The sequence below is a fragment of the Rhyacophila brunnea genome, unplaced genomic scaffold (genome assembly GCF_057557595.1).
Source record: "Rhyacophila brunnea isolate RB1 unplaced genomic scaffold, BYU_Rbru_1.0 scaffold_18, whole genome shotgun sequence".
NCBI lineage: Eukaryota > Metazoa > Arthropoda > Insecta > Trichoptera > Rhyacophilidae > Rhyacophila > Rhyacophila brunnea.
In genome coordinates this window covers 8,627,249-8,734,163 of record NW_028232837.1, presented here as the reverse complement: position 1 = coordinate 8,734,163, position 106,915 = coordinate 8,627,249, and the positions used below count along the sequence as shown (strand labels likewise).

The 106,915-nt window shown below is 34.9% G+C and overlaps 2 protein-coding genes across 2 annotated transcripts; both read right to left on the bottom strand.

Annotated features, from left to right (window-relative positions):
- Window positions 1–3,951: 3,951 nt before the first annotated feature.
- His2Av (Histone H2A variant) lies at window positions 3,952–7,049 on the bottom strand. Its single transcript, XM_085945141.1, has 5 exons — window positions 6,991–7,049; window positions 6,768–6,845; window positions 6,476–6,589; window positions 5,882–6,085; window positions 3,952–4,581 (listed from the first exon to the last, which is right to left on the bottom strand). The coding sequence occupies exons 1-4, from the start codon at window positions 6,991–6,993 to the stop codon at window positions 5,891–5,893; spliced, it is 390 nt and encodes a 129-aa protein (XP_085801267.1). The 5' UTR covers window positions 6,994–7,049; the 3' UTR covers window positions 3,952–4,581; window positions 5,882–5,890.
- A 17,089-nt stretch (window positions 7,050–24,138) lies between these two features.
- Window positions 24,139–82,192, bottom strand: SPARC (secreted protein, acidic, cysteine-rich). The gene is made up of 9 exons (XM_085945140.1): window positions 82,115–82,192; window positions 41,006–41,086; window positions 39,517–39,645; window positions 37,963–38,056; window positions 31,916–32,031; window positions 28,140–28,286; window positions 26,579–26,781; window positions 25,534–25,681; window positions 24,139–24,431 (listed from the first exon to the last, which is right to left on the bottom strand). The coding sequence occupies exons 2-9, from the start codon at window positions 41,072–41,074 to the stop codon at window positions 24,384–24,386; spliced, it is 954 nt and encodes a 317-aa protein (XP_085801266.1). The 5' UTR covers window positions 41,075–41,086; window positions 82,115–82,192; the 3' UTR covers window positions 24,139–24,383.
- Window positions 82,193–106,915: the final 24,723 nt, after the last annotated feature.

Here is a 106,915-nt window from a genome sequence, read left to right as displayed (position 1 = left end):
AAATTCTGACTTTGAGCCTGGTTTTGAAGAAAAAATCTCAACATAAAGCTTGCTCGAGCTCTGAACAAGTACCTAATAATTGTAATTTTCGCAGTCCAGATAGATTAGAAAATTCTTGGCAGTAAGGCCATCCTCCCACGGCGCAACTTATGTCCGTCGGAACTGAAACTAAAATTCCAGCCGTATCTAGCTAATGTATTTCAATGGCGGCTCGCTGACGGCGAGACTGGAATCTCTCAGCTTCAAAACGGTCGCGAAGAGATGCGACATGCTAGTCGCGCGGTCTCTGAAGTTTCCAGTCACCGTAAAACAGTGGTACCAACATCATTAGATTTCGGTGAAAAATCATATTTTCTTACCAAAATTGGTTAAATATTAATTGGAAAATCAAAATAACCTTATGTAAACGCTGCAGCGCCCGTGTTGTCAGTTTTTGTACAACACGGTTGATAGTTGAGTTTGACAGTTTGAGGTTATGTGATTATTATTTCAACTGGGTTTCAGTAGCGCCGTGTGCGAAGGATCACATTGGTCAGTTTATGAGCTCTTTCACAAACCAGTTCCATCAGATTTCAGTTGCGCCGTGGGAGGATGGCCTAATACATACTTCGCATCAACATAGTATTTTTGTCATAGGTGTTACCATGTTATAAACAATATATTATTTGTAATAATTATTGGTCATCATTTACTGATTCTGATCAACGAATGAGCTAAAAGGCATAAAGCTCGCCGGCTTTTCAAAAGATTATAAAAAATAAAAGCCTAACACAAGCCATGTAAGTAAGCCGTCAAACAAGTAAGTCGGCTCGCACATTGGAACTCGTCTCGCCTAAAAACGTATCGAATACGTCGATGTGACGTCATCGTTATTTAACGAAACAACATAACACGTGTTGCCAAATGGAGCTTCGCAGATCGACCGAATGCAACTGTTTCGTCTGAAAAAACATTTGGCTGTTGCATTCGACATTTTGCATCCTTCTCGGGCTCCGAGTCGGAGGGTCGAAGTCACAAAGAAACACGTACGAATTGGTCATTCCTATACCGGCTCGCCGATCGCCGCATTGAAATATCAATACGTTTCGAAGGCTACGCGCGACTGTCGCTAGATAGATGTGTGAGGTTGTGTCATGCGACACTGGCCGCTTCTCGGAAAATTTGATTTATGGCGGTAAGGCACACGAGGCGAGTTGTGATGTGCGAGCCGGCTAAGTGTAACCATATTTGCGAGTTTTTTTACTGTTTCGTCGGAAGTTGCGAATTGAATAGCGAGCAAATATGTACGATGCGCACTGTCCAAACTACATTCTATTTGATGACAATCTCAAGTTTCATACAAATGTTTTTACACAAGCCTTTTTTTAGCAGAAACTAGGCTAATTATGCACCCTATTTACGATATTGTAAATTTGGGGTAGGTAGTCAGTATTGTTTATCTTTGGTAATGGAATTATATTTTTCAAATGTTCAAATCATCCAAGATATTCTCATTCTTTGTATATATTTAAGAAATCCTTTGACTTCATTAATCGTCAATCTTAATCTATATGAAGTTCAGACCCGGCTTAAAACCATTGGACCTCAAACCTCATGAGTGATTTCAGGCAGCGCAAGAAAAAAACAAAAAATAATGAAATGACAATACGAAAGTTAATTTTTAAATTTAATCAATAATTACAATACATTCAATGTGTTTCTAATAAAGAATACACCTCAAACATTGAGCTCATTGACATCATGGAAGATGCAATACAAAACAATATTGTCAGACAATTAGTATCTTACAATAATTTATTGTTACCTACTGTGGACGCTTGGATCAAAAAAAATGATTTTGCTTATTTGCACCCCCTCAAATCCCTCGCTAACTATTTTAATATGTTAGTGTTCCATTATTTACACCCCATGCGACCTATGACCAGCCATAATGAAATAAGGGACATCAAAAATGTATCTATGTCTTTTCGTTTTTTCAGAAAAAAAGCGTTGGTGGACAAGGATCATTAAATTGAATACCAATCTACACCAATTCCCTTTTCTTTTGATATGAAATTCCTAACCATAATGCGAGCTTCTTGCTGAATTAAAAAAGTTTACCCACCTCTTAATCTGGCACTACAGAATGATTCGGATCGATGGCTGACTACGCAACCGTCCTCCAGGAATGTCCATATTATGAAGTTCTCTCTCTCGACAGTACATGACAGGCCTATCCACGGCTCGTCTTACATAGGCGAAGTCGATGCGAACGTGGTTTGAAGCGATATAAAGCAAAAAGATGCGAAGCGGTAACGTTGTCCAACGTGGCTTTTCACCAGTCGTCATCGCATATTATTCATCATGGGCGGGCCAAGGGTTTTTTTATTTCAAAACTCATTTTAAATACAAAATTTTAAAGAAACATTTATCTCAAAGAAGTGGAACTAATATTATATATTTAGAAAGATAAATTCATGGAGAATTTCATCATTTATATAAAGATATTCAATGAGTATCTGCCGAGCGCTGCGTTTGCACAAAAATATCAAACCAACTAATCGCGTCGCTTACGCCACGGGCCGCTTCGCATCGCTCGCCGGGCGTAATCTGCACGTAGGCCACCCATGTGCCACTCCATTGTTTGATATTTCCGTGCCGCGCCGCGTCACATCAACTTCGCCCATGTTACATAATTTTATTACATTACTAAATAATTACGTATATTATATAAATAAATTCAAAATATGGTTATATTTTCCCATAAAAATCAGTTTTCACTCTACAGTATGTACTGCAAACTTTATGACATGTATAGACTGACCCATGTGGAAAAAAATTGTTTAAATTTACTTTCCAGATATTGTTTTAAAAAATGTTGCTTTCACACATAAATTCTGTGTAAAGGAAGGCGTCAAGTTAATATCGCCACTTTTCAGAACCAAAAAAAGATGACCTTTTGCACCATTTCTATGAAAAGTCCAATTTCTGTGGAACTTCATTCATTGATTTGACTCATCCTTTTTCTTAATTGTGCATATGCATATGGTTCATTTGGCATACTTAACTCAATTTCACCCTCATCCTCTCGCTCACAGAATTATTGTGGCTCCATTTCCAGTTTATGTTGACAGCTGTTTCGGGCTATGAACCCATTTTCAGAGTGAAACAGCAGAGTTTAGGCTTTCAAGATGTGACTGTACAGACAGACATCCTCAAAATTCAATGGTAAAAGGAGCAGACGCCGCATTTCACGGCTTAAGAACTTCCGCAATCGATATGAGCTTGACCGAGCAAAAATTTGTTTGATGGTGGCAGACCCCATTACGGGAAGGTGACAGCATGGTGAAAAACACAAGTCTTCATGATATACTTTTAATAATTTCCATAAAAGATGTTTATTTATTCATAGAAATTTGCAGCCTGTCATGCGAATACCTCCCAGCATCCAATGGATCAGTCAGTGGTTTCCAAGCTTTATGTTACCCCTCCCTTTTAAAAAAATCTAATCTTGGCGCCTCCCCCCTTTATTTCATTAAATAATACAGACACCTTTATAGTCAAAAATGTAAATAACTTAATTAAAAAAAATAAACAAGGTGTGCTCTTTTTCTACTAAACGGGCTCGATATTTTGATTTCATTGCAGCTAATGCAGAAAATCCCGTTTCACATAAATGTGATGTTACGAATGTTAGCAGTACTTTACTTACAACATACCTACATTGCTTTTCTTGACAAAGTATTATTATATTAGTCTTCACTTCGATTAAACTAGGGTTTTTGTTTCAATGAATTATCGCGTATTTCTATGAATTTTTATTTTTCAATTTAATTTAATTTTTCAATGTTATTTAAATGTGGTAATTAAAAGTTCAGCAGTCAGTGTGTTCTATATTCTACAACCAAAAGTTCAGAGTTGTGGAGAAACAAGTTTCGATATGGAGGTAAATCAAAAATAAAACATCAACCGTCACATTTCAAATTCTTTTTATTTTGTGAAATACACTTTCTTAAATATTATCAACAAATCTAATGAAATATTTAATTCACTTTGATGCGTTCGTATTTCTTGAGTCAACACATACTAAGGCAAATTTCACATAATGCAATGTTTATTAACAATTTTTATAACATGAGAAATTGCATGGCAGTTAGACCAACAAAAAAAAAATGAAGATTATCAAAAAGTAGATTTGTTACAAACACACTTAAACATACTAACATACTCATATAAAATGAAAAAAAAAAATGGCAACCTGTTCGATTCTTACTATAATTGTAATCAAAACATTTGTAATGATATAAAAATGTTATCTTGGAAATATAGGATCGCTCTTGGAAAACAAGTTGTCTGAAAAATAAAATTGATGTTTAGTTGTACAATAGTAAAACCCGATGTTTCAACTAAATAGTCTTTATGTCTAATGTTCAGGTATGACCGTCATAATTTATAGCACACCACTTTACTCAATAACATGGTCTTATCGTAGGTTAATCTTCTGTTCGCGGAAAGATTCTTTGAAGAGTTGTTTAGTCGAGCCGTTAACAGGCAGACGTAAGATGAACTTAGTTATTAAAATTTATAGCCCTCGAGCGCCATCTGAAATGAGAAGAGAAAGATCGATTAGAATAATGCAGTCTCCTGAACGTTTCTTGGCAATCGCAATGAAGGGTGGCGAAATGGACAGGATTTAATCTGCCAGATTGAGTTGTCTAAATATTACCCAAGGGTTTGGAGTACAGTAGTGTGTAAAATCTAATAAGTACATCACTGGACCCTCAATAAATTTGTCAGATGCATTATTCAAACCTGCGAGCGAAGACTTCAGAAGCTGTCGCTTTACCAGTCATCCATCACGGGGCAAGAGAGATCGTAATGAATTAAGTTTTAGCTTCGAACACTTGAAGAATTACCATATAAGCATTAATTGAGCTTCTAAAAAAATTTATATTTTGTGAGCAACCAATACGACAGCATGGTACTAGTCGGTTATCCTGGATACAGCGGCAAACACATTTTGAAAATAGGTTAGGTTAGGTTATCTTAACAAATAATCCAGTATATAGGCTATTTTCAAAATGTGTTTCCCGCTGTATCCAGGATAACAAAGGTACATATTTATATTATTATTAGAATATAAGACAGAATAGGGTAAAAATCTTGAATTTTCAAGTAAATTCAATGAAGTAGGTAGTTTAAACAGTATTATGGAAAATTGTAAGCTCCTTCAAATACCAGTCAATGACATAAGACCAGTCTACATTCAAGCTTTTATGACACCTGCCTGAAACCGGTATGGCTATTTTTCATGAAGTGATAGCGCACATAGTTCCATCAACGATGGACTTAATATTATGTCAGTGTTGCAAACCGAATGATTCTGTGAAAAATGTATAATAGTATATCACACTATAATTATTATTTAACGGCAAAGCCAAAAAAAATTGTAATTTTGAAGGATACAAAACTAGAGATGTTCGGTGTACCACATTCTTCGCATCTTACATAGAAATATGACAACACTGCTTAACTATTTGACGTACTTGTACGTTTATGTCGTGCATGTAAAACGTAAAGCTTCCGCAAAACTACTTGGCGTTAAAACCAGAATTAAAAAACTAAAAGTAAACATTGCTATAACAATGTATACATAAGTAGGTATATTAAAAATACCAATGTGCGTAACAAAAGTTTGTTCTGGTAAAATAAACAGAATCTAAATTGAAAGATGTATGTTTAGAAAACAATTGAAAATATTTCCCTCCATTCCCTATGTTTTAAAGGCACTTGCATATGGTTTGATAACAGGAATTATTTCGTTTGATACATTATTGGCGAATGTAAATGTAAACAATGCAAGCTGTCAAAACAATAAACAAGAAAAGAGGTAGGTACTCACAATTCAGTCTTAGACTGGCTGACCAGGTCCACCCTTCTTGCCGATGAGGGATTTGTGGATGTGAGGAATGACACCGCCTCCTGCGATTGTGGCCTTGATAAGACTGTCTAACTCCTCGTCACCTCGGATGGCCAGCTGCAAATGTCTCGGGGTGATACGCTTCACTTTCAAATCCTTCGACGCGTTTCCCGCCAACTCGAGAACCTAGCGCGACAAGACAAAACAACACTTTTTCAAAAACGGAACACAAGAAAGAAAGAAAAACAAATGGGGTGTCAATTAATAAACAAAAGAGGCACGATATGATCACAGAACAGGTTTAGAATGTTTTTATTTTTGAATTCGAAAGAGAAACAATACAATATTACATCGCGAGCGCGGTTCCCGCCAAAACGAAAAAGGTGAAAATATTGCGATATTTACGTGTGAATCTCGAAATTTTAATGAAAAAACAGTCTACGAGCCCGTCGGAGGCCGAGCGAGCGAAATAGGACACCGATTAGCATTTACGTAAATCGATCGCGCTGCCTAAGCGTTACGCCGACAGCGAAAGAATCGAATGACGCCATCTTGCACTTTATTGTGTACGCTTACCTCGGCGGTGAGATATTCCAGGATAGCCGCTGAATAAACTGCGGCCGTGGCTCCTACGCGTCCGTGGCTCGTTGTCCTGTTTTTCAGATGCCTGTGTATCCTTCCCACGGGAAACTGCAAATAAGACCGCCATTACTTTCATGCCGACACGTCTGTCAATACCGAACTGGCGGCGGCATACCGACGAAGTCGCCGACGAATTTAATTTTTGAAAATATCTCAAAGCACACTTAAACCAACATTGAAATACATGAAAATTAGTGAAATAATTTATGAAATCGAATAGAATTACCTGAAGTCCTGCCCTAGCCGATCGCGAGACGGCTTTCGCCTTCGCCTTTCCAGAATCTTTGCCTGCTTTTCCACCAGCCTAAAACAATGAAAATATCGGTCAATTTTAGAGTGGCGAGGATAAAACTTGGCCAGGCGATAGCGCAGAGCATGCCGAATCCGATGATATCGAATTCATTGCGAAACTCTAAATATTTACCACAAAAACTTAACAAGAAACGTACCATGTCGGAGCTTATAGTACAACCACACTTCAACACTAATGAAAGGCGCCAAACGAACTAACACAACGGATATCAAAGATGGCAGCTCTCAATTTGGAGTGGCCAATCCGAAGCGGGCAACGTCCGTTGAAAAACCGATAGCAGAAATTCAACCAATGGCAGAAGAGATAAATATTCTACGCCCGTACGATGCTGCCCTCTGCTGGAATATTTTTTCCGATTACGCGTGGCGTCACTGCGTCACTTCTCATAGCGAAAAATGTGGGAATTTGATTTGTAATTTCAATAATAAAATTAAGAAATTATTATTCTTTTTTTGGTCAATAACTATAAATTTAATTTCAGACCATTTTCAGAATCATTATTAAAACCAATTTTTTTTATATCTTTCACCCGTGTTCCAGCCGTAGGTAGTCAAATGATAATAAAAGGAGTAGGTGGTATCTTTTGAAAACGGTATGTTGCATAATACAGACAGGTAAACAATGTCTTTCAAAGTGTTTTACCTGAGGTACTTACCTGACTTTCGACTAACCGTTGGCAGCATTCTCTCATCAGATATTTTCGATTTTTATTTTATTTTTCCATGGCGTAAAAACCGTTTGTATATATTATTTATTATTAAAAAGAAGATGATGAAACGTTACCTACGACATTATTTCGCTCTTCGTCTATATAACAGCATCTATATGGCTGTGACAGCATTTCGCGTGTTTCAGTTGATTGTTATCATAGAATATGTAGGTATAATCCGATGATAATTTGTCTTCTTTTATGAGCACTCATTCTCCTACTGTTCAAAGAGCCCATTGCGTGAGGGTAAGCGGAACTACGCCTTAGTTTGTTTAAAGCGTGAGGATCTACAACTTCTCCTTCTCTCACTCTGCAGGGTGTTGCAATACAAATTAAGTGATACGACGCGGTAACGCGAGTTTCCTCGTGGGCAGGGCTCGAAATGGACCGGAACGCACCGGAGCGCCGTTCCGGTTCGTAAAATCCCCAAAATTATCGCTCCGTCTCGTGGACATATTAATTTGACAGTGAGCTGGATTTGCCATTTAATGTAAAAGTTTAAAAGTATGTCCACACTGGTCCTCATTAAATTTCACAATAAATATCAAAATTTGTTTGACCAAAAATTATTTTAATCGAAATTTAATGAGATTGCCAGCAGCTCGTTGCCAATGTGGACACGGCATAACATACTTATTTTTATAAAATACACAAGCAATTAAATAACAATGTTAACATTTTCATAAAAAATTGAGCGCTCCGGTTCGTAAAATATTCCATTTCGAGCGCTGCTCGTGGGTAATTTGAAAACGTGCTTAGTGTAAACTGGTTAGAGAAATAAAGATAGGAAAATGAAATCATGTTGTATTCCTAGCTGAATGTAGGTACACGTTCTTATCACGCTGAGAGTGAAGAGGCGTCGTTGGACCAGACTCGCCCACATCCTGCCTGTTCTTCAAGCCTACCGGATTCCGACATCCTGGAAAGCAACTAAATACACTCTAGGTACAAAGCAGCGCTCGAAATGCTAAATTTTACGAACCAAAACGCTTGTCCATTTTCTGAAAATATTAACATATTATAATAATTCTATGTGCATTTTATAAAAATAAGCGTGTTAGATTTTTTTATTATATATGGTATATCTAGCTTAAATGGTAAAATTATTTTTTCCACGAGAGCAATGAGCTATAATTTTGCCGATTTCACAAACCGGAACGGCGCTCCGGTGCGCTCATGTCCATTTCGAGCCCTGCTACAAAGTGTATACGGCGGACCCACGAGATCATAGACTGATAATCGACCTCAAACAGGCGGGTGACAGGGATTCTTGGTCACCATAATATGCTTTAACTATGGGGCAGACATGGTTAAATACAGGATTTTCCAGCATCTTTTTTCAGACGTCCTCTTTTCCCGGACTAGTTCTCTTTTTTGAGGTCAATGTACGTGTCCGATCGACCAAAATCCATCACGCCACCGACACGTTGGACATGCCTGTCATAGAGGTGTAAAATCCATTGCTATTGCTATTTAATGATTTTTTTAAACATTACAGTAGGGATTGCAATACCGGTATTTCAAAACCGGTTTTCAATTATTATTCAATACCGAAATACCGGTTTCAAAAATCACAAATACCGGTATTTTCGGTATTAAGAAATCATTACAGTTTAGGTTTTTTGAAAATGAATTTAATGTCATTTTATTCATTACTTAGGTACCATTGTGTATGCTTCCAAAACGCAAATATATTGACAAAAAACAACAAAAGTTAAATAGTATTAAAACAAAATCCTTCAAAATATACAATACGCTTATAGAATTGTCGCGATGAATAATTAACACATTCGAAAAATAAAACATTCGTGGTAATTTATTTCCAATTATTCTATAACTCTATTAATTCAGGGTTAATAGTAAATACAACAAACGTTGAATTTGAGAGAGAATTTTCTTTGCCCGGATTTGTATGATCTATACATATTTATAAAGGCCAACATAATAAATATAGGTAGGTATCTACCTACTTAAGATTGGTATAACATAGTGGTTTAAATAGATTTTAATAGTTATATTTATTGATAGGTAGTTCTTCTTTTTATAATATGTTTTGACTAATACCGGTATTCAATATGAAATACCGAAATACCGGTATTGAAATGTTCATTAGGTATTGCAATCCCTACATTACAGTCTGCACCAATTACATTTAATATGACTTTATACTCCCGGGAATTATTACAGCCAGCCCCCCTACGAAAGATTTTAAGTGACTGGAATATTTTCTTCTTCTTCTTCATCAGGATCCTGGCTGATGATCGTGACCAGGATGATTTATCTATCGAACAGCCTTCTCAAAACATTTTCTCCACTCTTTCCGGTATTCCATGACACATATAGCCTGTATCAGTGAAAGCCCGTGGTACTTATGAATTGGTGCAATTATCTGGGGCATCCAATGTTTCCTTTAATATTTTGAGGCAGCATAACAACGAACCACTGAACGCAGCGACTGACCCTCCGATCGCCTGCTGACCCTTCGGCCATAGTAAATGTAAAAGCGAGTCGGTGCGGTATAGAGTCAGATAAGACAACCACGATACAGCGTCGACGACACAAGCGGACACTAACGACACTAATAATTATAACCGTTATGCCATGTACATTCGATAAAAGCTTGTGGATGTGAGAGGTCGAAATAACTCGTATGTAAGCACCCGTAGTTATAGCTGCAGGTGTACATCCCTAGACTTTAAGTGCGGAGTGTCTTGGTATGGGGTATGCATCTGAAAAAATGCGGGGTTACAGAGTAATGTGGAAGAGGAAGTTACACCTGCTAAAAACTGCTACCTGAATAATTTTTCGAAATGGACCCCCCATACTATTTTTCTGTGAGCGCGCCTGGGTTTCATTGACTAGAAACTGTTATGAGTAGGCTAGGCTACGATCCTGTCGCACTGTACCTATACAGTGCACCAGTATTTATGCAATAGTGCACATGCACAGTAATTGGTGATACGTCATGGTTATGGATTAAGGTAAACATTTGAAGGCTTCTTCTTCTTCGATGGCGCTACGGCTCAAGTCGAGCCCTGGCCTCCTCCACCTCCGTCCTCCAGCCGGAATGGTCCTCCGCACGTCTTTTCCAGTTCATGATTTTTAGCAGCTGGTTGGCATCTTTTGTATTGTTGTCACCTCATCGTGTGCGTGACTTTCCCACTGGCCTTTTCCCCTCTGGTTTTCCTTAGATGATCTTCTTCGCTATCCGTGACTCAGGCATGCGTTGGACATGGCCTGCCCAGTTCAGTCTCTGGAGTTTTATGAAGGTGGAGAGTTTTGAATCTTGGTATAAGCGGTATAGTTCCGTGTTGTACCTAATTCTCCACTCCCCACCATCATTCATGGGTCCGTATATCCGCCTCAGGACTTTTCTGTGGACGTTTCTGGATTTGAATATGGGCAGCAATGAGAAGTACGATTTATTTGCAGCGGTTATACGGGCTTTTATTTCTTCCAGCTCCTCGTTCTCTATTGTAATATTGGAACCCAGGTATCTGAACCGGTTGACAACCTCAAATTGACATTTGAAGGCTAGCTTTTCTGAAATATTTTCATTGTACATTGATTGAATGTCTGAGTTAGGTTTTATAGACACTTTCATATTATATTTAACTTGTAGAATGTGGCTTCCTCTCACCTCTCTCCTATGAAAAGTGGGGGTTTTCCAAGACGGTACCATAAGGAACCTCCTCTGTTGGATTGGTCGACATATCATGCTTCCGGTTATCTTGTTTAGACTACCCTTTAATATGTAGGTACATAGTAGAAATTTTGAATGTCTTAATTTAAAAATGTTTCCCAAAGTAACAACATGCTAGTACCCCTTTAGTTGACGCTAGATAGGTACTTAAAATGTCTTAATACAGTGTGTCTCAAACGCAGTGACGTCCCTAGATAAAATGCCGCCCCTAGGCAGCGCCAAAATGCCGCCCTATTTTTTTATACAGTATTTTTTATTATCCTTCCATGACTCCAATATCTAAGAAACGTGTCCATGTCATTTTTGCAATACATTAATTTGCTCTGTCTTGAGGAATTAACGGCGACTTCGACTTGTCGCTTTTCTTCTTCACAAAACTTGGCAACATTTGTAATGATATTTATAACCTAAGATCGCAAAGGTTTTAGCATTATTAGATCTTACATCGGCACGGCACGAACTCTTCGATACAGACTAAAATCGTGGACCAGAAGAGATAGGTGGAACACTCTGTAAGAGGGGGTAAGTATATCTTTAGTTTCGACGGCCAACGCAATTTCTGTGCACACTGGCTAATAAGTCAGACTGTAATAATTATTATTCGCAAATCTGTGCGTGTCGTTTATGGTCACCAAGGACGTCGAAAAACAATGGAAGTAAACTAGACATCGCGAACCCAACAAAAAAAATACAGTGCTGCTAATTAATAGGTAGGTACATTTTATTTCCAACCAGTGAGCTGAAAATTTTAATGGAAAGATATTTTCGTTATTACATGTTTAGGTACCTATTTCTTATATATACGAAATGATTCTCCTCGATTTGCCGCCCTTCAAGTAAATGCCGCCCCCAAGCGACGCTCAATCTGCCTGTCCCCACGGGACGTTGCTGCTCAAATGTATTTGGTGATGTGATCGGTCAATATAAAATTATCGCTAGGTAGGTATAGTACCTACAAAAATGCAAAATTATAGTATTTTAGGTGTATTTATATAAGTAGGCATGTACCTACCTACTATATAAATTTTCCTACTATTGTATTTAATTTCAATTTCAATTTTAATTTATTTTACATATTGTGGACATTACAAATTATAAGTTTAAGACGTTCACAACATGACATTTAGAAACAAATAAATATTATTAAAAAAGTATTATGTAATATTGTAATTATGCAATATTAAGTTATTCTATAGTATAAATGTGTAAATACAAAAAATATGAAGTATATAGGTACAAGGAAGTACACCGGATGAGTTAAGCAGACCCTATTTTAAGAATTTATAAAATAACGTCCACCTATACTCATTCTCACGTAGATGGAATATATCAACATATATATAGTACATCATCATCATCAGACGAGGTCGATTCACTGCTGGATTAAGGCCTCCTCATAGCTCCCTACACTCTTCTAGGTCCCTAGTCCTTTGCTGCCACGCACATACTCCGAAATTTACGAGTTTCTCTATCCAGCGGGTTTTGGGGCGTCCTTGTGGACGTTGGGTACCAATGTATGACGGTATTTATCTAGTTGTTGTCCACCCGTCAGACGACATGTCCGGCCTCTAGGGGCGGCAGGTTATATGAAAATATGGTGAGGCAGACTGGTTATTTTTTTTAACCATGTCCGATCCGAATAAGTTCATATGGGCCTCCGCAGAGTAATAAATTATTATATTATATGGGTACGTTATAATAACGGTCAAAAGGCCAAAGTAAATCCTCCGTGATGCCCTGCATTTTTTTTATCGCGTTACTATTTCTCGTAAGCTGTCGGCTATTGTTGGCCTGCTTCCATAGCCCCTACATCCTGAAACGGGCCTCCAGGCTAGAATCTTTGGCAGGCCCCCCTACCTCTCGCTAAAAGGCAATGTTACTCTATACAAACATTTTCCAAATGATGTTCGAGGTAAAATTATGGGTATTAAGTGTAATTTTAGCGATTTTTGGAATTATCTAATTGAATTATGGAGTTGGCGAGTATCGACGCACAATAATCAAAAAATGTGTCGTATTAGGTACCACATATTTTAGAATGTTAGTATTCCTGAAGTGAATTCCAGTCCATTTTTTTTACTATTAGAGTAAATTTTTAATGTGCGTTTATCTCACTTAAATGATCGACCCGCCACACCGGGCCCCTCCTAAGCCCGGGCCCCCAGACCAGAGCCCTGACAGCCCCTCCTTTGTGGGGGCCATGCCTGCTTCATTCAGTTGCATGATTACTTACCCTCATTTATTTAATACCTCTATGTCCGACCCATTACCATTGTATCTGTTTAGCGACCTCTAGCACATTGCATACTATTGTGTGCTTCCTTTTCGTACAGTACCTACATGAATTATTTTGTTTGTTAAGATTTAAGATACAAAACGCTAGTAAGTAAATTACGTTATTTTCAAGCAATTCTATTGTGAGAAATTTTAATCTGTTTGCGATGTCGAAAATTGCTTGATTCAACACCGGTATTGTGTATTTTAGACACCCACGGTGGCCGCGCAGCTTAAGCGTTGGACTATAACGCCGTGGGTTCCAGGTTCGAATCCTGGGTCTGGCAAGTGCACATATTGTTTTTCAATTTGTGTCTGTCAGTGTATGGACCTAATACGTTGAGCAAGTGGCTGACATCCATTTCTCGTAAAAAACAAAATATGTTTATACAAACCTCTACTCTGTAGAGGCCCATATGATCCTATTAGGAATATTAGGATCGTACATGCTCGAAAGAAGAAGAAAAAGAATTGTGTATTTTATATGCTGGTATTGTATGACTATGATTATTACCAACGTTGATTATTATCAGGGGTATGCGCATCACAGTTTCGGAAACACTGTTTTAATAAAGTAACTAACTCTTTCCACGCTGTTTTTCTCTGAAGTGTTATAGCAATATGTCCAATAATTGATAAGGGGAGGGTAACAACTTACATATTATTAACCCTCACAGATATAATAATATAATGATTGCGATCGATCCTTTCCTAGGCTTGTCGACCTACATCGCTCACTTGCCTGTATAAACACATTTTCCCCGGGATAATGTGTGCCTGGCGACTGCCGTATAAAATATATTATCCATCATTTACGCATGCTCGACAATATAATAATTTCCTGGGATCATCTACCCAACTCACTAAAAATGTACGTATTCCATTAAGCCTCGTACAAACCGAGATAATATATTATAATATCTTCCAGCAGACAAATTATAAAATTGTTTATAAACTTGGCGCGCATACAATAAATGGGGAAGTGTCGATTCTGGACCGTCCAGAAACAAAAGAAGTTCAAATTATGTATGTGAATAGAATATTACTTTTTTCTTCTTGATATTGATTTAGTTATCGGATAGCCGTCTCGATAGGCAATATCCCCATGGGTGCGTTTCCCTAACGCAACATGACGCAATGGATTTGTTAGAAAATTTAAAAGGCGGCTGCGAAGAGTTTAAACCTTCCGATCCTAATAAGATCATATGGGCCTCCACAGATTGGAGGTTTGTATTAACAGATTTTGTTTTTGCGAGAAATGTATGTCAGCGACTTGCTCAACCTATTAAGTCCATACTCTGACTCAATACACAAATTGAAAAACAATATGTGTAGGCAGGTACTTGCCAGACCCAGGATTCGAACCTGGAACCCACGGCGCATATTAGTATTACTTGTTCTTCTTCTTGGTGATTTGGTTATCAAATAGCCTTCTCAATATCTCTGCCTAGTGTCTACCATGGCCCCCACAAGGGGGGCTGATAGGGCTCTAGCCAGGGGGCCCGCGTTTAGGGGGGGTGGCGTGGCAGGTCAACCAGTTAAGTAAGATAAACACACCACAAATTTACTCTAAAAAAAATGGCCGCGCGGCTTAAGCGCCCGCCTATAGCGTCGTGGGTCCCAGGTTCGAATCATGAGTCTAGCAAGTACACAATATTGTTTTTCAATTTGTGTATGAGTCGGAATATGGAGCTAATAGGTTGAGCAAGTCGCTTCCATCCATTGCTCAGGCGCAGGCGATTTTTTTTTGACCATGTCCGATCGTAAGAAGATCATATGGACCTCCACAGAGTGGAGGTTTTGTATTAACAGATTTTGTTTTTTACGAGAAATGGATGTCAGCCACTTGCTCAACCTATAAGGTCCATACCCTGACTCAAACACAAATTGAAAAACAAGATGTGTACTTACCAGACCCAGGATTCGAATCTGGGACCCACGACATTAGTAAGTATTATTAACAGGTAAAATATGTTAAGTAGTATACATTATCATATTTCCCCTTTTTATCTTATTTAGACGGGGTGGCAATTGTGGGCTGGCACACAGGCGGCAGCCACCCTTGTCCCTGAATGCGATGTTATTCTGATCAGATCAAATATAACCTCTCTTTTGTTCTAGCGGCTTAAATGTTTATAAAAAAAATCCACCCACATTCAATGTTGGGAGCTTCTGTGTTTTAGCTTTTCTCTCGGAATATTTTTCCGACCAAATAATATGTTTATTCCCAACCTCAGCTTTTTCTTCCACATATTTATTTCCATCTAGAATCAACATCTTTATTTTCACGTCACTTCCCATTGTGTCTGCCCCACCGCCATCTTTAGATTAATAAAGCCTGAGCATAACTTTTTGCACAAGCAACGAGTGGTCCACTTTTCAGCTGTCAAAAGCAGATCCCTGATTGCTTGACATATTGATTCGTCCTTTCTCGTTTCAAATTGAATTATAAAAAATTCTCAAATCAAATATATTAATAAATTATAAATAATATACATTCCTGTTATTCATCAGCTGTCAAAGTCAGACCAGTCCTTCACACAAAAATCGGTGGTAATATCGATTTCCAAAAAATATCTATGCATTACATTTGTAGAAGGTGTGTTAATGCTAGTGTATTATTTATCACGTAACTTATCTATTCAAATCAAACGATTCCCTGTGTGAACACGACAGACGCGTCAGTATGAGCACTCTATAGAACAATGACAGGCAATGACAGTTCATACATAGACAACAACGGGAGGAGCGGAAAAAGTAGGACCAGCAGCCCGATTTCCTAACTATCGTCTCGTGTGGCACCAGACGACATGACGTAATTGTGACGTCAGCCAATACATGCTGCCCGCTCGAGCGTGTATTGGCTGACGTCACAATTACGTCATGTCGTCTGGTGCCACACGAGACGATAGTTTGGAAATCGCGGTGCAGTCGTTGTGAATGTGTCGGCTTTCTACTTGAGTCGGCAATGGTCTGCCCGGTTAGCTTTTCTTCCATATCCAGGCGAGAGCTTTTGATGTTACCTGTCACACCTACCCATAATTATTTTCCGAGAATAATCTGTATCAACAACTTTCTATTTTTAATCTTTGACAATGACGTATTTCCCCCCACAATCTTGTTTATTTATTTTATAACATATTTTCTGATTACCTAACTATATTACGAGTAGGTATATTAGGCAGGGTTTCTTGTGTCACGTCCAGTGACGTCCCGTGGGAGTAGGCAGATTGAGCGTCGCTTGAGGGCGGCAGTTACTTAAAGGGCGGCAAATCGTAGAGAATCATTAGATATATATAGGTATATAGAAATAAGTACTTTAACTCAGGGTTCGAAATGGAACGGAACGCACCGGAGCGCCGTTCCGGCTCGTGAAATTTGTAAAATTATCGCTCCGTCTCGTGGAAAAAATATGTTGACCATCTGAGCTAGATAGGCCATAGAATAGAAAATCTGACACACTTATTTTTATAAAATACACATACGATTTGATGACTATGTAAATATCTTCATAAAATTTGTCGAGCGCTCCGGTTCGTAAACTTTTCCATTTCGAGCGCTGCTTTAACTTCATAATATGGGCCTCCACATGGTGATGGTTGTTTTCACGAGAAATGGATGTCAGCCACTCAGTGACGTCTCGTGGGGGTAGGCAGATTGAGCGTCGCTTGGGGGCGGCAGTTACTCGAAGGGCGGCAAATCGAGGAGAATCATTAAATATATATAGGAATATGTACCTAATCTTAGTATAACGGAGATATCTTTCCATTGAAAAAATCAGCTCACTGGATGGAAACAAGTGTATTAATAAACATAAAAGGTTTAACAGGACTGTATTTTTTGTCGGATTCGCGATGTCTAGTTGACTTCCGTTGTCCTTGGACGTCACGTCATTGATGACACGTGCAGATTTGGGAATTATGTTTGAGTTATAGGTAGGTACATAAGTAGGCACTCAAGTATTTACCTAATTATTTTATCCAGATATTCTTCCCAGTCATTCGCGAATTTTGAATGTTGTCAGGTGTATTTTTAAATGTGTCTGAAACCATGGACTCGCAATATTGTCTATTTATGTAGGGTGGCATTTAAATTAGATTTAGTGGTAGATACCTATATATTTTGTTAATAATGTATCCATACAACACATTTATTATATATTATTGGAGTCATGAAAGGATGATAAAAAATACTGTTAGTATAAAAATGGGCGATATATTGGCGCTGCCTAGGGGCGTAATTTTGTCTAGGGACGTCACTGCATGTAACTTTTCCATAGTATTTGTAATGTTTCAAAAGCAATTAGACGAAACAATGTTCGCGGTTACATAATTAATAATTACAATCCATATTTATATAATTCGTCAACATGATAAAATATGGTATCGCTATGAACCGGATGAAATGTGGATGAATTCGAAATCGGCGTTCTTATGTGGCGACAAGTGAGAAGTGGACTCGAACACGTTCCATTGGTCACTCATGGTCAACGACTGATAGTGATAACAGCAAAGCATGCGCCTTATTTTTTAGTGTAAAAGTTTAACCCAGGGAACTCAGAAATAATGAGAACTGAAATACCTAACGGGTAAGGAGTAGCAAGTAACCGATCTCGAGCAAAGAATACTCCGGTATAAACTTAAAGACGTGTCAAGAATACGTCATACAAGACAACTGCTCTCGGCTTATGCCTCTACGCTTATTTAATATTGATGTATTCATTGCACGTATATAATGCTTGGTTCATTTTTGTAGGACACTCACACATTCAAAACCCTGCATCAAAATGTAGCGTATTGAATATAACCTATCGGAATTCTATTTATTATCTGTTCTAATATTTACAAAATATCATATTACTTCTCAACCACCAGTCCCGCTAATTACAAATCCAAAAACAACAACAGAAACGACGACAGAAAATATGTAAATATCAGTACAAGTTGATGTTCCTGAATTATCTCAAGCTTGTTCTTGAGGAGCAACGCCGAACTTAAAATGATTGGTTGTATTGATTGCTAGTCATTAGACCAAATTATCTAGGTACTAGAAAATAATGTTTTCTTTTTAAAATACGACGCCCGACGGCACTGGATCCTGTAACCACTGGATTCGCGCCAATCGGTCATCCTACCATTCGTGGTGGTGTTGGCCTCTGTGTCTCTGATAATTACCTTAGGAATCGAGGGCATCCGTTGTTTGTTCTACCAAGGTGCAGAACTAACCTGCCATTAGTGATGCCAATTGGGAGAGCAATAACCATGCTTAATGAAATCGCTTCGAATATTGATATATTCCACATACGTGAGGTGAATTTAGGTGGACATTGTTTTATGAGTTTTTAAGATAGGGTCTATCAATCGTTCACTCTGTGTGCTTCCATCTACTTTTACTTTTATTTTTGTTAAGTATTTTTATTTTATTACTTATTGTATTATTAACTCAAATTTCTCTGTATTTATATTTAAAAAATTGTTAACATTTATTTTATGTCATGTCGTGAACGCTTTGAATTTATAATTTGTTATGTTCATTAGGTAAATGTAAAATAAATAAATTTGATTTACTTCTAGTAGTTATTACATGAAACGCTTATCAACTTGCGTTAATGTTCGGTATCGGTTTTTGTGTTTTAAACCAAGGTTTCAATTACATGTCCTAATTACTAACCGACGCCCAAATCACTCCAAATTTTAGGTATTACGTACTTGCGCTTGCTAATATTTTTGGTATCTTGCATCTTCGTATGATTTAATAATTATATTACTGTTTCGAGGCCCCCTTTAAAATCTCGTGACGAATTGATGGTGTCGTCCGCATCAAATAAAATCGCCACTGTATGTCCAAGATAAAATAATTACTTCATATTATTATATCTACATAGTGTCTCTGCACATGGTGGATTATTTCCCGCGCGTTTGCGACGCGTAGCCGTACCACAACTTTGTTAATATACTAGTAAGCAAATTATTTTAATTTATTATATTATTATTAATCATAATATCAACTCGCACCAATGAAGAAACTGGACGTTTGTATTTTAAATGTCAGCGATAAATGATTCTTTCATGGTTTTTTTTTTGCACTGGTGGACATTCCAAGTTCATTTTTTACATCAAGCGCCTCCGAGAAATTCGATTCCCAGTATTCTGTTTGTTATAAAAAGTATGTACCTAATTCTTTGGTTTATTCCTTTGATAAGATTTTATAGAATAGGTACTAAGGTAGAATGAAGATTCAAAAGCTTGTTGAAAAAAAGTATTTCTACGGGTTTTTGAAAAATTTGCAACATTTCGCGATCTATATTTACACTGCTGTGATGATTCAGTCTATTTACCTCCTTCCAGGGCTCGAAATGGACTGGAGCGCACCGAAGCGCCGTTCCGGTTCGTGAACTCGGTAAAATTATCGCTGTCTCGTGAAAAAAATAATTTGACCGTTTGAGCTAGATAGGCTACACAACAAAAAATCTAACACACTTATTTTTATAAAGTACACAAAAAAATTGATACTCATGTAAATATCTTCAGAAAATTGTCGAGCGCTCCGGTTTGTAAACTTTTCCATTTCGAGTGCTGCCTCCTTCCTACAACTAGGGCCGTCATATCGAAAGATAAAGTTCGATACCTGTAGGTAGAGTGTAGAGTTTGTGGTTTATCGACTACTTTCATTTCTCGAGATTCGCGAATTCCTAAATTCAAGTAGGTATACGTTAAAGTTCCCACCACCACCCGTCATATATGCACGGCCGCTTTCTATGACGCTTTAAACGTGTCTGAAAGAAATGATTTTAAGTGCTCATTCCGTCCCGAGACGGTGCCGCACGGGACTGATGCTGCAACCATGCACCGTAGTGCTTAAAGAATAAAGTTAAGAAAGATTTTTTATTTTTGACTGGCTCTGCTGTCCGCTGACGTTAAGCGCTTTGTGTACCCGCATACTGAGTGTCACGAATTGAAATGGATGAGTCTACAGAAGAGTCGGGACTATCCCGCTCCCCATACGACGCTGCAAATTTTAGAGTTGGCCTCGGTTGCTATCAGATCTCCATGACCAATTGGGCCCGTATGAGGACGGACCCTGGCAAACAGCTCCGCTCGTTCGAGTTCCATAAGCGGGCAATCCCAGAGGATGTGTTCAACATCTTGGTGGTCATGCCCGCAGGTACAACCCGGCCCATCTACTATCAAGCCAAACTCGTGGAGTCTGGCGGCGAAGTTGGCATGGCCGGTGAGGAACTGGCTAATCCAGTGCGAAGGTTGGAGTCTTCTAGTTTGGTGCCTGCAGAATACGTCTGGAAAAAAACGGTAAGTGCGCCGCCCCTTGGGAGAGGCGGTCCACCTCGCCTGCCATGCCGCAAATGCGGTCTTGTACACAATATCACTTACAGTCTTCCTGTAAGGAACATCCTCGGATCTCTGCGGTGGTGTCAGATGGACACCGGCGAGTGTTGTGCTGATCCCCCTCAAGAGGAGGGTGATCGATCCTCTGACTTGGACGTGCAGATCGAGGGGTAGCATCCCCGCGAGTACGGCAAGCGCGTCAGTAAAAGTTGTGCGGTAGGCTTTGGTAAGCGAGATCAGCGCAAGTCGCTGCCCGCTTAGTAGTGCGCGTCTCACGAGAGTTAAGGAGTTTACTCGGAAATGCCAAATGCTGGAGGCGTAACCGGCAATTCCCATGAAAATTGCGCTGCATGCAACCTTAAGGGCTCTAGGCTTAAGTCCCCAATTGCTGCCCACCATTCGGGCCATTCTCTAATAGGCCGAATTGGCCTTAGAGACGGCCGTCTTGGCGTGGTGAACGAAAGACAGCTTGTCATCAAGAATTACTCCCAGATACGTAACCCTTTCGGAGAAACGCACTGAGGTCTGGCCAAAACGAACCGTGGGCGACCGTCGAGTTATGTTGACCCGAGAACTACCCCTGAGGAGGACAGCTTCCGTCTTGCTCGGGGCAAAGGTTAGCTTGTTCAGCAACCCCCAATTGAGGATTCTGCCCAAGGCGTCCGTGGCTGCACGCTCAAGTCGCCCAGGTCAAAGACATAGCTTATAATTAGTATCTTTAGAATTATCTTCAAATGTGTTAATCTTGCCCATTTTTTGAATAATAAAATGCCTAATTCTTGTCAAATTTGGGATCACAGAGATTATCAATATAATTTTTTATCGTAAATATTTCACTATTATAATGTCGACATAAATTATACTGATGGTTTTATAAATACTTTTAAAAAATTAATCAATATAAAAAAATTTAACACCACTGCACATTTATGTACTGAAATATGACTATATTCTAAAACATTAGAGCGAGAGGTTTAAAATAATACTATTTTATGTAATAAAAATACTTTATGCAGTCATCAAATGTTTAAAATAAATATAAAGGATAATAAAGTTTCAAAATTATATAAATAGATTATCTACAACGTTTAAGGAATGTCCAGGATCATGCTTTGAAAATGGAATAAAAGCTCCATTTTGACCTACGCTGAGCATGTCCCCCCTTAAGGGGGGACATGCTCGTCGAAGGTCAAAATTGGGTTTTTATTGTATTTTCAAACCATGATACTGGACACTCCTTAAACGTTGTAGATAATCTATTTATATAATTTTGAAGCCTTATTATCCTTTATAGTTATTTTAAACATTTGATGACTGCATAAAGTATTTTTGTTACATAAAATAGTATTCTTTTAAACCTCTCGCTCTAATGTTTTAGAATATAGTCATATTTCGGTACATAACTGTGCAGTGGTGTTAAGATTTTTTACATTTATTAATTTTTAAAAGCATTTATAAAACTATTAGTATAATTTATTATGAGATAATTATTGTAAAATATTCACGATAAAAAATTATATTGATAATCTCTGTGATCCCAAATTTGACAAGAATTAGGCATTTTATTATTCAAAAAATCGGCAAGATTAACACATTTCAAGATAATTCTAAAGATACTTATTATAAGCTATGTCTTTGACCATTCAAGTGTGATAAACATTTTATGAATAATGATTGCTTTATAATAATTATTGACCTAAGAATAAGGTAGTGTTTTTTTGAAATACGCCATTTCTTTTGTCATTCCCTAGTGGTTAAGCTACAACATACGACCGTAGCCATAAATTGACAAACTATAATTTAAGTAGGGAGTAAAATTATGTTAACGCGCGTGTTTGAACATGTACCTAACCGATTTTTTTTTTATTTTTTTTTAAACGGTACATGTTCAAACACGCGCGTCAATATCATTTTACTCCCTACTTTAATTATAGTTTGTCAATTTATGGCTACGGCCGTATGTTGTAGCTTAACCACTGGGGAATGACAAAAGAAATGGCGTATTTCAAAAAAACACTACCTTATTCTTAGGTCAATAATTATTATAAAGCAATCATTATTCATAAGATGTTTATCACACTTGAATGGTCAAGGACATAGCTTATAATAAATATCTTTAGAATTATCTTCAAATGTGTTAATCTTGCCAATTTTTTGAATAATAAAATGCCTAATTCTTGTCAAATTTGGGATCACAGAGATTATCAATATAATTTTTTATCGTGAATGGTTTACAAAAATTATCTCGCAATAAATTATGCTAATGGTTTTATAAATGCGTTTAAAAATTAATAAATGTAAAAAATCTTAACACCACTGCACAGTTATGTACCGAAATATGACTATATTCTAAAACATTAGAGCGAGAGGTTTAAAAGAATACTATTTTATGTACCAAAAATACTTTATGCAGTCATCAAATGTTTAAAATAACTATAAAGGATAATAAGGCTTCAAAATTATATAAATAGATTATCTACAACGTTTAAGGAGTGTCCAGGATCATGGTTTGAAAATACAATAAAAACTCAATTTTGACCTTCGACGAGCATGTCCCCCCTTAACACAAAAACAATAAATTTGAGGAACATGTGCTCGCAGTTTTTAAATGAATGTATTCATCAAATCAATATTTACCAGCGACGCGACAAAAATTATTTAATTCAGCCGTAGAAATTCTATCTTACTCTAACGCATATTGCGGAGGTATAAGCATACGGAATGCTTTTTCACCCACACTTATGGTTCGTTTTTGTTCAGGCCTTCATCACCAAAAGAAATTTATTTGAGTACCTACATTCTTTCGACCATGTCCAATCCTAATAGGATCATACGGGCCCCCACAGAGTGGAGGTTTGTATCAACAGATTTTATTTTTACGAGAAATGGATGTCAGCCACTTGCTCAACCTATTAGGTCCATACTCTGACTCATACACAAATTGAAAAACAATATGTGTACTTGCCAGACCCAGGATTCGAACCTGGGACCCTCGACACTATAGACCGGCGCTTAATCCACGCGGCTATCGTGGGTGTAATAATCGGTATTTACATAATGATTAATTTTGTAATTCTTCCTTTAGGGATGGCGGGTAAAAGTTGGGAATAATGGTAAAATATTAAATAAATAAAAACACTTAATGGTAAAAATGTTAAACTTTATTTATCCACTATATTAATAATATATATATACTAGGTAGTGAAATTTAATATAATTCATGATATGTAAACTATTCATTTGGTATAAAAAAAATATATATATGTATATAAAAATAAATGGCAGTGTAAAGCAAACAATACTATTTTAAAACCTTATAAAATAAATTTATACAAAAGTATTAAAATATAATATATATTACCAAAACAAGTTGTAAACAATGTAAACATTAATTTTGACAGTTTATTTCTGTTGTAGCACCAATTGCAGCTATAAAAAAGTAATGTAATAATAATTCACTAAAGTATTTTTTTTTTTATTTAATTAAGTATTTACACCCTTTAAGCATTAGCCTCATTAAAGTCGTCGCACTTATCCTCCAAGTAGTCCTAAAAATATTAAAAAAAATATAATTCAATATATTATTATATAATTTAATATAATAATTATTATTCTACACTGTATAAGCCCGATTAATCTAAGACAGTCCTGACTGGGATATGGTTATAAATCAAAACCACCGGCAATGTTGCCACTCTCCTCCGCGCACATAGGCCACACTTGACCTTAATCGAGCGTATCACAAACATTTAGATGATAAGCATCAGCAGTTTTTTTTTACGCTTGGGAATGTCTCAGGAGAAGATACCCAAGACTGTGGTTGCCATGCACTCAAGTAATAAAAGATTCTAATTAATAAATATTATATAGTACAAAAAAAACAAAGCTAAAACAATGCGGACGTACAAAACTATGTGAAGAGATCTACACGTCCGCAATAAGACAATGAAAATATTTTCAACGCAAAAAATTGGCATACCGGGGCAGAAACGTCATGCAGCTACCCGAAACAAATGGAAAAAGTAACTTCTGCACATGCGCCAACGCAACATTTGGGAACTCCAATATTTCTGTTTATAATTTAGTAATTCAGAGGTGTTGATTTGACTTATCCTATTTCTCATTTGTGCATAATTATGTGTATTATGGTTCATATGCCATCTTCTTTAATTCATTTTTCGATTTTTAAGACTTATCGCCATCTTCCTTTCGTCCACAGATGTGTTTTTGAATGACAGTCAAGACAAGTAAGATTATGCAAATTAATCGACAGTGGCTAGTAATTTCAGTTTAAAGTCAGACGAGATAACTCGCGAAATTTCGAAATTTGGATGTGCGGCCTGTCGATCACAGCCTCAAAAGACGAGAAAACTCGCTGAAGGCATAGAACCGGTTAATGACGATCAGGCCATAGAACACAAGAAATACAGCTTTAATGCAGATTATGATAGAAGCACAATTATTGAAAAAACACTTCCTTTATTTTTGTGTTGGCTGGTTGTAAAATACTAAAGTAAAATACTAGGAAGATACTCATTTTTGAAGATAGCGAACCAAAGTGATTCGTTTCAATTTCTAGCTAAGTAGTATACCTACACAAATTTAGATCGCAGATTAACCGTAAACAAAATGAATATCATATCTCATTACCTCTTCCAGATTCAGACACTTTCCCCACTCCGTTAAGGTGATGCGATGGTCGTCATCAACGTCGCAGCTATTCAAGAATGGTCCAATGCAGTGTTCAAGAGACATCAGCGGCGCTCTGATGGGGAACAGCTCGTGACGGGAGACGAACCTGGGTGAAAACATTATCAAGAATAGGTAAGAAAATTAATGGCAATGCAGTTTAGACTATTTTAAACATAATTTGGGTAAAAAGCACTTGGCGTCAAAGAAAAGGTGGAATAAGCCGAAATGTAAGTGTAGAATTCAGTACCGTGAAGCCATTTTATTGATGGTGTAAGGCTTCTTAAGCGGTGGATAGACGCTCATGCTTTATGACAAGCTTACCAGCGCAAACCGGTTTGTATCGGGAAAGCCGTGTGTATGGACGGGAAAACTGTGTGCGAAAACCGAAAAGCGCTGTAAAAGTGTTCCGTATTTTTATACTACGCAGGCAAGTCGCTGCCGTCTAGCCGGCGCATTAGAGGTGATCAGAAATATAATACAGTGTTTAAATTCTTGATGGTTTGTACATCACTGCGATAATGCGATTTACTCTACCGTACATCCAAAAGTTTTCCTTCAATATATAATTCGACTGTGTTTAGGAAAAAGGGCGTAACCCACACAGATCAAATTTTACAGAAGCAAAAAACGTTTTTTGAATGATTTTGGTTCAATATCAATAAAAAAAAATAGGCACATAGACATTGGGTGCATGATGATTGATGATTTGGTGTAATATCTTTTTGATCTACTAATAATTAATAAAGTTATTACAAAAAATCATTAAAATTGAGGGTAAATGCTTTTTTCCTTAAATTAAAACTTAATTAAAGCTCAATTAAAACCTGAATTTAGATAAAAAATCGGCATTTGTAGCTTACTTTCTTTTTACAGAACGTGTATTTAGTTGTATACATTGTTAATATCTAATAAAAGCACTTTTAGAAAAATCGAGGGTTACGCCCATTTTCCCAAACACAGTCGTATATATATGCAATAGTAAATAAAATTGCTGATTATGTACCTGTCGTTGTCATTGGCATCCAGATCGCACCATTTCCAGATGGCAGCGTTTGTCCACCTGCGGGTCAGGTTACTCTCGGCCTCCTTCTCCATCTTGAGGTAGAAGTCAGACAGTTCGTGACGGTCAGCCAAGTCCCTCATGATGTTGAAGAGCCAGTCACGCATGCGCCGCGGGAAGTCTTCCATCTCTTCGGCCACACACACCTGTTTGTTTTGATCAAAGCAAACATGTTGAAGATGCAGAAGGTGCTTTTATATAGTAAGAAATAAGCTGAAAAGGGGTAATTAGATTAATGATTAAATTTGCTGCAAGTAATTTCGGATTACCGATTGATTTGCAGGAAATTTAAGAAATTGCAGTCTGAGATTTATTACTGTTTTCACCGTTATATTAATAGACATTTTAAAGGGGAATACTTGTTAACCATTCGCCTGATCCGATCATTGCACTGGATCAAATGCACATTGAAAAACAATATATATTTTTTGGTACTGTTCGGTTATCAGAAATGCAGCGGAAAACACATTTTGAAAATACTCGATATACTGGATTATTTGTTAGTTTAGGTTAGGTTAGTGAGATACCCGGGGTTCCAGCGGCTAGCTCAGGTGTCCATCGAACCCCGGATTCACAAAAAAAGATATTTTAAATTGAGGAGAAATTAAATGAAACCACGTTTGTCTCGTGCGTAACTTAGTATTATCTTATATTTTACATTTTCTTTACACGTTTACATATTTTGTTTTAACAATAAGTTTCGCAGGTCCGTACATGTTGGAAAAGGAACGCTCACTAACTCTTTTTTCTTTTTCCAAATTTCGCGTACCCACGCCGTCCAGCAAAAAGGACTCTCGTGATTAGCCAAATTTTATCGCGTGATGTTTTTGATTTGACGAATCACGAGGACCACCCCGGCGCAGGCGCGTGGAAATTTGAACGTTGCCGGCAAGCGCGGCAAAATTTATTATATATGAATAAGTACTTATATTTAATCTTAAAATTATCTCTTTCATCCATCATCATTTATACTTTAAAATCTATCTTAATTACACCTCCGCCCAGTAAGTGATTTTCACGCACCGGACGAAGGCCTTTACTCATGAATAAAAAAAATAAAAAAATAAAATTACGTAGTTGAGCAAGGAATCAGATTAGATGTTTTATGAAGCCGTTTCTAGAGGTCAGGGTTACGTTTCGACTTATGACTACTAAATGATTATTTTACACCGGGAGAAGCCCTCCTGTAACAGGGGTGTATCATTAGGTTGGGTTAGGTTTGGTTGGTTAGGTTTGGTTAGGTTAGGTTAGGTTAGGTTTGGTTAGGCTAACCTAACAAATAATCCAGTTTATCGGCTATTTTCAAAATGTGTTTTCCGCTGTATGCCTGATAACCGAACAGTACCTATTTTTTCTGTTCAATTGCAGAATCGATCCGTGACCCACGGCTTTAGAGATGGTCGCTCTACCATCCAGCCCAATCCATGGATGCCCTACCATTTAATATTTTAGCAATACCCTTTAATATTTTAAGGAAAAGAAAAATTGTAGAAAAATAACATACCGGCATCTCGCGGCAGCGTCCATAGTAATCAACCTGGACGTGACTGTACTTAGATCCTTTGCATCCTTCTGCTCCTGTCATGCAGAGGCAACGCTGCTGATGGACTTCGCAGTCAGAACCCCAGGTCTCGTTATGGCTGGTGCACACCTGTAATAAATATATGTGTTACACACAAATATTTCAGTTTTACATTCAGACCTTCACTTGGGTCGATCGGCTACCGTGACATGGTTTCCATGAAGGACAATTATTATCTTTTATGGTTTTAATTGACAATTCATGGCGGAAATGCATTGTATTAATTAAATTAAAACACAATAATATATAGTACTAATATCAGAGGGACATTGTCAACTAGACTACTAGGCATTAGTTGACAATGTCTCTCTGGTGTGGACGAAACTGGTCCAAAATATTAAATAAGTGGAATAATTAGTACTGTCATTTCTCTCCATTTTCGAAAGTGAAAACACGCTGTCACTTTTATTCTTTTTTGGTTTTTCGTCTCAGAGACATCCCCAAATGGGGACCATTGGGAATGTAACAGTACCCACTATATTGTATTGTGTTTTATATTAATTAAAAAAATATAGAATCAATGGCGTAATGTGCAAAATAAAATAGTGCCGGGTCACAGTTTTTAAACCTCCTTACTCCTTCCTAAATCACGAAATCCTTTTCTAAATCACGAAAATTTTCTCATAATAACTTAGGAATTGAGCAGACTAATCGCTTCCTTCACATTTTTACGGTTCAGTTTACTGGTTCTCGATTATTTTCAAGTTAAAATTACATAATTTTCTATATTTACGTTATTCAAGACAAGTCCACAATTCAATATTATCGGGAAACAACGTTTTTATGTTTCTAGCTTCAATTATTTGTTTTAACGTGAGGTTTCCCGTTGTATTCTATGTCAAAATTAGAACCAAATGGCAATTTGTTTCAGCCGATAAACTCTTAAATGTAATAAATAATATAGGCAAAATAAAATTGGACTTAGCGCTACTTGTATTTCACTTTTTAATTTATCCCGCATAAGGCACATATTTTCGTGGCACTGTCATAACTTTACCAGATGCTACAGCATGGGAGACGCCCTTTTCAATATTTAACGTTCCCTTATTGGTTGACTTAAACACGCGCGAAATCAACAAAGCTTTAAATAATATGAAACACGGACTTGGCGCTTTTTGTAATAAATCGAAACTTAAATATTTTTTTTCGTAGGGTTATGTCGCGTTTTGGAATTTATATATCAATACATATTGTGTAAAATTATACAAAGAATACATGCGTATTTTTTTCTCGATTTTGACCAAATGTGGACTTATCGCTTTTTGGAATTAGACGCCTCATATACACAATACTGATGAAAACTGTTTAGAAAAATAAAGAAGCCTCACTACAACACTCAGTGACGTCCCTAGATAAAATGCCGCCCCTAGGCAGCACCAAAAAGCCGCCTCATTTTTTATACAGTATTTTTATCATCCTTTCATAAGTCCAATATCTAAGAAATGTGTTGTATGGATACATTACTAATAAAATATCAGTCTAATTATTCGCAAATCTGCACGTGTCGTTTCTGGTCACCAAGTACCTCGAACGGCAACAGAAGTAAACTAGATATTGTGAACCTGATAAAACCAGTGAGCTGTTTTTTTTAATGGAAAGATATTTTCATTATTACTAAGTTTAGGTAGCTATTTCTATATATTCCAAATAATTCTCCTTGATTCGCCGCCCTTCAAGTAACTGCCGCTCCCAAGCGACGCTCAATCTGCCTACCCCTGCACTGATAACACTGCAGGGAAGGTCTCTTCTCATATAAGCTTGATATATGTAAGAAACAATAGAAATCTTAAAGAATCTAGTGCATATCATTCTTCTCGTTATTTACACCACGGTATACGCACAAAAAGGTGTGGTTCCTTTATTTAGTATTCATGTTAATATTTTGATAAAACCGACGGTGGCCGCGCGGCTTAAGCGTTGGACTATAACGCCGTGGGTCCCAGGTTCGAATCCTGTGTCTGACAAGTACACATATTGTTTTTCAATTTGTGTATGAGTCGGAGTATGGACCTAATAGGTTGAACAAGTGACTGACACCCATTTCTCGTAAAAACAAAATCTGTCAATACAAACCTCCACTCTGTGAAGGCCCATATGATCCTATTAAGATCGGACATGGTCGAAAGAAAGAAAGAAAAGAATTACAATATATTTGCCAAAAACCATTATGGGCACAATTTTTACAAAATGGTGTAGGAACTGCACACAATAGATATTATGAGAGTGTATAGGTGTTTAGTGTACTCAATAAATAGATGGATAATGAAATATTTTTATTTTTTAAATCTTCACTGACATTGCTTTCTTCATTATTTTAGAGCCGGCTTATATTACAAACCGCAAGCAACCACAAAAACTGTGGCCTGCGGTCAGGTCCACACCAATGGCGAAGGGTGGAGGTAGACTGTGGAGATCTGACATAAACAGTGCATATGAAACATTTCAGTTATTCTTATTTCTTTTCATGGAATTACGAATACATATTGCAGATGTTATTGATTTGTTTTATTTAAATTCAGCAAACCATAATAGATATTAGATAAAAATTATTCTTCTATCTATAAAATATCTAATGTTCAAACACGCGCGTTACTATGATCTTACTCCCTACTTCATTTATCGTTTGTAAATTTATGGCTACGGCCGTATGTTGTAGCTTAACCACTGGGAAATGCCAATAGAAATGGCATATTTCAAAAAAATACTACCTTATTCTTAGGTCAATAATTATTATAAAGCAAACATTATTCGTAGAATGTTTATCACATTTGAATGGTCAAAGACATAGCTTATTATCAGTATCTTTAAATGTATAAATCTTGCTCATTTTTTGAATAATAAAATGCCTAATTCTTGTCAAATTTGGGATCACAGAGATTATCAATATAATTTTTTATTGTAAATATTTCACTATAATAATGTCGACATAAATTTTACTAATGGTTTTATAAATGCTTTAAAAATTAATAAATATAAAAAATCTTAACACCCCTTCACATGGACGTACTGAAATATGACTATATTCTAAAATATTAGAGCGAGAGGCTTAAAAGAATACTATTTTATGTAATAAAAATACTTTATGCAGTCATCAAATGTTTAAAATAAATATAAAGGATAATAAGGCTTCAAAATTATGTAAATAGATTATCTACAACGTTTAAGGAATGTCCAGGATCATGCTTTGAAAATACCATAAAAGATCCATTTTGACGTACGCTGAGCATGTGGGCCGTTAAGATATTTTATTATGGTTTGGATTAGGCAGGCTTTAATCAAATTTTAAAGACCATCTACAATTTATATTATAAGTTCAATAAAAAAAAAAAAGTATGAGTGAAAAAGAGTGTATTATTTTTGTCGGATCTCCACAGCCTATCTACTACTATGGTTTGGTCTAGGCAGGCCTTAATTGAATTTTAAGAACTAACCAATCCATCATCAATTTGTATTATTAGTTCAATGAAAACAATAATAAGTATGACTGACAAAGTGTAGTGTGCTCTATTTATCTTGAATCTCCATAGCCTAAACTTCAACCTTCGCCATCGGTCTACACAATACGCTGCAAGCCAGCCACACTCGATCGTAGGAGACCATGAGTAACTGTAACTATGTGGTTATTTGGGGTCCATATGCACCGGATATTATTTGAGTTTTTTCAGCTTTGAAGATAATATAAATGTAACTGTACACACCTTGCGGCGTTCGTCAACTTCATTGGGACACTCCTTGATGCAGTTGCAGACGGCTTCACCTTGATTGTCTAACTCGCAGACGCGACCAGCGCTGCAATGCATCTTCACGCAAGCATCTGCAAAGAAATATACCAATCATGCCTTGAATATTATGTACTTATTTATTCGACTAAGAACGGGCCATACGCACTTATGAATTTTATACAATAATGATATCATCACACGTCATATTTTGATTGGAAGGCGTTGGTGGTTCGGGTATGGATAACTACAAACTGCACAAGCAGATATTTTGCAAAATCCTTTTTGGAAAAACCTTAATAAAAACAAAATTATTAACTGTATCCAAAATACAAGTTTTGTAACCTTTTCTATGCCTCACAATATTACTATGGCAGTATATGACAGGCAAATTTTTAACGACACACGTTGAATGTAGAGCGAAGCTCTTACAACAATCCCTGTAATACCGATAATTTGTAGCTTAGTATTTCATAATTATTCAAACAGATGTCACTGTGTTTATTTTATTAGAATATGCAAATCAATCGACAGTGGCTAGTAATTTGAGTTTAAAGTCGGACGAGATAACTGGCGAAATTTGTTTGCACGGCCTATCGATCACGGCCTTATAGAGCGATGAGATCCCCGGGGTTCCAGCGGCTAGCTCAGGAGTCCATCGAACCCCGGATTCACAAAAAAAAGAAAATTCAAACGGTTGGAGTGTAAATAAAACACAGTCCTTCGTGCTCGTAACGTGATATTGTTTATATTTTACATTTTCTTAATTTTTAGTTTTACAAATTATATTTGGGATTTTTACAGTTGTAGTCGTCAGGTCCGTACCTATCGGAAAGGGGACGCTTACTAACATCCTTTTTTCTTTTTTTTTAAATTCCTCGTACCGACGCCATCCAGCAAAAAAAAGGACTCTCGTGATTGGCCAAATTTTATCGCGTGATCTTTGATTCGGCGAATCACGAGCCTGACCCTGGCGCCGGCGCGCGAGGATTTCACGCACAATGCGCGGCAAAATTTATTATATTTAAATCCTTATATTTAGTCTTAAAATTATCTCTTTCATCCATCATCATTTTTACTTTTTAAATTAAAAGAAATACTTACGTGGTTGAGCAAGGAATCAGATTAGATGTTTTATGAAGCCGTTTCTAGAGGTCAGGGTTACGTTTCGACTTAAGCTACTAAATGATTATTTTACACCGGGAGAAGCCCGCCTGTAACAGGGGTGTATCATTCGCCCCATCTGGATTAAAGTCGAAAGGTACGCCCTGATCTCATCGGCCACCCATCCAATTCCTTGTTCATCCGTTAAGTACATGGCATGATAAACAGTTTATAAAAGAATTCAACTACAATCTAACTATTCTAACATAAAACTCTATACTTTAGCTCTATTTTTATTATTTTCTATATTTATTTTGGATTATTATTTTCAGCTCAAAGCAATGCTTTCGCGATACTTTTGAATAGGTCAGAGTTTGATTTAATTTCAGTGTAGTACATTTATTTTGTGTTACTTTGTTTTAATTAGGTTTTCTTGTTATTTTATTCGTTTTTATTAGTCAGCGGAGGGGTCGCGAAGCTGCAGTCTTTGACTCTCGCGCTTTCCAATCTTTCTTTTGTATTCCTAGGGGCTATATTCGTAGACGTTTGGCCCTCGTTCGGAATTATTATTTCATGTTACGTTTTTCTTCTTCTGGTGCAATAGGAGCGTACCTCGTTTGGCGTCGTCTGCCTTTGCAACCAGGGCGTGGTAGTGGCGTTACTATTGAGCCAGGCTCGTTCCGAGCAGCGGATATCTTCCTGTGGAAAGTTTTCCACTGATCTGCTGGTCTCTGGAGTATCACCTCATAGATGGACAGGTACTGTGTCTCCATCTGTTCCTATTACTGCGGGCAAGGCATCGTATAGCGGTACAACGGCCAGGCTCGTTGACGGCGGCACGGCTCTCCCACAGGTAATAGGATGGATGTTTACAATAAGTATCCTTTTCCCTTTCTTTTTTTTTTTTTATAGATGGTTACACTTCGGAAGTACCTCTTGTTGTTTCACGATATCTTTCAGGCGTCACGTCCCTAGTCTCTCCATGAACCTGCGCGAGAAAGGAGAGTGCGCACTCTCCACACCATCAAGCTTTGGTATCATGAATTTTCGGCTACGCTGCCTTTGGATGCGCTTACTTCAAGAGGTGGCTCCCTTTGTGCTTCCAAATTGTCTTCATCTGTATTTATTCTTTTTCTTTCTTTAGTAATTTATTCGTTCATTAGACTTCCTGTACTTTAAATTTATTCGAATTTACTTTATTAATTACTCCTACCCCATACATTAAATAGCTACTAATTTTATATAAAATCTTCCCATTGTACTTATGGTACTTACTATCACATTTAATATTTTACCCTAATACCCATAATTATTTTGCAACATTGTATTGATTGTATAAATCACATTGATATTAAAAATTGAAATATTCCACCCTCTCATTATATTTATTTCTGAATCAGTACACTTAAAACTGTGTAATTAACTTTATTTTTAGTGAAACCCATTTTATTAAAAAAAATTGTTGTTTCGTTTTACGCGCCCGACATCCTATTCCAAAGGCGCGCCGCGCCGATTTACGGTGCCTCTCACGTTTTATTATTATTATTTTTTTTTTTATTATTGAAACCCCGTTGAGAAATTTACGGCTTATTGACTCATTTTTTTTTTTTTTTTTTATCACAAGCATACAATCTCTACTTTCATCCTTTTATACCTAATTTTAACTTATTATTAAAATTTAACATAACAACTAACACTTTGTCGAGTGACGCCTTATTATTCCCGTTCCGTTTTCGCTGTGTTAAATTTACGATTGGTAATTTGTAAAGAAATAATAGGGACGGTAGTGTACTATTTTCCTCGTTTCTCTTTGGATTCAAATTATTAACACGGCGTAACTTTGAAACAGGTATCGCGCTACTGTAGAATATCGTCTTTCCCGTTTATAAAATTGTTTGCGATTTTCAATGTTAATGTTTTCGAATTCATTCATATTTACTTTATTTGAACGGAAAGAATTGGCGTCACTTTGCGGAGCGTTATTTTTAAAACTAGAATGTACATTTTTCTTACTAACGAACTTAAGATTATAGGGCTCAGAAAATGGGTCCTTAATTAACTTTTTATCCGTAATTAGAAGAATTTCCGGATATTTACGATTATTATCTTCACTTTTAACTACACTGTTTACACTGAAACTTCCAACAGCAACTCGGCGTTCACCCTTGACTAGAGGGTTGGCGACTGGTCCTGCTTCATCTCCTCGTGGTCGAGCCTGCGCCCGTACAGCTTCTTCGATTCATCTCAGCTTGCGCGCCTTCTCAGCCCTCTTGTGAGGCTCCCTAGCCTCGCGTTTCCTTTTTCTCTCCTCACCGAACATCCCGTGGTCGACTAGGGTACACATGTTAGTGATACCCTAGGAAAATCGGCATTTTGCTCGCCGTTTTTCGTCGTGAGTGGGCCGTGGCCTCTACGAGCCCTCCTCGCTGGATACCGTCGATGATGTGTCTGGTCTCCATAGGTGGGATTTGTGCAGCCATTCGTCGTACTGGAGACGCGCTGGTGCTACGGTCTCCAGCACGACGCTAGGCGCGGTCAGCTCCGTATGTGGACTGTCTTCGAACACCAGAGGGCCCTCCCGGTTTGATGTTGGAGACAGCACTTCTTCTTCGATAAGGGTTACGTCGGAGTCCGCTTTTTAGTTAACCATTTCTTGGTTGTTCCGGCTCCTGGATCGTAAACTTTTATTTAGCGTTCGCGGGCGTAAATTTTATTTCGCGGGTTCGGAAGAATTAATGCGATTCTTCACGCCCCATGTTGCCAGGCGCCATTGAGATCCCCGGGGTTCCAGCGGCTAGCTCGGGTGTCCATCGAACCCCGGATTCACAAAAAAAAATAGTATATAAACGATTGGAGTGTAAATAAAACACAGTCCTTCGTGCTCGTAACGTGATATTGTTTATATTTTACATTTTCTTAATTTTTAGTTTTACAAATTATATTTGGGATTTTTACAGTTGTAGTCGTCAGGTCCGTACCTATCGGAAAGGGGACGCTTACTAACATCCTTTTTTCTTTTTTTTTAAATTCCTCGTACCGACGCCATCCAGCAAAAAAAAGGACTCTCGTGATTGGCCAAATTTTATCGCGTGATCTTTGATTCGGCGAATCACGAGCCTGACCCTGGCGCCGGCGCGCGAGGATTTCACGCACAATGCGCGGCAAAATTTATTATATTTAAATCCTTATATTTAGTCTTAAAATTATCTCTTTCATCCATCATCATTTTTACTTTTTAAATTAAAAGAAATACTTACGTGGTTGAGCAAGGAATCAGATTAGATGTTTTATGAAGCCGTTTCTAGAGGTCAGGGTTACGTTTCGACTTAAGCTACTAAATGATTATTTTACACCGGGAGAAGCCCGCCTGTAACAGGGGTGTATCAGCGAGATAACTCGCTGAGGCCATAGAACCTGTTAACTGTATCCAAAATAAGGACACAAAATACAAGTTTTGTAATTAACGGCGAACCAATTGAATATGCAACTTGGATAGTAAGGAGTGCCTTTCTGAAAATGAGACGCTTTCTTAGATATCAACATTTCAATCCTAGACCGGAGACTACAACACTAATCCAGGAAATAGCACTGGTTGAGGCCTTCGAGCATGTCCGACTTCAAGTAGGCTGTATTAAAACAGGCAGTGAACCACACGCTTACCATAGTCATTATTCAATTTGAACAAAGGTATTACATTTGGCTGACGAGGCTTGTCTTTGACCATCGCAAAGGAATAATCAATTTCCCATTTGTCATAAAAATTATGAGTTTTGGGCACTCATTACACTCATAGTCTGTGTAAAAACTGCTGCGTGACAGTAAGGGAAAACTATACTTCAGTAGTGTGGAGATTCACACCTTCTCTTTCTCACACTTCTGCGGTTAGTCATGAGTAATGCAATACGAATTAAGTAATATCACGTCACATGTCAAATTTGAAAATTACTTTCACGTTCGTAAAAGAAATAAAAATAGGAATGGTTAATCCTTTCTCTTCAAAATCCTAATGAAATCACAATAATATTACAACTAAATCTACACACTTTTTACATTTTCATGGCGACTAAATGGGGTGGAGGTAGGCTGTTAAGATTCAACATAAATGGTGCACACTAAATTTTGTCACCCACATATATTTGTTTTCATTGAACTAAGAATACAATTTGCCGATGGTGCTGGTTAGTTTTTAAAATTCAATTAAACCCTGCCTAAACCAAACAATAATAGTTTATGTATGCTATGGGCGAACCGACAAAAATAGTGCACACTTTTTCAGTCAAACTTATTTGTTTTTGTTGAATTAGAATACATATTACAGATGATAATAAGTTTTTTTTTTTAATTCATTTCATCCTGCCTATGCCAAATGCCAAACCGTAATAGATAAAAAATATTGTATTATATCTACTACTATCTATTGTACTAAATACTGTACTTTCTATAAAATATCTAAAATTATGTATGGTTTAATTTTAATGGCGTAATTTTAGATATTTTATAGATAAATGATTATTTTATTACTATTGTCTACTATGGCGTGGATTAGGCATTGTTTAATTGAATTTTAAAAACTAACAAACACTATATATATTATACATTGTAGTTTTAGTTTAATGAAAATAAATATGTTTGACTGACAAAGTTTAGTGTGCACTCTTTATGTCGGATCTTAACAGCCTACTCACATCCTTCGCTACTGGTGTGGTCGACTAAAACCCATCCTGCTATCGACGCGTTAGACATGTCCGGTATAGATTATTTTCAAAATCCCTTAGACTGCTGCCCAGTTGACAAATGCTAAACAATTGACCTTGGGTTTATGTTTAAAACAGTTAATTCAAACTTTTACTATGTCTAGCTCGTGAATATGATCCAGTTTCGTGACCCCACTCGATCCACAAACAATGTTTTAAATGACTTACCAACAAACAGCTCGGAGTCTCTTGCGAAATCATTGCTGGTAATTCCGTCAGCAGCTTGGCGGGCCATCTCTTTCAGACGTAAACGCTCAGCTTCCTGCAAAAAAACATAATAATTCGTCAATAACAACAATAAAAAACAGCCCTAACTGAACCCTAAAAAAAAAATTAAGGCTGTCGAAAAAGAATCGATTTTTTGATATAAGTATCAATACTTTTCTTTCGTTACCGATACCGGTATTGATACTTTGAGCTTGCGGTAACAGGTAACCGCACCGCAAGATACCTCGTTTTATTCAAAATTGCAATGCTAGTGAGTGTTTGATGATGTTCTTCATTGCCCCCACATCCTAAGCGGTAGAGGTGAGTTGAAAATACTGTCACCAGTGTGTGTACTCAAGTATCGGATGAAACTACCCATACTCAGTACGTGTGGCCCAATAAACTTGTGATGATATCATCGCGAGTCGCTGGCTAGTTGGTAGACTTTCAATACTATTGACATTAAATGCGCGAGAGCGAGGTAGCACTTGAATACAATTATATTTTAATTTATTAGTCTATGCATGCGAATGACATCATCATATGTATGAACAAAAAGGTCATAAATTTTCTGTAGCAGCATATTATTCCCTCGGAAATGTGGTGAGGTGACTGAGGTGACACAGTTTACAATAAAAAAATTGTTATTAATTTTATGTTAATAATAAAAACAACTCATAAATTTAAAATGTGTTTAAAATTTTATAATAAATGGGACATTTCAAAAAGCCCAGCTTGAAGCCGATTTTTCAAATACTAATATGGAGTTAAGTTTTAGTTCCAGTTTAGTATGAGACTTATGTCGCATACGCACGCCAACTGCTCTATATAGTATTCCAAATACTAGTAAGTATTTTGGAACAAGTTTTGATACTAAGTATTTTTTTATACTGGTAGTAAGTATACTTAGTCTTCAAAATCGACCAGTTTTCCCACCTCTACTAAGCGGGCCCCCAGACTAGGATCGTTGGTGGGCCCCCTACCTATCACCAAGGTTAAAAGCAGTATGACGCCCTATAGTAGCGTTTTTCAAATGATGTTCGAGGTACAATTAAGGGTATTCTGTGTATTTTAGCGGCTTTTGTGTTTATGAATACATCCGCTTCAATTATATAGTTGAGTATCGACACCATAATCAAAAATTGCATTGCACAACCATTACTCTCGAAGTAAAATAGTGCTGCAGGAGACTTTTTTTAATATTAGTGTAAATTTGTGATGTGTGTTTATCTTACTTATCTGGTCTACCCGTTATGCCGGGCCCCCAGGATAGAGCCCTGTCAGCCCTCCCTTTGTGGGAGCCATAATGTTCTTACAACATATCACTATATGTATATAAACATGTTTTAATACATTGAAAGATTGACATATTGCCGTTACGATGATTAAAGATTTTTTTCATTCGAATTATTATTCTTAAGTCTCTTAACTTTGTAAAGTCAATAAAAGGAAGTAGAAAACAAGATATAAATTTTGCGCAAACTCAATTATACTGGAAAAAGTAAACATTCTTACATGATAGTTATCTTCTCCTTGCCTTTCGAAGTCTTCCAATCCAATGGGTGTTGGTTCCGTTGAGAATTCTGTCGTCATCTCTGGGCTTTCTGTGGGTTTATTATGTTTTTTCCCCTTCTTTATCCTTCTCTGTAAATATATAAACAAACTTAGTGTTACCTATGTATATAAATAAAATAACACAAAATTTAGGTGTTCCAAAAATGGCGTCTCTAAGCCGGCTCTCACATCTAAGCTCGCTTCGTCTGCCGCACAGCCATAAATCAAACCTTCCAAGAACGTCAATCCGGTGTTGCATATGAAGCGACAGTCGCACGTAACCCTCGAAACATATAGAAATTTGGATGCGGCGATCGGCAAGCCGGTATAGGAATGACCAATTCGTAGATGTTCCTATGCGTTCTGGCGTCTTCGACTCGCAGCCCGAGATGCATGCAACTTGTCGATTGCAACAATAGATTTTTTTTTTTCAAACTAAAAAGTCGCATTCGACTAATCTGCGAAGCTCCATTCAGCAACGTGTGTTTTGTGAATAATGATGATGTCACAATGACGTATTCGACACGTTGCAGACGAGGCGAGTTTAGATATGAGAGCCAGCTAAAATATGTGTTCTCGTCAACACCATACGAAAGGGCAGGATCTCAATGAACCACAAAAACATGACTACATCTACATGCTGTCCAGTTTAGACTCTGGGTTGTAGGCCAGTTGCGCTCGACTGCAGACAGCCACAGCTTGCCGTGCTTTTGTGGTTACATGCGGTCTATATGGGCTGGCCCAAAGTCGGAAAAATACGGACCCAAATGAAGATAAATCTTCTAATTTTATTGTTACCAATACAGTATATGTACCATGTAAATGTTGTCAAGAAAATTCATAAGAGTTGATTAAATTATTGCGCAGTATGCAGTGTTACGGACTATTAGCGGGGGTCGGCAGCGTAGATTATGAATCTAGGACAATTTGGCGCCGGGACAACTGGACGCCACGGAATTCTAAAATAAAAAGACGTTAGGTACTTATAGGTGCTTTAAAAAAATATATTTAATATTATTATTTATATTTAAATGATTATATTATGATTTAATAGTTGGTGAGAATGTAAATATGCAGACGCGTAAATAATGATTTAATCGTGCAAATGTTTAAGTTCCAACGAAAAAAGAGTTTTTTATTTTATATAAAGCCTTAGGCATGGTAATTCTCAATCCGCAATAAAGAATACATTATGTTAAGAGTAAAATGAATTAAAACTACTAAGTAGTAGATAAAAACTGATTAAAATACCTCGTCTACGTTCTGTATAGTGTCTATGACAGTGCGGCGTCCAATTGTCCGGAGTCCAGTTGTCCCATTCCCTAGATTATACCTGAAAGTGCGGGGGGAGTCTGTAGTACTTACCACAGATCATCCAGACATCCATAGCCAAGATATAATAATGGTAAGTACAAATTATTATTATAAGATTTAAAAAATATTGTCTCACCTTTTCAGCCGAAACATCTAAAATTACGGCTGCTAACAGCAGGACCGTAAATAATGCCTTGCCCCTCATTTTTGTAGTTTTCTGGAACAAAATAAAATAAAAAATGTTATAGTTGGTTGGAACATAAAAATGGTATGGGGTGTCTATTTCGAAAAAATATCCATAATAATTTATTATAAAATTTATCAGATGGCACTAACGGATTTACCCCGCATTGTACTTATAGCTTCTCGTCGTTTCAACCGTGAAACACTGCAAATTTTTAGGTTAGTATATTCCCCATACCCAGACACTGAATTTGAAATGAATACCTAACCAGCAGTTCTAGGTAACGGGTGTTGACCTAGGATTGGTCATTGCATACGGGTGGCCCATGGCCCCCACATCCTGAAGCGGGCCCCCAGGCTAGAATTCTTTGGCGGGCCCCCCTACCTATCGCTAAGGATGAAGGCAGTGTAACGCTCCACAGTAGCGTTTTCCAAATGGTGCAGCGCTCGGAATGGAGCGGAACGCCCCGGAGCGCCGTTCCGGTTCGTGAATTCCTCGACAATTCCGTTCCGTCTCGTGGAATCCTCGAATCTACCGTTCCTTCTCGTGGAATCCTGATAGCGAGATGTCTCGTAAAATTTTCGAGCCTCATCAGACTATTTAATATGGCGTTCCGGTTCAGAATGTGTTGAAATTGAGGAATATGAATTAGTATGATATATTTAAAAAAAAATCTTTCTATTAAACAATGATTTTACTTGTTGACTACCCCTGTTAATACTTCGTACATGTCGATACAAATTGGTGCCACAGTAAGCCAAATTTCTTCTTAGAAATGCATCTCACGTATATTTTTTCCTAACAATGCATTTCTAGACAACCCATGTGTCTGAAAATAAAAAATACAGTTTTTATTGAAGAAAGAACCCTTACATTTATTGCTCTCTTCCGTTTTCTTTAAGACAATATGAGATAATAGTACCTACTTATAGGTATTATTCTATTCTATAGTGATATTTAACAAGTTGTTTTTTGCTTTAAGACAAAATCACAGAATACATCATTTATTTAGGGTACCTACTACTAATAACGATAATAACGTAAAATTATTACGTACCTAATAATAATTGTAATACACACTGGTAGGTACGATTTTTCACAATAATGTTATGTAGAAATATCTAAATAACATTATTGTGAAAAATAGTTCATTTGTTAATTAAAGTTTTATGAATAATTAAATTACCTCAGTGTAGGTATCTACCAAGGCTTGGATTTTCGACCCTTTGGTATCAAACGCGGAGCTTAGCTGACTTGGATAAGACTGGTAAGAGTGTAATTCGCGGGTTCCCAAACAGTTTTTATTTTGAGTACATTTGTAATCAATATGGGAGTGGAAGTCACAATGTTTTATGGAGTGAAATGAAAGGGAGAAACAAAATCATAACTGTCCGATTGACGATTGAGCAAAATATAGGATATAGTATAGCTAACTTTACATAGGTAGGTTTGACGCATTAATAGTTTTGACAATACATCACAAGACAATCGAGGCCGTTCATCAGTCGACCTGTTGATGTTGGTGTTCAGCAACTATGCCCTTTTTATGGATTTTAGGGTCTCTCATATTGTCCGAATTATTGCGTCAATAAAACAAAGGCATCAGACGCGCGCTGAACGCCCGTCATCCAGGCAAACAATAGTGATTTATTGCAGACAGCTTGCATTTATTTTACTTGCATTGTTTGTAAAGTTTTTGTACTTAACTTACAAAATTTTGAAAAAATAAAGCACTTATTTGGTCATTTTTAAAGGATGACATATGTCCCAAAGTTAGTACGTATCTTCTTTCTCTCTGAACTGGTCGCATTATTTCCATGTAATTTAATATTTCCTATAATAAATCTCAATACAAAATATTTTTAACGTATATAATTATATATAACATAAGCGACAATAAAATATCATCCAAATGTTTTTGATGATAAAATTAATATTAATATTGATACGTTTGAAAATCAAAAGCGTATACCTATTTCTCGTTGATATATATTCGTGTTTTTTTCTTAATTTTTTTTATTATTATTTTATATATCAACTTACCTACAAATCCGTTTATTAAGAAATATCTGTTATCTTAGTGTAAATTATTATAGATTGTACGGTACTTAGTGTAGTGAAATATTAGTGTCGTGTCATATAATTACTAAGTATCTATAATATACCGACCACAAGAGAAATTAAGTGCTTCAATAGTGGAACTAAAATATTTTTTTTATATAATATTTTTATTTTATAGCGGTTTAGTTTTGTGTTACCTACCCAGTAAAAATCTCAAAATTACTATGCCTGTGGTGAGTTTCGTATTTTATTTTGTAAATAGTTCATAAAAATGGTTCTCTTTATCGCTCCAAATAAAAAGTAGACATATTTACATACATATTATAAATGAAAACTTATCGAATTACCTTCAGGTTCTTAATATTTCACTAGGTAGTTTTGGTGTTGATAATGCTATTGAAACCACCATTCGTATTTTGTATTCTTGATTATATATTAATTGATCCTGGTCCAATTATTAAGTATCGTTATAGCCATATATGAAAAGATTTGTTCTTAATTAGGAATCCCAATGAGCCAAGGAAAACCAATGCCAATCGAATCGAGTAGAGATAATAACTAGATCTGTGCATATCAGTCAAAATGAAAATATGCACTAGTAAAACAATTTATAACACGAATTATAGAGGATAGAAGAATAATGGAGAGTAAAAATTAACACAAACCAATTAATGGTGAGGCGGAAATACATAATATTATGTCATATGGAGACGTTAAATTTTCCTCATATTACTAGTAGGTATATTAAAACAAAATAATAGAAGTGCTACATCTTTATAATACAATCCAATGAAACCGAGTTTCCAAAATATTCAATCATCAATATTATGTAATTATTTTTGATTTTTTTTACTGCAAAACGAGTGTAAAATAACGCACTATTAAAATGTATTAGTAAATATTTCAGTTATGAAAATTGTACATGAATTTCTCCAAAAATGTAACGTAAATGTCTAGTGTATAGTGTAACAAAAATATAATTCTGTATTATTAATAATATAACTATTTATGCCTGTAGTTAAAAAAATGTATGTATACTTTTGTAAACCATTGTAAAGCAGAATAGCCTTTCATTCAGAGAAGAGCTCAATTGCTTCCAAATAAAGAAAAAAAATGTATTAGTTGTTCAAGCATTATCAAAAAAAAAATTGGAGGGATGGAATGATGTTCTGACGCATTCACATATAGCATACCTTGGACTTCCAACTGTCCAATTTCATTTGAAATAGTTAGGTAGGTACAATAACTATTGACACTATTGGAAAAAAGAGGCTGCGTGCCATATAGATTAAACATTTATTTATGTATATTTTTTTTAGAATTATTAATAACAACGTCCTTGCTTTTTCGTACAAGTTGGTTCTTAGTAATTTTGAACAATCACAAACACCCAGGCTTTGAGAAAAACAAATTAATATTGTGTCCTCACCGGGTCAAACCCAGAACTCTCGGGTGGAAGGCCAGCGCCTTACGCACTACATCACGAGAGCCTTATAAATATTTATAATTTTATTGCTGATTGAAAATTTAGAGATATTTTACATCATAGGTATTATGATAAAATTATATGTGTGGGTATCTATATTATATATTATTATATATTGATATTTATATTTAAATTATATTGTGTGGGTTGGTAATTAAATGACGATATGAATAATATGATTGACGGTCTTAAAATATTATCAAAAAAATTGGGATGGCCATGAACTCTGGCTAGGGGCGATATTTTCTTTAGTGATGCCATAGAGCAGTCACGTCTTGAATGGTAGGTAGGTAATGCACTGTTTAGGTGTTCCATACGTTAAGGAGCGGCAAACAGACAATGAATAAAAAGAGGATAATATAATTTTTCGAAGAACTATTTCGTGGGAAAAAAAATCGCCTGCGATATATTTATATTATTTATTATTTGATTTGTCCTACAAAGGCCTATAATATAGTATTAGGCTGTTCGGACTTCAGATGTGCCCCAAATTTGCAATTGTTTACCCTTACAAGCAGGGCTGAATTTACCAAAGGGCTACAGGTCCGGGACCCTAATTTAGTAGGTCTCTGGAACCAGAAAAATAATTTGAAATCACAAAAGACCCTTGCAGCAAAGGAATACGCAAATGTACGAGCTTCTAGAATTTTGAAGATAAGAGCCCAATTATAAGAACATTGATGACAATTAAGTGATTTTGCAAAAATTGAGTAGGTATTTAAAAAAAAAAACTACATTTAATATGTTATTGAGGGGGGGGGGGTAATGTGTATTAGCGCAGGGCCCCTTCAAGCGTAAATGAAACCCTGATTACTAGGCATATCGCCCTTATGATATCCGAAAAATATCTAACCCAATTTGATATTTTTTGATTATTCAGCGCTCCGGCTCGTAAGATTTTCTATTTCGAGCACTGAAATGGTGTAAGCGGTAGAATTAATGTATATACTTTTAGTGTTTTTTTTTTTTTTTATATTTTAATACATCCATTTGAATTATGGAGTTGTCGAGTATCGATACATAAATAAAATTGGTATTGTACAAATACATCATTTTAAATAATAACATTAGTGAAGGAAAATAGCGCCGCAGGCGACTTTTTTTTACTATAAGAGAGAATTTGTGATGTGTATTTATATCACTTATCTGGTCGACTCGCCACACCGGTACTTTCAGGCTAGAGCCCTGTCAGCCCCCCTTTTGTGGGGGCCATGGGGTGGCCTAACGGTCATAATTATTACGATCGTTAGTGTCCCTCTGCGTCCGTTCGCGATGAATTGTATTTTAGACAATATGTCGCATCAGAATAGTATACCTAATAATATTAACATTGAATGCTTCAGATACAGTGCGACTTTTATATCGAATCTTTTACATCAGAACGGTCGTTTGGAGCCCTGTCAGCCCCCCCCCTAACGGGGGCCATGCCCAAGAGACACTAAACAACTACAAATACGCCCTAAATCCCTCTTGATAGACAAACTCATCGAGTTCGGTGATTATACGTAGCAGCGAAGAGCTAGGGATCGAGAAGAGTGGAAGGAGCTATGGGTAGGCCTTCAACCAGCAGTGAATCGACCTGGCTGATGATGATAAATACCTACTACACTTAAACCAATGACAACATTAATTCTGGAATCCATGCTAAGAGCAAACAAATTGATTCATGTCAAGCATTTAATAAAATGGCCGCTGATTATCGACATTGTGATGAAATTTGATATCAATTTCCAGAAGTTTCTTTGCGATGACCGGACTAGCATGTAGCAATATTATAAAACTGCGACATTTTTATAGATAACGCAAAAGAGATCACATCCGTTCAATCATCGTAAGCGAGTATTCGCTTGGCAATAACCATAATTATTATTGTTCGTTTTATAATATTATACTATTGTCCTTCATTACGTTATCGCGATGGTTTCCAACTTTGTCGTTTTACAGCGCCCTTAGTAGTTAGGTGTCATCTCCCTCCATTTGCGAAAGTGAAAAGAAGCTGTCATTTTTATTTTTGTATGGTTTTTCGTCTGGATTCGGGACTTGGAGGTGGACAAATAACACACCGGAATTTTGGTCAGAAACGACGAGTTTTATTTGCGTTAATATCTACTAGGTTACTACATTTTATTTTATTTTTTTACGGAGGACGAAATGTATATGTTTACGATTTGGCTGTTTGCAGCGTTCTGTCGCGCCAAAAAAAAAACGGCCGCTTACGAAGCGATACCAATGCGGCGTTGCCAATATGAAATTTTGTCGCCAACCATGTACAACGTCGCCGGTTTATTATTATTTATTTTCGTAATCAACCCTTACTATTTGTCGGCTTGGTACCGATTAGTGCTTCTCCAGATTCACAGGGACAGCCCCAAATGGGGACCATTTGGGAGTGTAACATAGGTATATGAAGATTTTAAAAATAATATCATTAAATTAATGTCGAACTTTTGCCGCCCCCTGAATCCTGCCGCCCGGGTGTTTAGCAACCCTAACACCCTCGGTAGGCGCGTCCCTGTCCAGCCCATTGGCCATTACCATTTCATTGCTTAGCGACTTCCATTACATCGCGTGCTCTTGACTATAAGGCCCGTTTCAGACGGGACGCCGGTGTCGCGCTTGTTTATAATAACGAGGCCTTTGTATTATGTTTATGAACGCCCCAGAGCTAATGAGTCAACGCGTGTCCGGTACACTTTTCCGTCGGCCGCTACATTCTCAAGCCGCCGATACACTTGTTTTTATTACCGCAGCCAGTTTTATGTTCTAATTTATAACGCGAAATTATGCGTTGACTCATTAGCTCTGGGGCGTTCATAAACATAATAATACAAACGTACATTTTTTTATTCGAATACAAAGGCCTCCTATATTATATCGAGCGCGACACCGGTGTCCCGTCTGAAACGTGCCTAATATGACATGGTTTTAGCTACAGAACAGATTAATAAATATAATTCCGATAAGCTATAACGCAATACACTACATTTTGAGGCAGGGCTTTGAATGTGTGAGTGTCCTCCGAAAATTAACCACACATTATAGACGTGCAATAGTGTGTGTAACAATTTCAAATACACCAATATTGAATGAGCGTCAGTGCATAAAACGAGAGCAGTTGTCAGAACGAAATACGTATAGATATATACGTATTTCATAATATCTATCTCATCGTAAGATTCAGTTTATGTATTAGAATAAAACACATTTTTTATAAAATCAATTCAAAAGTTTTTTTTTAAATTTTGCCGCCCCCTAAATCCTACCGCCCGAGTGTTTTGCACCCCAACACCCGACTTGGTGCAGCGAAAAAAATTAAACCTCATCCGTTCAAGGCACACCTTATTGTTCCCATACACATTGTCTGGTATAATATTGAGTAGGGTAACGGAGATAAAAGATTTGGGAGTATTGTATGATACAAAGTTCACTTTCAATCAGCATATTCTTAACATCAGTACTAGATCTAGCAAAATGCTTGGTTTTGTTATGAGGGTTTCAAAATCATTCGAAAACGTCCGAGTGCTACGTACATTATACGTATCATTTGTGTTGAGTATTCTTGAATATGCCAGCATTATTTGGAGTCCTAATAGGTTCATGCACACAATTAAGCTGGATCGAGTCCACAATAGATTTCTTAGATTTCTCTACTTAAGAACATACGGGTTCTTTCCTTATGATAATGACAATAAAATGAATTTCCCGACTCGTTTTCTTCTGGGTATGCTATCAATGCAATCCCTGTCTACCCGAAGAGTGATTGTTCTTTTAAAGCATTTCTTTTTACTTCTTCGTGGGTTCATTTACAATCCGCATATACTGGCAAATATTAATTTTCATGTTCCCACCAATATCACTCGCAGCTCCACGGTCTTCAAGATACCTCGTCGCAGGACAGATGTTATGTTTCATGATGCTGTGTATCGTGCAATTAGCTTATTTGATGGCACCATAAAGGTTGATTTGTTTTTTATTAATTATATTATGTTTGTAGACGTTTTAAATAGGATAAATTTATAATTGTATATATTATCATATTTCTTTAATATTTACACATGCTGTCTTTTCCACTTTCTTGTCATATTAGTTGTTATTTGTAATTAAGATATTTTTATATATTTGTATGTATTATGTATTATGGCGCATTGGCCAAAAGCTGTAATGCCGTAATACTCTTTTTTTTTTTTTTTATAAATAAAAAAAAAAAAAAAAATAATCCGTGAATACCCACTGAGAGATAAATTTTATAAAATTGTTGTGATATTATTTTGTAGTAATGATTTGATCAAAACAACGCAATGTAGTCTGCATCATGTTCAGTAAAATGACCTAAGAACTTGACAGCAGATGTTGACAGTGGCGTGCATAAAAAAATAATATAAAATGGAAATTAAATTATTATGTTTTTCTCTTATTTATCATTCACGTAATTCTACAACCCTTGTCGTTACACAACATGAACTGGGTCTGTGGTGCAACTTTAAATAGTGTGGTACAGTCCAGGGATTTTAGTCTCAGTAGTCCAGGGTTTCTTTTACTCTAGTACTCAATCACCAAAGTCTTGGCGTCCTGATTATATCTCGACCTCAAAAGGCCATTTTCTTCGACAATATTTTTTTCAGAACTCTCCTCTCAAAAATAGCCTTGCTTCTCTCGACCTGACCAATTATCACACTGGTCCACACGTCTCTTTCAAAATAATAACATAACAGGCCTATGAATATCATGGCTGTTTTAAATTACTTGTCATCGGATTTAAATTGTAATTAGGATGATAAAATAATGTAGGTCGCTATAGGCAGCCCATGTCAAGGGGGGATAAGAGGAATAGTTTTTTCCAGGTCTCACAAATTTGACAGGTTCTATAATTATTTTGTTAATAGTTACTTATTAATGTATTTAAAAACAAAATAATGTGCAGGTACGTAACGAATCAGAATTCAAGACGTTCTCAACATAAGCTATAAATTGAAAAAGAGCTGGATGTAATCGAACGAGTTAAAACATAAAACATAAACAAATAAAACAATAAAATAATATTTAGAAAAAAAAAACACAGCACATCACTGAAATGTGTTTGGCTCTGTAAAACGCATTGATTAGTCTCGCACCCCTCGCTAACGGTGCCTGAAAAAATCCACAACGTGTTCGCAATGCATGATAAGATTAAGTTTTAGATCTGACAAAAATAATCCACACTAAACAGTTTTTTTTTTTTTTTAATATTAGAGCAAATTTGTGATGTGTATTTATTTCACTTATCTGGTCGACTTAGCACGCCGTGCCTCTCCTGAGCCCGGGCCCCCAGGCTAGAGCCCTGTCCCTCCTGTCGCCCCCCCCTTGTGAGGGCCATGGCCCTGGGTATAGTACTAAATAATATTATTGCAGTATCACGAATTTAAAATTTCACTATATATTTATCATTTTTAACACACCACTGATGGGTAGTGGATCACATACCTAATTAAGTAAAGAATGTGCGTGGTGAACAAATTTAAAGCGCATTTCATCTTGCGATGCACATCTCAATGCATTCTAATACCAACGTAACGAAGATTTATTCCCCATTCGAGAGATGCGTTATCAAATAATTTAGAACATTTACGAGTTCAAATTGCATTGTTAAATGGCTAATAAAAATTATCATTGCAATTAAATACAGTTCTCAATGTGATAGCAGTAAACTATTTTCTTCATTCCTGACGTTGGATACTTTGATTTAAACCACAAAACTGGATTACCAAACAGGGCTCGAAATGGATCGGATCGCACCGGAGCACCGTTCCGGTTCATAAAATCCCTAAAACTATCACTCCGTCTCGTGGAGAAATTAATTTGACCATCAGAGGTAGATAGGCCATATTCCAAAAAATCTAACACACTTATTTTTATATAATACATATAAAATTAGAGAACTATGTTAATATTTTCGGAAAATTATTTAGCGCTCTGGTTCGTAAAATGTTCCATTTCGACCGCTGCAAACAGTATGTAAATGCTGACAGTTAATCTCGTCGTAATTAAGTGGTTCAATTGGTAAAGCACATTGGCGGGAATCCAATCGATGCGGGTCTAAGTCCCGCCCGTACGCAGGCTATGTCTTACTTAGGGGCGGCAAATTAAGGAATGAAAATTATCATAATGTCACCTCAATACTACAACTAGATAACTCTGATTTGGTCATTGTTGGGAAAATAAAATTTAAACTTTATTTGATTAACATAAATCTAGGCTATAATTATTACATATTTAAAATAAAAATGGAAATTGGGAACAATTAAATAATGTTCAATTGTATGGAAAAATATAGTAAACACTTATTATTTTATTTATTTAATGCATTTATTGATTTAAAGTTATCTAATATTTTCAAACACAAAATTAATACAGTTCCCATTAACTTCTGACTTACCTAGTTGTATCATTTTGTAGAGAAGGAAATGTAGAATCATAATATTCAATAGCTATCTCAAAAACAGTGAACATCAAATTATCTAGTAGTAGGTATTGAGGTGATGAAACAACTTTTAAAAGCAATCGCGGTTTTCCATTAAACGTACGATGCAGGCTCTTCGTTAGAAATTACCGACTCTTTAGTTTACATAAATCACGAGGGCTCCAAACTTGTCAGTGCATCAGACCTTCACGTACATAAAATCATAGCTTTTTTAGAGTAGATATCGTAAAAATGCTCTAATCCTCAGTAGATGACAACAGAATATTATTTTAATTTTGTTACCTAGTAAAATAGGTAGGTGTACACCTGACAATTTTGTATACAATTTTAAACTAAAACTGAAAGGGGCGGCATTCTAAGTCTGCCTAAGGGTGGCACTTTGCCTAGGTACGCCACTGGATACATATCAGTGGCGAGGGCTGGAGCTAGGCTGTTAAGATGTAACATAAATAGTGCACACTAAACTTTGTCAGTCATATTCATTTGTTTCATTGAACTAAGAATAGGTACAGTTTGCAAATTATGCTGCTTAGTTTTTAAAATTCAATTAAACCCTGCCTAAACCAAACCATAATAGTTTGGGTATGCTATGGGTGATCCGACAAAATAGTGCACCTTTTTCAGTCATACTCATTTGTTTTAGTTGAATGAAGAATTACATCGATAAAAAATATTCTTCTATCTATAAAATATCTAAAATTATGGCATTAAACCATACATAATTGTATATATTTATATAGAAAAACGAATATTTTTTACTATTATCTGCTATGGGTTGGATTAGGCAGGGTTTCGATAAATTTAAAAAAAAACTAACAAACACTATCTACACATTGTACCTATAGTCTTAGTTCAATGAAAACAAATACATTTGACTGACGTTTAGTATGCACTATTTATATCGGTTCTTAACAGCCTACCTCCACTCTTCGCCACTGGTACTTATACATATCTGAGGTGTTTTCAAATAAATTATGATTGTATACCTACTAGGTTTATATGAATCAGGTACACATCCGTATTGACAAGCCTTCCGAGCTTTCGGCTTCTTCTTGTATTATCTACCAATGGCGAAAACTGCCTGCTGGATAGCGGAAAACGATTATAACGTCCATACACTCGCCGAGATCTTATCCGATGGGGAACAAGCGCGACAGTGTCTCGCTCCTGTGGCGGTTTTTTCTTCCCAAGCCAAAGGGCGCGTGAACACAATCAATATCAACCACTATGTGACTATAACTAAACTTGCTATTCTATTGCGAGCTATCAAATCTCCAAACCACCTCACCATATTATTATGTTAGGTTGTCGGTATCCACCACTAATTTTGACGATGTCCATTGTCCATCATGCGTTATACGCGAATGCTGCGCTCGAAATGGAAAAGTTTACGAACCGGAGCGCTCGACAAATTTTCTGAAGATATTTACATAGTCATCAAATCGCATGTGTATTTTATAAAAATAAGTGTGTTAGATTTTCTATTCTATGGCCTATCTAGCTCAGACGGTCAACATATTTTTTCCACGAGACGGAGCGATAATTTTACAAATTTCACGAGCCGGAACGGCGCTCCGGTGCGTTCCGTTCCATTTCGAGCCCTGCGCGAATGAGAAGAGTAGCACTTGTGTTTCTTGTCACGAGGAAAACCTCGGAAAAGAATAATGTAAAGCTGACACAATAAACGAAAATAATAACAATACACTGAACTCTCTTTTCATACGATTTCGAAATAACACGGTGCAAAGCCATCAACTCTGAATGCATGTTGGAGACCAATTTGGCCAGAATGTGTTAAAACATAGTGAATAATTTTAGTTACCTTTGGTTTTTTTTAATATCGTAGTGTATACTTTTTTTACACGTTTTTTTAACACGGTATCGCGTGGAACGTATCTATCGTGTAGTTCAGTGTACACAATACCGCGCGCGTTCTTCAAAATCATTTTATAGAATCAATTTATTAATGATTGCTTGTAGTTATTGAAGAATGTTATAATATACACTTTTATCTTCAAAATAATGCTTACCATACAATATCCAGTGCATTCCTAACATGCATCTTGACATTAAATTACTAAGCTGAAGCGTTTACATAATTCTACGATGTAAATGCATATTTCTTTCATCCGCCAATGTACACAACCAAAGAACGTTTTGAAACACTCGCATACAAAAGTTTCTAACAATCATCTACATGTATGTATATTATGGGAGTCGTTTGAAAGCACTTAGTTTTGGAGAGGATGAGAGAAATGTGGATATCTTTGAAAGGAAAGTTTTAAGAAAAATCTGTGTGAAGGGACTGTTCAAGAATGGGGTACTTGGAGGTCAAGGTATAATGAGGAGCTATACCAGAGCTCGAAATGGACCGGAGCGCCGTTCCAGTTCATAAAATCCCCAAAATTATCGCTCCGTCTCGTGGAAAAAAATATTTGACCGTCTGAGCTAGATGGGCCACATAAAAAATCTAACACACTTTTTTGTAAAATACACGTAAAATTAGATAACTAGGTACTATCCGACAAGAAGATCTAGGCAATAACCGGAAGTCGCTGGAGTCGAAGTGCGATTAACTAAATAGGAGGGGCTTGTTAGTTCACAGTTTTAACACGTGGACAACTCGTCGATAACCAGAAGTCGTTGCTGTCGAATTGCGGTTAAAATTAGGAGGGGCTTATTAGTTCACAGTTTTAACACGATCTTGTACGACAGTAAGTATGATAATATTTTGGTAAAATTACCGAGCGCTCCAGTTCGTAAAATTTTCCATCACGAAAGATCACGTGGCATATGAAAATGCAGAGACTTCGCTGGATCGGCCACGTGCATATACTGCCGATAAGAACTGTACTCTGCTACAAGACAGTAAATAATGCTCGGTCAAAGCGACTGGAGAGTGTCGGCACTGGATCGTCTAAGGTGGAGGAAGTTTTTGAAGGAGGCCAAAACCCGTCAAGGGTGCTATAAATGATGACAATTTCGTGCAATGCATGTATGTACACGTGTGTGTTTATAGGTAGCTGATTTTCATGTATGGAAATAGAAATTTACTCATAATTCTGTTGATAATAATTTCTAAATAAACATGTGGTTAATTGATTGAAAGGTTATTCTGGGCACACCATAACGGTTGACATCAGTGTTGCCATATTTTTCTATGCTGATTATAGTACAAAGGCGTAAAAATTATAGTATTTCTGTAAAAAATATAGTACAGGAACTTTTTTCGGCTCGAATCCTTTAAAATTATAGTGTTTCGGCATATTTGGCGTAAAATTATAGTATTTAACATTTTTTGCAGAATCAAAATTATAGTATTGTACTATAATTATAGTACGGTTGGCAACACTGGTTGACATCTAAAATTTTAATAACCTCCTCATTCTATTAGGTTACCCAGTGTTTTGAATAATCAGTAGCTACTAATTAAATTTGTTTTACTATTTTTAAAACTACTGCCGTGGATTATTAATGCATACATATAAATGAGTTGATTATTTCAAATATATAAATATAAGTATTTCATTCATTTATATAACTATACAAATATGTAGATTATAAGATCAGAGATCAAACAGCAGTGGATAAATAATTTGTTGATTCTCTTATGTTTATAGTTGCCCAGCAAAATATTAAATATTATAATTTTATTATATCAGTAGGGCTCTAAATGAACCGGAGCGCACAGGAGCGCCGTTCCAGTTCATAAAATCCCCAAAATTATCGCTCCGTCTCGTGAAAAATATAATTTCACCGTCAGAGCTAAATAGGCCACATAGCAAAAAATTTAACACATTTATTTCTATAAAATACATATAAAACTAAAACTATTTTAATATTTTCGTAAAATTTTCTCCACTTCAAGCGCAGCAGTAGATACTTTAGAGTTAGTGTGTCGTGTGTACTATTTTGCAGAAAGCACGTCAACTTTGTTTTTCTCGACCATGTCCGATCCTAATATTTTTAATTTTTTTATGAGTCATCGTATGGACCTAATAGGTTGAGCAAGTGGTTGACATCCATTTCTCGTAAAAACAACTGTTGAGGCCCATACTATGATCCTCTCAGGATCGAATACGGTGAAGTAAGTAGTGATATACCTTAGTATTATTAGACATTTTGCAGGGTATTTGTGCATATTGCTGGTGAAAAGGCATAATAATATTTTCCGCGAATTCAGATTGCTAATAACAGTATTCCAGCTTGAAACGATGTCGCATTTTAGACGCACTAATAATTTTATGGCTGCTAACGTCGCTAAACTATTCCAGGAAAACGCATTTCATAAATTCAGTAAGAGGTTGCCGACATATTACTGGTTTGATTGTTCCAGTGAGGAAGTTATTACGAGTACAACAGCATCTCAATACATAATATATTTTAGGCAATGACATTAATATGGAAGAATCATCTGGAAAAGAAAATGACACTCACTTTATTGTCGAGTCTGCCGAATGGCATAATCTGTTCTAACGCCATTACAATAAAGGTGATATTGCTCTAAATCCCTGATGCTTTTTGTTGGGTCTGCCGAATGGTTCGGTTCGAACGGGTTCGCTCAAATGAACATTGACACTAGAAACACTGCTCTAACGCCATTACAATAAAAGTCATATTGCTATAAATTCCCGATGCGTGATATCGCATAATGGAAATTGCGTGACGTCTACCTATACATGCGAATGCGCGAATTTACTTGCTAGCTACTGTATTGAGTGCGTCATCCATTAATAATGTCATTGATTTTAGGTAACACAGAATTAATGGGCACTGAAATACCTAACGGGTGTGGAGTAACAGGCAACCAATCTCGATTGTGGAAGAATATGGGATAAACTTATACAGGTGTCAATAATCAGTGACGTCCCGTGGGGGTAGACATATTGAGCGTCGCTTGGGGGCGGCAGTTACTCGAAGGGCGGCAAATCGAGGAGAAATAACTGGGTAGGTAGGTACCTACCTAAATTTAGTAATAAGGAAAATAGCTTTGCATTAAAAATATCTTTCCATTAAGAATTCAGCTTACATTAACAGAAAAGGTTTAACAGGACTGTATTTTTTTGTTGGGATCGCGATGTCTAGTTTACTTCCGTTGTCTTTCGGCGTCCTTGGTGACCAGAAACGACGCGAGCAGATGTTGAATAATCACAGTCTATAGTTTGTTAGTAAAGTATACATACAACACATTTCTTAGATATTTGAGTCATGGAAGGATGATAAAAATGCTGTAAGTATAAAGAATGCGGCGGTATTTTGGCGCTGCCTAGGGGCAGCCTTCTGTCTAGGGACGCCACTGTCAATAATACGTCATTCTAAACATGTCCTTCGTTCTGACCACTTACTGCACTCGGTTTATGCACTGACGTTCATTCAACATTGGTGTAGTTGAAGGCGGCAACCATAGAGGTACACACTATTGCACGCCTATAATGTGTGGTTCATTTTCATAGGACACTCATACCTACATTCAAAATGCTGCTTCACAATGTAGTTTATTGAAATTATATTTATTATTTTGTTCTGTGAACCCAATTTACCAATTTTAATCGAGAGATTGCTCAGTATGCCAGTGTGTGCGTTTCTGGAGGACAGTTACCTTCAGTTTTTCAAACACTGACAGTGACACTGAGTCAATACGAACTTTGAAGAACTGTAAAAAAATGTCGTTTTGTGTTGTACAAATATAAAAACTATTTTAGGAAGGTAAAAAAACCTATCGGATTATAATTAGGCAGCTTAGCGACAAATTTTAAATAAAAGCGATTAATGCCTTCCCCATCCCATTACCCTTTGTCTAATCCTCAATCACGGGGTGGTTAAATCTGTATGCACTCTTGTATTATACATCTTCAACGTCATACTTAGGTATACAAAATTTAAATTATTGACATTTAAATTCTGCATGAATTTATTTTATTTACACCCCATACCCAGACACTCCGAATTTTGAGTCTAGAGGTGACCAACTAGCCCACCTCACCTACGAGTTACATGTCGCATTCACAAGTGGTTATATAATGCGCGTGGCCTAACAGTAATAATTATAGGTATCGTTAGTGTCCGTTTATGTCGTCGGCGCCGTGTCTTGTCTCGTGTCAGAACATTAAAGCAAATATTGGATTCCTCAAATGACACAGACCTTGTAGAATGCCAAGAGAAAAAGGGGTCAACCCGTCGGGGGTTATTTGACAATCAAATCATCCGCGTCACGATCCTCACTCATGAGATCACGAAAAGTAAGAAGAAGTTATATTTTATTCACCTAAATAATTTATAGTTTTTCGATCCTGGGAGAGTCTGGACCCTTGTGTACCTATCAATCTTCTTATTGAATCTAATAAACTCGGAATATTACTGCCTGGAATACTTCATGAACAACGGGTTTTTTTAAATCACAGTGCTCTACGGTCATCTCTTTCCGGTAAGACAGCTCACGGTAAACTGTGCTACGAATAAATTTAATACTTACATACAAAATTAACATGTAACCCGAAATAGATAAAACATTACGTTGCCTCCCCCTGAAAAAATATTACTTTCAATTTGAATGTGTATTTGACCTTGTGAACCAATAAAATCAAAACGTAATTTAAGAATGTTTATTTTAATAGGACACAAAAATCAATTCGTACAGCCCTGGACAATAAATGTGCTTAGCGATTCACTTATTATAAGTCAGTGTTATGCAAGTTGTCTGACACGATTTAAATGTAAAAATATTGTACCACACAGATCACTTGATACGGGCTAATTATTGTTAACCCATTTATTAACAGTGTTGCAACAATATCGATTGATTGATTGGTTGATTGGTGAATAACTATTATGAAAGAGAATCATTATACACTATTGGATCGCGGTATGCAGTTTAAATTTTAGATTAGTATAAATATATTTTCGATATATTCCTCCCCCCCTCTCCGCGTCACAAAATGTTTTACACCCCTGTCTAAATTAAGTAACATTTTTTGAACCCCCGCCTCCATTCGTTGAAAGTAATCGATTTCAGTAGAATGGTAGCATAGAATATTTTATTATACTCAGGGCTCGAAATGGACTGGAGAGCACCGGAGTGCTGCTCCGGTTCATGAAATCCCCAAAAGTATCACTCTGTTTCGTGGGAAAAATAATTTGACCATCTGAGCTAGATAGGCCATATAACAAGAAATCTAACGCATTTGTTTTTTTATATAAAATATAGATAAAATTATATAAGTAACCACGTCAATATTTTCGGTAAATTATTGAGCGCTGCGGCTCGTAAAATTTAAATTAATAAATCATGACATTATATAAGACCCCTTATAATGTGACATCATATATGGACAACCCCCTAGAACTAATGACAACGATGATGAGGTTTTACAATAGACCTATCAAAACGAAATATAGAAAAAATATTTAGGTTTAGTCCTGTATCTCAATAAGAAATTAAAGCGATAGGTACCTTAAACTTAAATCCTAGAATACTAAACCCAAATCCTATGGGATGTATTAGAATGTATGTGATATTAGGATGACATAAACACTTTCTAAGAAAACCTTACTTTTGTTGGTAGAAATAGGTGTATACGACATGTCAAGTTTCTTATTAAACGTGATTAAAAAATGTAAATTGTCATAATAATCTCCGAACCGGGGCGCCATTTTTAATTTTTCCACGAGACGGAGCGGTAGTCTCAAGGTTTTCACGAATCGGAGTTGCGCTCCGGTGCCATCCAGTCCATTTCGAGCGCTGCTGTATGCATATAAATAATATTCTACACTCAGAGTCGTGACTTTGGGGTGGTCTGATCTGATTTATTTCTGTATTATCAACATTTTGATAATAATACATATTCATTTAATACTAAAGTACTTATAGATATATCTCTTTTATAACGATACGGCTTCTTGTTAAGATTATCAGCTTTTGTGGCTTTGTATGACTTAACGAGTCGGTAAGAGATATTTATAGAGACATCCATAGTATCTGACGAAGACATGGCTTCATTTTAAATGCGTATTTCCTGTTGAAATTTAGCATGAAGTCATCATCAGCAACTCTTGATTGGCCGCTAGATGAACTCCCTCCCAGGCAATATGGTGTTCATTCAAACAACTTTTAAAAATTGTATATTATGTAGGTACCTATTGTTACATATTTTTTTTGTTCACTCGCCAAACTTTTGATCATTATTGCATATATTTTCATAGATATATATTTGATCACTTCATGTTTCAATTTACTTCAACTTTTTAATTCTGGTTTTAACACGTGCACATGCTTTAGGTACGGTAGAAAGAGTACGCATCGTGTCAACTGTCTACACATGTACGTCAAATATATTTCAATTTTTCACGGGAAGCAGTGTTGTCATATCTTTATAATGCTTATTTAAATACAAACATGTAAAAAATACAGTATTTTGAAGAAACTCTAGTACACAGAACATTTCTCGTTTTGAATCCTTCAAAAATATAGTAAGTACTTTTGGACCTATTTGGTGTAACATTTTAGTATAATATACTATTATACATTTTTCACGGAATCATTCGGTGAAATCTGTACGAATGCAATCGGTCGTATCACAATTCACCGTGAGCTGGTATATCGGAAATATATGACCGTAAAGTATTAAATCAAAATCTAAATAAAATACTTACAAAATACATAAATACACACTGGAATACGAGGGAAAGACAGATGAAAATAAGGTAGGTAAATTAAAAATACTTACAATAATTTCGGATAATTTATACAAAATCTGGTACGTGTTCAAAACAAGTCGTATCTGTCAAATATTTGTTATTAATGACAGCGTTATTATGAGATATTTATATACCAGTCAATATCAAATTGAGACTAATAAAATTGAAACAATAAAATTCTCCACGAACAATGCGTCATTTCTTTTTATCTCAATGGCATTCCGATAAGATAGCCCACGGTGAACTGTGCTACGGCAAAATATGTACAATATATTAAATTTTCTTTGTGGAGTAAATCATGACGCTTTTTAAATGTTTTCTAGCAAAGATTTGGTGGTAAATCATAATAAATCATAATTCAAAATGTTCATTCTTAGCATCAATAGCGCCCGGATATGTTATCGGCACATACAAACAAACAAACATCATTAAAGTACTCGTAAGTAAGCATCCAAACTCTATTTAAATTTTACGATAGGCAGTAAATGAAGTGCGCGCTACGTCATGGTGAAGCATGAGAGAAGTCAGCACTTACCAATTTCTTCAATTAATTAACCACACACTAAATAATAGTATAGTCTATTCAAAGAAACAGGAAATAACCTACTGAATTTTCGTAAATTAAGTGGGATTCTGGCAATTTAATATTGTTTTTTGTTGATTGGTAGCATTCGCGACTGTTTAATCTGCAAACCGGCTAACTCCATTTGAGCAAATTGTTCAGGAAATAGAAAAAAACTTAATAATTTAACTATCGAGTGGAATTTAACAATTCCAAAAATACACTTGATAACTTATTAATTTTCAAAAAAGCCGCACTGTGAATTATTACTCTATTTTAGCTTTCCTCTTATAATATTATATAAAGAAAATTTATATAAGGAGCGGAGTTGTTCCATCTACGATATTGTAAATTTGACACCTGCAGGTGAAGAACGATAACGTAGCATAGAAAACATGCTTTATAACAGAGTGCCATCAAAATTTTATTTTTTGTTAAAAGTGGAGTTAGCTGGTTTGCAGATTAAAAAACGTTTATAACAGAATGCCATCAAAATTTTATTTTTTGTTAAAAGTGGAGTTAGCTGGTTTGCAGATTAAAAAACGTTGGCTAAACAGACGAGACGTCGTACACTCCGATGGATGGAGGAACGAGTTTTATTTGCAGCGTAAACAGTCGGTACAAGAGTATGTTACAATACTTATGATACTGTTCCGAGTTCCGAATCTCGGTAGGATGAGATCTTGTGCGGAGCGATACATAGACTGAGATACAAACAGACCGGGAACTTATGTTCGAGCGACATGTCCGATGAATTATGATATGCTATTTATTGACGTAGGTATTCACAATCAAAATAATATCTTGAAAAGAATATTTAGGAAATAATTATTATAATTGAGTTAGCTACTATATGGAGTTTGCGTCATCGGATATTGCTGACTATGTGGAAAAAAGGATATCGCGGAAATAATAACTACAGTAAGCTATTTACTGAGTTTTTCATAATTGGACACTACGAGAAATGGATATTTAATATCGCAGATCAATATGCTGACACGGATTGAGTTGTTTATCCCCATAAATATAACCTAATTTTAGATGATGATAATAATACGTTAGGTACCTATTTCTTTTGGACACAGCACCTACCTATTTAATCTTTAGTATTTAAATGTTATTATCCAATAAACCTATTAAAAAAACGGAGGGTTTACTCCCTTTTCCTTTCTACAGTCGATTATTTTCTAGTAACGTTTATTTATAATCCGTATTTGGATGGTGGATTACCAATAATTATTATAAAGCCAGCCGCAACGGCGTCTCAGATGCGGCGGCCCTTTGTCGTATTTAATTTCAAACGAAGGTTCAAAAGGTTTGGAAACGTCCAAACTGCGATTGCACAGCATGCCGGTATAAGGATTTGCCATGAACTAATAATAGATCAACAATATTTCGATTGAATGGAAATCAACAGAGGAACAAATCGTGAGTACACCACCAAACTATTTATGGTCGTTGGAACGTATTGAAGAGTCACTGAACTTATATCGCAATACACGTTACGTTCAAACTCAGTAAACTCTCAATACTGTGTTCAAAATTCAAAAATAATATACATAGCTCATACAGACCTACAAACTTATCTAATGGATGGGGGAGCCACTGTCGAAAACTACCCAATCAAGTCTCGTAACTAGACAAAATCTGACATTCGAATGAAATTTTCAAAATGGCGTCCTATGGTAGTTTGTAGTTCCATTTTTGGCCATTCTACAGATACTTTTATAGGACTGTACATAATTTTTAATAACACACCACTAAGCTGTAATATGTGTTCTATCTAATTGTGACTAAGTTAATTAATAGTTTTTGTAAAATTCTCAGAAACGCCTTCTAAATTTCGTCCTATTGGCAATCGGCTTTTGTATTTTTATTTTAAATCAAAGTATTGAATTAAGTACATACATTAATTTTATTACTAACCGTTGTTGAGATCACTCCAAATTGTTGTTATAACGTACATGCACTTGCTAAAAAAAATTTTTTTACTATTTTTTATTCAACGAATAATTCATAAGATTTAAGAATGTAACATTCTTGTATTTAACATACATAATTTGAAAACACATCTGAAAAATAAATAACCACTAAAAACGACATCTTAGTAGGATTCAAACCTGCGCTCCCTAGGCTTCGCGCCGATGTGAGGTTAGAACCTCTAAGAAGTCTAAGACGAAAGACCAGTAATTGATGAACTAATATTATTTTCAAAATGATTTCGGGCATTTGGCCACCGCGGCTGTTCTTGACGTCCAATGTTGGATCACTTTTTCGAGCACTTTTGACCGTATACCACCGCGCTCAGTATAAAAGAAAATACATTTTCCCAAAATCGGAATTGGACTGACTAATCACTTAGGTAAGTATCTTAAAATTTTAATGAAGTGGATATGAGTCATATTGAAGCTCTCGATTTCTTACTTGGTCAAAAATAAGGACATAATTTTTTTATTGTACTTACTTATAGTTACGCGAATTATTGATAAGAACTGTAAAAACTGCCGGAACGCGTGCGTCTCGGTATGGAAAAAAATTCCGGGTCGCTCCGGCCCACTACAGCATTACTTAGAACTATATCCAGAAGGCAACGCACTTCTTATTATATATGTTCGTGTTCCCTGGTTTTAATATATATTTAATTTAGATCGGACGCATTTGGCTTAACTCAATAATGAGGGGTTAATTTTTTTAGTTTTGTTACATTCAACACATACAGTCACTGATTTAAAACTTCGAATTAATGATTCTTTAATTGAATTAACACGAAATTCTTCCTTGAACAGAATCAACAAAACATGAATAAGTATGTACGTATTTAGTTTAAATCAAATGCTTTGGTTACATTGACAATGTTAACCACTTTTAAATATGACGAAACGTTTTTAAATTAATTAGAATATGCCTAAGTGTATAAAAATAAAAAATAATCGTTCGAATGCAAGGATTTATTTGTGAAATTAAAATTTTATAGTTTTTTAGGTATGGGACCATTGATATATTAAATACAGTATAACCCCTATTTTACGTTTTTTAAGGGACTGGAAAAAAAACCTAATTGGAGGGAAAATGTAAAAGGGGGGTATTGAAAAAAAAAACATTAAAATTTTATGTTTCTAAAAAAATAACGTTTTATTAAAAAACAACATTCAATTTAAATTTTTATTGAAAAAATCATGTACATATGTATATTAGTTTGTTGAATTTTTGTTTTTTTGTTATGTAATTCTCTTTCAAGACTATATAAACACTTAAAAGTGTCATCTTGGATATCAGCAAAGTTTGTAAAGTAGGTTTATAAGCCCTCGGTGAACCTCATTGCTTCTTCTTTTGTTGGAATATCAACCTCGTCTTCATCAGACAGTTCTTCAGAAGCGCGCGTAACTTGCATATTTTGAATATTTCCGACGTAAATCGCGGGAAAGAAAAACGTAAATGCGGGTATTAAATGTACTGAAATACATCGGGACCGAAAAAATTACACGCAATTGCCGGGAAAACGTGAATACCGGGCACGTAAAAACGAGGTTATACTGTAAATCAATGTAGGGACCTCAAAATCAATCAACACCACTAATCACGCCACTGCATAGGTATGTATACATACCTGTAACGAAGAGTGGAGGTAGGCTGTTAAGATCCGACATAAATAGTGCATACTAAACTTTGTCAGCTAAACGTATTAATTGTTTTCATTGAACTAAGTCTACAATGTGTAGATAGTGTGTGTTAGATTTTAAAATTCAATTAAACCCTGCATATATATAATATCTAAAATTATGCAATTGAAACCATACATCATTTTAGATAATGTATAGATAGAAGAATATTTTTTATCGATTATGGTTTGGGTAGGCAGGGTTTAACTAATTTTAAAAAAATTAACCAACATCATTGTGTAATATGTATTCTTAATTCAAACAAAAGAAATAAGTATGCCTAGAAAAGTGTCCACTATTTTTGTCGGATCGCCCACAGCATCCCTAAACTATTATGGTTTGGTTTAGGTAGGGTTTATTTGAATTTTAAAAACTAACCAATACCATCACTGTCAATTATATTCTTATTTCAATGAAAACAAATAAGTATGATTGACAATGTTTAGTTTTGTTTGATAATTTGTGTCGAATCTTAACAGCCTACCTCCACCCCTCGCCACTGATACCTACGTACTGCTACAGTTATATGCAATATCAGTATTGCAATATTATTGCAAAATGGCCTGAATTCAGTCCGAAAGCAAGATAAAAACTAATAATAACACAATTAGATTGGCTTTGTTTCATCTATTTCCTACAGCGAACGGAAGATAAGTGTACTTCAAAGTTCAGATGATATCTCTCTGTGTCATTTCCGCAGGAAGTAACTACATACGCTTTTATAGTATGTGGAAATGAAACATAATTATATTTACTTATTTGAATGTAATAAAATAATCGAATCCTGAAAATGCATGAAAAAATATGAGACTCCCTTTTAAGGACGTTCAGTGCTATGAAACTAAACCGAACAGGAACCAAATGGAGCCTGAATCTAGACTTTCCAAGATAAGTACATCGGTGAACAAAATAATGAACATTTTATACCTATAAACTGTTCAAAAGTTGTATCAAAGTGTTTCCGAATATTTACGGACATTTTTGAACATTTAAAGGTGATGAGGGTGGAAAATATTGTTCTTATATAAGTTTAGTACTTCAAGAGTCTCGGCTTTTGAGCTTTTAGAATCGATGTCTCCGCCGAATCTTAGGGGTACATTGGTACGACCGTGTTACAAACACCCGAGTTCGTGAGCAGACACAACAGCCTTCGGTGATTGAGGTTATAACTAAGAGACGCTTTACGTGGTTGAGACACGTATTCCGGATGCCGCCAAAGAGTGCGACACTTCGTACCCTTGTGGCACAGCCTCAAGGGTTCCGTAGCCGTGGCCGGCCCTCCCTCACCCTGCAGCAGTGCTACAGGAGCGACATACGTGCTGCAGGTCTGACATGGCGGGAGGCGCAAGAGTTGGCGATGGACCGAGGGAAGTGGCGAGAACTTGTGCTTGCCCTATGCCCCAATGTTGGGACGTGACAGGGTGGAAGAAGAAGAAGAAGAATAAGTTTAGTATTCTCGGTTTGGACTAGGCTTTACTTACGGCTTACGCGATCATGTCCGGATTTACCCTTATAAAGGCATTGGGCTAATGCATATTATTATTATCGGGGCCGAAAAAATATTAAAACTGAGATGATTATAAAATGCTTGCTCGTTCTTCCTCGTTCTTCTCAAAGACCAATAATTAATTATTAATTAAACATTTCATAATATTTCCATTAGAGGAAGTGAACATAATAATTATGAGGAGCAACATTCAAAAAGTGATTTGTCACACATTTTGAAAAATGCCGTTTATTGTCAATTCTGATAGTCCATATTTAAATCTATGAAAGGAAACCAGAATCAGTGTTCAAAGAACCTTTTATCGTATAAAAAAATATAATGCCTTGATTTTCATTCAAATAGTGTTTTGCCCACAAGTTTCATGCAAATCGTGTTTTGTCCAAATTTCAAATCAAAAAATTGAACCACTTCCGCGAATTTTGGATTATACAAAATACCAGGTTTAAAATTCTTTCCTTAAACAGTTTTATAATTAAAAAAAAACCATTTTGAGTACAATATGTTTTTCTTGATTATCTCAGCTCAACATCTGTGTGACAAATGACGTTTTGAATGTTTGCTCCTCATATATTATGTGTTTTTAATTCGTGGCAATCTGGAAAAAACTTATCTTTTCAGCAACCTTTTTTCAGGCCACGGGGCCCTAGGTTAAAGAATATAGCCTCTGTAACCCTATGCTAAATCTAAGCCAGAGTATCAGTTTAATTATATCAGTGTGTTTTAATTGATGCATGCATAATAAAATAACTTATATCGTAGATACCTAGTATGAAATACGTTACATACAATATTGTACCGAAACTGGAACCCAATCCCTTAAACCTAAAACCCTACTAATCAACTAGATACATACCGATGGTCTAACATTGTCACTTCGTATCTGACATTCAATATTTTTGATATGGGGCAGTTAAAATGTTATACATAAGCTATTAAATGATAATAAATATAAACAAAAATATAGTTAAATTAAAAATAAACTAAATTATTTTTGCACTAAGCGTATTTTTGTTTTTATTTAATAATATCATTTAATAGTTTTTGTATAACATTTTAACTACCCCCTGTCAAAAAAATTGAATGTCAGATATGAGGTGTCAATGTTTGAACACCGATACTCAGTTTTCTATTGAAGTTATACACTTTTTAGTGTTAGTTGCCATGGGTGACTATACTGGATTGTCATTAACTGGACAGTGACCTACACTTTCTCATCTCAGGCATCAGAGGACGAACTGAAGCCGAGCCCCAGTGACGCCTTTTTTATGGCAACGTTAAATTAATAACATTAATTATTATAATGTTATTATTACAACCTAAATTGTTAATATCAAATTTAGTGTAATGGGTTACTTCGTATATTATATTGGGCAGACGCCTAGTAAAATTTTAAAAAGCTATTCTTGATTAATAATTGTTCAGTGTTTTAGTGCAGACGGCTGAAAAATGGCAGCCCGCGCTGAGCGTCCATTTTGAAAACGTACAAATTAAATTCGCGGGCATTCTGAATTTGTCACAATATTCCATTGGATCAATTTCAAAACGATAAATCAATGATTGTGCTCATTTTGGTGCTGTGACGACAGATACGGAATATTCAAATGTGGGACACATAACAACATTGGTTTTATTATTTTAATAATAACAAATGCTTCAATCGGGCTGATGATTACAATAATCGACGCAAAAAGGCGGACCAGGTCATCGGAAACAACGATTATAACTTACATAATAATACCTATAACCCTTATAAAAAATCAATCTTTTTTTATTTAATTTTTTTTTAATATTTTGAATAACCTATCCCACGTGTGATAATGAAATTAATGAATTGAAACCAATACTAAACCTAATGCAATTGCTATAAATGTTCAAAGTGTTCTATTAACCTATAAGTAAGTAATAAAAGTACAACGTGAGACAGTAACTAAGTAACCACATCTTTTTTTTAATTTTTTGCCTGTAATCGTAATTAATATGTGTATGAAAATAACTAGCACCGCACTTTACTGAAAGCTAAAATAAAAATGATTCCGAAGATTCTAAAATGTTATACTAGCGGCTAGAGACACATCAACCAATCATGTACAATAAACATTGACGTCCCGTGGGTGTAGGCAGGCTACACGATGCTTAGGGGCGGCACATTAGAAAGGGCGGTAAATGTAGGAACGAATACGAATATTACAACCTTTGAGAGCAGTGGCAGTTTACAAAAAGCATAAAAATTCTCGCAACATAACCTATTTTTGTTTCGTAATACCTAATGGCGGTTTATCCCACAGATAAAATTTTCATGAGGGGTCTCAAAAGCTGTCATTTCCTCTGGCCTCCATTGATCTAAACACCCCAATGTTTGAGAGTAGGTTTCGTGAGAGACATTGTCTTATCATCAGTGGATGATGTGTCTGCATTTTTTGTTGTAGAAAATAAATGCGTAATAAAATAGGTAACCTAACAATATTCTTACAATTTGAGACTAAAAATGAAAGAGGGCGGCATTTTAAGTCTGCCTTAAGGTACGTCAAATAAAGTCAAATAACATATAAGTAAAAATCAAAGGAACAAAACAAGATGTCCGCCAGTTTCTTATTTTTATTTATAGACAATATTTTAATTAGTGCTGCCAATATAGAAAATTAGTTTTCTATAAAATCTAGTACGTAATCAATTCTTACTAAAAACGTTTGAGTGGTGGTACTACTGTATGCCGCTCAGATTCAAATTTTTCGAACCCTGTCATAATGAGATACACATGTGTCTCACATAATAATATTAATGTAGAGGAAACATAATAAGTGTATATTCGTATTTATTATACAGACTTGTTAAATTAAATGCATGCTCCATATTATAATTTTAAAGCAGAAACGTATCGCAATCAAGGCAATTTGCGGTTGAAGTTCGCTCTAAAACGTATCGTATGACATCATTATATTTTCTTAGTAAATACACACTGTTTTTGTGCAACTTTTGACATTAGGTTTAAGTATTTTGACAACAGAATTGGCGGTAAAACATCAGATTTTTTAAACATGTTCCAATTATAAATTTGATATATTTAAGGATAGGGGATAAACAAATGAGTACCTACCTAAATGTCAATCAAAACATTCATACAAATGCACAGAGCAAAAGCGTAGGTAACAAAAAACATATAAAACTATTTATAATACTAATAGATATTATAATACGCTAGTTACAGGGGTGGGCAAACTTTTTGGATGGAGGGCCAAATTCAAAATGAGAGGCGGGCCGCAAGTAAAATACCATTTATAGATATACACTATTTATTATCACGAAAAATAAACATTACAAAAAAATTAATGAGAAGAATGAAACTGTTGTATATTTTTTAACATTTTTTTTAATTCAGGTGTTAATTTTGTAGTTGATATTCTCAAAACTGCTTGTAAATGGGCATCGGAGATATTTGATCGTAAAGAATTTGTATTGAGGTTAATGATCGAAAATGTTTGTTCACATAATAATAACACATAATAACGAACATTTTTCTTGCATAATCTTTAAGTTGGTCGAATTTGTCTGAATTAAGGGCATTGTAAAATTGGGAGATTACTTCACGACGATGCAATTCTCTTAAATCAGTGTCACACTGCAGATCAATAATCTCAAGTTGTAGCTCTGTCGGTACAATATAAATATCTATTGAAATCGATTTTCAACGTAGAAAATAGTGGTTACATAGTGTGAGACGAGACCCAAGGAAGACGTAATGAGATAATACATTTACGAAACAATAAATTCTTCAAATTTTAATCTATTGTCAATATTTTTTAAAAAATAATAAAAAAGTTATTCGTAATCAGAAGTACAATTAATGATGGCGGGCCGCAAAAAAATACACGGCGGGCCACATGCGGCCCGCGGGCCGCAGTTTGCCCCTCCCTGCCGGCTAGTAGGTACTAACCAACATTGATAAGTGATACTGGAATAAATATTGAATTTTTTTATAAAGATGGAAACTAATGAATGAAACTAAAGTAGAAAAGGACCTCGGGTTTACTGATTAAGTTTGCAGTTCGCATTGCAAATTCATTTGAAGAGAACTTTACATATTGTATATTATATTTATATTCGACCATGTCCGATCCTAATAAGATCATATAGGTCTCCACAGAGTAGAGGTTTGTATTAACAGATTTTGTTTTTACGAGAAATGGATGTCAGCCACTTGCTCAACCTATTAGGTCCATACTCTGACTCATACACAAATTGAAAAACAATATGTGTACTTTCCAGACCCAGGAATCGAACCTGGGACCCACGACGTGATAGGCCGACGCTTAAGCCGCGCGGCCATCGTGGGTGTGCTGCTATACTGTATACTGCTACATTTCACTACAATATCAGTTTCACCCAATTAATTAATTATTTCATTAATTACATGATTGTATAAGCCGAATTTCTAAAATAACTCTTGAATACTTAATTTTATAGAATTGGATAGTGTATGTGTAAATTTGACTTCAAGATGTAATGCATCTCACATATTGTCATATTGATGAATCAAAGCAGAGATTTGAATATAAAATTTAGTCATAAATACACGTGGTAAGATACTTCCTCGCCAATTTTATATAGACAGCCAAAAATAATATATTGTTCATTATTCTTAAGGTAAAAAAAAAGTAGAACACCGATTAATATATGCGTAGGTGATTTAAATATAGCAACAGACTTCAAACCAGAACGCGAGCCACTAATTTGGTTTTGGGGTTGCCAATAGAGGAAAAAAATAATGAACATGTTACCTAACTTTAAACCATACGTAGAATCGTTCGATTCAAAAATCGAAATGCCATCAAAATTCCCAATACGAAATGCATAATATAGAATCACATCCACTGACGGTAGGAGGGTCATGCCTTGTAAATGAGTGGCTCATTATAAAGGGCTGCGACTGAAGGACCGAATATAAATATCACAACTATTGTGAACAGTGGCGGTTTTACACGAAGCAAACGATGTGGTCGCTTCATTAGAAATCATTAACATCTTAGTTTAAACTTAAACAATAATCGAAGAATAAAAAATCCTGACAATATAACTACAGTATAACCTCGTTTTTACGTGCCCGGAATTCACGTTTTCCCGGCAATTGCGTGTATTTTTTTCAGTCCCGATGTATTTCAGTACATTTAATACCCGCATTTACGTTTTTCTTTCCCGCGATTTACGTCGGAAATATTCAAAATATGCGAGTTACGCGCACTTGACAATGATTGGGTCGTGACATTCGAACGATTTTTCAATAAAATTTTAATTGAATGTTGTTTTTTAATAAAACGTTATTTTTTTAGAAACATAAAATTTAAATGTTCTTTATTTCAATACCCCCCTTTTACATTTTCCCTCCAATTAGGTTTTTTTTCTTCAGTCCCTTAAAAAACGTAAAATAGGGGTTATACTGTATTACTGTATTTTAATACCCATTAAACAGGGGAAAAAGTCACGAGGGTGCCTCCAAACATGTCATCGCACACCTCCACGTACCTAAAACCACCACTGTTTGAGAGAGATCTTGTATAAATTAATTTCATATTTAGCGTCGTGGGTCCCAGGTTCGAATCCTGGGTCTGGCAAGTACACATATTGTTTTTCAATTAGTGTATGAGTCAGAGTATGTACCTAATAGGTTGAGCAAGTGGCTGACATCCATTTATCGTAAAAATAAAATCTGCTAAAATAAAAACCTCCACTCTGTGGAGCCCCATATTATTATGATCCTATTGGGATCAGACAAGGTCAGAATGTCAGCATAAATATATTTGGTGTATTTATCGATTTAAGATACATAGCCGAAAAAAATATAATAAAATAGGTAAGTAGGTAGCAGTGGCGAAGGGTGACTTTTGGAAAGAGGTAGGCTGTGGAGTAACCACGCTAGTCAGATATATTTACGGGAAATAAGAAGATAACCCAATATTACTACTGATGAACAGGTACACTAAATCGATGAAATTTCAAAAGCTCAATTTATTTGATATAATTAAATTATAAATAAGCAATTAATTTGAATTATGTGTTTTCCTAAACATTTATAAACGTAACATACCTACGCTCAAAATATATTACCTATCATCTTTGAAAATATCGGTTGTTGTGTATAATTTATGTTCCATAACAATTTATAATTTAACCCGTAAAACTAGACATTTTAAAATACTTCTATATTTAAAACACAGACTTTGGTATAAATAACTGATAAATAAAAATCGCGAGATAAATTATTTTATATTTTTAACAATCAATATTTATATGTGATTGAATCCCATAGAAATTATTTTTTAAATTATCTTATTAATAATTATTTTGAATAAAATGTGCCCTAGCGATGAAAGCGCAAACTAAACCACTTATGATTTCGGAATAAAAAGCCAGACAATGATTGGCGCCATGTAACTGAAGTCATACAAAACAGATCTGGAAAAGGGTTCAAATTAATTCATAATACAGTTGAATCCAGGCAGCACTAGTATGGGTGTATGGTTATAAACCGTATTAAATAAATTAAAACTTCTAAATTCTGACGATAGATGACTCTTAATTGGATGGATTTTTCTGTATATTTATTTATTTTTTTAATTAAACTGGTTACTTGAAGATCTATTTTTTTAGAAGGTAGGCTTTAAATAATCGCCTACTATGGAGCCTTCGCCACTGGTAGGTAGGTGCCTAACGAATTTGCAGACAATTTGAAACTAAAAATGAAAAGGGGTGGTATTCTAAGTCTGCTTATGGGCGCCACTCTGCCTAGGGACGTCGCTGGTAATAATATAAAACTCCTCCTACTAAATTAATTAAAATAAATGATTGCTACGATTTTTCAAATTTAGAATTTACGTTTATGTGTAGGTATGTGCAGTATGTATTCTCCCTGTCTCTCCCTCTCTTACATAATTCTTACGTACAACATATGTAATTCATGTGAACGCTTTGAATTTGTAATTTGTTATGTTCATAAGTAAAATAAATGAATTTGAATAGGTACATTTGAAGAGAAGAGTTGAAGAGTAAAAAGTAAACTCCAGAACTGTTCCAAGATCACAGTTCATGCAAGTCAGTCTTCGCCTAATACCAATATACATTACATAGTAGGTTAAACACATCTGTTGCATTAATATAATTTAAACGGAAAAAATGTCGACAATCAATTTGACCTATACAGTTGTTGACATTTATTTTGTGGCATTATATTATCGCTGTCGTCTAGCGCTAACTCATCGCGACTTATAATACAATTCCTTTACAAAAGTGACATTATTATTATTGTGTCATAATCAGGACTAAATTGGCAAATTGAAAAATAAATTAATTGCACAGGGAAACGCTTTTTTTCATATTGCAACGAATTAATTATGAACATCGATTATGTTCACTTTTTCTAGGTTGCTCATAAATGACCACATAAATTTCAAGATATAACCCATAGATTAGGCTCAGCTTAGGAACTTACAGCCTACAAACTTATCTATAGAACGGTCAAAAATGGAACTACGAACTAACACATGGACGCCATTTTGAAAACGTCATTCGAATGTCAGATTCTGTCCAGTTGCGAGTCTTGATTGGATAGTTTTCGACAGTGGATCCACTATCCCATTCTTCAGATAAGAGTGTAGGTATGTAGGTACCTCGTCGCTATAGGATTTGTTTCCCGAATATCCATTTTTGTCGAAATCGACATTTTAATGCAGTTCAATTTCTTTTATCGAACTCTACCGAAATCATTAATAAAAACAATATATTTTTATCTAGGAACAGAGATATTTTTTTAAAAAACCCGAATACGCCATGTTAAGTTACAATTACTCCGTGGTGTTCTCCCGAATGTCCAACTATTCGTACCTGAATATCCAAGTTAATTTCGGTCGAAATATATCTCTGGCTGAGTGTTTATTTCCCGAATATGACTTTAGCCAATCAAACCGTGCTCACGCCGTGCATCTCGCTCCCACATTCACGCTGTCTAGCTCTAAAACAATCACGCCCACTTTCATATTTTTCGGCCGTCTGGAGACTTCTTTCAAATTTCGTCTTATTGATATTGTTTTTAACGTTACTATTGTTTTAACAGCTTAACGTCCGCGGACTCGTATTTGAGTCCTTGAAAAACATAGGGTTACTGTCCGTGGACGCGTATATGCGTCCTACGTCATACATTACATTCTATTGAAAAAATACTGGGTTATAATTGAGTTTGCTTTCAAATGTCGATGAGAGATGGTGGTGTACACATCAACGTATTATTTAACAAAAAATAAAATATTATTTTTACTAAATAGTTTTGTAAAAATAATGCTAGATGGTACACTGACGTGTGTGAGAATAACACGTGCCTTTTCATTATAATATTTTTGTATTTTTAAATTTTGCTGGTGTAGTTCACTGCTTAGCGAGGTTACACAATAATATGCGTAATAAATACAAGCATACGATGCATATGCATAGCGTGCACCTAGGGGCCCCATACGCAACATCGTAGTATTGGTTAGCAACACTTTGCGTAGTGATTTATGACTAGGCCGAACCATATGGCAATTTTTTATGGTGCTCCGAGTCATTCCGAAAACAATTATTGACGTGTTTATGGGGAAGTTGATAATAGTATCGTATGACCTATTCAAACGTGGCAGAGGTTCTCAACATATGTTTACGAAACAAATTAAAAAATATTTCTTTGAAATATATTATTTTATGTTACATAGCAGATATAAATTTATGGGTCATAACTGTTAGGTTACGTAAGTTTTATTGCGGTAAAGATAGAATCTATCCATTTAAACTATAATATAATTTGTACTTACCACTCATTTGGCATCCAGTTTTTTGGGTCACATAACAAACACATATTATTGTTTATAAAATTTTCTAAATATGTTTCATTTCCTCCGCCCATTTTGAGGTGAATAAAAATAAAATTTATATATGAAGATTACAATCATAAAAGATTAGCAAGAGAAGAGCAATTTTCGCGACGTTTTGACCGATAGTTCAGAAGAGACTGAATACAATTTACTTATATAGATTGTATAAAAACTTATAAGACACTACCCAGATTTCTTTAATACCTACTAATAAGAGTAATATGAACCTAAGATTTCTCAGAATGACTGAAAAAAATAAGGAAACAAACTTACATGGGGATGGGGGTGAATCTGCAACAGGGATGATTGATTTGAGAAGCAGGGATTTTTAAACTTTGCGTATTTATAATATGATATAACATTATCGTATTTGTTCGATTCATCAAAACAAATATGGTTTCAAGTAAAATAATCTATTTACAGCTAAATTCTTGAGAATAGTGTACTTTTTCATGGTTTAATGGGTTTCACCTTTCGGCATCTTCAGATTCAATATAGGTCTATCGATGACGTAAACACAAGTTGCAATTGTGTATTTACCAATCAACCCATAAATGATAGGTAGAATTTGTTATTATCCATAATTTATTTTTTTATGATTTTCTAAAATATTTGTATTCTACAATTGTATTGAAAGAGTTCATCCAATTCAATTCTCACACATATGAACATAAAAACAAAGAAAACAATGTGAAAAAGTAGATTTTACATATTTAAAAAAAAGACCTTTCAGTAGATTTAAGTTTTTTTCATTACACCACATAAAAATGCAACCCACAGATATAGAACCACTGCTCAAATGGCATTAATTTATGCGGCGAAGTATCTGGAAGCCATCAAATCAAATTTGGTTAAGATATCTCAATTGGTTTACAAGTTATAGTGAATTTAGTGAAATGGCAGTTTTTTGCGAATTTTTTGCAAAATCGCCCGGCCGCCAGGTGTAGTTCAATAAAAAAACATGCGGACATTCATCAAATTTGAAGAGATCATTCATAGCTGATACATCACCAGTTCGCCCTGAACTTACAGTAGAGTTGTGGAACTGAGTATTTTAACCTAAATAACTGCATTTTGTTTTGATAAATGACACAAAATCCCAACGGTTATATGAATTCTACAGTATGACCCGGCAACTACTATGACGTAAAAAATAATTATTATTTCAAATTATTATTAATCAAACATTGTTTGTCTTTATTTTACTTTTAATCTAGGTATTTCTATGAAAATAAAGGCGATGCTATTATTTATTTTTGAATGCGCTGATAGTTAATTTAATTTAATATGTAGGTATGTTAGTAACTATTTATTTGGTGGATATTATATACTTAGGATATTGGTACCTACCTAATATTAGCAGCCAATGGTAATTAATTTATACATGCTATTATTTTGGGTTGTTATTCCTTACAATAGTAAATATATAATATTTATTTGGTGGTTTGTAATAAGTTTAATTGTCAATTATAGAAATATATAGATATAATAATATACAGATATATATAAATAGATTTTTTTTTTTTTTGAAAAAGTATTAATAAAAAATTGTTACCAAGTACGAGTAAGTACCTACCATCATAAAATATTGGAGAAATGACCGTGACGGCGGTTAGTAATTGAAGTAGTACCGTATAATATATTTTCTCAGAAGTGATTTTAAAAAAATATGTAAGTATGTTCAATTATTAGAATGGTACATTCTTAAATCTTGTGAATTATTCATTCAATAAAAAAATAGTTAATTACTTTAAAACTATTTTATTACTTAATCCGAAAAAAACCGAAAAAGCGATTGCCGCATGTTATTATTACATACGAACTTGGCTAATTACGATCATTAAGTATTTAAATAGTAGAGGTAATTATTAACAATTATCATGTAAATAAATATAACATTTTAGGCGCGTACTTTTTGACCATTCAGTAATCTGTGGGCCGTGCAGCAATACGCTACGGTCTTAAATCCCGAACGTCCATGTTTTGTCCCGAATATCCATTTTTCTGAGAGAGCGCTAAAAATTTCCCGAATATCCACAGTGAGTACTTGTAAATAAAACGTATTTTCTGTGCATATAATGATTAATACCAGTATATTATTCTTGGAATCTATTCTTAGATAATGTTGCAATCTTACAGTATAGAAAGAATGATTGATACATCTACTGATATTAAAATATACGAAAATGAAATTTGTTTTTCGTCTCCTGTAAAATTGACATTTGGTCTATTCGGGAAACAAATCCTATAGCGACGACCTGTCAATCATTCGAGACTTCTTTAAAAAAAATCTTTAATCTATGGTCATTGTTTTTATGATAAAACAAAATATAACCGTCATATTTTGCTATTAATTGCAATTTTCACTGATTTTATTATTTTTTTATTCTGCAAACCGTTACATTATTTTAGACATTCAAAAACGCATAATATTTATTACTCTCGGCAAATACTGGAATAAAAAAACAAACGGGATCCCGGGAATTCAATCCCAAACCTGACCTACCTAATTATGCCATTACTTTTCTGACATCCTGAATGGTGAATAGGTGCATCCCATTTTAATTATTATCAAATATGATATTGCACATTGCCAAGAACACAGCTGGTGTGACTAATTATTATTATAAGTTATCCTCGAAGTAATAAATGTCCAAAGCCAGTTCCTGTTTGAGTCATTGATTGGATGAAACATGCCACAGGTTCGCCATCACTGTTATAAGCTGTTGATATATTATTGCAAATTGCAACAATACATTTCACATTTGAATATTTAAAAAAAGCATTATCAATACCACCCCAAATCTATATTAAAATAGTGAAATTAATAACACATAATATTATGTCATATCTGTCGTATAAGTTTCCATTCGTACAAACGCTGACGTATAACTTTCCGTTGTACAATAATTATTACTGCAGTGATGCAATTTACAGAACATTGCTGTTTATAATAATTATTGTTATTCTAAGATTTTCATTGACTTTTGTGATAATTATTAGTTATTTCTGAACTGTTTTATAAGTTGTTTTCTTTAATTTCACATCGTGCTCCCAATTATTAGATATATATTATTGATTATTATAATAATATAACGCTTTTTCACATTGAGCCTTGATTCCTTGACCCGTAAACAACAAGTCGGGCGATAACCGATTTTTGGCAACGAAAAAAAGCATTTCAAAATGATAATCGTTATAAAATTAATGGAGGAAGCCATTATGAAAACATTCAAGACATCGTTTTGATAAATATTTAAGTCCCTGAATATTGTATGAACTTTTGAACTTGGGCCGCGATATCAAAATCTTATAAATTCTGTTATTGGGAATTATTTAGCAATAATTGTAAAAGACATAAGTAATTAATAATTATCACAAACAGACTAAAAATAACAAGTCAACCGCATAAGTAGGTCGTAATGACTCTTCGAGTGAATTTGTAAACTGCAATTATTTATTATAACACACTTTGCTGATAGTTTTTATTTGAAAATGTTACGAAAATTATGCTTGTCTAAACACTCTAAACCAGTGGTGGCCAAACCGTGGCACATTGGATAATTACAAGTGGCGCTTTGCATCTCTGCGCCAACTTATTCTTTTGAAGTAGGCGCCATAAATGAATCCATCTTCATATTTTCAACACCTGAGTGCTCTCAGTTCATAACTTTCTTCTTTGAGCACTACGGTGCATGGTTGCAGCATCAGTTCCGTGCGGCTCCGTCGGGACGGAATGAACACTTAAAATCACTTCTTTCAGACACGTTTAAAGCGTCATAGAAAGCGGCCGTGCATATCCACGGCTGTGCATATATGACGGGTGGTAGTGGGCACTTTGACGTAGCCTTCTTACTCATCAGTTCGTCCCATTTTTTTGACAGTTTACAATAATAATTGTAGGATGTGAACATTGTGTATGTATATGAGAGAAAGAGACTAGCGAAATCCAAACGCTCAAAAGCTCTCAGTGCTCCATCCCACGCAGAGCTATCTCTCCTCTCATCACATCCAACAACTGTGGTCCAGAGTTATCTTCACCAAACTAGACTCTCCGGCAGCTGTAGCACCATCAGCGGGATCCACGACAGCGATCACCCTCTCGTCTAAGAGATCATTTCTGACTATTGTAGATTGGTGCTCCAATAAACATGTGTTTTTTTAACTGCCATAAATTAATTAATTTAATTGCGTGATTGAGTTATTCCTTTTCCTCCCCTAAGCGAAACAGATCCTATCCCTATTTTCCAACCACAGCCGTGAACGTAAGAAGGTAGAAAAGGTGCCTGAGTTGTATGGCGCATCTGAACTCGTCTGTGAAAAAAATTGATGCATGGTATGCAAAAGATTGGCCACCCCTGTAAACGTTAATGATCTCCATATTTTATATGGTGTTGAGTCATGAATCCTGAATGCAAGGCAGCGGAAGGAAATTGATGCCTTATAAAATATGTGGTGTTCGTGTCAAATGTCGAATGCTTCGTATTTCTTGGGCAAAGGAACGGCTCTCGACAATATGTTTGAGACGCATTCTGCAGTTTTTTTTTGGACATAGGTTCGGCACGAACCGGAGATTGGTGGTTTTGAGTAGCCTCCAAGGAAAGCGAAACAAAAGCGTCAGCACGCTGGAGTAACTAAGAAAAGGGGCTGACTGGGGACAACCTTCACTCCCTTGGAGAAGCAGAGGATCGAGAGGGGTGACAATTCTTAGTCGCTGAAACGATGACAGAATTTCAACGTGGTCACGATCCTAAACCATGAGGGAATGACTAAGAAGAAGAGAAATAATCGGTATGAATCAACGACATTAAAAGTTTTTTAAACTTACCAATTTAAAAAAAAACCCGAAATTCATTATTACCTACATCGTATTTCATGAATATTTTTAATCATTATAATCTTGTTTGATATGTCTAAAATAATTTCATTTGTCTTTAATTGAGTACTGCAAGACTAGTAAATGCGCTCCCCAAAGACGTAGACATTTACGGAGATGTGCTATGTATTTTGTATTCGAAATTTTATTATTCTGTATAAAATTGTACTTAAGTAGGTATGTTTTTATTTTTATTTCTTATTATTATTATATAATATTCTCTTATTCTCTCTTGTGAGGGTAATATTTGTTATAATGTAAATCTTATGTTGTGTACGTCTTAAATTTAGATTTGTTATGTCCACAATGTTTTATTTTCTTAAATAAATAAATTACTGTTATGTGCTTTTTAAAAAGCGCCACAAACTCCTCAAAAAAACGCCATCACAAGCGTTAGCCACGAAAACTGGCGCCACTTTTTCTGCAAACATCTATATTCGAAATGCATAAAGCCGGTGTGTGTGGCGGGCATTTGTAGCGCTTCTAAAAACGCTATAAGGGCTTTAAAATATTCGTTCTACTCCCTTCTCCAAATGTTACAAATCGACGCCGCTGCATCCTATATTATTATAATCTTTTGATAAGCATAATAATATGTTAATAATACCTATAATATAATATAATATTAAACACATCGAAAATAATATTTCCTTAAGCGGCTATTTTAAAATAAAAGGTTGAGAGTTTATCACCATTTAGCGAAGTATTATCTATCAAATTACAAAATATGGAATAAAAAGTAAAATTAATATTAATTTGAACGTGCGCTTATTATACGTGGTACAGCTCCATAATATTTATTTTGAAAAAAGAATACAATTAATTTTATATTCGAATCTTATATTGACGCAATTATTGCGATCGATCAATCATATGCTAATTATGTTTAATTAGAAAAGTTTAAACCTTTAACTTCTTCATGTAAATCAAATAAAGGATATTGCAATTGTGCATTGTATTCTATTTATTTAACTTACCATCAAATTTAATCAATCAATATTTCAATACTTTGGATTGACAAAAAGAATAAGGTTATGAAACACTGTAAAACCTATCTCAAAATGACCAAAGACTTCAAATAGGTATAATACATAATAATTTTATATTCGACCGATAAACGAAAACATTTAAAAGAATGTAATATTTTATGTTTTATATTTTATATTATTATTTAATTTTACATTATAAACTATAACGAAGTCAGGGCTCTAAATGGAACGAAGCGCATCGGAGCGCCGTTCCGGTTAACAAAATCCTCAAGAATATCGCGTTGTCTCGGAGACATTTTAAATTGACCGTCTGAGCTAGATAATATGCTATATAATAAAAATTCGAACGCACTTATTTATATAAAATACACATACAATTAAGTAGATAACTATGTTAATATTTTCGTAAAATTATTGAGCGTTCCAGTTCGTGAAATTTTTCATTTCGAGCACTCATTATTGTACTTATATAATTATTAAAAAAATATTTTAAGTTTTTGTAAATAATTAGTTAATATGAAATAGCAATATGCCAAAATGTCGCTCGACGAATACACAGTCATATTATAATAGTATCCAACGTGCATCAAATTACCAGAGGATGCCGTAAAACCAGCTAAATCGACGAACTTAATGTACGCGGCAACGCAAAATTATAGATCGATAAGTGAGGAGACTTTCTTCTGCCCCGTAATTTAGATTTAAACATAAATTGTTTTAATCAAAAATAATCAATATCTTCTCTTAAATATTATATATTGTTTTAATAATACAGTTGAGTAGGTATTAAATATTTTGAATTGACAAAATCTCATCATTCTGTCAAGTTTAGCCTACGTGGTAACTGAATATTAAATGGAGACCGAGAAGAGAAAATACCTTCATCCAGCAGTGGACTGAGATAATACTGAAAATATAACATTACATTGTCAGTAGATGGCATTATAATTTCCAGCAAGAATTCATTTTTCATTCTGTTTTGGATATAATAATTACAAGATAAAAAGAACTTTTTATATACTTACAACGTTTTCAAATTTTCTGTTGAATCATTGTAAACTTGACTTGACTAGCTTAAACGATCAAAAAAAAATGTGCTTGATAGAAATAATACTGAAATGTCATTTTGACATGTCATATTGATTTCCATAGTAACGCACGTATATATCAATAATTTAGTTCCTAGGACCCCAGACCCCCTAGCAACCAATAATGGTGTCGAAATAACTTTTCATACAAAACAGAATTAACTGAAAATGAATTCAATTCTACTTAAAGATTGCTAAAAGTATTAAAAAATGCATTGGCATCGTGTTCTGATATATTCTAAAAGTTTCAAATGTTTAGCTAGTCGGGAAGTTAGTTAAAATCGATTGCAAGATTTGTACCGGACAAAGAACCACCGGACAAATAAGAATACGAGCTAAGAAAAACGTTGTAATAAGTATCCCTTTGCTATGTATAAATTATTAAGCAAGATATTACCAATATATTGAGCAAGTGGCTACCTACCCATTTCTCGTAAAAACAAAAATATTTTATTACAAATCTCCACTATATGAAAGAAAAAAAAGAAATCTCTAAATTACATATCATGATATTTAATAGACCCTTACAGTTATTTTATAAATTTCAGAATTTTGTATATTATAATACATAATATGAAACAATAATAATTATTAATAGTTGCAATGCCAAAAAGGAGTAAGTAATGCATAAAAATGCATTTTAAAACCGCGATAAAGAATGATAAAAACTGACGTTCGTAACTTCCCGACAAAGATATTATATGGCTATAAAAAATAACAGATTGTACATTGTATTTATTTAAAAAGAAAACGAATATAAATAATATAAAATTAAATAAATAAAAGCTCACCTCGAGTGCTCCAAAAGCGCTCCCTAATTTCACTTAAACCCAAACACGTCCAGTCCGTTACAATTTTCTTGGGGGACTGAGAAATCGTAAGCAAATTTCAGTAGGACTCGTATGAAATCTCATCCAGATGCATTGTGGAGATTGTATGATGTAGCAGCATGTGTTGGCTGCTGATGGCCAGTGGGGTGCTTCTGCGCCTTAGATAATATAAAATATAAATTTAACAACATACTAGTGTTTAATAAGACTATCTTTATATCGGTGCCCATAAAATAGATATTCTATATATCGAACTAATTCTAAATTATATTTAGTATTCAAAGGTTACATTAAATTTAAATATATTATATATTAGTGACACCTACAAATAGTCACCGGATGATTAATGAGAATACTGTTGAATCCTGGGCTAGTTACACATGCATGAAATACGCTAGAATGTCTAGATCTAGTATACTCAGAATGTTTTGCACGAATTTCACGTATGACTAAGATAATCGTAAGTCGTAAGGAGCCGTCCATATATGATGTGACACTCTTGGGGGAAGGCGTTTGATATAATGTGATGATTTTGATGTAGGGTGGAGGGGGGGTCAGAGAAAATATGACATTACAAAGTAAACAAATAATATTAAAGGATCTGAAAACACAATATATCGGGATCCGTATCGAGATCATTGCTGACACCGCGTGAGGCGCGTTGACTGTTCACAGGACTGGTACGCTCGCAACGCAACAGGCGCGTTGAGCCGCCTGTTTAGTTTGAACCAATCTAAAATAGAAGCGCAGTGTGGCTTTTGAGTCGTTGTTAGCCTCAGCATAGTAATAGGGCGACCCGTCACTTTTAGACATGCCGAATGATAAGGATGAATATTAAAAAAACTTATTAAGAGGGTGTCAAAAATGTGACGTAATATAAACAGGGGGTAAAAGCTTATGTGACGATAGGGGGGGGGGTTATGCCTGGAAAGTGTAGGATATAGGACTAATCCCAGGGAAAGTGCCTCCCTTAAGCAGCATTCAAATGCCACCCCCAACACTACACAACAATTCATTATCTATTGTGTTCTCTTATAAATGAACGAATAATGCAGTTAAACTTCTTTCGTATACACATATCAGTGCCGCAGGGTAAACAAACTTTGGTACAAGTCGGTTATGGGGAAGCCAGCTGCAACCACATTCTTAAAATAGCCGATATACTGGATTATTTGTCAGGTTGGGTTGGTTTAGTTTAGGTTAGGTTTTCATTCATGAATTCATGAATTTTTCCACAATCGGCTATGACAATTAGCGCCGTTCCTTCCTGACTTCCCCATAACCGACTTGTACCCAAACTTTTTTTCCATGAGACCTACTATCAATAATAATTCTCAGATCTACTCGTAACTAAAGCTCGGGAAAAAATAAAAGAAATTAAGTATGTAAATACTTAGAGAAATTACATTTTAAAAATTCTCATGGCACCCAAATCATTCCGATCGGTTTTTTTTAATTCGTAGCTACCAATAAACAAAAATACGTTTTAAAAATGACAATTTCTATTAATAATTAATATGCATGCCACAGCTCCATACCATGACCAAGAAGCATATTTTAAAATATGACACCAAAATATTTGGTCTAAGGGTAATTTTATTTTCGTACTTGCTAGGTATATCAAATTATTGTATTATACCAGAACTCAATAGGACAACGGAGTACATTTAAAAATGCAATGGTTTTCAGTTATATCAGTAAAGTGCGATGTCTGATCTGGCATCTCTTGTGTAATCTAACCCAATAACATTAATGTTATAAAACTAGTAATAATGAATTGTCATATCAAAGTAATATTGAATGTTATCTTGTTATTTTTTAAAGTGTGTATAAAATGTATTCTCCGCCGTATATATGGACCGATCAGGGATGGCACCAATTGGAGGAGAAGATATAATTCTGAGCTCTACGGGCTGTACGAATATTGCAGCGCAGTTCAATCAATTAAGATTGGGAGACTGCGATGACTAGGCCATGTGCACCGTATGAATGATAATGAACCAGCAAAGAGAGTGATGTCCAGCAATCCAATAGGACGTAGAAGAAGAGGGACGCCAAAGATTCGCTGGTTGGATGGAGCTGCCAGCGACTGCCGTATTCTGGGGGTACCAAATTGGAAAGCGGCTACACTGGATAGGGACAGGTGGAGGGAGCTGTTGGAGGAGGCCAGGACCCACACCGGGTTGTCGCGCCCCTGATGATGATGATAAAATATATGGATATCAGAATATGTAATGCGTTTTGAAATTGGAATGGCTACATAATAAATAAACATAATGGAAAATACCTTTATACGTTTAATTAATATAAAATAATAATATGATATTATAGAGATACGCCACTGCCTAAATTTAATCAGTCATCGCAGGATATAAAGCAGGGTCTTCACAACAGCACGGATATTATTTTTTCAACAAACTGAGATAATTATTATCGGGCCTCAATTTATGTAGTTCGGCTAAATTCAAAGTAATGTTGATTAATTTGTAACGCCCCAATATCCTCAGCCAAATAGAACGTTTGTTCAAGTAGAAGGATGACAATGGGAAAGTGTGGTAGATCACTGCCAGTCAGGGCCGGTCCAAGCAAGTGCGAGGCCCGTAGGAATAACCATTCTTTTTTTAATTCTTCATTCATTTGATTATACCTATATCATAACAATATACCGGAGATTTATTATTTTATTATTTATTGATTACCTAAGGTACATAATATAATTAAGACGGTTTTCCTGCCCTTTTCCATCTAGTTATTCAAAACGTAAGGTCATAGATTCATTACCATTATAACAATCCATGAGGCCCAATAACAGTAGCGTAGAGAAACAGTTATGCAGTAGTAGTAGTGAAACAATCAACACTAAGGTTTTGAGAAAATCACATACATATTATGTAAATATAATATTCTGACTTCACCGGGATCAAACCTGGCACCCCCGAATAAAATTTCAGCGCCTTACGCACTAGACTATAAGATAATAGATACTTCTTCTTATTGTGCCATCCCCTAGCGGAGGTCGGCCACCATCAAGACGATCTTATCTTTGTCGTCTGCTACCCGGAACAGTTCGGTGGAGCTGCACTCGTACCAATCACGGAGGTTCTTCAGCCACAAAATGCGGCGCCGTCCTCTGCTACGCTTCCCATTGATCTTTCCTTGAATGACAAGTTGGGAAATGCTGTATTTTTGTCCTCTCATAATGTGGCCGAGGTATTATAGTTTCCTGGTTTTGATACTACGTAGAACTTCTCGGTCCTTCCCCATTCGATTGAGAACTTCAACATTTGTCACCCGGTCAGTCCAAGGAATTTTGAGGATGAATGTGAACAAGCCCCATGCATAAATAGGGCAGAAATAATAAACGCAATACGAAATTCTAAAAATGGTAAAGCTGTCGGCCCTGATAATATTTACAGCGAAATAATAAAATTATTAGAAGAAGATCAATTAGAAATTCTCGTTGATTTGTTTAATAAAATTTACGAAACGGGCATAATTCCCGATAATTGGTTGAAATCGACATTCATCACTCTACCAAAAAAGGCGAATGCAAAGGAGTACGGCGAGTTTAGAACAATAAGTTTGATGAGCCACATGTTAAAAGTTTTATTAAAAATCATCCATAATAGGATTTTTCGAAAATGCGACATGGATGACACACAATTTGGCTTCAGAAGTGGTTTGAGCACTCGTGAAGCACTTTTCAGCTTGAATGTTCTAGTGCAAAGATGCCTAGATGTTAATGTTGATGTTTATATGTGTTTCATCGATTACGAGAAAGCATTCGATACTGTTAGGCATCCTAAACTTCTCGAACTCTTACAGGAGAAAGGCATCGATGTAAGAGACATTCAACTGATAGCTAACTTATATTGGAATCAAACAGCGAATGTTAAAATTGAAAACGAAATCAGTGGAGAGGTAAAATTTCGTCGCGGTGTAAGACAGGGGTGTATATTGTCACCTTTGCTATTTAACATGTACTCGGAAGCTATTTTCAAGGAAGCCTTACAAGGTGAATCGGTGGGTATTATGGTTAATGGCAAACATATTAACAATATATGATATGCCGATGATACTGTGCTGATTGCTAATAGTTTAAAGAGTTTACATCAACTGGTAATTCTTATCGTTTAAAAATGAACCTCAAGAAAACAAAACTATTACTAGTATCAAAAACAGCGACACCAGACACCAACACAAATTTTGTCATTAACAGCGAACCAATCGAACGTGTGACCCATTATAAATATTTAGGCATATGGGTCAATGAGAAATGGGACCAGTCTCAGGAAATAAAAACTAGAATTGAGATCGCAAGGAGCGCCTTTCTCAAAATGAGACGCCTCCTTAGCAATCGAGATCTTAACCTAGGTCTGAGACTGCGTATGTGCGTGACGTTGTTATGTGCTCTCAATTCTTTTCTATGGTATGGAAGTATGGACGCTAAACCAAGAGATGTCACGGAGACTTGAAGCTTTCGCGACGCATCCTCAAATAGATACAAACCACTTTTATTCTTCTCCCAATATTATTGTTTTATACTAAATCTTCCATTATGTTAGTAAGCTAATTTTTAATGTGTTTTTCAATGTATTTACTTATATTAGAAACATTGCGTTCATGGTTATTTCCCAAATTTCTGTGATTCTGGTGCATTTAAATAAAATTAAAAACCAAGTTTAATCGAACATTTCATTTTATTTATTGCGACAGGAAACACAGAATTAATGGGAACTGAAATACCTAACAGGTGTCGAGTAACACGCAAGCGATCTCGATTGTGGAAGAATAGGGGATAAACTTAAACACGTGTCAAAAATATGTAATTTTAAGTTTGTCTTTCGCTCTAACAACTGCTCTCGGTTTATGCACTGACGCTCATTCAATGTTGGTGTATTTGAAAGTTGCAACAAACACTATTGCACGTCTATACTGTGTGTTTCATTTTCGTAGGATACTCACACATTCAAAACCTTGTTTAAAATGTAGTGTAGGGTTATAGCCTATCTGAATTCTATGTACTAATCTGTTCTGTGGTGAGGCCCGATTGGGCCCAATTAGTCCAATCGCCCTAAGACCAGGCCTGCTACCAGTTTTGATAGATCACAGCCTAATTTAAGTAAGGTGCATTGGGGTAATTCCGACAGGAATTTCTATGAGATGACTAGAGGTTATATATTTCGGTTAATTATTCAAAGTGTTTTATATTTACTGCCATTATTGTTTTACCTCTGTGTACTTAAAGAAAAGATGTATGATAAATATATATTAGATTCCGGAATATATAGTTGGGTTCTTTAAATTGAGAATTTGAAATATTGAGTCATTTTTTTTTGGCATTGGGGAAATTACGAACTATCTTGGGGTAATTCCGAAATTATTCAAAAGTTGATTTTATTGCACTTTGACCGAAGGTTTACCTTTCTTTTTCGACCGTAATTACTACTAACACAAAATATCATCAATTTTGTTAAAAGTATCCATAATCCCTAACTTTTGATACTATTAGTTCGGAATTACCCCAAAAAAGGTAGTGGTTCTCAACATTTCAGTTAAGTACTTAGGATTATAGGGATTGTGGAACGGGATGGAGCAGAGCAGGTTTATTCCCGGTTGTCACTACCAGTTTTGTTCTCACCGGTGACAAATAATGAGAAAAAATATCCCAATATGACACAAGTACCTACCACCTTAAATCAATAAAATAAAGGCGAGGAAAATCAAAGAAAGTGATAATTTTAAAAATCAATTTTTATTTGAGTCTACATTCTTATTTGACTACCTTGATGGAACAATATTTTTTACAAAGATATCTTTTGTTTACTTACTGCTTTTTGCATAGCAAAATAAACTTTCTTCATACCCATACAATTAAATTAGACAACATTAAAAATGTTAAATCAAAGTCGGAACATGTCTTTTTAATCATTTTCATCTACTTTTATGGCATAAACTTATAATTTATTCCTGCTAGCAAACCTAAAACTAAAATGCGCGCTACACTGTTAAAAAATATAACAGAATTGCTTAAGACATGGTCTGAAAGCCTCACATATACATAATAATGATCTATTGGTTTGGTACGCAATCAGTCAAAATAAATTCTATCTTTATCATTACATAAGTAATATTCTTTTTCATCAGCACTTTTTTTTTGTATATCTATCTTCTTCACTATTTAATGACTCTGTAACGTTGTCACTATCTTTTCTTTTGGTCGTAATAAAGGTTAGCTGCTGCTGTGGTCTCATAGTTTTTAAGAAGTTAATAGAGAAGTATGTTTCCTCATGTTTTATTATTTGTAATTTTCCTTCATGGCAGGCTCCTTTTCTTGAGTTTTGTATACTATATCTTTATTTTTGAGTTTTAGTAGCAGTTGTTCATCTTTGTCTTTTGAGTCTTCTCTAGTTGTCATATTTTTTCCTTTTATAAAAACATCAACGTTGGTCTTTGTCATCTCTTTCAATCTGTCTTTTCTCTTCGTTTTTTTTTTGTCTGTTTTATCCGCTTGATTTTTTTTACCTTTACTTTTTTTGCCAACACCTTTACTCTTAGTACAGAGAGAATTTGAATCGTTGTTGATGAGTATCTTTTCGTCAGTTAAACTTTCACCATATTTCACATCTTTTGTTTTTTTGTGACCTTGGTTCTTCCTTGTATATTTTTAAAAATCATCTTCAGAGTATTCATCCATCAATTTTTCAAAATCAAGATAATCTATAATATCAGAATCGCTATATTCGCTCATGATGTCGGATACACTAGTTATGCTGTTAAGTGAAGGCTGGCGTTACCGCACTTACCCAAGATTATAATAGGACGTGCGATAGCTTCTTATTAGGACGACGCTAAATTTACTAACTTTAATATTAATTTAATTAAGTATATTATGTACATCTAAATTAGATATAATTTTAGTTTCTTTACAAATTAAGAATCACTGCCAATTACTATGAAAAATATTATAGGCTATTGCGGAATGAATATATATTGGGGTATTTCCGAAAAAAAATTAAAAACACAGCTAGGACGTTGTGTTCCTCTCACAAATTCGTAAAAAATGATAATCTATCGTAAAAACAATCACTTATTCAAATAACTTACCAGAATTCCGAGATATGTAAGTTGGGGTAATTACGAATCAGCAAAAATGGCGCGAAAAACACTTCTCCGAAAAAACTTGATGGTATGCACGCATTGTTGACACTAGCGACTAGCGACGACTGACGAGGCGAGCACAATGAACATGGCGTCTAGACTAAATGTTGCCAATAGGAAAATATCGCTTCGATTGGTAGAATTTTTGAACTTTCGGAATATACCCATATTCGGAATTACCCCAATGCACCTTATATCAAAGAAACAAGGGAATTCAACTCTCAACAAATCACAAGTATTTTCATTTTTGGTGAAATAAATAAAGGATTGTGGCAACCCTGCCAACCATTCTTATTTTGGCTACAAAAATCTCATGTTTATTATCATTTTAGCCTTTCAATGAATGTAGGTATATCTATATATATATATATTATTATATACAAAAGTAGGTACGCGGAAGTTTCGTGATCTACTAAAATAAGCGCTCGTGAGAGGTTATTACGCAAAAAATAAGGGAGAGTTCTATAAATAAATATGTATTATGTAGGTACCTACGTCACTGCACCATTGATAAAAAATATTCATACATAATAAGACTGCGAGCCTACATACCCACACAAATTTGCACGTAAACAAAAATAAATAATGTATGAAATCTGGTTTGTGTTATGGAAAATATCTGCAAATGCACTGACAATCCAGCAACCGTGATATTTGCGGGGTTTTTATTATTCTTTCGCCGCAAGTAAGGACATGATCACGTACACAAGGGAGGGAGGAGTTTGCGGGCAGACCCACCCCCCAGAAACGGAAAAATACCATTTATTTAAGTAAATGGAACATTACTTCTTCTTATTCTTCGTCAAGACAGTCTATAAACGGGTTGGTTTCACTCCTCTCAACATTCTACGATACGCAAGACCTGTGGCAACTGGAAAACCCATGGCACTCATAAAGTGGTGCAACTGGGGTATCTAATGTTTGCTTAAATAATATTCGGTTGTGATAACTAGTAAAAATAACATTCTTTAACACCTTATTAAAGTATACCCAACATTTCTCCGCAATTAAACCTACTTATAGCCTCAATTCCATCATGTTTGTGTTGTCGTCACACTCTCAAGTATAGTTTTCCTGGAGTCAACGTAATTTAGTTATTTTCCATGAGACGCGGCTTTACGAACCGGAGATGCGCTCTGATCCGCTCCGGTTCATTTCGAGCGCTGACATTATAACATACCTACATCAGATTCGATCTAGTATCTCAGGACACTATTGCATAATCGATTACCTACCTAATTGTGTTACATAGTAAATGTTTTAAAAGGTCTTCATCTTTCGCCATCATTAGTTATTTTAGTTTCATTTTATCAACTTTAAGTTGGTATACAAATAACAGATGTGCGCTTCGTCATCTGAATTAAGTATTGAAATAAGCATTGATTTTACGCTTACAGGGCTATTCAACTGTATCTATCATGGAGTATAATATTCAATTACTTTGACGACTTGTCAGTATTTCATCAATTTACATATATTTTTTTATTCCGCAATGCTTTGTGATATGATTGTATAGGCGAGTTATTTTAATTTATTTTCCATACATACTTGTCTATACTTTATACCAGGCATGTCCAACATCAAATAGGCTATAATAGTATCAAAACTGGCCCATGCTCTTCTATTCTTCAACTGAAACAAATGTATTATGAAGACACTTTTACTATCACCATCACAAACAAATACTCAATTTAATATCTGTCCTGTGGTCTTCTTTTGAGCACTTATTGTCAAACTATTATCATACTGTGCAAGAGAGAAACTACGCCTCAGTTTAAAGCGCGGGGATGCACATACTATTATCGCTCTCTCACTCCTCTGGCAGGCCACGAGGGAACGAATAATACGATATCAGATGGGGTTCTACATGGTTGATTTGACAACGACTTTCACGTAACGTGATTAAAATAATAAAAATCGAAATGGTTATTACTTACCCTTCAAAATTAAATCAACTACAACTGAATGTGGACATTTTTCATAATTTTATGACTCAACTGCTATAGAGTATAGACCTACATGTAGATGTAGACTGTAGAGCTTGTGATTTATTGAATTTTTCATTTCTGGAAAATTTTTGAAATCGGGAATATTCGTTTTCTCGAGAATTCGAGATTGATTTTTTGATTTCTCGAGAAATTACTCATTCTTGTGGATTTGAAAAAAAAAAAAAAATACCGATACATTTCGTTCTGAAACAAATCGAGGCTTTTTTCACTGGAAAAAAAAACACAAATTTTCTCTAGAAATTACATTAGGTATTATTTTTTTTAATTCAGGTTGTGGTCTATAGCATTACCTAGCAACAGTTTATGGAGAATCTCTTGATGATTTCTCGAAATTTCGAAAAATTTATTTCTTCAGATTCTGTATTTTTCTCGAGAATTTTCGAGACGAGATTTTTCAATCGCAACCTCTACCTACATGTGCTTCGATCGACTGTTCTGTCTGAGATTTCGAAATATTTGCCTCTCAATCAGTGTTTTGAATATGAACCTATAGGTATATAAATTTTTTTAAACTTTAGCCACCCTTTATAATATGCCGCCTCTAAGTACCTACTGCTCGACCTCCATATCCATACGGGACGCCACTGAGTGTCACCCATTATCACCCTAATGTGCCCTGCTGCGTACTGTCTTATTAAATGACCAAAATGGACAATAATTGACGACTACTGATTTAATAAATTGATTTGTACGAAACAGCCTGCTTAATGGTGACAAATTATTCGACGCAGACCTGATTCAATCTAGTGCAAGACACATTTGATAAACTAATATTGTACCCAATTAAGGGATAGCACGCTTAGTGACCATTTGATATAATAAATAAAATACTTTTATTTATTAACAGTTGAACCAAATTTAACGTAAGAGCTTGACAATGAATATAGCATTATTAAATCACACACAACTTTCTAACAAAATTGACATCTTAAGGTCAGGACGAAATTTACCCTGGGTCAGGGCTCGAAATGGCGCGGAACGCACGGAGCTTAGCTCCGTTTTGTAAAATACCTAAGACTATCGCTCGGTCTTATGGAAAACATAATACTATCGTTGCCACCACACCCTGAAGCGGGCCCCAGGCCAAGATCTTTGACTGCCCCCCTACCCATGGCTAGGGTTAAAGGCAGTGGGACTTTTTACAGAATCATTTTCTAAGCTTTCAGGTAAAATTAAGGATATTCGGTGTATTTTTAGCGATTTTATTGAATAAATCCATTTGAATTATGGAGTTGTCGAATATCATCAAAAATTGCATCACACATCCATTAGGGCAAATTTGTGATGTGTGTCTATCTCACTTATCAGGTCGACCCGCCACGCCAGCCGCCCCCCCCCAGAACCCGGACCCCCAGGCTAGAGCCTTGTCACCCCTCTTATGGGTATTTTCCTCACAATATTTCCCTCAATATAAGTACCTAGTAGGTATATTATTTGATTCGTCCACAAATTGTATGTGTCATATTTATTGTGTCATTTTAATGTAATCTCATACAATTTGGGGCCCTTGGCTATAAAAGCCCCTTTAGACATATGTTAAATCCGATCCTGTTAAAGGTGACTGTTCAGATAACTAGGGCATGTAATGGCAGAATATAAAGCATGCAATTTAATACACGCGTCTAAACACATCAGAAAGAAAAATAAATATATTATTTTTACAATATGAAATCTTTTTATTTATCTCAAGGTTATCCATAAACGACCTCACACGATTTTCGATATTTTAACCCCCCCCTCCCCCATGGTAATAAAATCTTGTACCCCCTATCTAAATTGAATTTTTTTTAAATTCAAATTCTTTAAAAATTATTGATTTCAGCATAATATTCTCACGGAATATTTTCTCAGAATAAAGTTTATATTTTTTAAGTTCTGTAACATCACATATTCTACAATCCTCCCTATATTATCCTTTGTCACAAATCATCACATTTTATCAGATCCCCCTCTCTAGAGCGTGATGCCATATATAGACGACCCCTAACTTATATACAACATCTACTGTGTAATATGTGGCTATTATATTGAATACATGTCTGTGAATAAAAAAATAAGATGGCTACCTGCTGTTGATTGCCCACCTTGGTTACTTTGTTACGAAACTGTTATTTTTAATGCTTTTAAAAAAAATTCAACATCAAGCTGCTGAAAATTACCAACATTTTTATGTTATTTAATTTTTTTTTTTAGTATTCCGTGCTCCTCACTCCTATGAACACTTTTTATTAAAGTCAATTTAAACTCACTCAAAGACCTTAGTCTTCGGTAACTGCTCCTGCGGGTCTATTCTATACAAAAGGCTGCTTTCGTCCGCTAAAACCGCTAACTAGGGTATGTTTGTATTAAATTATTAACACGTATTGTAACAATTATAATTAGCCGGTATTAATTGTTGCAATAAGTGATATATTTTAACAGCATGCCCCCTGCCTATGCTAAAATTTAGAGAATGAGCGATAGAGAGAGAGCGAGAGAGAAACAGTTTCGACTGATTAACTGATTACAATACAATTACAATTATAATATTTCAATATAAAATGTATGTAACAAATACTAACACATTATCACGTTAGCGGTCGATAGTCGCCTTTTGTATAGAATAGACCCGCTGAGACATTCCCAGGGGTAAAAAAAACTACTGATGCTTCACACAAATGTAGGGCCTCATGATTCAATCAATAGGGACCGAGTCTGGTGCGGAGCAGGTTGATTTGGAGGGATCTATATTCGTGTTTTCTTGTGTGTATAATATTGTACGCCTTTCAACCACTAATATTTTGGTCAATGCGTGTAAAACAAGTCTTAACGTTATGCACCGTAACCATTTCTTCCGGTGGTATATATTGTTGTAAATAATTTCAATAATATTAATTGTTGAGCTTTTAGACCCCGCATATTCATCCGTGTGGGGACAACTACTTTAAGGTTTTTTTATTTTTGCTAACTGCGTGCTCCTTACCGATATGGGGGTGCTTTACCCTTTGATAAATCCAGCTCTGTTTAAATTATTAGTTTGTAATCTCCATATTTTAAAACAAATAAATTGAAATTAAAATGAATTGTGTAGCAGCTCCATAAACATGGTCTGGAACATTGGATACATTGAAACTAGTTTCTCCTCCAAAACACAGATGTCATTGTCAATCAATGAAAACAATAAAACCACCATTTTATATTTTTTTATTAATTTTATTATAAAACACACCACCTGTTCCAACCAACCGGCAATCAGGTGTACATCTTTATGAAAATATAGACATACAGTACGGGCGTTTCCATAATCAACCGGATCACAGAAGGACATCCATAATGGTGTTACTTTATGACAATTCCATATCCATAAACCAAAGATACAGACATATTACGGCATATAATTGAATGACATAAATCAATTTATTTCATACATATATATGTAAGTATTTTATAAATTCATGACTGAAGAAGTTCGTAGCTATACTAAATAATAAACTGATCAATTGTGCTGTTGTGAAATTAATGAAGGTACCTTTATAGACATTTTTATCTCATAAAGACGCATCAGAGATTACATTTGAATTTTGCTAATGTGTATCCAACATAACATAGTGAAGCTGCTCTATCGTGACATATAAAACATCTTATATTTCTATTCCACAAATTGCATCAAGTCAGATTAATTATTGATTGAGATTGACCATCCAAATTTGAGATTGGTTATTTTTACTTTCTATACTTTCTAAATAAACGAGTGCTTCTACTTCATGAAGAAATGTCATTGTAAATGGTATTTTTTGTATTTATGATACATCAACATTTGACAACAATTTATTATTTGTAATGGCAGTACAATTAATAGACTATATTCCTTTTTTTAATAAAAATTGTTTATACTGTGTTTATACAGAATTGCTGTCAAATCGCTGGTAGAAATAAAATTCATATATCATATATAGCAATCAATATTTATTATTAAACATTGAATAGTATAGGATTTCATATAATTTCCAGTTTCTACCTACGAACATTATTTTAACAGTCAACATTATTTCCTGTGTTTTAATTTCGGACAGCCAAAATACGACACCTGTATTAAATTGTATTACTATTAATATTTAACATGTTTTTCACCAAAAGAAAGTTTGTTCGACTTCTGAAGCGTACGAAAAAAATATAATTTGGCACTATCTAAAATAGATTGTTAAAAATAAATTATATTTTATTCAATACATGTAACATTTTTATTATTGAAAATACATAATTTTTAAAAGCCTCCAAAACATGCCTAAAAAATATTAACAAATATACCCCACAGAAAAGGGGCAGAATTCGGGGGGCGTTTACGAGGCATTCCTTGACTCACACAATAAGACAATGCCTACCGCACTGAACAGTTTGATAGTGATGTAGTGAAATGCTTGCGTTTATCTATCTCGGAAAGTAGATAGACAGCATATTTTTTTATACATTCCTATGTGAAAACTGACCACAATGAATCACAGCTAGCCCTTTCGCCCAATCACATTTATTGTGTTATGCAGTATTAGGTTACATTATATTTTAGTTAAGTGGTCATCTACAATTCATGTTAGTAATGCCATTATATTGATTTAAATTACAAAGATGATAATCATTTAAATAGATTAAATTTATAATTGTTTTTACTATTTTATTTTAATATATACATAAGAATTTACTTTCTCTTCTTCTTATGTGTTTTATATTGGTTGTTATTAAGTCTTTTTTATTCATTTTATGACTATTTATAATGTCATATTGTTATAATTTTGTATTGCATTTTATTATGTATTATGGTGCATTGGCCAATAATGCTATAATACTCCTTTCTAATAAATAAATAAATTCCTTTACGGAATTTTAAAACTATGTGTACGAATTCCACTAAAGCCATCATTCTTTTTTTAGGATTTTAATAATAATTCTAATATGCATGTTTCTGAGGTTTTACAAAATTATGTGTTTTGTTACATACCTACATAATAATAATTATTATCAACCAAATATAATACCCCGTTTACACGTGCATGAATTTACTGCAGACAGTATGTATTATCGCGGCCATAACAAGTGCAAATTGCAAGACTGCATGCATGAATCAAAAAACGTGGGAAGCTTCTGAATTTTCACGCGACAGTTGAGATTTTTTCGATCTGCGCCTGTGCAGTAGAACGTAGTGTCGAACCTGCCGGCAAAAAAATGAACTACACCACGCAAAGACTCATTTTGGGGTTAACCGATTTTCACTACCTGTCAAATAGTACCATAAAATGAGAAAATTGCGTCTCGCTTATTCTTGAAGAATGATATTGGACAAGAGACAATCTGCAATTTTACATGTAAATAGTTATTGTCACGATCATTTAAAATACACACTATTGCGATAGATATAGTAAATCCATGCACGTCTACAGGCGGTAGCTTAAATGATATGCATAGATAGATTATACAATAATATTAAAATCATAAATAGTTAGTAGCAATGTGAAACATAAAGTGATTGAGTTTACTATTTAGTAAGTCTACGATTTATAACTATTGTAGGCTGATTATTTTATTACCATTTAAAAAAGGTAGATGGCAAATGTTAATAATACAATTATGCATATTTCAATTTACCGCATAGATTATAAACAGTGAAGTCAGCGGCTTCCTTGTCAATGCAATATTATATTTTTTAATGTAGGCTTAGAATTTGATATTAAAATTGAAATACAAAATCCGAGCCTTGTTGAAACTAGAATTAATATAATATATTTTTTGTTTTAAAAGAGAGCTTTAAAAAACTGAAGTAACAAAGCAATTTTATAATATATTATATTTTTATGAGTATTTTATTAAATTTGTAATGAAATAATGGTGAAAATTACTGAATTAAATTAACTACTGTCGATATTTCGCATCGGTAAGAGCTTATCCAGATGACGCGTGTCTCGCCGCGAGTGCATGTGAACGGCTCAATGAGGTCACCTGTACCTCGACCGCGCACGAGAAGTTACATGCGGCGATCACATGTGAACGACTCAATGAGATCACCTGGAATGCGCGCGAGTAAAATTGTGCCATCTGGACAAGGCCTCTATTCAATTGGGTAAATAAAACTTCAAAAGTATTGCTACAATTGACAGATCCGAGATAAAACAGTGGCGACACTTTGAAGCTAAATTTGAGTTGAGTATGAAAATTTACTATTTGTAAAAAAAAAGCTTTTAATTTGGCCAATAATAAATCTGTTTTCACACTATAGTATCTATTTATTCAAACATCTTCAGGTAAAATTGTCATAATCAAATATTGGTGACAGATGAAATATCAGACAGTGAACAGGGTAACCAAATTTTAAAAAGTAACAGAGGATTCATTGAATATAGTTTAAACCTTGATTTTGTCGAAAATTGACAATACCAGGTTTGACACTGTTTTATCCTACACCTTTTAATTATTAATATATAAGAGATCGTTCATGAATTATGTCACACGATTTTCGGTATTTTTTGATTCCCCCCCCCTGTCTAAATTACGTCACATTTTTAAACTCCCCCTACAACATTCATTCAAAATTATCAATTTCAGTATAATGTTATCACGGAATACTTTATATTATAATAAAAAAAAGTTACATTCTGTCGGTTTTGTGATATCACAAAACCAATACATTATATTATATAAATCTCTACTCCCTTTTGGGAGAGATGTCATATATGGATGACCCCTAAGCACTTCTTATGATCAACCATAGTTATCCATAAGATATGTTAGCACATTTGCGTTAAAATTAGGGTTGTAATTTTGGGATTTCTTCATCACGAAATCTTGGAATTAGGTTTTTTATGATTTTCAGTAAATTTGTCGATAATTAAAGATGTGTGAGTTAATAAAAGTTGTTAAATAAATTGAAAAATAACGAAATCACCATTAAAGATGCTAATATGAATTTTTAAGTTGTAGTTTTGATTGTATAAATTCATGTTATGTCGCTACCAAACAATTAAAAATCGATTTCTCTTGTTTTTGTCTTAGCCTTGGATCCATGGACAAAAAATTTGTCCAGGATTGCAATCCCTATTTCAATAATGTTTGATAAACTTTATAGCAAACAAATGACTTGTAATAAAAAATACAAGACTTATAGTCCATTTACACGTGTGTGGATTTACAGCTGGCAGTACGTATTGTCGTACAAGTTGTAACACTGTATGGATAAATCAGAAAAGTTTAGTGACTTCTAAATTCTCACACGTCAGTTGCAACTTGCGTGACATATTATGCGAATGCGTGGTAGAACAATAATTTCGACCCAGCGACAAATATGTGAAATACACTACGCAACACACAAAACATGCACTCAACAGCAACAAACGCATCTCGCTGACACATGAAAAAATGTATGTAAACAGTTATTATTGCGATAGTTTAATTTACACGCTATAATTAACAGTAAATCCATACACGTGTACATGCTAATGGCATTAGTAAATTCATATTGTGTTTCGATGACGAGACGAAAATAAAAAAAAACCATTTTCAAATTTCTTGCAAACTTGACAATATTGCAAAAAATATATTTTAAAAATTATGGTTTCATGTTACATACATACTCCATGACGATGTAAATGGCATGAATAGAGGACTATGAGGTGAAAATAGACAAAAAAACTGTGTACAAACATCAACAGAACTTGACTATTATACAACGCAGTTGAAATGACAATGATGATTTGTTTTAAGTGGTGGAAATAACTTTCGAATAATTGTAAAACAAAGTTAACGTATAATCTATTAAAATCTAAATAAACATTCTCAACTTAGACTTAAGTTAAGTTTTTCACCATTCAAAAATATTGCTGCAATACCCATCACAAAATTATTAAAAATTCAATAAATGAATATGTATGTGTGTGTACCTATAATTGATCAAAATTCCATCTCTCAAACAACTGTTTACCTTACAACTTTGTAATCATCCCACATCTGTAAACACCTTTCTCTTATCATAATTCACCTCAGCTCACATTAAATAGAAAACCAACCAAAAATGGCTGTATCTTATGTAGAGATATTAACTTTGCATATTATATTGTTGGGCGAGCGTAATATGTGCAAATAATGAATAGCGATCAAGTAACAAGTCAGTTTTTCTCTCACACACAATACTTCCGTCCAAACAATCAAACATAATGTTATATCAAAAATCAGTTTCAATAAATCAGGACAATCTCCAAATTTTAAATCTCTTCTCTATAACCATCATCTCGATAATCATATCATGACGTGTATAATAACCAGCTAGCAAATAAAATAAAAATTAACAAAATAAACATGCTGTGATTTTGATTTAATAAGTTTACATTTATTAAAACCCATCCACAAACCAGTGACGAAGGGTGGAGTTATGCTGTTAAGATCCGACATAAACAGTGCACACTAAACTTTGTCAGTCATACGTTTTTGTTTTCATTGAACTAAGACTACAATTTACAGAAGTTTTCATTCGTTTTTTTAAATAAATTAAACCCTGTCTAAACAAACCGTAATAGTTTAGGTATGGTATGGACAATCCGACAAAAATAGTGCACACTTTTTCAGTCATACTTATTTGTTACATTTTACAGCTGATGGTGTTGGCTAGTTTTTTCCCTGTCGTGCCTAAACCAAACCATAAAAGATAAAGAATATTCATCTATCTATAAAATAACTTAAAATATGTATGATTTAATGGCATAATTTTAGATATTTTATAGATGGATAACTATATTTTGACTATTATCTATTATGGCTTGGTTTACGCAGGGTTTAATTAATTTATAAAAATGAAAACAAATACGTATGACTGATAAAGTTTACTGCGCACTATTTATGTCGGATCTTCACAGCCTACCTCTACCCTTCGCCAGTGCTACAAACACATCTAAACACCCACAATGGCCGAGCAACTAATGTGTCAGCTTTTAATGTCGTGGGTTCCAAATTCGAATCCTGGATCTGCAAATACACATATTGTTTTTCAATGTGTGTTTGGAGTCAGAGTATGGACCTATTCAACATATAAAAATTTGTTAATACAAACCTCCACCCTGTGGAGGCCCATATGATCTTCTTATAATTGAACATGGTAAATATCTAGTAAGATCTTGGTGAATAGATGACATCCACACTTAATTATGTACTTCTAAAATAAATCTAAAAAATCTTTTCGTTAACCTGTAGAAGGGCATTAAAACTAAGCATTCTAATTAGAATAATCTTTAGATTATTATGGATACATAGTAAAAAAGCATCTCTATTCACCCCATTTCACCGGTGATATTAATTATTGTAATAAACTGTAGTACATAAGCTGTCTTTCGTAAATTATACAAGAAGGTCGTAATCATTTCGTCAGCTGAATGCAGAACTGTTCTAACTCACATTTGAACTATTTTAGAAGGGAATTCTTTGAAACAACCTACTTAAATTATTTATTAGTTGAGCTCTTGCCCGGAATAATGTTGTATCCAACAAAATTATCAATGTTGAGTTATTAATAGAATAATGTTGTATAAAGACTATTGATGAAAATAATGATGCATCTTCTTCTTGGTCGCACACTCATAGCTGACGATCGTGACCACTTTTTAATTTTATCATCCTTTGAGCGACAGAGACTTTCCATTCTTTTCGATCTTCTGCTTCTCTCAGGGCAGAATGAATGGTGCCGCCACTCAGCTTCTTCACTTGGTCGCTCCAGCGCGCAGATGCTCTTCCTCTGCTCCGCCTTCCCTGAAGACCATCCAAAACCGCCAGTCTCTCCGGGTTGTCCGGTCCGCGCCAATATGTCCAAAAAACTGCAGAATACATCTCAGACATATTGTCGAGAGCCCTTCCTTTATCTGCAGTCTCTGGATGATTGACTTGTTCGTCCTATGTTCTGTCCAAGAAATACAAAGCATTCGGCGCCAACATCACATCTCAAAGGCATCAATTGCTTACCGCTCCCTTGCCTTCATGACTCGAATGATGCATAAATGTGTCTATATAAATAATAAATAACTTAAGTAGAATGTTTCAAAAAACACTCCTGTAAAATATTACAAACGTGAGTTAGAATAGTTCTACATTCAGCTGACGATTTGCTTCTAGGGTACCTACAGATATTAATTAATTTTAATTATAGGTTTGAGTTTTAAATAATTGATAAATTCCACTTCAATTTGACATTCCTACCTAATAAATAGCAATCATACAATACATATTGACAATTAATAGGCTAATATTTTGCAATATTAAATTTTTTTCATTCTTGTCACACCTGTTATATCTTATACATATTGCCATTTCACAAGTAAACATAGACATTCATTTTTTGTTAATAATCATGTTACATTTTGTGAATATAAATTAGACACATAGGGTACACATAAATTAATAACAACTTCGACATTCATTTTCGTTGCTAGAATTACTTAAAATAATAAGGTTTCGTAATAAAATAGGTTTATTCTGGCTGCTGTTACAGACGGATATACAATACATATTCAAATCATCACCAGCTAAAACCTTCTATGTGACAAATTTATCAAAATCATTTTTTATATCCTCTGTTAATTTATATTAAGTAAGCCGCATAGTTTCGTAAAACTCTCAATGTCCTATTTACCACGAATATTAAATTATCCACAATTTTCATTTTAATAAGACCGTAATCACATCACAACTATTACAAACACTCAATGATGACGAGCCCTTTTCTACTTATTAAATAGATAAATTATCGAGTTATTCACAGACTTACAAAAAAAGTCTGCATTTAAATTTGTCGTCATAGAAGAGTTTATTTGTCTCTTTTTGTAAAATTTTAAATTTGTCACATTGGAGGTTTTAACAGGTCAATGATATTTTCACGGTTTTTCATACTCTGTTCCCACTGCCCTAACGCTAATCAAACACTTTCTAACCATCAGTGATTAAAAATATGTACCAATGCTGGAAAAAACTCGGAAACATACCTAGAAAAGTCTTGAACCGAATGGATGTCTTGTTTACTCTTACCACTAAGCTACCAACCCAAGTACTAGCCTTGCGCATATTACCTAATAACTATACTATCCAAGATGTTTTCATATTTTGTCAAAAATGGCTAACATCTTTTCAAGTAATGTAATCAAGATTATAACATTACTAACTTAATCTTCAATTTTATGTTATTCATGCTCACAACCTTTTCTATGCCTCATGACATTACTATGGCAGTATCTGACAGGCCACAGATTTTTAATGACACACATTGAATGTAGAGCGAAGCTCTTACTACAATCGCTGTAATACCGATAATTTGTGACTTAGTATTTCATAATTATTCAAACAGATGTCAGTGTGTTTCATTTTGTAGATTATGCAAATCAATCGACAGTGGCTAGTAATTTGAGTTTAAAGTCGGGTGAGATAACTCGCGAAATTTGTATGTGCGGCTGTCGATCACGGCTTAATAGAGTGAGATGACTCCCCGAACGCATAGGACCGGTTAATCTTGAAATGATTGAGTTGCAAATTTCCCAATGTGAGAGACAGGCAAAATTAATCTTTCTGATAAATAAAAATGTCTCAGACCAGCTAGTGAAAAACGTAAGGTGCATCTAAGGGTTGATTTCCTACTGTTGGGTACATCCGCATCTCAATATTATGTTTGAATTCTGTTTCACACAAATAGGTATATGGTGTAAAAAGTGCTCTAAACTCATTTCTAATGTCACTTGTAGTTAGAGATGTCCAAAAAGTATTGAATCTTTTCATTTCATTACTTTCTCTCAATACAATACCGATATTTTTTTAATTCAATGAGTGTAATTGCAATATCTATAATGAACCAAAAGAAAATCTCCCATGGACGTTTTTCAATATTTTTCTTCCATGTATTCAAACTTACAATGCATGTTAGTACATAAAGATTTTTTTCACATGACCCTACCCTAGAAAATGTATGGATCTGAAAATTTCTCAGTATCAATTTTTGCACAGTATTGTTTGAAATTTTTAAAATAATAATGGAACAAATCAAAAAGTCAGCAGGACAAATTATCATCCGCGCGGCTCAGCGGACAATCCGCTGTTACGTTTAAAGCAGTAGATATTCACAAAGCAGCAGATGCGCCGCTCCGCTTGATAATATAACTCCAGCCTAAGAATAGGAATCTATCAATGTTGATAGATTGATGCAACAGGGTATTGAATTAAGAGTGTATCTAATTATTATTTTCGAACAAGCTGTGGTGCCTCTGGAAGTTGTTCAATTCATCCACTGTGCACACTTTGAACACCACTGCTCTATTGAATAAGGTCAACACGATACTGATACCAGGTATCAATGCTTTTTCTTTCAATATAACGTCCCTTCTTCTGGTAGTTTAATCCGCAGCACCTCAATTATTGATCAACAAGGGGGGGGGGGCATGGTTGGTAAAGTTTTGAACCAGCATTCGGGACGACCTGCAGTTGAGTATTGCCGATGTGTATTTATGTCGGGGGCACGCAATGTCTGTGATGCAGTCTCCCTGATCACGTGGAAAACAAAAAAAATAAATAATAAAACAAAACAAAAAATAAATTAGCATAAGCTTTAATTTAATATTACAATATTTGAGTTTACAATAAAAAATGAAAGTAAATTAATGGACAAAGGTTCAGGTAATGATTTAACTACAAATACAACATAAGAAATGTACGAACAAAAAAAAAACAACAAAAAAATGGCCATTCTTCAGACGTTTCGTAAAATATTAATTTCTTAGCAGCCGACGATAATTCATCGAATTAAAGTAAAAAAAAAATATATATATATTTTTTAATATTCTGAGCAATTTGTAAAGAAAATTTCATTATTTTTAACTATTATAGACTTTCAAATTTTCACATTCACTCGTGTTAAAATGGTTCAGCATTACAACGCCTTTACAATAATATTGCTCTTCATTCATACGTAATTCTCTGTTAGTATCACTTTGTATGTACGTTTTGAAATAATTATAACATCAGCGGTGCATTCGAACTGGCATGGTTGTTTAAATTATACAAGAAAACGTTACAAAGGTCCTTAACCTAACATGAGTAGAGGAAAATTATCATTATGGCATGGTGGAGATGCGCCTGGACAAAAAGTAGGTATTCAAAATATGTCTTTAAAACATCAGTCTAACTTTGACCCACATTATTTTCTCTTTCTTTTTACATCCATACAATAATTTGCCAAATATCTTGTGAAAGACACTTAACTTTATACAATTCTAAATCAAATAATATGCCACATTATTTACTATTTCCATCCGACCTGACATTTTTTCAAATAAGTATGTTTCTGAGTTTCCCAATTATGCATATTTATGTGGGCCAATTGATAGGTCAAATGTTGTAAAAATTCAATTGTCATATTTTCTCCAATTATTGATAAAACCAATTCAAAAATAGCTTGCCTTTAGTTGGTGATATTCATACGACATAATACATAAATTATTTGTTTCTCAGCAGAATGGGGAAAGTAGCATTGTATTAGAAAACATCATTAATCCAACTGAAGGGACGCCATGTTTGGTTTTCTCTATCGAATTAGGTGTGTATTGCAGTCTTTTTATAATAATTACCTAATGACAAACTGGAACATCACTTTTACATTATTTTTGACAGAAAGGAATTCGAATTTCAAAGAACAATTGTGCTGAATGAACTATATTACTATTGGTGGAGAATTATTTACATAAACAATAAAAAAACCATAAGAGCAAAATGTAATAGAATATAATGGCTGATGAATTATATAATTAGGCATACATGTGCAATAAATAACTATTACTTTATGCAAGTTTTAATAATTGTATTACATATTTAAACACATAACTAAATGGTTAATTTATTGTTTTTATAAATCTGTCAGAAAATAAACTATAAATTTCATTTTACGCAATAACTTTTTTTTTTGCATTGAAAATACTAATAATTAATGACCAACAGAATACAATGTTAAAAAAAAATTTCCTTTTTTTAAATATTTACTTATCAAAATGACGCATCTGTCATTCTAATGTTCACAGAATAAACTAATCCAATGAATATTTTATTATTCGGAATAATAATTTAACGGAAATCTAATTTCACCCCTCGCATACATTTTATTTTCACAACTAGTTTTGACTAAAATAAATCGTTTAAAACAATCTAGTTAATAAAAATTACTCATTTAAATTATAATTATCATAATTTCAAACTATAGAACTTACATACGAATTCAAAAAAAAAAATATTTAATTTTAATAGGCCTACATTTTAAATGCAAAGACATGATACACTGAAAATATACTGGAAAAAATTCGAAAATACCCTAGAGAAATGCTGGAAGACAACAGGGGTAAATTCCAAGAAGGCAAAGTCTGACGCATGAAAGAAGACATGCGAAATAGCAAATTATAGACATATAGCAGTATCACCGAATTCAAACCGATTTCTTTCTTGCTCCATCATTGGATAAGTAAAGGACAACACACATCCTAATCAAAGTTGTTAAGTCAAAAGGACTTGAGAGACAATTTGCAAATTTACATTTATTTTATTTATATTTTTGTCCTATCGAAAAAAAAGTTGTAACTTTTTCAACAAGGAAAAACTGTGTTAAAACTTTGGGACTTCAAAACGAAATTATATACAATTTAAACACTTCAGCTCTTTTGGCTTAGCAACCTAGTTATAAGATGTTGCACGTCTCTTAAATTTTCATACATCAACGGTGCTCCACTGAACTGTTCACTTGATATTTTTATAAAAATAAAAACAAAGGACTAAAAACAACCTGTAATAATAATATATGCACTCCATTTTCATAATTATGATAGAGGGAGACAACAAGATGCTGAATAAATTTGATAATACTACTATTATAAGGTGAATCGTAATTCACTAGAAGCAGTTCAAAGATTGTTTCCAGTGAATATAACTAGGAATTAATTTTACCGATCGAGTGATACTCGTTCCGCGTGACACTGCTGATAGTAAATCACATGATCATCTCTGTAGACTGGGCAGTGTTTTTGTTCCACATTCAATAGTTCTTACAGGATAAGCATCGCACAAATTAAGCCGCATTGAGCGAGCATAAGAATTTCGTTGGGAGTGGGGGAAGAACAAACATTCGCTCGCTTGGTCTAAATTCGGCTTTACAATGTGTTTAAATGTTACATCTCTTTTCTGGTCATGTCTAATAATTTGTAATGTTCACACATCAATTGCAGTGTACATAAGACCAATATCTTCAGCGCTCACATCTTTCTTTGTCCCGCGAAGTTATTACAGATAGATCAAGAAGATATTCTATTATCTTATACGCAATTCAGTACAATCTTCAAATTGCTTCCGTTGAATATTAATACAGGTAATTTATTTTGACAAATTATGTTTTGATTTTTAATGTTGGTTACTTGTAAACAAGCGCCATCTTCTATCTAAATACATGGCGAATATCATCCGGCATTTCTCCAAGTCTCAACACTAAGCAAATTCACACAGACAAACTCGGTGCAACCGCAACTCGTGAACCTCACCTATGTAATTTAGTTGACATTCAAAAAAACAAGTTTAA

What these genes read in the sequence shown, in the direction of transcription:
- SPARC (XM_085945140.1), bottom strand. Translation starts at nt 41,074, where the DNA reads ATGAGGGGCAAGGCATTATTTACGGTCCTGCTGTTAGCAGCCGTAATT. An exon ending in AAGGAGAAGATAACTATCAT is followed by an intron (nt 38,057 to 39,516) that starts GTAAGAATGTTT and finishes GTTTTTTTGCAG; the next exon opens with GAAGCTGAGCGTTTACGTCT. An exon ending in GATGCCAATGACAACGACAG is followed by an intron (nt 25,682 to 26,578) that starts GTACATAATCAG and finishes GTTTTCACCCAG; the next exon opens with GTTCGTCTCCCGTCACGAGC.
- His2Av (XM_085945141.1), bottom strand. An exon ending in CGGCTAGGGCAGGACTTCAG is followed by an intron (nt 6,590 to 6,767) that starts GTAATTCTATTC and finishes TCTTATTTGCAG; the next exon opens with TTTCCCGTGGGAAGGATACA. An exon ending in TGGAATATCTCACCGCCGAG is followed by an intron (nt 6,086 to 6,475) that starts GTAAGCGTACAC and finishes TTGTCGCGCTAG; the next exon opens with GTTCTCGAGTTGGCGGGAAA.